Source organism: Erythrolamprus reginae, chromosome Z (genome assembly GCF_031021105.1).
Source record: "Erythrolamprus reginae isolate rEryReg1 chromosome Z, rEryReg1.hap1, whole genome shotgun sequence".
Lineage (NCBI taxonomy): Eukaryota > Metazoa > Chordata > Lepidosauria > Squamata > Dipsadidae > Erythrolamprus > Erythrolamprus reginae.
In genome coordinates this window covers 5,018,784-5,143,783 of record NC_091963.1, presented here as the reverse complement: position 1 = coordinate 5,143,783, position 125,000 = coordinate 5,018,784, and the positions used below count along the sequence as shown (strand labels likewise).

General features: G+C 43.3%; 1 protein-coding gene across 1 annotated transcript; it reads left to right on the top strand.

The window, feature by feature from the left end:
- Positions 1-7,985: 7,985 nt before the first annotated feature.
- GHRHR (growth hormone releasing hormone receptor) lies at positions 7,986-63,443 on the top strand. Its single transcript, XM_070766893.1, has 13 exons — positions 7,986-8,161; positions 11,937-12,039; positions 16,676-16,783; positions 23,707-23,825; positions 31,066-31,163; positions 31,971-32,103; positions 45,160-45,313; positions 47,709-47,769; positions 54,285-54,354; positions 57,134-57,225; positions 59,040-59,169; positions 60,457-60,498; positions 63,054-63,443. The coding sequence occupies exons 1-13, from the start codon at positions 8,099-8,101 to the stop codon at positions 63,186-63,188; spliced, it is 1,308 nt and encodes a 435-aa protein (XP_070622994.1). The 5' UTR covers positions 7,986-8,098; the 3' UTR covers positions 63,189-63,443.
- Positions 63,444-125,000: the final 61,557 nt, after the last annotated feature.

Genomic DNA, 125,000 nt, shown 5'->3' with positions numbered 1-125,000 from the left:
CATCCATCCATCCATCCATCCATCTATCTATCTGCTGGTTTGCTAACTCTCATGCGCAATGCCAAAAAAAATATTATTATTTTAATAGCCGAAAACAGCATGGTGACTGCAGGCATAGTACCAGAAATTTGGCTTCTGTGCATGCTCAGAACAATAAATAAATAAAAAAAATTAAAATTTAAAATTTAAAAGCCAAAAACAAAATGATGGCTGCATGCGCATTGCTGGAAACCCAGTTTCTGCGTATGCTCATAAGAAAAAAAAATCAAAATTATTTTTTAAAAAAAGAAATAATAAAAACGATGGTGCTGCCCAGGGATTGGCACTGACCGAACCAGGTCCGTGATGTTATCATGACATTACCAGCAGGCAAACTGGTGAGAACCAGGAGCAACCCAACTGATATATATAGTGGTACCTCTACTTACGAACTTAATTCGTTCTGTGACCAGGTAGAAAAGTTTGCAAGAAGAAGCAATTTTTCCCATAGGAATCAATGTAAAAGCAAATAATGTGTGTGATTGTAGAAACCACAGGGTGGGTGGAGGAGGCCCTGTTTCCTCCCAGGAGATTCCTAGAGAGGCCCCACAGAGGCTTCTCCCTGTCTTTTCCGGCCCTGTTTTCTCCCAGGAGATTCCTAGAGAGGCCCACAGAGGCTTCTCCCTGCTTTTTCCGTTACAGTTTCAGAGGCTCAGGTTTGTAAGTGGAAAATAATTCTTGAGAAGAGGCAAAAAAATCTTGAATACACGGTTCTTATCTAGAAAAGTTCTTAAGTAGAGGCGTTCTTAGATAGAGGTACCACTGTATATCAAATCCCAATAAAGGTATGGCTAGCTTATGAGTAGTATTGGGTGAACCCAATGAAGTTTGGGTTCGGCGAACTCACCCGAACCTGAACCTTTGCTGAACTTTTGGGTTCGGCGGTCGGGGAAACGCTGAGAAGTGCCGCTGCCTGGCTGTCACCTTCCAAAACAGTTGGGCACTTCTCGGCGTTATTTATTTATTTATTTATTATTTGGATTTGTATGCCGCCCCTCTCCGAAGACTCGGGGCGGCTCACAACAAGTGAAAAGCAATCCAATACATAATCCAATTAATTAAAATATTGAAAAATTTAAAAAACCCCATATACTAAAATACATACACACAAGCATACCATATATAAATTCAATGTGCCCAGGGGGAGATGTTTAGTTTCCCCATGCCTGACGGCAAAGGTGGGTTTTGAGGAGTTTGCGGAAGGCAGGAAGAGTAGGGGAAGTTCTGATCTCCGGGGGGAGTTGGTTCCAGAGAGTCGGTGCCGCCACAGAGAAGGCTCTCCCCCTGGGGCCCGCCAACCGACATTGTTTAGTTGACGGGACCCGGAGGAGGCCCACTCTGTGGGACCTAATTGGTCGCTGGGATTCGTGCGGCAGAAGGTGGTCTTGGAGATATTCTGGTCCGATGCCATGAAGGGCTTTAAAGGTCATAACCAACACTTTGAATTGTGACCGGAAATTGATCGGCAAAAGTTCGGGTTCGGGAAAACGCTGAGAAGTGCCGCCGCCCGGCTGTCATCTTCCCAGAAGATGACAGCCTTCCCAATAGGGGATTCCAGGGGAGGAGCTTTGACGTCACAGAGACATCCTTCCTGGAGTCCCCGTTTCGGCCGGCCAGGAAGGACGTCTCCGTGACGTCAAAGCTCCGCCCCTGGAATCCCCTATTGGGATTCCCCACTTCCGTTTGTGCCTCCTGACCGGCCGACAGCTCCCCGGCTGTTTCGGAAGGTGACAGCTGGGTGGTGGCGCTTCTTGGTGTTCTCCCGAATGCCGAACCCGAACCCAAACTTTTGCCGAACTTTCGGAAAAGTTTGGGTTCGGGTTTGGTATACCGAATTTCGCAAAGTTTGATATGAACCCAAACTTTGTGGGTTCGGTTCGCCCAACACTACTTATGAGAGCTAAATAGCTTGAAATAAATCTATATTAAACTCCCTTCATTTTCATTATCAGCAAAAATATGTCACACACACACACACAAACACACACTAACATGTATGTATGTATGTATGTATGTATGTATGTACAGTAGTCCCTCACCTATCGCTGGTGTTACGTTCCAGACCTGGCCGCGATAGGTGAAATCCGCGATGGGGAATTTATCAACTGATAGTACTTATTTAAGTATTTATATTGTAATTGTTTGGTAAGTTTTCATTGTTTTAAGTGTTTATAAACCCTTCCCACACAGTATTTATTTTAGATACAGTATTTAAATACAGTATTTACAATTTTAGATTTTTTTTTTTTTTTAAAAACCTGCCGATCGAGTTCGGCGGGCTGTTTAAATCTGCCGATCGGCTTCCTCAGAAACCCGCAATGAAGTGAAGCCGCAGTAGGTGAAGCGCGGTATAGCGAGGGACTACTGTATGTATGTATAATCTTTCTGTCTCTATCTGTTTGCCTGTCTATCTCTATTTTGCTATCTATCTCTCTGTCTCTGTCTGTCTGAACCCACAAATCTGGGGGTGGGGGGCAGGATGGGAATGACAACAAATGGGGTGCTGAATTCAAAACCTTCCCAGAGAACGAGTCTCAGTTTACTCCAGGGGTGGGTTCCGGATTCTGCTACTGCCGGTTCGTTCAGAGATGCGCCGAGCGGGTGGGTGCACTTTGTGTGCGCAGACACATGTGCAGTACTAAAAAAACCCTTCTGCCCATGCACAGAAGCAAAAAACAAGATGGCACAACCTATGGCACCGCCGAGAGAAGCAGTTCGGGGGCATGGCAGGCCTGGGTCGCTGCTAGTTCGAAAGACCTAGGCTGCCAAGTTACTAACGGTTGTATAGAACTGATACGAACCGGTAGGCCACCTTTCATTTACTTCATCACTGGAAATTTTAAAGAAAAGATTGGACAAACATTTTGTCTCAAATCATATAGGACAGTGATGGCGAACCTATGGCACGAGTGCCACAGCTGGCATATGCGGAGCCATATCTACTAACACACAAGCTGTTACCCTAGCTCAGCTCCAATGTGCATGTGTGTACTGGCCAGCTGATTTTTGACTCACACAGAGGCTCTGAGAGGGCGTTTTTGGCTTCCAGAGAGCCTCCAGGGGGATGGAGAGGGTGTTTTTACCCTCCCTCGGCTCCAGGGAAGCCTTTGGAGCCTGTGGAGGGCGAAAAATGAGCCTACTGGGCACACCAGAAGTTGGGAAACAGGCTGTTTCTGACCTCCAGAGAGACTCCATGGAGTGGGGGAAGCTGTTTTTGCCCTACCCAGGCATTGAATTATGGGTGTGGGGACTCACGCTTGCGAGGAAAAAAAGGTTCGCCATCACTGGACTAGAAGATCTCCAAGGTCCCTTCCAACTCTGTTGTTCTGTTACCTATTCTGTCATCCGTTTATAGGTACAGGTGGTCCTTAACTTACAACAGTTCTCTTAATGACCATTCAAAGTTACAATGGCACTGAAAAAAAGGGACTTATGACCATTTTTTACACTTACGTGATTAGGCGTTCAAAGTTCAGATTCTTAGCAACTGACTCAGATTCAGCCAGATTCGCTTAACGAACACGTCGCTAATTTATCAACATAGAAACATAGAAGATTGACGGCAGAAAAAGACCTCGCGGTCCATCTAGTCTGCCCTTATACTATTTCCTATATTTTACCTTAGGATGGATATGTGTTTATCCCAGGCCTGTTTAAATTCAGTTCCTGTAGATTTACCGACCACGTCTGCTGGAAGTTTGTCCCAAGCATCTACTACTCTTTCAGTAAAATAATATTTTCTCACATTACTTTTAATCTTTCCCCCAACTAACCTCAGATTGTGCCCCCTTGTTCTTGTGTTCACTTTCCTATTGAAAACACTTCCCTCCCGAACCTTATTTAACCCTTTAACATATTTAAATGTTTCGATCATGCCCCCCCTTTCCCTTCTGTCCTCCAGACTATACAGATTGAGTTCATTAAGTCTTTCCTGATTAAGTTTTATGCTTAAGACTTTCCACCATTTTTGTAGCCCGTCTTTGGACCCGTTCAATTTTGTCAATATCTTTTTGTAGGTGAGGTCTCCAGAACTGAACACAGTATTCCAGATGTGGTCACACCACCGCTCTATATAGCGGGATCACTGTCTCCCTCTTCCTGCTTGTTATGCCTCTAGCTATGCAGCCAAGCATTCTACTTGCTTTCCCTACTGCCTGACTGCATTGTTCACCCATTTTGAGACTTGTCAGAAATCAGTCAGAAACACCAGTCATTCGCTTAACAATGGTGGCAAGAAAAGTCTTAACATGGGGGCAAAGCTGACTTAAGCTGTAACATGGAGCACAGCTCCGCCCAGAGCCCTTGGAGAGGGGCGGCATACAAATCCAATTAAACTTGAAACTTGAAACTTAACAACTGTCTCATTTAGCGACTGAAATTTTACGCACTGTTGTGGTCCTATATTGAGATCTGCCTGTTTCACTGTTTCTGGCCAGTTGAACTACCAAGATTTGACCCTTCCACTTATCAATAGCTGACAGAATAAGATATTTTCTTGAGGGTTGGAAAATTCCTTGATTGAACCACTGGATGAAATAATTTGATTTGAAAAATAGGTCGGCAAGTGTTGTATTGCCTCTGTACAATTCAATGGTGAGACCATACTTGGAGTATTCCGTACAGTTTTGGTCACTGCACCTCAAGAAGGATATAATGGAACTGGAAAAGGTGCAAAAAAGGGCAACAACTATGATCAAGGGAATGGAGCCCTTCCCTTACAAAACCAGGTTGCAACGCCTTGGTCTCTTCACCCTTGAAAGACGGCGTTTAAGGGGTGACTTGATTGAAGTGTATAAAATCATGCATGGGGTAGAAAAGGTGGATAGAGAAAAATTCTTTTCTCTATCACACAATACTAGGACGAGGGGGCCCCCCTAAAGCTCATAGGTAAGAAAGTGAGGACAAATAAAGGGAAATATTTTTTCACCCAGAGGCTCCTTAGTTTATTGTATTCCCTTCCAGAAGAGGTTGCGGCAGGTGTCAGCCTGGATGGCTTCAAGGCAGGATTAGACAGATTCATGGATGCCAAGAGTATCCACGGTGGTTATTGAAATGGATGTCCAAGGGTCGCCTCTATGTTGCTTGAGGCAGGCAAGGTTCCCTCGGGTCTCATTTGTTGGGGGTCAAGGGAAAGGGAGGGTCTTGCCTTCTCTTTCTATTCAAGATCCCCATGGACAATTGGTGGGCCACTGTAGGACACAGAATGCTGGACTCGATGGGCTTTGGCCTGATTCAGCAGGGCTCTTCTTAGGTTCTTATGATTTTATTTGGTGGGCAACGACTATGAGTCAAGAATATTGCAGATTTTGAGCACAATGGTTGTGTTATGTGACATCTCTGCAACACAGTGGGCCCACACCAACAAAATGATGTTCAACATCGACAAGAGCAAAGTCCTTCACCTAGGTAAAAAAAAACCTGGACACACATACAGCCTGGGAGAAACCCCTCTCAGCAGTAGCGACGGCGAAAGAGATCTTGGAGTCTTGGTGGATAATCAACTAAACATGAGCCAACAATGTGCAGCAGCCGCCAAAAAAGCCAATACAATCCCTGCATCAACAGGGGAATACACTCCAAGACCAGGGAAGTCTTAATACCACTCTACTATGCCCTGGTCCGACCACACCTGGAGTACTGTGTTCAGTTCTGGTCACCACACTTCAAAAAAGACATTGAAACTCTGGAGAAGGTGCAGAAAAGAGCAACCAAAATGATCAGGGGTCTAGAGTTTGCAGAGAGGGGCGGCATATAAATCCAATAAATCTAAATCTAATCTAATCTAGAAACCAAGACTTACGAAGAGAGACTGCAGGAACTGGGCATGGATAGCCTAGAGAAAAGGAGGGCCAGAGCGGACATGATAGCCGTCTACAGGTATACGAGGGGTTGCCACAGAGAGGAGGGGATCACTCTATTCTCCAGGGCACTGGAGGGCCGGACGAGGAACAACGGCTGGAAGCTGACCAAGGAGAGATTCAACCTGGAAATAAGGAAGGACTTCCTGATGGTCAGAACGATCAACCAGTGGAACAACCTACCAGCGGACGTTGTGAACTCCAGTACTCTGGACATTCTTAAGAGGAAATTGGACTGCCATTTGGCTGGGATGCTATAGGGTTCCTGCTTAGGCAGGGGATTGGACTTGATGACCCGCATGGCCCCTTCCAACTCTAACAATAAATAAATAAATAAAATAAATAAATAAACATGTTCACTTCTAGGTCCCTGCAGGTGTTCCTCAACTTACAACCATCCGTTTAGTGACTGTCTGAAGTTACCGTCAAAGACTTATGACCAGACTTCAAACTTTTGTAAAAAATGTTGCATCCCCATGGTCACATGATCAAAATTCAGGCTCTTGGCAACTGGCATGAATTTGTGACAGTGGCAACATTCCCAGCTAGTGTCTAACAAGGAAGTCAATGGAGGAAGTCCCATTCACTTAACGGCCAGGCGATTCACTGAGTTTTGTGGGATTAGAACTCACAGCCTCCTGGTTGATTGGCCCAAAGTTACTCAGCTGGCATTTGTGCCTAAGGTGGGACTTGAACTCAGCAACTCCTGCTGAAAGAAAGATATCCAACAGCAAAAAGGCGCCCCTGGGTGTCTCCAGGGAATAGAGGGTTTCCTACAATATGCTCAGGTTGTGCAGTTGAGCGTCACAACTCTGGAAATACTAGAATGGATGATGGAGATGACGGAGTTTGTAGGTAACTAATTAAGATTCATGGTGACTGGAAATCCCTTTAGGACTTTTTGTGTGAATATGTATGCATTGAGGTAGACGAGAGGAGAAAACATGAGTTATGTTGTAACCACAGAGTAAGAGTTTAATGTATATTTATGTTTTAAAAGAAAAATTTTCCCCTGCCTCTCCCTCTTTCTTTTTCTTCCTCCCTCTTTTTTCCTTCCTTCCTTCCCTCTTCCCTCCCTCCTTCCCTCCCTCCTTTCCTTCCTTCCCTTCCTTCTTTCCCTCCTTCTTTCCTTCCTCACTCACTCATTTTCTTTTCCTCCCTCTTTCCTTTTCCTTCCTTCTTTCCTCCCTACCTCTTTCTTTTTCTTCCCTCATTTTTCTTTCCTTCCTTCCTCACTCTCTTTTCCTCCCTCCCTCTTTTTCCTTCCTTCTTTTCTCACTCACTCACTCACTCTTCCTCCCTCTTTCCTTCCTTCTTTTCTTCATCCCTCCCTCTTTTTTCTTCTTCCCTCTCTCTCTTCCTTCCTCCCTCTTTCTTTTTCTCCCTCCCTTTTTTCCTTCCTTCTTCACTCACTTTCTTTTCCTCCCTCTCCTTTTTCATTCCTCCTTTCCTCCCTTCCTCTTTCTTTTCCTCCGTCCCCCTCTCTTTTTTCCTCCCCCTCCCTCTCTCCCTTCTTTCCTCCCTCCCTCCCTCACTCACTCACTCACTCACTCACTTAAATATTACTTTAGGTTACTTTTGATCTTTCTTACTTACAAAATCTATTGGCATTATTAGTTGGAAAAAAAGAGGAAGAAATAGTCATGTTGAAATGACAAGTTCTTCTGCCTTCGGGGTCAGACTAGAAGACCTTTAAGTCCCTTCCAGTCCTAGGATTCCAGGTCTAATTATAAAAGTAACACCCCAGTGAGGTTTCATCAGGAAAGTAATGTTTGCTTACAAACCACACCAGCTAGTCCTCAGATCAGCTTGCTGTATTGTTGTTGTGGTTGTTTTTCTTTCCTTTTAGCTCCCCTGACTAAGCATCCCCTGTCCTGTTGCGTGTGTGCTTGGAAAAAAAGTTTCCTAGCTTCAGATGATACTTGTTAACTCAACCAGGTTTGTTTGCCATCCCCTGATGGTTTATTCATGTGGTTTTAAAAGAACCCACCCACTCTTTGCTAGTAACCAGCAGAGCTACTAATACAACTGCTGGTGGACAGCCAGTCAGCTGCAGATTAGGGAGTTGAGAGTAAGACATCATACCTTGCTTATCCTTCACATTATTTGTGTACCAAAAAAAAATAAAAACCTTCCAGCATCCAGTTCCTCCTATTAGCAAGGGACCAAGCAACAACGGAGCAAACTTCGTTTATGTTGACATGAAATCTTCCAAGCAAGAATGCTTGTGTGTATTATTGTCTCTGCTGATTCTGCCATCTCTGGTAAGTAAGAAGTTTCCTCTCTTTCTCCTGTCTTTTTTCCTCGTGGGTCTGTTTACAAATATCTACAGGAGCACAATATTTCAGAGTGATTGTGGGGTGGAAATTCAGAGAGACTCCTTTTGGGAAAGGAACAAAAAACAATATGGATCTAAATAGTCTGGGAACTCTGCATGCTGAGAAATATTTCAAGCCATGCCAATGCCTGTGCAGAAAGCTCAACAGTTATGTTTTGCAGGGGTAGCAAGTAACTGAGACGATTTATGAAGTGATGGGGAAACAGAGATTAAGAAAGGATGAGTTGGCACAGACTGAGAATTTGGTAATTGAGATAGTTGGATGCCTAGCATTTTATTGCTAATTTAGCACTGAAAAGAGAATGCCTCTGCTTTGCTGGTCAATTTAAAGGAGGGAGGATATATTATTATTATTATTATTATTATTATTATTATTATTATTATTATTACTATTATTATTATTACTACTATTATTATTATTATTACTACTATTATTATTATTACTACTATTACTACTATTATTATTACTATTATTATTATTATTACTGTTGTTATTATTATTATTATATTTTTGAAACATGTATATCTAGTAGCAGTTTGTATAAACAAAACATAAGTAAAAAGTAACACTAAAAGTGAACAATAGGACAGTGGGTCAGGGATGGTAGGCACACTGGTGCGCTTATGCACATCCGCCTATTACAGGAGGTGTAGACTTTCTTTCCGACAAAGAAGACCATAGAGATATAGAACAACACAATGCACCGTCCCCTAGGTGCCACCACAAAACTTTCTGATTGGTCTAAAAATAGGCTGTATACAGTATTTGAAATATCAACGAAACCCCACTTTGAAAGGAAAGGGCAGTTCTGAGGTGTGAAGAGTACAGAAATAAATAAAATACCATGCACCGGGAAAACATATAGTTGGAATACTGCATCCTGCTTTGGATGTAAAGAAAAGGATGTTGAAATTCTAGAAAGAGTGCAGAGAAGTTCAAGGAAGATAATTAGGGAGACCGGAGGCTAAAACATATGAAGAATGGTTGCAGGAACTGGGTATGTCTAGTTTAATGAAAAGAAGGACCAGGGGAAGACATGAAAGCAGTGTTCTAATATCTCACGGGTTGCCACAAAGAAGAAGGAGTCAACCTATTCTCCAAAGCACTTGAGAGTAGAACAAGAAGCAACAGATGGAAACTAAACAAGGAGTGAAGCAACTTAGAACTAAGGAGAAATTTCCTGGCAGTTAGAACAATTAATCAGTGGAATGAGCTACCTCCAGAAGTTGTGAATGCTCCAATATTGGAACTAAAAGACACTGGACAAGCCCTTGTATATAAAGTTCCTTGCCTGAGTAAGGGTTAGAAGACGTCCAAAGTCTATTCCAACTCTGTAATGATGATGATGATATTATATAGAGGGTATAAGAATTCTTTCTGTCAAAAAAATAGTACAGATGTAGATGAACACGTGCAGAATCCTCTCGAGTGCCTCCACAACAGCTTCTTACTTTTATATTATGTTATTTATTTGTCAAAAGAAGATAATAGCTATGGTATAAACACAAACAAAAGCAAAGTAGGTATAGGTAAATTTGGACAATAGGATAGCAGGACAGGGAGGTGGTGTACTTATGGATACCCTTACAGACCTGTTAGGAATGGGGTCAGGTCGACTGTAGACAGTTTAAGATTAAAGTTTTTGGGGTTTGGAGAAGAAACCACTTGTTCAAAAGCAGGCTGCATGTTTGAAATATATCAATGAGAACTCCTTGGGGGCGATCGGGTGGTTGAGAGTTGGAAAAGATAAACAAACAAACTCCGTGCACAAGGAAAACATGGAGCAATTACTTTGCACAAACTCTACTTTCCTGCCTAGCTAAAGGGATTAAATAGGTTAGTTAAATGAAAAACAGGGGAGGGAAGTACATTTCAGTTTGTTTGAGAAGAGGGAGACATAAAATCAGCTTCAAAATTCAGCTTTTTGTCCCCCCTCTTCTTGGGGGTCAAAATTAGGGTTCAAAAGGGGGAAAGGAAATGGTTGAAAACTGAAAATTCAGGGTTTGTTTTTTGTTTTTATTTCTTCATTGTGGGTAAAATTGAGGCTGGAATAGGGGGGGGGGAGTTGCTAGAAATAAAAATTTAGGAGGTTTTATTCCAAGTGAGGGTAAAGTGGGCATAGAAGTCCAATAAATAAATAAGTAATAAATAAAGTGGAAGGTCGAAGGGGACAGAAAATATTGTTGAAAATCAGAATTCAGGGTGTTCCCCATCCCTATGGGGGTAAAATTAAGGATTGAAGGGGAAAAAGCTGTTGAAAGATCTTCCCAATGTTGTGTATGTGTTTAACTGTCTGTCTGTCTGTCTGTCTGTCTGTCTGTCTGTCTGTCTGTCTGTCTGTCTGTCTGTCTCACTTTCATTCTATATTATTCTGTCTGTCTCTTCCTTTCTGTCTTATTTTCAACATCTATCCATCATTCTTTCCTTACCTTGCCTGTCTCTCTCTCTCTCATATATATCAGTGAGCCTGTAGCTCAGAGGTTAATATCCTGCCTCGCACACAGAAGGCTACATGTTCAAATCCTAGTAAGGATATGTCTAGTTGACGAGTGCATAAAAAGCTCAAAATAGATCTATACTTTCCTTTCACTTATCAGCAAAAATATGTAACCATGTAAATTATAGTTTGTCGACTATAAATAAAAATTTATCTACCTTGGAATGGCCCCTGCATGGGGCCAAGAGGCAAAAGGAAAGTTGCTTCCATATTTGGGGATATCAGGGTGACAGACAGACAGACAGACAGACAGACGGACAGACAGACTACTTTTGACAAATGGCTGTTCAACCTCTTCTTAATGGGGCACCCACAACTTCCGAAGTTAATTTGTGATTAATTGTTCCAACAACCAGGAATGCTGTCCTTAGTTTTAGGTTGCTATTTTAGGACAGGGATGGCATCAGTACTTGTACGGGTATGGTCAGGTAAGCAGAACCGGTAGAAAAGTTTTGAATTTTTTTTCTTTTTTTCCCCTTCTGGGCTCTAGGTATGTTTTTCCTATCACAATAAATGAGGTTGAACGTATATAGTTTTAGAAGAGCTATGCGTGCGCATGTGTGGGTACATTCACATAGAGTTTATATAGTAGATAATGTATATTTTTGTGTGTAATATGTTTGTACACATATGGCATATACACATAGAATTAAGGAGTATATTTTAATAATCATAATAATCATAATAATCATAATAATCATAATAATCATAATAATCATAATAATCATAATAATCATAATAATCATAATAATCATAATAATCATAATAATCATAATAATCATAATAATCATAATAATCATAATAATCATAATAATCATAATCATAATCATAATCATAATCATAATCATTTATTAGATTTGTATGCCGCCCCTCTCCAAAGACTCGGGGCAGCTCACAACAATAATAAAACATTTTGGATGTTCAGTAATAGTAAATAGAGAGGGAAACTGTATCTCTTTGAGGCGAGGAGAGGCCAGGCACCCTAACCCTAACCCTTGACCTGAGTGATGTCAAGTTGGCCACCTTTAAGCCAGTCACATGACCTTTAACCCATCCCCAGTCACATGATCATCAAGCCACTCCCACCTGACCACATGGCTGGCAAGCCACACCCACAAAACAAGCCACGCCCACAGCATGGTAATAATTTTTTTTGCAGCCCTTCCCTGGATGGGATGTCACATTTCCATTTATTATTTCTAGGTCCTGGGAACGCATCAACCAGACTGTGTCCCCGTCATAGGGTGGAAACAGAACGAAACCGACTGCTTGCAAGAAATCCAGCTGCACAGGAACGAAACCGCAGGTATGCCCCGGTGGAGCCGAGGAAGGCCAGAAGCTGGGAACCATTTCATTTTGCGATTTGAACAGGCTGCAATCTCCCTTCCAGTAGTGGATTGCTACCAGTGAGGTAGCGGACTGCACAACAGTAGCAGCCCCCAGAGTGCGCAATTTGCACATGGCCACTCCAGTGGCAGCCCTACAGCATCTTTTTTCTTCAATTTTTTCATATATTTTGCTTCTGCGCATTGCAGCGCCGCTGCGGTGTCCCTTTTCCCATTGTAAAAATAACAATGTTTATTTTTACGTGAAGACCTCCCTTTGAAGGAGCTGGGGAATCCCTCCCACGAAGAGATTCCGGGGACGGAGCTTTGACGTCACCGGCAGGTTGCTAAGGACGCCAGGGTGATCACTTCCTGGATTCCGTGGGAGGGATTCCCCAGCTCCTTCAAAGAGAGGTTTTCACGTAAAAATAAACATTGTTATTTTTACGAAAAAGGACACCGCAGCGGCGCTGCAAGCAAAGGGCGGGCCTTTCACGTAAAAATAAACATGTTTCAAAAAATTTCGTGTTCAGCATACTGAACACCACAAAATTCGGTACGGACCCGAATTGTGCGAGTTCGGTTCGCCCATCACTAATTATTATTATTATTATTATTATTATTATTATTATTATTATTATTATTATTATTATTATTATTATTATTTTGTTATTATTATTATTATTAATATTATTATTAATAATATTATTATTAATAATATTATTATTAATAATATTATTATTAATATTGTTGTTGTTTGTTGTTGTTGTTTGTTGTTGTTATTATTAATTATTATTATTATTATTATTATTATTATTATTATTATTATTATTATTATTGAAGAGAGCAGGGGTTGGTGGCTATGATTGCCTCTATCAGTGTAGTACTGAGTGCACAGCTTCAATTGTCTTGCGTGTGCTCTGCGCACACATCACCAGAATGCTTTTGCTTCCACATGTGCAGGGAGATAAAAGTGCTGAAATCTCGTGAAGGGAAACGCGCATGAGATTTTAGGGTGGGTTTTTTTTGCTTTTGCACATGCGCAGAAGCAAAATAACCACTAGAGGGGTGGTATACAAATCAAATGAATGAATGAATGAATGAATAAATAAATAAATAAATAAATGTGCATGATGTCAAAGCTCCACCCCCAGAATCTCTTTGTGGGGGGGGGGGGGATTCCCCGTTCGGGTTCAAGTTCGGGTTCGGTTCAGGTTCAGCCGAATTTTGCGTGAAGTTCATCTGAACTTGCCGAACCCGAACACCGTTGGGTTCGCCCATCACTAATAATAATAATAATAATAATAATAATAATAATAATAATAATAATAATTTATTAGGCTTGTATGCCACCCCTTTCTGGAGACTTGGGGTGGCTCACAACAACAATAAAACTATATACGGTAAGTACAAATCTAATAATTAAAACTATGGCTAAAACCCATTATCTTAAAAAAAACCCCAAGCAATAGTACACAATCAACAATCAATATTACAATCATAACCACACATAACTTTTAATGGTCAGAAGGGGGGGGGCATGTGCTAGTTGCCCCATGCCTGATAAGATAAGGCTCTTCCCCTTGGCCTTGCCAGACGACATTACTTAGTTGACGGGACCCAGAGAAGGCCAACTCTGTGGGACCTGATCGGCCGCTGGGATTTATGTGGCAGAAGGCAGTCCCATAGGTATTCTGGACCAATGTCATGTAGGGCTTTATAGGTCATCACCAACACTTTGAATTGTGTCCGGGAACCAATCGGCAATCAATGCAGTTGGTTATTTATAATATTTATGATGCTGAGTGTTACTGCTGTATTGGCAGTAGAGAATATACTAGACAAGTGATGGTGAACCTCTTTTCCCTCAGGTACCTAAAGAGCGTGCGCATGAACTATCAAACATGCGTGAGCGCCTACACCCATAATTCAATGCCTGGGGAGGGCGAAAAAGCTTCCCCAGCCCCCTGGAGGCCCTCTGGATGCTAAAAACAGCCTGTTTCCTAACTTCTGGTGGGCTCAGTAGGCCCGGGTTTTACCCCCGTGGCTTCCCTGGAGCTGGGGGAGGGTAAAAACGCCCTCCCCCATCCCACCAGAGGCTCTCTGGAAGCCAAAAATGCCCTCCCAGATCCTCTTTGTGAGCCAAAAATCAGCTGGCCGGCACATGCACGTTGGAGTTGAGCTAGGGCAACGGCCAACGTGCCAGCAGATATGGCTCCTTGTGCCTCCTGTGGCACCCATACCATAGGTTTGCTATCACTGGCCTGTTTCCAAATTTCTGATGGGCCTAGTAGGCTCGTGTTTCGCCCTCCCCAGGCTCCAAATGCTCCCTTGAGCCAGAGGAGGGTAAAAACATCCCCCCCCCCGGGAGGCTCTCTGGAAGCCAAAAATGCCCTCCTAGGGCCTCTGTGCGAGCCAAAAACCAGTTGGCTGACACACACATGCATGTTGCAGCTGAGCTAGGACAATGGCTTGGGTGTCAACATATATGGCTTTCTGTGCCACCTGTGCCACCCTTGCCTTAGGTTCACCATCACTGTACGAGACTCTAGAAGTATGCTTGGTGTGCTCTCTCAGCCTGGAGGTTTGCTTATAGGCAGGGGTGGGTTGCCAGGGGCTTCGCAGGCGTTCAGGAGAACCTCTAGCTAAGATTCGGAGAACCCCCCAATCCTACTCCTAGCTCTGCCAGCCCCACGTGGCTCTCCTAGGAATTCCCAGGTGACCCGTTTTGGATGCAGGTAAGTTCAGGATCTTTGCAGCGGCTCAGGAGGGACATAAACGGGCCTACCAGAAGTTCAGGCCCATTTCCAGCCTCCAGAGGGCCTCTGGAGCCCAGGGAGGCTGTTTTTGCCGTTCCGTAGGGTCGAGAAAAGCCTCTGGAGCCAGGGAGGGCAAAAATGCTCCCCCTCCATGGTGTAGGACTAGATCACACCCACCATGGCCATGCCCGCCCAGCAATCGGGCAGAGAACCCCTTACTAAAATTTTTGAACCCCATCCCTGCTTATAAGTGTTGGCTGACCCGACTAAGTAACATCAGGAGTTTGTTCCCTACCAATTCTAACCCGCTCTTTAGAACCGTTAGTAAACTGGCAGTTCTGTCGGTGCCAGTCCATGGGCATTGCCATCTTGTATTTTGCTTTTGCGCATGAGCAGAAGCAATTTTTTGATTGCTGCAGGGGCATAAACATGCGCAAAGCACGTGTGCATGCCTGGTAGGACCAGTAATGGGCAGCCAAAATTTTTACCACCACACTGTGGGTGTGGCTTATTTTGTAGGTGTGGCTTGATGGTCATGTGACTGGGTAGGAGTGGCTTGCCAGCCATGTGATCAGGTGGGAGTGGCTTGAACGATCATCATTGTTAAAGTGAACTGTTAAGCCCTCGACTTACAACCTCACCAGTGTCGCTCTTTGGGGTGACCATATGCTTCGCGTTTCCCACGCTCTCCTTCCTGGGTCGCCCCCCTCGCCTCAGGCTGGGTAGCTAGGCAGACGGGTGCCGATCAGCTGTTGACAAAAGAGGGGGAAGGGAATGGGCCCCCTGCAACTCCTGCCATTGCTGGTCTCCCTGCTGCTTTCTGAGGAGGAGGAGGATGGGATAGTCAGCTGGAGCTGGGCACACAACTTTATTTCCGCCTGTGGAACTGTTTTCCACCCCGTCCTGCCTGCTGCCCATCCCTGGGTATGACCCTGAGCGAGCTGGCAGCAAAACAATCCAGAACCAATCCAGTGAAGGGCTGCAAATTTTTTACTACCACACTGTGGAGGTGGCTTATTTTGTGGGTGTGGCTTGCCAGCCATGTGACTGGGTGGGAGTGGCTTGATGATCATGTGACCGGGGGGCAGCATAAAGCTGGCCAACTTGACATCACTCACATCAAGGGTTTGGGTTACGGTTAGAGTGGTGCCTGGCCTCTCCTTGCCTCAAAGAGAGACAATTTCCCTATTACTGAACATTCAAAATATATATGCCATGTTTACATACATATTGCACACAGGCACACAAAAATATACATAATCTACTATATAAAGTGTATGTGTATGTACACACACACACACACACACACACACACACACACACACACACAGCTCTTCTAAAATTATTCACATTCAACCTCATTTACTGTGATAGGAAAAACATACCCAGAGCCCAGAAGGGAAAAAAAGAAAAAAAAAATCAATTTTTTTCTACCGGTTCTGCGAACCTGACTGTACCTGCAGAAACCTATCACTGAACTCACCACTGGGTAACGTCATCAGTGTTAGGAGGAGGAGGAAGATTATGAGGTCCTAGGTGTCCTTGGAGCTTGGCAGTTGTCTTGCAAATATTTCAGGACCAAACTAGGAAACATCATCAGGACTAGAAGGGAGCAGGGTTTAGAGGGAGGAGGAGGAATTTGGAGTCTTGCCCTAAAGGGTACGTCCCGCTCGTTATTTAGGGGCAATTGTAATGTTCATTCAATGGGTTGGTGAAGTTCATGGTCATCTGTTGTGTTTCTCTGTTTTAAGGATAGTGGAGATATTCAATTCAATTCAATTTATTAGATTTGTATGTCGCCCCTCTCTGAAGACTCGGATATATTATTCCTTAATGATTTTTTTCTTCCATTTGCAAGGTTGCAAAAGAATATGGGACCGTCTTCTTTGTTGGCCAGATGCAAATCCTGGGGAATCAATTTCCTTCACCTGTCCAGACATTGTTTCCCATTTCACAAAACAGTCAGGTGAGAAACACCTTTGCCCTTTCCTTCTTCTGCCTTTCTCCCTCTCCCTGCTTTCCTGTCTTCCTTCCTTCCTTCCTTCCTTCCTTCCTTCCTTCTCTCATTCATTCATTCATTCTTGCCTGCCTGCCTCCCTTCATTCATTCATTTTGCCTCCCTCTTTCCCTCCATTCATTTGTTCTTTCATTCATTCTTGCCTTCCTCTGTCCCTCCCTCCCTCCTTCCCGCCATTCATTCATTCATTTAATCTTACATTCATTCATTCATTTTCACATTCATTCATGCATTCTTGACTTCCTCTGTCCCTCCCATTCATTCATTCATTCATTCATTCATTCATTCATTCACTCTTCCCTCCTTCCTTCCCTCCATTCATTTATTCTTTCATTCATTCTTGCCTTCCTCTGTCCCTCCCTCCCTCTCGCCATTCATTCATTCATTCATTCATTCATTCATTCATTCATTCATTCATTCATTCATTCAATCTTATATTCATTCATTCATTTTCACATTCATTCATACATTCTTGACTTCCTCTGCCCCTCCCATTCATTCATTCATTCATTCATCATTCACTCTTGCCTCCCTCCATTCATTTATTCTTTCATTCATTCTTGACTTCATCTGTCCCTCTCATTCATTCATCAGTCACTCTTGCCTCCCTCCATTCATTCATTCATGCCTCCCTCCTTCCTTCCATTCATTTATTATTCCATTCATTCTTGCCTTACTCTATCATCCCTCCCTCCATTCATTCATTCATTCATTTATTGAATCTTACATTCATTCATTTATTTTTACATTCATTCATTCATTCATGACTTCTTCTGTTCCTCCCATTCATTCATCCCTCTCCCTGCTTTCCTTTATTCTTGCCTCCCTCCTTCCTGATCCTCCCTCCCTCCCTCCTTCCTTCCTTCCTTCCTTCCTTCCTTCCTTCCTTCCTTCCTTCCTTCCTTCCTTCCATTCTTCTGGGTTCATTTGAACTTTGATCCAAACCCATAGAATCATAGAATAATAGAATCACAGAATCACAGAATCATAGAATGAATTGGAAGGGACCTCCAGGGCCATCGGATCATTTTCTAGTCTTTGACATTCATTTCCTTAGCGCTTCTTAGTCCTCAACTTTCAGCCACAACTGAGCCCAGTAATTCTGTTGTTAATCAAGACACTTTCTAAGTGAATTTTTGACCCATTTCACTGGCTTTCTGGCCACAGTTGTTAAGGGAATCACTGCAATTGTTAAGATGGTCACTGCCGTAAATGGAATCTGGCTTCCCCACTGACCTTGCTTGAAAGAAGGTCATAAAGGGGGAATCACATGATCCCAGGACATTGCGACCGTCATAAATATGGGTCAGTTACCAAGCATCCACATTTTGTTCACGTGAACATGAAAATGCTACAATGGTCTTCAAAAAATATGAAAACTGGTCATAAGTCACTTTTTTTCAGTGGCTGTCATAACTTCAAGGAGCCACTAAACGAATGGCTGTAAGTCAAGGACTACTTGCATATATTTCATGGAAAAGCATGGCTTAGTTTTCACATTATGCTTATGATCAGTGATAGCAAATCTTTTTTTGCTTCATGTACCAAAAGGGTGTGTGTGAATGTGCTACTATGCTTGTACATGCCCACACCCATTCCCTTCCAACTACTCATGTGCACCCCGCACTGTCCTGCATATGCACACAACCAGTAATGGGCAGCCAAAATTTTTACTACCTCACTGTGGGTGTGGCTTATTTTGTGGGTGTGGCTTAATGATCATGTGACTGGACAGGAGCGGCTTGCTGGCCATGTGATCAGGTGGGAGTGGCTTGAACGATCATCGTTCAAGTGAACTGTTAAGTCCTTGACTTACAACCTCACCAGTGTCGTTTCCCGTGTTCTCCTTCCTGGGTCACCCCCCCCCCACTTCAGCATGGGTAGCTGCATACAAATCCAATAAATAAATGTCATGAGGGGGCTGCGCATGTCTGAGAATTTGATGGTTTTTTGCTTCTGCCCATGCGCAGAAGCAAAAAAAAAATCAATGAAATCTTGCTTGTGTGCACACATCTCCTCATGAGATTTTGCTTCCTATGCATGTGCATAAGGAAAAAACACACTGCGCGCATTCATGCAGCACAACAGAAGCAGCATGCGCAGAGCATCAATAGCAACTATAATGGGAATCTGCCCCTGGAGCTGATGTAGGGCAATGCATTGTGTGCCCCCTCCAATATGGTTCCACAGGCCACGTGTGGCACATGTGCCATAGGTTCACCAGAGAAACATAGAAGACTGACGGCAGAAAACGACCTCATGATCCATCTAGTCTGCCCTTATACTATTTTTGTATTTTATCTTAGGACCATCACAGTTATAGGTAGTTGTTCAACTTATGACCTCAACTCATCATAATTTCCTATTTAAGACAGTTTTTTAAGTGAGCTCTGGCTGTTTTTTGCAACTTTCTTTTTTGCCACTGTTGTTAAGCGAAACCCTGCAATTCTTAACTGGATTAAATGGTCATTAAGTGAATCCAGCCTCCCCAACTGACTTTACTTGTGGGAAGGTTGCAAATGGTGATCATGTGACCTGGGGAAATTCCAGCCATCATATAAATAAATACACCCCCGTTGCCAAGCACCCAAATTTTGATCACATGATTGTGGGGATGTTGGAAAAGTTGTAAGTGTGAGGAGTATCGTAAGTCACTTTTTCAGTGCCGTTGTAACTTCAAACGGTTGTAAGTCGAGGACTACCTATGGTTAGTGTTCATACCTCACAACAAGCTACAGTCAATCACTATGGGTGTATATGTGCGTATCACACTCCAAACAATTAAAATTATGTATGTTCTTTACACACATTTAAACTCTATGAAATTAGACTACAAAACCTTGATTTCTTACCTCAGTTTTTGGTTTCAACAGATAAATCTTCCTTCCCCCAAAATAGACACTATCTCTTCTTTCTGAAGTGGGTCAATTAACATAAAACACTGTCATTTGACGAAATTGATCTATGTAATTGACATAATTTGGCGGTTGGGGTAAATTTACCTCGCTGATGTCATTTGCGCTCGACAAAGTGACGGGAATTTCGATATATGACATCAATTACGTAATTGCTCAGATAAATAAACAGACCCCAATGGCGGACGTTTGCACAAATGGTATAATTCTGGCAATTATGCACATTTGGATTTAATGAACATCCTTTAATTATTGATTTATCAGGCTTGTTTGCCAGCTATATCAACTCGAGGTGACTCTAGGCCCCTTATGAACGAGGCTAAGAAATGAACTCCCTGGCCTTAGGTTTTCAAATCAAGAATATAAAATAACAGAATTATCCCCAGGTATCAAGTATCTCTCTGATTATGAATTACAGTGGTACCCCTACTTAAGAACTTAATTCGTTCCGTGACCTGGTTCTTAAGTAGGAACGTTTGTAAGTAGAAGCAATTTTTCCCGATAGGAATCAATGTAAAAGCAAATAATGCCTGCAAACCTACCGTGTTTCCCCGATAGTAAGGCAGTGTCTTACTTTCTTTTTACCCCCAAAAGCCCCCCTATGTCTTACTTTCGGGGTATGTCTTATATTGGAAAAAATAAGACACACCCGGCCAACCCACCTACCCGAACCCGCAACACCCGTGTCCGGTAAAAAGTAGTAGCACCCTCACCCACACACACAAACACACGGAGACACATCCGCATCCCCGCCTGCCCGCCCCATCCGGAGCTGCCGGAAAGGAGGCGGGCGAAGGAGGGCGCAGCTCCGGCCGTTCGCCTCGCCCGCCCACCTGACGTCTCCGAAGCTTACCGGTCTCTGGCGGGCGCCTTTCGGCAGGAGAAGCCTTCGCCGGGCTGCTTCGCTGCTTGTTGCTGTTCCTGCTGCTCCCGCTGCTCCCGCCGTGTTGCCCGTCCCGGCCGGTAAGCTTCGGAGACGCTGGATGGGCGGGCGAGGCGAGCGGCCGGAGCTGCGCCCTTCGCCTCGAGCTCCCTCCGGAGCGCGCCACCACCAGCTTGGGCCACCCGGCGGGCGAGGCGGCGGCCCTGGCCGAAGCGGCGGAGCGGCCACCGCCCGAGCTCCCTCCGGAGCCTGCCGCCGCCGCCACGCTTCCTCCGCCGGCCGAGGAGTCCTCCTTATCTGCGTCGGGTTTGGAGTAAGGGTTGAAGCTGGACTTGTCCTCGGCGCCGATGTCGCTGAGCTTCAAGGGTCCGTCTTTGTACGTCTCTTTGTCGGCGTTGGGCTTGCACAGGAAGCGCAGTCAGAGCTCCCGCTCGTGCCGCAGCCAGAGCCGTGCCGCTTCGGCCAGGGCCGCTGCCTCGCCCGCCGGGTGGCCCAAGCTCTGGGCGCAGCGCGCCACCGCGCACAGCTCCCTCGCTTTTAGTACCGTGTTTCCCCGAAAGTAAGACATATGTCTTACTTTCGGGGTATGGCTTATATTAGCCGACCCCCCTGAATCCCCCCATATGTCTTACAATCGGGGGGGTCTTACTATCGGGGAAACACGGTATTAGGAAAGAAATAAAAGCTTGGAATTTGGGTGGGAGGAGGAGGAGGAAGAAGAGGAGGACAACAGTCGCTGTCAAAGGAAGAAGGTGGAATCAAAAATATCCAAAACTTTAAAACTTAAAAAAAAGAGGGACTCTGAGGCGGCGAGGAGGAGCACGCGCCTCCCATACACCCGGTGCGAGGCAGCCTCCCATACACTGCGCCAGAGGGAGAAACCCAGGGGGAATGGCAAGAAACTGGCCGGGCCTTTGAGCTGCTCTCAAATTTCCTGGGAAATTTTTCTGGCCTCGGGTTCTTAAGTAGAAAACGGTTCTTAAGAAGAGGGGGGAAAAATCTTGAACACCCGGTTCTTATCTAGAAAAAAGTAGAGGCGTTCTTAGGTAGAGGTACCACTATATTATAAAACAATAGTGAGAGGATTTGGAGACTGTGGTCAAAATTTGGGGTGGTTGGGTAGGGTCTGATATTGAAATAGCACTCAGGGAGTGGTCCTTAATGGAACTACATGTACATGGGGGGGGGGAATATGGAGTGAGGAACCCAATACCCCAAGACTTGAACCCAGGATTCGTCACATTTGCAGATAACACCAAATTGGCAGGTATAACCAATACTCCTGGAGGCAAAAACCAATGGATAGAAACCAGGCCCTGGAATGGCGGGAACGCTGTTCTGGTAATGGAAATGGAACGCGTAGCGTAGCTCCATAGCTGCCAGGTATACATATGCCATACATGTGCAACTGGTGCAATTCCAGTAAAAATTACCGGGTTTTTTGCTCCCGTGCATGCACAGAAGCAAGGAAGTCGGCAATTTTTGCCCAAATCTCGCTGCCAGAAGGACGTCCATGCGGGATTTCGGCTGCTGCACCACAATTGAGCACAAAATTTAGGCTGCTAAGTGAATTTTGCCCCATCTTACAACCTTTCTTGCCACTGCAGTTGTTTACATTTTTACCACGGTCATTAAGTGAATCCGGCTGCCCCATTGACTTTGATTGTCGGAAGGTCACAAAAGGGGAATCACATGACCCCTGGACACTGAAACCGTCACAAATGTGAGTCAGCTGCCAAGCATCTGAATTTTGATCACGTGACTCTGGGATGCTACGACGGTTCTAAGTGTGAAAACCAGTCCTAGGTCCCTTTTCCCAGTGCCGTTGTAAGTTCAGTCACTAAATGAACTGTTGTAAACCAAGGACTACCTGTATAGCTTGTAATAATAATAATAATAATAATAATAATAATAATAATAATAATAATAATAATAATAATTTATTAGATTTTTTTAAATTAGCATTTTTTCCTCTCTGAATGTTGAACGTATCTAATAAATATTATTATTATTTTAAGCATTGATTTTGTGTTTTTTATTGCTCATGTTGTTTTATTGTATGTTGAAATAAAAATAAAGAAAAATTTTATACCCGGAAAAGAAAAAAATAGATTTGTATGCCGCCCCTCTCCGCAGACTCGGAGATTAAGATACTCCTGGTTCTGTTCCTTGTTTGGACTTCATCCAAGGGCTAACACTCTGAGTAGTTGACTCTGGCGGGGTAGCATCAGTAATGGGTTTGCTACCCGGTGCGCCCCACACTGTGTAACATTAGTGAAAATGGAGCTGAGCGTGCAACACCAGATAACAGGCAGGTGGGCGTGCACATCTGAAATAATGAAATCTTGTGAGAGGATGTGCATGTGCATGAGATTTTGGTGGGTTTTGGTGATTTTTTGCTTCCGCATTTTTTGCGCAAAAGCAAAAAAAATCGCTGAAATCTCATGTGGCCATGCATCCTCTCGCAAGATTTCACTTCCTGTGCATGCGCATAAGCCAAATCATGCTCAGATGTGCATGCTCGATTGCTGATCACCAAGAGCTGCATTGCACTGATAGTGGCAGTAAGACAATACCCCTGCCTGGGTTGAATTTAATTTTAATTTATTTATTTTTATTTTTATTTATTTATTTTTATTTATTTATTTATTTTTAATTTTTATTATTTTTTTTATTATTTTTTTTATTTTTTATTTTATTTTTATTATTTTTATTTTTATTTATTTTATTGTATTTTTATGCCACCCTTCTCCTTAGACTCAGGGCGGCTTACAACATGTTAGCAATAGCACTTTTTAACAGAGCCAGCCTATTGCCCCCACAATCCGGGTCCTCATTTGACCCACCTCGGAAGGATGGAGGGGCGGCGTACAAATCTAATAGATAGATAGATAGATAGATAGATAGATAGATAGATAGATAGATAGATAGATAGATAGGCTGAGTCAACCTCGAGCCGATGATGAGATTATAGTCACAGCTTCAGTGGCCTGCAGTACTGCACTCTACCTGCTGCGCCACCCCGACTCTGTCACCTGGATCAAGCTAACATTGCTGATTTAAATTTTTCGTAGGTGAGGTGAAACGAAATTGCACAGAGCAAGGCTGGTCTGACCCCTTTCCACCTTATTCGGTAGCTTGTTCGATGGAAGATGACGTCTCTATGAATGAACTGAATACGGAGGAGCGGGAGGTAAAGGCTGATTATTTTTTTAAATAATTTTTAAAAAAAAATTCACCAACTTTACATAAACATCCCTACATACACCATAATATCAAAACATACATAATTATACATTTCTGTCCAAAATGCTGTAAACGAATATCCTAAATTGGCACCTTTTGTACTTTTATCTCTCGACTGTTTTCCTTCTATATTTCATACTAATTCTCCCTCTATCTCTCTCTCTTCCCTCTACCTTCTTTCTCCTTCTCTCCCTCCTTCCTACTTCCCATCCCCATCTCTCCAGTATCAGGTTCCTACCTGGATGAGGGGAGGGGGGACGACAGCACACCCGTAGTGAATAACACAGGTATGGGTGATCGGTGGGCGGGTGCGTGTATTGGAGCAAGATTTGGTTTCTGCGCTTGCACAGGAAGCAAAATCCCGCAAGGGGATGGATGCACGTGTGAGATTTTGGCAATTTTTGGTGATCTTTTTTGCCGAAAAATTGCTGAAATCTTGTGTGCACATTTGTCCTCTCTCTGATGCACCCGCTGCGTGTGCATCAGCACCGGTAACAGTGGCAAGTTGGAACCCCTACCTGCCTCTCTCCCTACTTCCTCTTCCTCCCTCTTGTCCTTCCCTGAGTACATCTAATCATAATCCATTTTATAATGAACAGATCAACAATTCAAAACCCTGACTTCATTCTTGCATCAGGGCCACTCTTAAACTTATATCTTTTCCTTTACCCTACGAGCCGGAATGCTAAATTGTGCTTGCCACCGCGGCTCGCAAGTTCTTGTGGGACTAGCGCGATTTTGCTGCTGCGCCTGTGGAGGAAGCAAAATTGTGCATGGAACCGCATGTGTGCCCGTGTTTTGGAGAGGGTTTTTTTCTTCCACGCATGCTGAAACACGGACACACCTGCGGCTCCGTGTGTGATTTTGCTTCCTCCACAGGTACAGCAACAAAATCGTGCTGGTCCCGCAAGAACTTGCGAGCCGTGGCAGCGAGCGCAATTTAGCATTCTGGCTTGTAGCCCACTGCTGCCTTTATCCATTTATATATTTACTGCTCAAAAAAATAAAGGGAACACTCAAACAACACATCCTAGATCTGAATGAATGAAATATTCTCATTGAATACTTTGTTCTGTACAAAGTTGATTGTCAATCAGTGTTGCTTCCTAAGTGGACAGTTTGATTTCACAGAAGTTTATATTCTGTTAAGTGTTCCCTTTATTTTTTTGAGCAGTATGTATGTATGTATGTATGTATGTATGTATGTATGCATGTATGCGCATATACATATATAATATTCTTCTGGGTATATCTACTGTTATTCTAATGCCGCCTCCTTACCTCTTATTTTGTCACCTGGGTCTACCATCTTTAATTTTCAATTTTCTTCCAAATTAATTGCTATAGCATATCTTCCAGACATATTCAAAATAGTATGGAATTCAGCGTCTTTCATTGTCTGCCATTGTGATTAGTCTCGGCTATTGGGACACCCAGACTGGGGTTGTCCACCAAGCCCGGCAAGGGGCAGCGGCTCAATACATTGACATTCAATATATACGAGTAGACAGTAAAGAATAAAGGATAAAGAATAAAGACTATCTCAGCATTCTCAGGGGCAAAGCATCCAGGGTTGGCTTGTTCCTCGCTAGTAGCCCTAATAAGGGCTGATGGTCAGTGGCCAGCTCAAAATGCTATTCATGAAAACATTTTATTTATTTATTAATTATTTATTATCTAATTTATTTATTAGATTTATATGCCGCCCCTCTCCGAAGACTCTGGCAACAGCAGCAAAGGCTTCTTGGTCAATTTGATCACAATTTCTCTTGGCGCTTCAAAGAGTCCTGGAGAAATAAGCAATGGCGGCTTCATGGCCATCTGACAGTCTGTGGCTTAATACAGCCCCCACCCCCCAAAGATGATGCATCCCATACTCCAGCCGTCAGCAAATTCTAGCTTTCCAAAGTTTGTTGCAATATTTTCTTTTAACCAGCAGATGGCATTTCTGGTTTCCCAATACAGTATAACAAAACAACTCCTTTACAAAAGTCTCAAAAGTATTTTAAATCCACTTAGCACTTATAAAACATTTTCTTCAAATTCTTTATTATTTTTCAGTCTCTTTAACTTTCACCAAGTCCAATTATAAAGACATCCTCAAATTTGGGCTTTTAAACTTGTTCTTTTAACTCTTACTATGGTATTTCCAATTGCTAGATAGCCGCTCACTCCATTATAGTCTTCCTTGTCTCCTTTTACATTTGTTCTTTTTATCATTAAATCAGCCAAATACTCGCCTAGCTTTAGCACGTCTTCAGCACAAACTCCATGATGACGTGATCAAAATTCAGAGGGTTGGATACTGGCTTGTACTGTACTTATGATGGTCGCAGTGTCATATAATCCCTTTGGCTGACAAGTAAAGTCCATGTGGACTTTACTCAACAACCACCTTACTATACGGACAACTGTGGCAAGACGGGCTGTAAACTAGGAGTAACAACTTATTTATTTATTTATTTGATTTGTATGCCGCCCCTCTCCGTAGACTCGGGGCGGCTAACAACAGTAGTAAAAAACAGCATGTAAATCCAATACTAAAACAACTAAAAAACCCTTATTGTAAAACCCAAATCCATACAAACAAACATACCATGCATAAATTGTAAAGGCCTAGGGGGAAAGAATATCTCAGTTCCCCCATGCCTGACGGCAGAGGTGGGTTTTAAGGAGCTTACGAAAGGCGAGGAGGGTGGGGGCAATTCTAATCTCCGGGGGGAGTTGGTTGCAGAGGGCCGGGGCCGCCACAGAGAAGGCTTTTCCCCTGGGCCCCGCCAAACTCTCACTTAGTAACAGAAATTTTGGGCTCAATTATGCTGGTAAATTGAGGATAATTTATATGCCACCTCGAGTCCTTGGAGAGGGGCGGCATATAAATGTAAATAATAATAATAATAATAATAACAACAACAACAACAAAAACAACAACAACCCTTCATAATCATTCCAGTTCATATGCAAAATCAATGAGAGAAGCGGTAGACTCATTCTTTTGATAGCAGTGTAAAACAAAACAAAACAAAACAAAACAAAACAAAACAAAACAAAACACAGGGCCTTGGCTCATTTAAAAACTGCCTTGGTTAAGCAGCAGAAATTTGGGCCTCCGTTGTGGTTGCAAGTCAAGGACTCTTTGTATTTTAGCATCGAGCTGAGATATTCTGCTGCCTAGGTGAGGGGTTTATTTTTGTGTGTCTGTGTGTGTTGTTGTTGTTTTCTCCCTTTCAAACTGGGTTAAAATAATTGGCACTAGCCTTTATTCAGAGGATTCGGGATTGTGGCAGAAGTTCTCCTGAGGTGGAGATTTCAATTCACAGGAGCGAAATGGAATTTTTTTCAAAGGCGAGCCGACAATCGCCTCAGTGGGATGGTCGTCTGGTATTTATTTCACCGCAAATGACGGAGAAGCGCGGCGTCAAACTGCTCCCCCCTCCCCTCTGCCCCCTCCTCCTCGCTTTTCAATGGGGAACAGAAGGACGCCACAATCTTCCGAGTGGCTGCTTGACCTCGATGAGGGGATCGAGTGAAGGGTCTCTTCCGATGCCTTTCGGCGTCCGAAGCTCCTAGCCTCACTGGACACAACCAGGCCACACTCTCGACGCTAATTATTTTCCATGTCCTTAACTCGCTAATTGTGTGGTGTTGGCTGGCATTAATTTTAGGGCGCCCCCGCCATCAAGGCTGGCCAGCGGCCTGAAGAGGGAGATGGAGCGGGGCGGGGGAGGGGAAGAAGGCTGTCAGGAAATAAGGATGAATGGAGATAAACACCACCTTCACGCCAGACACCAAGAAAAGGGGTGATTTGCAGCTTAGGGTCCTGGGTGCTTCTTTTGAGCTTTGTTGTTTGCTTCTAGACGTTTCATGACCCGATTAAGTAACATCTTCAGGGCTAGAAGGGAGGGAGGGGGTTTTGCAGGGGAAAAGAGTTGGAGGAGGAAGAGGAGGAGGAGGAGAACTGTGGGGTCCTTCTGGCTCCCTGAGTGTGGTTGTTTGCTTGGAGATTTTTCATGACCCAGTTAGGCAACATCATCAGTGCTAGAACGGAGAGGGGTTTGCAGGGAAAAGTTGGAGTTGGAGGAGGAGGAAGAGGAGGAATAGTAAGAGGAAGAGGAGAGGAAGAAGAGGAAGAGGAGGAGGAGGAGGAGGAGGTGCATCATCAGTGCTAGAAGGGAGAGGGGTTTGCAGGGAAAAGATGGAGGTGGAGGAGGAGGAAGAGGAGGAATAGTAAAAGGAAGAGGAGGAGGAGAGAATGAAAAGGAGGAGGAGGAGGAGGAGGAGGAATAGTAGGAGGAGGAAAGAAGAGGAAGAAGAGGAGGAGGAGGAAGAGGAAAAGGAAGAGGAAGTGAATGAGGAGGAGGAATAGGAAGAGGAGGAGGAAGTGAATGAGGAAGAGGAGGAGGAGAGGAGGAGGAGGAAGTGAATGAGGAGGAGAGGAAGAAGAGGAGGAGGAGGAGGAGGAGGAAGTGAATGAGGAGGAGGAAGAGGAGAAAGAGGAGGAAGTGAATGAGGAAGAGGAGGAGGAGAGGAAGAAGAGGAAGAGGAGGAGAAGGAAGAAGAAGAGCAGGAAGAAGAGGAAGAGGAAGAAGAGGAGGAGGAAGAGGAGGAGAGGAAGAAGAGGAAGAGGAGGAGGAGGAGGAATGACAGCAAGCAGTTAGCTGACATAGCCTGCAGTGCTGCACTCTAACCACTGTGCCAGTGGGGAATAATTTATCTTGAGTTCTCTCCGGGGCCACTTTGTGACCTTATGGACTAGCACCGCTTGGTCGCAAACTTCTTTTGCTGTTGGTGACTCCAGTTCCAGGTAAATCCCATGGTGTGAAAGAGCTGCAGTTGGGGGCACTCATGTTGTGTGTAACCTCAAAGGGGGGGTCCCATTTTTGTGGAGTCATTGAGCAAGGGAAATATTTCTTCCCCCAGAGGGTCCTTGGTTGATGGAATTCCCTTCCAGAAGAGGTCGTGACAGCTGTCAGCCTTGATAGCTTCAAGACAGGATTAGACAGATTCATGGATGCCAAGCATATAGATGGTTATTGTAACGGATGTCCAAGTGCTGCCTCTATGTTAGTTGAGGCAAGCAGGATTCCCTTGGGTCCCATTTGTTGGGGGTCAAGGGAAAGGGAGGGTCTTGCCTTCTCTTTCTGCTCAAGATCCCCAAGGACAATTGGTGGGCCACTGTGGGACACAGAGTGCTGGACTTGATGGGCTTTGGCCTGATTCAGCACGGCTCTTCTTATGTTCTTATATTCTTAAATAGGAAACCCTGGATGAAATGTACCCCAGCGGTCAGTTAGGTCCCACAGAGTCAGCCTTTTCCAGGTCCCGTTGGCCAGGAAATGTCTTCTGGCGGGACCTAGGGGAAGAGCCTTCTCTGTGGTGGCCCCGGCCCTTTGGAATGAAGTCCCTTTGGAGATACGTACCTCCCCCTCCCTTCTGGCCTTTTGCAAAATTTTGAAGACCCATCTTTGCCGGTAGGCATGGGGGCTGTGAGTATCGAGATCAATTCCGGCTGTAGCTATGAGTGATTGATTAGGTGAACGTCGGTGCTTGGTTGGGATGAATGGGTTTTTAATTTTTTTAAAGTTTTTTTATAGTACAGTGGCGCTTCTACTTAAGAACTTAATTCGTTCTGTGACCTGGTTCTTAAGTAGAAAAGTTTGTAAGTAGAAGCAATTTTTCCCATAGGAATCAATGTAAAAGCAAAAAATGTGGGCAAACCCATTAGGAAAGAAATAAAAGCTCAGAATTTGGGTGGGAGGAGGAGGAGGAAGAAGAGGAGGAGGATATCATTGCTGAAGGAAGGTGAGGTGATGGAAATAAAAAAAAATTCAAAACTTTAAGGCTTAAAAAAAAGGGACTCTAAATCGGCAAAAATTTGGAAATTTTTCCAGTGTCGGGTTCTTAAGTAGAAAATGGTTCTTGAGAAGAGGCCAAAAAAATCTTGAACACCCGGTTCTTATCTAGAAAAGTTCTTAAGTAGAGGCATTCTTAAGTAGAGGTACCACTGTAATTTTTAATATTAGATTTCTATACATGTGTATTGTACTGTATTTGTTATGTTGTACGCCTTCCCGAGTCGTCTGAGAAGGGCGGCATGGAAATCTAAATAATAATAATAATAATAATAATAATAATAATAATAACAACAACAACAACAACAACAACAGCAACAACAACAACAATATACATTTGAAAACCATCGGAATTGACAAAATTTCCATCTGTCAATTGCAAAAGGCTGCTTTACTGGGATCGGCTCACATAATGTGCCACTACATCATGCAGTCCTAGGTGATGAAATACGAAATCCAGCATAGTGATCTTGTTTGCTGTGTTGTATTGTCATAATAATAATAATAATAATAATAATAATAATAATAATAATAATAAACATTTGAAAACCATTGGAATTGACAACATTTCCATCTGTTAATTGCAAAAGGCTGCTTTACTGGGATCGGCTCACATAATGTGCCGCTACATCACCCAGTCCTAGGTGATGAAATATGAAATCCAGCATACTGATCTTGTTTGCTGTGTTGTATTGAAATAATAATGATGATGATGATGATGAGGTTGATGATGTTATTGTTGATGATTATCATGGCACTGGACCAGAATATCTCCGGGACGGCCTCCTGCTGCACGAATCCCAGCGATCGATTAGGTCCCACAGAGTGGGCCTTCTCCGGGTCTCGTCAACTAAACAATGTCGGTTGGCGGGCCCCAGGGGAAGAGCCTTCTCTGTGGCGGCACCGACCCTCTGGAACCAACTCCCCCCAGAGATTAGAACTGCCCCTACTCTTCCTGCCTTCCGTAAACTCCTTAAAACCCACCTTTGCCGTCAGGCATGGGGGAATTGAAACACCTCCCCCGGGCTTGTTTAATTTTTATGCATGGTATGCTTGTGTGTGTGTCTGTTAGTATATGGGGTTCTTTTAAATCTTTAAATATTTTAAAGCTATCTGAATTATTTATGATTTGTCATATCTTGCTGTGAGCCACCCCGAGTCTTCGGAGAGGGGCGGCATACAAATCTAAATAATAAATAATAAATAAATAAATAAATAAATAAATTATGATGTTAAGAAGGGATTTGGAAGGCACAAAGCCTGGAGAAAGACCGAAGCATGAGAAAGGAATTCAAGACAATCCGAAATGAACATCTGATTTGCTTGTCATTCTAGGTTTCTTTCTTCTCAACCATCCAAACCATCTATACTGTGGGTTACAGCATCTCAACTGTTTCTCTTGCTGTGGCAATTACTGTGCTCCTTGCCTTCAGGTATGTATGTTTCCACGGTCCTGGAAGTAGAACACAGGACAATATTTACATCCCCCTCATTATTGTGGTTGTTATTATTGTTTATTGCTCCGCGTCTAGAACTCACTGCCTCTAGGTTATTGGCCCAAAGCCACCCAACCAGTTTTAAGCCTAAAGTGGGATTAGAACTCACCATCTCCTGGTAACTGGCCCAAAATCACCTAGCTGGTATTTATGCAAAAACTGGAACTAGAATTCACCATCTCCTGGTGATTTGCCCAAAGCTCCCTAGCCTGCTTTCATGCTTAAAATGGGACTAGAACTCACCATCTCCTGGTGACCAGCTGGTATTTGTGCCTAAAATGGAACTAGAATTCACCATCTCCTGGTGATTGGCCCAAAGCTCCCTTAGCCTGCTTTCATGCTTAAAGTGGGACTGGAACTCACCATCAACCTGTGACTGGCCCAAAGTCACCTAGCTGGTATTTATGGCTAAAGTGGGACTAGAACTCTCTGTCTCCTGGTGATTAGTCCAAAGTCATCCAGCCAACTTTATTGCCTAAGGCAGGACTAGAACTCTCCATTTTTGGGCGATTGGCCCAAAGTTCCCTAGCCTGCTTTCATGCTTAGTGAGACCAGAACTCACCATCTCCTGGTGATTGGCCCAAAATCACCTTGCTGGTTTTTATGACAAAACTGTCTTATTTAGCAATGGAGGTTTGTGGCTCAATTTTGTCACAAGTATCCCTGTTAATGTTTTAGGGGACGTAAATCGGACTGATCCTTATGGATTCCCATCAGCCTAGTATGTCTTCCCTCTTCCTGCAGGAGACTGCGATGCCCCAGGAACTACATCCATGTCCACCTTTTCTCTACCTTCATCTTGAAGGGCATTGCCATCTTCATCAAGGACTCGATTCTCCTGCGCAGCGAAGAAAGCGATTACTGCACTTTCTCCACGGTAAGGGATGAAAAGCACAGAGAAGGTGGAGTCCTAGGGCTGGAGGGGACTTTGGAGGTCCTCTAGTCCAGTGGTCCCCAACGTTTTTTCCACCAGGGACCAGTTTCAGCAAGACAATTTTTCTATGGCCCGGTGGGAGCGGAAAGGGGTGTGGTTGGGGGCGGGATTAAGCATGGGGGTGCTGGTCCTCCCCACCCCTCTTTACCGCCATCGCTCTATGGCTGGCAGAACCTGCCTCCCAAGCCCTCTTGCCCAGCGGGAGCTAAGCGCTGGAGAGAGGGGGTCAGGCTGGCCCTCCTGCCTCTCCCCAGCCAAAAACGCAAAAGCGCCCCGCAGCAGAAGCCAAAAGAGGCTTGAGCCTCTCGGTCCTTCCCGCCCCTCTGTCCCGTCCATCGTCCTGTGGCCGGCAGAACCTGCCTCCTGAGGCCTCTTGCCCGGCGGGAGGCAAAGCGCTGGAGGGAGGGGGTGGCGGCATGAGGGCCGGCAGCTGCTGACTCCACGGACCGGTGCAACATGCCCCGCGGCCCGGTACTGGTCCGCGGTCCGGTGGTTGGGGACCCCTGCTCTAGTCCAACCCCTGCTCAAGGTGGGAGACCTTACATCACCTTGGCCAAATGATTGAAGGGTCTCTTTTTGACCCTCAGCACCCATAGAATGGAACGGAATGGAACAGAACAGAACAGAATAAAATAGAATAAAGAAAAGAGAAGAGAAAATAGAATAGAATATAATAGGAAATAGAATAGAAAATAGAGTAGAATAGAATAGAATAGAAAATAGAATAGAAAATAATAGAATATAGAATAGAATATAGCATAGGATAGAATAGAATAGAATAGAATATAGAATAGAATTGAAAATAGAATAGAATAGTAACATAGAAATTGGAAAGAAAATAGAATAGAATAGAAAATAGAATAGAATACAGAATATAGAATAGAGTAGAATAAAGAGAAGAGAAGAGAAAATTGGATAGAGTAGAATAGAATAGAGTAGGAAATAGAATAGAAAATAATAGAATAGAATATAGAGTAGAGTAGAGTAGTACAGAACAGAACAGAACACAACACAACACAATAGAGGTGGAAGGTACAGTACCTTGCAGGTCTTCTAGTTCAGCCCTCTGCTTAAGCAGGAGAACATGTACCATTTCCATCCAGTCTCTTCTTAAAAGTCTCCAGTGATGAACCACCCACAAGGTCTGAAGACAAGCTGCCCCGTTTGGTTAATTGTCCTCAGGGTTAGAAAGGGCTAGAATGTTTCTCCTTAATTCCAGGTTGTTTCTCTCTTTGATCGGTTTCCAACCATTATTTCCGTCTTGCCCTCAGCTGATTTGGAGAATAATTTGACCCTGTCTTCTTTGTGGCAGCCGCTCAAATACTGATATACTGCTGTCATGTCACCCCTAATTCTTCTTTTCTTTAGACTAGCCAGACCCAAAACCTGCAGCCATTCTTCATATGGTTTAGTCTCCTGGCCTTGACCTTAATTGATCTTCTCTGAACTTATCCCAAAGTATCAACAGTACTCAAGGTGTGGTTTTACTTGGGTTTTGTAAAGTGGCGCTAATACTTTTTTGAACTTGGTTCTATGCCTCTGTTTATACAACCCGGGATTGTATTAGCTCTTTTGGCTGCCGCTGCATATTGATGGCTCATATAATTTGGTTTTTCCTTTTTGGAATGTCCTAGATGTTCCCTCTGCTTGGTTGTTTCCTTGAAGACATTTCATGGCCGTGCTAGGTAACATAGTCAGTGCTAGGAGGGTTTAGAGAAAGTAGTAGTAGTAGTAGTGGTGGTGGTGGTGGGAGGAGGAGAAGGAGGACGAGGAGAACAATTGTGCAGTCCTTGATGCTTATTGAGATTGGTTGCAGACATTCCTGACCCAATTAGGTAACAACATCAGCGCTAGAAGTGAATGGGGTTTGCTCTTTTTTTTCTGTACAAGTGGCTAGCCCTGTGAGTATTGATAGCAACGTCCTTGGTAGTTCCTTGATTAGACTGCAATTTACTATTAGCTTGTTTGTCATTTCTTGTTTGCAGATAAGCAGAGATTAACAGCAAGATTAAAATTAGACCAAGAGTCAAAAAACGTAACAATATTCTATCCACTCCCACCCACCCAAACTCAGGCAACACCAAGGACCCCACAGCTCAACTCAGAGCTACAAATATTCCCTTCTATCAATTTCACCTTTTGGTAGTTTTTAATATTTCACTTTTTTAAAATTATTTATTCTTTGTCCAATATAACCAACTCTTTGGTTAATAAACTTGGATCTGCTCTGGTCTCCACTCAAGTGCTGAGCAGACAGATAACCGAATAACAGAGTTGAAAGGGGCCTTGGAGGTCTTCTAGTCTAACCCTCTACCCAAGCAGGAGACCCTCTACTGTTTCCAACAAATGGATGTCTAATCTCTTCTTAAAAACCTCCAGTGTTGGAGCCCCCACAACTTCTGCAGTTACCTTACACCCCACAAAAAGGAAGTGTTGATCTGTCTTAATTTGTGGGTAGAATTTGAGGCAAGTCACTTCTGGTTCCCTGATAGCTTCACACACTATCAGTTTTAATTTGCTTCAGTTTGCGTTTTGCAACAAGTTGCTTTAATGCTATAAATCTTTTCCAGAAATATCACTGTTTTTCCATTAGGAGAAAATGAACAATTTCTCCAGTGGTTTGTAAGTGGGTGGTATTGGGTTCCCCCCCCCCCCCACTTTTTCCCTTTTTTTTGTACACATGTGTTTTCCATTTGTGTAAAGGCAAGGAAAAGCAAGTCTATAATCTTCCGTCTGTGAAATCAAACACTATTTTCTAAAATATGTACATACGTTGTAAGCAAGGACTTCAGGCAAATTCAGAACATTTTAAACAAAACTTGAACTCTTCATTTTTTAAGATTTGGAGTTTTATTGAGCAAAAAAAAATTTAATCAATGCTAATAAGCATTTTTAAAATCCTGCAATGTCTTTTATAAGATGATGTTTAGAAATACATAGAGATAGTCCTTGACTTACAACCAGAACCAGAATTTAGTTTGCTACGCAAGGAAGTTGTTAAATGACTTAAATAGTAAAAAATAAGACAGGTTAGCCTATCCCCTCACAGTGGCATAGTAACAAAATGGAAAACTTCTTTCATTAAACACCCCCCCCCAAAATATTTCATTTATAGTCAACTGGATCCATCTTATAGGTTGTCCTCAATTTACGACCATTAACTGAACCTAAAATTTCAATTGCTGAGACAGTTTGTAAGTGAGTTTTGCCACATTTTACAACCTTTTTGCTATAATTGTTAAGAGATGAGCATCCTCATTCCGTTTCCTCCCAAGTGCGAAGTACGTGCTATAATGCGCTGAGTATTAGGCTGCCCCCAGTAGGTCTGGGATCGCTGACCCAGTAGTGGAAACAGCGGTGCGTGCACATATGTGCATCCACACCATGCACATGTGCACCCTTGCACACACCCTTATAAGAATTTACTTCGGCGCATGCGCAGGAGCAAAGAAATTGCTGAAAATCGCCGAAATCTCACAAAAGAATGTTCGCATGCATAGTTCCCTCTAAGCTAAGCAGTGAGCAATGGCTCACTTAAAAATCATCATCAACTCAGAGTTTTCCAAACCTGCCCAGAAGCCGAGAGGGAAAGAGTGAGAGAGAAGGAGAGAGAGGAACAGAGAGAAACAGATAGAAAAAAGAGAGGAAGGAAAAGAGAAAGAAAAAAAATGGGAGTAAGGAAGAGAGAAAGAAAATCAAAATCTAGTTTGAAACTAGCTCAACTATTTAAGTGGCATTTTGATATAGAATAGAATAGAATAGAATAGAATAGAATTTTATTGGCCAAGTGTGATTGGACACACAAGGAATTTGTCTTGGTGCAGATGCTCTCAGTGTACATAAAATAAAATATACTTTTGTCAAGAATCATGTGGTACGACACTTAATGATTGTCATAGGGGTCAAATAAGCAATGAAGAAGCAATATTAATAAAAATCTTATGATATACGCAACAAGTTATAGTCATACAGTCAACATGGGAGGAAATGGGTGAAAGGAATGATGAGAAAAACTAGTAGAATAGAAGTGCAGATTTAGTAGAAAGTCTGACAGTGTTGAGGGAATTATTTGTTTAGTAGAGTAATGGCGTTCGGGGAAAAAACTGTTCTTGTGTCTAGTTGTCTTGGTGTGCAGTGCTCTGTAGCGACGTTTTGAGGGTAGGAGTTGAAACAATTTGTGTCCAGGATGTGAGGGGTCAGTAAATATTTTACCCGCCCTCTTTTTGACTCGTGCAGTATACAGGTCCTCAATGGAAGGCAGGTTGGCAGCAATTGTTTTTTCTGCAATTCTGATTATCCTCTGAAGTCTGTGTCGGTATATGTCGATATTGATAGAGTTGCCCTATTATGAGCTCACTGTTATAGACACACAGTACAGTATTTTATTTATTTGTTTATTTATTTATGTATGTATGTATGTATGTATGTATGTATGTATGTATGTATTTATTTATTTATTTATTTATTTATTTATTATTTCTGTGCCGCCCAGTCCCAAAGGGACTACCGCTCAGACACTATACTTTTCCGCCCACCCCCAAAAAAAATTAGAGGGAACACTGTTCGCATGCATCAGATTTCAGTGATTTCCAGCCTTTCTTTGTTTCCGCGCATTCGCGGAAACAAATGCTTGCATGGGAGTGCGCACTTCCGACGATGACCGTGCATGCCCCTCCAGGAGCAATCCAATAGGAAAGACAAGTGGGGCACTTCAGTGAATATGTTACGTTTCTGCTAAATGCATGAACACCGCTGTGATTCATCGCGAAATTGTTTCAGTTTATGGGGAGGACATAATGTTGAGATAGCATGTGACAAAATAGGTCAATTTTCTGCACCACGCCCTCAGTCGCAACAGATGGCCGTCCACTTCTAGTCTTCATCGTGAATTTCCATCCTCCCGAAATTGAAATTCTGTACCCATTTTGCACTTTGCACTTAATTATTTATTTATTTATTTTGTCAAGTACGTATTGGCAGTATACAAAGATGAGATTAGATTTAGATTAGATTTATTGGATTTATATGCCGCCCCTCTCCGCAGACTCGGGGCGGCTCACAACAATGGTGAAGAACAGTACATAGTGACAAATCTAATATTTACCAATCTAATTACAGTTTTAGGTTAAAAAATTCATAAAAGCCACCCCAATATATATAAAAAACAAGCACACAATCAATCATACACCAAAACAACATGGGCAAGGGGAAGATGTTTCAATTCCCCCATGCCTGACGGCAGGGGTGGGTTTTGAGGAGTTTACGAAAGGCAAGGAGGGTGGGGGCAATCCTAATCTCAGGGGGGAGCTGGTTCCAGAGGGTCAGAGCCACCACAGAGAAGGCTCTTCCCCTGGATCCCGCCAGACAACATTGTTTAGTCGATGGGACCCGGAGAAGGCCAACTCTGTGGGACCTAACCGGTCGCTGGGATTCGTGCGGCAGAAGGCGGTCCCGGAGATATTCTGGTCTGGTGCCATAATTATAAAAATCCATTGCTAAAAACCCCTAATAATTAATTTAAAAATAAAGATATAACAATGTTTACATACATGATGCTAGTAAGAGAGAAACATTAGTACAGGGGGTTGTAGGCATGCTGGCGCACTTATGACGTCCCTTACTGACCTTTTAGGAATTGGGTGAGGTCAAGAGTGGATAGTCTAAGGGTAAAGTTTTGGGGGTTAGGTGAGGATACTGCAGAGTCAGGTAGTGAGTCCCATGTATTAACTACTCGGTTACTAAAGTTGTATTTCCTGCAGTCGAGTTCGAAGCGGTTTACTTTAAGTTTGTATCTGTTATGTGCTCATGTGTTGTTGTGGTTGAAGCTGAAGTAGTCGTTGATAGGAAGGACGTTGTAGCAGATGATTTTATGGGCTATGCTTAAGTCGTGTTTAAGATGACGTGGTTCTACGCTTGGTAGGAAACGGAAGGACGATGTTCATCTTCAACTTTCCCCACAATGTCGATGGTCTACTGACCCCTGGCACTGCTCGTTCTCTCCCGCTGGCTTCCCGCTATACCATAGTAATATCAACTTCCCCCACGAACATTCCCTGCGAGAGCTACGTGCCTTGTAAACCTGACTTTCCGGATAACCCTCGTACAATGTTTGAAGAAAGTAGCAGGAGAATAACCCACTTGGGGTTGCGTTCCAACTCACTCAGAATTGGAAACATGGTCTCTTGTCCATTAGCTCCAGATCACGTGTGGTCCTCAGCTGGGAAAGAAAGATTGATCTCCACTTTGGAAGCTCTCAGAACTCTCGAGGAGCCCTCAAAGGCAATAAAAAGACGAGAGTTATTTCCAGGAGGTGAGGAATGGTGTCAATTCTGACATAAAACCTACTTCTAGTGTTTGTGTCTTAACAAAAGAAAGCTCTCAACTAAATCTTAGGAGAATCCATCTGATGACACTTATTGAATACCACCAAGAACGGACATGTTGAGTGAGTACAGTTACAAGCGAACCGCACGTACCACTCTACTCGTACGTTTCTGCCTGCTTTGCAATTTTCTCATTGTCTTTAGAGAGCTATCTGCGTCTTCTGGACCTGAAGAGTTTGCCAAAGTTGCCCAAATCCACTTCCCTTCTTGCTCCTGTTAACAGTGGTGTCCCTCAAGGTAGTGTTTTTGGACCAACACTATTCATACTGTTCTGTCTGGGTCCCCCCAGACGCCAACACCAACCAAAAAGAGTATCCAGACACACTGGTAAAAAGCAAAGGCAGTTTATATACTGGAAAGCAAACACAGGTAACAAAAACTGTTCTTACAGACAGGAACACTATGAAGCTTCACAGAGGTTTCACGAAGGCCAGGCAATAAAACAGGATTCTTGCTGGCAAAAACAACACTGGAGATAATAAAACCCACGTCTCCCCCAAGTCTTTCAGCCTTCTAGGCCACAAGCCAAGATCAGAGACGCCAAGAATCGAAGCAAGGTCACAGGACTCCCAGTTGATAACTCTCCACAAGACTGTAAGGGCGGGCCTGCCTTTTCAACCCTGCTGAGGAGAACCACACCCAAACCCAGCTGTTGCCAATTCAGGGATGGAAATACCTTTCTAATTGGCCCCTTCTTTGAGCTGCATGTCTCTGCCTCATGTCTATTATAGCCTGTGCGTCTTCATCCAATGAATCCAGGCTACTAGCTGGGGAGAGCCCCCCCCCGGGGGTCTCAGGCTGCTCTCCCTCCTCCTCTTCCTGACGTTCCTCTCCTCCGTTTGCCTGGTCCTCCCCCTCCTGGTCACTGTCCTCCTCCTCTGGGCATGGATCCGGCAGAGCTCCAGCTGGTCCCTGAGGAGCCTCAGGCTGAATCACAACACATACTATACATAAATGATCTTTGCGATTGCATTACTAGCAATTGTGTTCTCTTTGCAGATGATGTCAAACTATCTAATACCACCGACAATGCTGCTACCCTTCAAAAAGACCTTGACCACGTAGCAGAATGGTCTAAAACCTGGCAACTTCAAATCTCCACCACTAAATGCTCTGTCTTACACATTGGTAAAAAGAATCAGAATACTAAATATAAACTTGGAGGAATTGAACTTATCGATAAGCCTCAATCTGTCAAAGACCTTGGAGTACTCATATCCAATGACCTAAGTCCTAGAGCCCACTGCAACAACATTGCCAAAAAGGCTTTAAGAGTTGTTAACCTAATCCTCTGCAGCTTCTTCTCTGGTAATTTTGAACTGCTAACAAGAGCTTACAAAACATTTGTCAGACCAATCCCAGAATACAGCTCACCTGTATGGATCCCACATTGCATATCTAATATCAACACAATTGAGAGAGTCCAGAAATATTTCACAAGAAGAGTCCTTCATTCCTCTTCTCACAACAAAATACCTTACTGCGCCAGAGTTGAAATTCTTGGTTTAGACAACTTACAACTCCGTCGTCTCTGTTCCGACTTAATTATAGTTCATAAAATCATATACCAAAATGTCCTACCTGTTAACGACTACTTCACCTTCAACCGCAACAACACACAAGCATGAAATCGATTTAAACTAAATGTCAACCACTCCAAGCTTGACTGCAAAAAATACGACTTCAGCAACAGAGTGATCAACGCCTGGAATGCTCTACCTGATTCTGTGGTTTCTACTCCTAATCCCAAAACCTTTAACCTTAGACTATCTATAATTGACCTCTCCTCCTTTCTAAGAGGTCTGTAAGGGGCGTGCATAAGCGCACCACTGTGCCTACTGTCCCTGTCCTATTGTCTTCTTTTGTTACTTTTTATCATTACTTATCTAATGTTTTATTTGTACAAATTACCACTCTATAATTGTTTGACAATGTAAATAAAACAAACAAACAAACAAACAAATAAATAAAATAATGCTGTGTAGATCGTGGGTGGTACAGATCACTTTGATTCATTGAAACACAACAAACTAACAGAGTTGTAAGCAACCTGTAGTATTCCTTCTGTTGGTCAAAGATCATATTGGCTGCCGATCAATTTCCGGTCACAATTCAAAGTGTTGGTTATGACCTTTAAAGTCCTACATGGCATTGGACCAGAGTACCTCCTGAACTGCCTGCTACCGCACGAATCCCAGCGGCCGATAAGGTCCCACAGAGTTGGCCTTCTCCGGGTCCCGTCGACTAAACAATGTTGTCTGGCGGGCCCCAGGGGAAGAGCCTTCTCTGTGGCGGCCCCGGCCCCTCTGGAATCAACTCCCCCCGGAGATTAGAACTGCTCCTACCCTCCTTGTCTTCCGTAAACTACTTAAGACCCACCTATACCACCAGGCATGGGGGATTTGAGACATCTTTCCCCCAGGCTCCTTATAATTTATGTTTGGTATGTATGTGCTGTTTGGTTTTTTAATTATGATAGGGTTTTTAGTTATTTTTAATATTAGATTTGTGCCATTATAATATTGTTTTTATCGTTGTTGTGAGCCGCCCCGAGTCTTCGGAGAGGGGCGGCATACAAATCTAATAAATTGAATTGAATTGAACTGAATATGGATGGGCATGCCCAGATATCACCTGAAGCCACACATGAGTGCTTGGTTCACATCATGCTGCCAGCATAAGTTAGCATGTGTTTTGCCCAGGCTTTGCAATTATGGATTTCTGGATAGGCCTGGGAACGTTCAGGGAAAGTTCACGTTCTCAGGAACAGACAGTGTTGCATGAGATCATGAGAAGGGATGGGAGTACAAGCTAGACAAATTCCTTTGCCTGGCTTTCTCACAGGTTTCCTGTAAACTCCTATCATTTACCTGCAGCGTTATCTATGTTATTGGCATGCTTATGAATTACAGCATCATGTAAAACTGCGCATGTGTGTTAGCTGGATTAAGTCATAGAGAACAGAAAATTATAAAAGGGTGTTGTGTGATATAATGATGATGATGATGATGATGATGATGATGATGATGATAATAATAATAATAATAATAATAATAATAATAATAATAATTTATTAGATTTGTATGCCGCCCATCTCCGAAGACTCGGGGCGGCTCACAACAATAATAAAAATGATGTTACAGTGGAACAAATCTAATATTAAAAGAGAAAAAACATATAAAACCCCATCATTTAAAACCAAACAACACATACATACCAAACATAAAATATAAAAGCCTGGGGGAGGTGTCTCAGTTCCCCCTTGTCTGGCGATATAGGTGGGTCTTGAGTAATTTACGAAAGACAAGGAGGGTGGGGGCAGTTCTAATCTCCGGGGGGAGTTGATTCCAGAGGGCCGGGGCCGCCACAAAGAAGGCTCTTCCTCTGGGGCCCGCCAAACGACATTGTTTAGTCGACGGGACCCGGAGAAGGCCAACTCTGTGGGACCTTATCGGTCGCTGGGATTCGTGCGGCAGAAGATGGTTCCGAAGATATAAGTTAGGATAAGTTGCTGGTTTTGGTTCTTTTGGCTTCTTGGGTTTCTCTACTAATAAAGCAAGGCCTGTAGCTTTGGCTTTTTTCACTCCTGCAATGATCTTTGTCTATCTTTGAAGTCTTCGCAACACAACAACCCCCTGCTTAGGCAGGAGACTCTACACCTTTTCAGACAAGCGGTTGTCCAACCACTTCTTGAAAACCTCCAGTGATGGAGTACTCCCTTCTAAACTGATTCTCTCCTCGATTACCTCCATCCATTATTTCTTGTGTTGTATTCTGGTGCTTTGGAGCTTGACTCTCTCATCATTGTGGCAGCCTTTTAAACATTGGAAACACTGCTATCGTGTCTCCCCTGGTCCTTCTTTTCATTAAACTAGACATACCCAATTCTTTGCAACTGTTCTTCATATGTTTTAGCCTCCAGTCCTTTAATCCTCTTTGTTGTTTTTCTCTGCACTCTTTCTAGGGTCTAAACATCCTCTTTTTGCACTGTAGTGGCCAAAACTGGATGCAGCATTCCAAGTGTGGTCTTAACCAGGCCTTATAAAGTATTATTAATTTTATAAGTTAATAATACTTTATAAGGTATTAGTGAGCTGGATTATGTCCCTCTGTTAATTGCAGTTTGGGACTGTGTTGGCTTTTTTGGCAGCTGCAGCACACAGCTGGCTCATCTTTAAGTGGCTGTCCACTAAGACTCAAAGATCCCTTTCATAGTTATGCTGTTGAGTCAGGCTTCACCTAATCTGTACCTGTAGCTTTGGTTTTTCTTGTCCTAGCTTAGAACCTTATCCCCCCCCCCCCACTGAATTTCATTTTGCTAGATGGGGTCCAGTGCAGTGGTGGAATCCGATTTTTTTTTTACTACCAGTTCTGTGGGCGTGGCTTGGTAGGGGTGGCAAGGGAAGGATACTGCAAAGTCCTCTCCCCATTCCTGGGGAAGTGTATTGTAAAATCCCCATTCCTTCTCCACTGCAGGGGAAGAATATTACAAAATCCCCATTCTTCCCCACTCCTGGGGGAAGGATATTGCAAAATCCCCATTCTTTCCCACTCCAGGGGGAAGGATACTGCAAAATCCCCATTCTTTCCCACTCCAGGGGGAAGGATACTGCAAAATCCCCATTCTTTCCCACTCCAGGGGGAAGGATACTGCAAAATCCTCATTCTTTCCCAATCCAGGGGGAAGGATACTGCAAAATCCTCATTCTTTCCCACTCCAGGGGGAAGGATACTGCAAAATCCTCATTTTTTCCCACTTCAGGGGGGAAGGATACTGCAAAATCCCCATTCTTTCCCACTCCAGGGGGAAGGATACTGCAAAATCCTCATTCTTTCCCACTCCAGGGGGAAGGATACTGCAAAATCCCCATTCTTTCCCACTCCAGGGGGAAGGATACTGCAAAATCCCCATTTCTCCCCACTCCTGGGGGAAGGATACTGCAAAATTCCCATTTCCTCCCCACTCCAGGGGGAAGGATACTGCAAAATTCCCATTTCCTCCCCACTCCAGGGGGAAGGATACTGCAAAATTCCCATTTCCTCCCCACTCCAGGGGGAAGGATACTGCAAAATCCCCATTTCCTCCCCACTCCAGGGGGAAGGATACTGCAAAATCCTCATTCTTTCCCACTCCTGGGGGAAGGATACTGCAAAATCCTCATTCTTTCCCACTCCTGGGGGAAGGATACTGCAAAATCCTCATTCTTCCCCACTCCTGGGGGAAGGATACTGCAAAATCCCCATTCTTTCCCACTCCTGGGGGAAGGATACTGCAAAATCCCCATTCTTTCCCACTCCTGGGGGAAGGATACTGCAAAATCCTCATTCTTTCCCACTCCAGGGGGAAGGATACTGCAAAATCCCCATTTCCGCCCCACTCCAGGGGGAAGGATACTGCAAAATCCCCATTCCTCCCCACTCCAGGGGGAAGGATACTGCAAAATCCTCATTCTTTCCCACTCCTGGGGGAAGGATACTGCAAAATCCTCATTCTTTCCCACTCCTGGGGGAAGGATACTGCAAAATCCTCATTCTTTCCCACTCCAGGGGGAAAGATACTGCAAAATCCTCATTCTTTCCCACTCCAGGGGGAAGGATACTACAAAATCCTCATTCTTTCCCACCCCTTGGGGAAGGATACTGCAAAATCCTCATTCTTTCCCACTCCTGGGGGAAGGATACTGCAAAATCCTCATTCTTTCCCACTCCAGGGGGAAGGATACTGCAAAATCCTCATTCTTTCCCACTCCTGGGGGAAGGATACTGCAAAATCCTCATTCTTTCCCACTCCAGGGGGAAGGATACTGCAAAATCCTCATTCTTTCCCACTCCTGGAGGAAGGATACTGCAAAATCCTCATTCTTTCCCACTCCTGGGGGAAGGATACTGCAAAATCCTCATTCTTTCCCACTCCTGGGGGAAGGATACTGCAAAATCCTCATTCTTTCCCACTCCTGGGGGAAGGATACTGCAAAATCCTCATTCTTTCCCACTCCTGGGGGAAGGATACTGCAAAATCCTCATTCTTTCCCACTCCTGGGGGAAGGATACTGCAAAATCCCCATTTCCTCCCCACTCCAGGGGGAAGGATACTGCAAAATCCTCATTCTTTCCCACTCCTGGGGGAAGGATACTGCAAAATCCTCATTCTTTCCCACTCCTGGGGGAAGGATACTGCAAAATCCCCATTCTTTCCCACTCCAGGGGGAAGGATACTGCAAAATCCTCATTCTTTCCCACTCCTGGGGGAAGGATACTGCAAAATCCCCATTCTTTCCCACTCCTGGGGGAAGGATACTGCAAAATCCTCATTCTTTCCCACTCCAGGGGGAAGGATACTGCAAAATCCCCATTCCCACCTGGACGTGCTATTTGCCAGTTTTAATTTCAATACCTAAACATTTCCGCTACCAGTTCTCCAGAACCTGTCAGATCCTGCTGGATTTCATCCCTGGCTAAGTATCCTGTCAAGATCTCTCTGGATCTTCAGCCTATATTCCATGGGTGTTTGTTTCCCTTGGAGAGATGCCATTTGTCCTTTGAAGTAAGGATTTGATTTGAGTAAACCAATGCCAATGAGAAGGTTCCTTGAGATTTCTCCTTGATTCTTCCACAGGCCAAATGCAAGACATCAATGGTGTTCCTCAACTTCTTCACCATGGCCAATTTCATGTGGCTCTTAGTAGAAGCTCTATACCTCAACTACCTGCTCATCTCTTCCTTCCCCCAAGGAAGGAAATACTACTGGTGGCTCGTCCTCTTTGGATGGGGTAAGTCAAGCTGAATTCCTGACCAACCTTTTCCCTCTAATTTTGTTTTTGTTTTTGAGTGATGGGATTAAACCGATAACACTGAAGGGATATCGTCCGTATGATGTAAGGAGAAACCAGGCTAGACAGCGGGAGACTGAATTCTAATCCTTCATTGGGCATGAAAGCCAGAAGGTGATTTTGGGCCAATCACCAGGAGACTGTGAGTCCTAGTCCCGCCTCAGGCAGGAAAGCCAACTAGATGGCTTTAGGCCAATCACCAGGAGACTAGGAGTCCTAGTCCCGCCTCAGGCATGAAAGCCAGTTGGGTGATTTTGGGCCAATCACCAGGAGACTGAGAGTCCTAGTCCCGCCTCAGGCAGGAAAGCCAACTAGATGGCTTTAGGCCAATCACCAGGGGGACTAGGAGTCCTAGTCCCGCCTCAGGCATGAAAGTCAGTTGGGTGACTTTAGGCCAATCACCAGGAGACTGAGAGTCCTAGTCCCGCCTTAGTCATGAAAGCCAGTTGGGTGATTTTGGGCCAATCACCAGGAGACTGAGAGTCCTAGTCCCGCCTCAGGCAGGAAAGTCAACTAGATGGCTTTAGGCCAATCACCAGGAGACTGGGAGTCCTAGTCCCGCCTTTAAAAAAAGCCAACTGTGCAACTTTGGGTCAGTTCCTTTCTCTCAACCCACCCTACCCTCCAGGGTTGTTGATGTGGGGAAAATATGTGGAGGGAGGTGTGTTGCATTTGTTTGCCCCCTTGAGTTTTTTGTAAAAATAATAAACTCAACGTGATGCGTACAGAATTCTCTCTCTTTTCCCCAAACCCTTCAGCCGTTTAGCCAAGGGAGACAGAACGAGTTATCAGAACCATTTTCACTCATGGGTGAAAACAGCTTTCTCTAGTTGAGCTTCAGCATATAAAATCCTTATTTTTGCATCACTCCTGTGGAGTCGCAGGAACAGAGAGATCTACCTTTAAAACATTCACACTTTTTTTCCAAGCCCAGGTGCATTTTAATTTGCTTCTGCTTAGCTTAATTTTTGTTTTTAAAGGCAAATCTGCAGAAAATGGGTACAGATTCTCAAATATGTTTGCCTGTACGGTGATGAACGATGTTCCTAATCAAGAAATTATCAACTGAGACAATCAAGTTAAAAGTGTATGATGGAGATGGGCAGTAAGATGCTTGAGACGGAAAGAAAGAGAGAAGAGGCGGGGTGAGGAGGGGAATGAAGGAAGGAAGGAAGGAAGGTGAGAGAGAGAAAGAGAGATAAAGAAAAAGAGAAAGAAAGAAAAAAGGAAGGAAAAAAGGAAAAAAGAAAGAAGAGAGAAAGAGGGAGAGAAAGAAAATGAGAAAGAATGAGAAAAAGAGAGAGAAAGAAAAAGAAAGAAAAAGAGAGAGAAAGAAAAAGAAAGAAAAAGAAACAAAAGAGAGAGGGGGAAGAGAAAAAGAAAGAAAGAACAAGAGAGAGAGAGAGAGCAAGGAAGAAAAAATAAAGGAGAAGGAAAGAAAGAAAGAAAAAGAAAGAAGGAAAGAAAGAAAGAAGGAAGGAAAGAAAGAAAGAAAGAAGGAAAGAAAGAAGGAAAGAAAGAAAGAAAGAAAGAGCCAAATTTAGGATCTCTAAGAACACTCCCAACAATACTGAAATAGAAAACCACTAATTCATAAAAAATTATAAATTGTAAATTATCATTATAATCTCCTCACAGACTCAAGAAGGCTTACAGGAATATTATTATGATTATAATTATGATCATCATCATCATCATCATCATTATTTGTTATTTGTTATTTAATTAGGATTAAAATATAAACAAGATAAAAACAGTACGAACAATTGAAAAAATTAAGGGAAATAAAAAAACCCTGTATAAAACCAATCAGTCATCCCCCATTCACACAACCGGTTGGAGTGAAGGCTATCGCTTGCGGCCCCAGGCCGGCTGGTAGTGATGTGTTTTTAATGAATTTCCGGGGGAACTTGGTTCCAGAGGACTGGGGCCACAACAGAGAAGGCTCTTCCCCGCCGACCCACCAGTCGGCATTGTTTGTGTGACCTAACTGGTTGCCGGGACTTCTGAGGCAGAAGACAGTCCCGTAAATGGCCATGCCCACTCAGCAACCGGGCAACAAACCGGTAGCTATTTTTTTTCAATCCCACCACTGTGGGTTTTGTAAAAGGCCAACTGTGTTTGATGAACAAACTGAATTTTTGGCTCTAGCTAGTTCTGGAGACGTTTCGCTGCAATTTGTAAAAAGCAAAATGTAGAATATCCTTTTTTCTTTTCTCTCTTTCTTTTTTTCCGGAAAAAAATCCAGGGTTTATTTTGTGGAACCGCAGGTGGCCAGCCAACAACTGGGCAGAGTTCAATGCATTCACAAATCCTCTTTTCTGTTTCTTTCAAGGTGCCCCGACATGCTTCACTCTGCTGTGGATATTACTGAAATTGTATTTTGAAGATGTTTTGTAAGCGAGACCTTTTTCTCACATTGCTGCAACGTTTGTGTGTGTTTTTGTGTGCTGGTGTAAAAAGTTGCCAAAAACCTCACCCACATGCATGTCCTCGTGGGATTTCGCTTCCTGTGTGCATGCTCAGAAGCAAAGTCTCACTGCATGCGCAGGCAAGTGACACGAAGCTGCGCACGGAACTCCCTTTTCACTAACTGAGCGAAGTGTGGCGCGTACTGGGTAGCAAACTGGTACTGGTTGGAATCCTGTGTTTGAATTCTGGTGCATATTTATTGTTGTCAATGCTTTTTTTTTGCAAAACAATGTTTATGAAGACTTGCAGATAAGTTTACCAAACACCTATTTCGAATAGCATTTCTTAATTGTGTATTTTTACCGGCTGTCTTGTACTGTACCACTGCATTTTGGATTCAAATATAAATATATTGATTGATTGATTCGATTTTTATGCCGCCCTTCTCCTTAGACTCAGGGCGGCTTACAACATGTTAGCAATAGCACTTTTTAACAGAGCCAGCCTATTGCCCCCTCCCACAATCTGGGTCCTCATTTTATCCACCTCGGAAGGATGGAAGGCTGAGTCAACCTTGAGCCGGTGATGAGATTTGAACTGCTGACCTACAGACTGACCTACAGTCAGCTTCAGTGACCTGCAAGACAGTGGGGTAGCGAAAATGGAGCTCCACCCCAGAGCACCCAATTTGCACTGAAATATGTTGAAAGAAAATGCAGGGTGTCTTGTATAAACCATGTCCCAAGTGTGGTAGTAAAAATTTTGGTAGCCCTTCACTGTGTGTATATGTATATTTATATATTTAAGAGCACCTAGAAAAGGAATGCTGCATCTGTTTGCAGTTCTTTATGGCTCCAAAAAGGCCATGTTTTGTTTAAAGAATTGCAGACAAATGGATCCCTGTCCACCATAGCAATGCACAGTCCTATGCTCATAACTTTTCTGCTTTTCCAAGACAGGTGGATTGCAGGGAATTTCAGAAACGGCTCAGTGAGTTAGCAACTGACTGGCTGATTTGGGACCAGTCATTCTTCTCCCAGCCCAGCCTACCTCACAAGACTGTGGTGGGGAAAATAGGAGGAGGAGGAGGAGGAAGAGGGATATTTGGAATATCTGTTGCTTTGAATGACTTTTACAAATAACGATGGAATATAAATAAAGAAATAAATGATTTTTTTCTGGAGGATGGTGTTTTGCTTTGCAGCAAGTCAGCTTCCCATTTTTTTTAAAAAAAAGTTTAAACATATTTCTTCGGAGAGGGGCGGCATACAAATCTAATAAATTATTATTATTATTATTATTATTATTATTATTATTATTATTATTATTATTATTATTATTATTATTTTGAAGAATATATAAATATAGGTGGAGTAGATAAATAGCCAAACAAACTAGCAAGGCATGTACAGTGGGTACAAATGGAGCCCAGTAGTGGGTTTCTCTCACCTTTGCTACCAATTTGGGAACAGGAGCAGGCAGGTGTGTGTGGGCAATGTTTCTGTGCATGGACAGAGCGTTTTTGATGACGTCAGGGTGGCTTCCCACTGCCGCTACTGGTTTGCCTGAACCAGGGCAAACCAGTAACAACCCACTACTGTGCCAGGCATCAGATAGAAATATAGAAGACTGATGGCAGAAAAAGACCTCATGGTCCATCTAGTCTGCCCTTATACCATTTCCTGTCTTTTATCTTAGCAATAGATATATGTTTATCCCAGGCATGTTTAAATTCAGTTCCTGTGGATTTACCAACCACGTCTGCTGGAAGTTTGTTCTAAGCCTCTACTACTCTTTCAGTCAAATAATATTTTCTCATGTTGCTTCTAATCCTCCCCCCCATTAACCTCAGAAAGAAAGAAAGAGAGAGAGAAAGAAAGAAGGAGAGAAAGAAGGAGAGAAAGAGAAAGAAAAACAATGTGTGTGTGAGAGAGAATAGAAATGGAGAAAGAAGAAAGAAAGGAAAAATAGAAAGAGAGAAAGGAAAAGGGAAGGAAGGAAAGAAAGAAGAGAGAGAGAAAGAGAAAAAGAAAGAACAAAAAAGAGAAAAAGAAAGAAAAAAGAAAGAGATGGAAAGAAAGAAGCAAAGAGAAGGAAAAAGAAAGAAAACCAGTAACAACCCACTACTGTGCCAGGCATCAGATAGAAATATAGAAGACTGATGGCAGAAAAAGACCTCATGGTCCATCTAGTCTGCCCTTATACCATTTCCTGTCTTTTATCTTAGCAATAGATATATGTTTATCCCAGGCATGTTTAAATTCAGTTCCTGTGGATTTACCAACCACGTCTGCTGGAAGTTTGTTCTAAGCCTCTACTACTCTTTCAGTCAAATAATATTTTCTCATGTTGCTTCTAATCCTCCCCCCCATTAACCTCAGAAAGAAAGAAAGAGAGAGAGAAAGAAAGAAGGAGAGAAAGAAGGAGAGAAAGAGAAAGAAAAACAATGTGTGTGAGAGAGAGAATAGAAATGGAGAAAGAAGAAAGAAAGGAAAAATAGAAAGAGAGAAAGGAAAAGGGAAGGAAGGAAAGAAAGAAGAGAGAGAGAAAGAGAAAAAGAAAGAACAAAAAAGAGAAAAAGAAAGAAAAAAGAAAGAGATGGAAAGAAAGAAGCAAAGAGAAGGAAAAAGAAAGAAAACCAGTAACAACCCACTACTGTGCCAGGCATCAGATAGAAATATAGAAGACTGATGGCAGAAAAAGACCTCATGGTCCATCTAGTCTGCCCTTATACCATTTCCTGTCTTTTATCTTAGCAATAGATATATGTTTATCCCAGGCATGTTTAAATTCAGTTCCTGTGGATTTACCAACCACGTCTGCTGGAAGTTTGTTCTAAGCCTCTACTACTCTTTCAGTCAAATAATATTTTCTCATGTTGCTTCTAATCCTCCCCCCCATTAACCTCAGAAAGAAAGAAAGAGAGAGAGAAAGAAAGAAGGAGAGAAAGAAGGAGAGAAAGAGAAAGAAAAACAATGTGTGTGAGAGAGAGAATAGAAATGGAGAAAGAAGAAAGAAAGGAAAAATAGAAAGAGAGAAAGGAAAAGGGAAGGAAGGAAAGAAAGAAGAGAGAGAGAAAGAGAAAAAGAAAGAACAAAAAAGAGAAAAAGAAAGAAAAAAGAAAGAGATGGAAAGAAAGAAGCAAAGAGAAGGAAAAAGAAAGAAAAGGGAAGGAAGAAAGAAAGAAAGAAAGAAAGGGAGAAATAAATAAATAAAGAGAGAGAGAAAAGAAAGGGAGAAAGAAAGAAAAAAGAAAGAGAAAAAAGGAAGGAAGGAAAGAAAGAAGAAAGAGAAAAAGAAAGAACAAAAAAGAGAAAGAAAGGAAAAAGATACAGGAAGAAAGAAGCAAAGAGAAGGAAAAAGAAAGAAAAAGGAAGAAAGAAAGAAAGAAAAAGGAAGAAAGAAAGAAAGAAAAAGGAAGGAAGAAAGAAAGAAAGAAAGAGAAAGAAAGAAAGAAAGAAAGAAAGAAAGAAAGACATCTGTGTGTATGTATGTGGATTGGGGGGTTTAAGTGAGGGGTGGCTTTAAGTTACGTCTGCCAGGATACTGGCCAGAATCGAAGGGGTGTCAAGGCACCCCACTACAGAGTCCTTGAATTACAACCATGACTGTTCAAAGTTATAATGGCACTATAAAAAAGTGTCTTATGACTGTTTTTCACACTTCAGACCACTGTGACACTTCCATGGTTAGTTACATGCATCAAAATTCAGGCTCTTGGCCACTGTATCTCATATTAACCATGGTTGCACAGTCCCGTAGTCCCACGATCCATTTTTGCAACCGTCTGATGTGGAAGCCAGATTCACTTCATGACCGTGTGTCTCACTAAACAACTACAGTGATTCACTTAACAGCAAGACAGGTCATAAACTGGGACAAGACTCATTGAGCAAATGTCTCATTTGGCCGTGGAAAGTTTGAGCACAATTGTTGTTGTAAGCTGAGGACTATCCCTGTGTTCCAGGGGTGGATTGCCGTTGCCACCGCTACCAGTGCGCTGAGCGCATAGCTTCAGTTTCTTTTACATGTGCTATGCATGCATGTCCCAGCGTGTTTTTGCTTCTGCACATGCGCAGGAAGCAAGAACGCACTGAAATCTCATGAGGGGATGTGCGTATGAGATTTTGGTGGGGTTTTTTTGCTTTCGTGCATGCGCAGAAGCAAAAAATCGCCAAAATCTCTCTCACACACACATATCCCCTCGTGAGCGCACAAAGCAAAAATACAAAAAAATTGAAGAAACAAGAGAGAGAAAGCGTCCCCTACTGTAGTGCTAGCAACCCACTACGGCTGTGTTCCAAAATCAAGATGGCAGGAAAAAGATGTTCCTGTCATCTGTAGCGCCATCTGTTGGTTTTATGTTGTTTCGAATGGAAGCTTAGGCATTTTTTATTGGTTGCAGTTGGCCCGGGGGACGGGGGGAGGAAATCGGGCAGGAGGGAAAGAGAAGGAATTTGCGGGGGATGTGGGGGCAAGAGGGAACTTATATCAGTTATTTCAAACATGCAATTCTTTGCATCGCCAGAAGGGGGTGCCAGCAGTCAACGTGGCCAGATTGCTCCCAATGCTCAGAGTGTGAACATTTGACTCCGATGACCATATATGCAAGGATATGCAACTAAGTGGAATAAACACTTTGTGAAGGAAAGGAATGTGGAAGGAGGGAGGGAAGAAAGGAAAGGAGAGAGGGAGAGTGGAAGGAAGGAAGGAAGGAAGGAAGGAAGGAAGGAAAAAGGGGAAAGGGAAAAGGGAGGGAAGAAAGGAAGGGAATAAGAGAAAAAGAAAAGGAAGGGAGGGAGTTAGTAAGAGAAAAAGAAGAGAGGGAGGAATGAGAGAGGGAGGGAGGAAAGAAAGAAAGATCCTCTTCTGGGTTGCAGCCCCAATGAGTGTGCGCATGTGTGCACACGTTCCCTTTTTGGAACTCTGTGCTGAAAAGTTTCGCTACCATGACCCTATGCCACTGATGGCAAACCTATGGCACGCGTGGCACATGGAGCCCCATCGGAGGGCATGCAAGACTTTGCCCTGTGTCAGCTCTAGCGCGCTGGTCAGCTGATTTTCGGCCTTGGGGAAGGCCATTTCGCCCTCTGGATGCTTCAGGAACCTTCCCTGAAGCTCTGGAGGCAAAAATAATAATAATCGCCCAATGGATAAACCAGAAGTTCAGAAAAACCACTTCCAGTTTGCCGTTGTGCTGTTTTTTGCACTCGGGAGGGTTCACGGAAGCTTCCTGGAGCCCCGGAGTGCAAAAAACACCACTACGGGGAAACTGGAAATCCATTTTTCTGAACTTCTAGTATGCCCGTTGTGCTGTTTTTGGCACCCGGAGCTTCAGGAAGCCTCCCTGAACCCTCCCGAGTGCAAAAAAACAGCATAGAATAGAATAGAATTTTATTGGCCAAGTGTGATTGGACACACAAGGAATTTGTCTTGGTGCAGATGCTCTCAGCGTACATAAAAGAAAAGGATACATTTGTCAAGAATCATGTGGTACAACACTTAATGATTGTCATAGGGGTCAAATAAGCAACGAAGAAACAATCAATATTAATAAAAATCTTAGGCTACAAGCAACAAGTTACATTCACACAGTCCTAAGTGGGAGGAAAAGGATGAGTGCGGAGAGGGGCGGCATACAAATCTAAATAATAAATAAATGATAGGAATGATGAGAAAAACTAGTAGAAATAGAAGTGTAGATTTAGAAAAAAGTCACAACGGCAAACCGGAAGTGCGTTTTGTTTGTTCAGTGGGGCAGGGGTGCATGCTAGCAAACCCACACACCCTCTTTTGGCACGTGAACCAAAAAAGGGTTCATAGGCCATCACTGCCCTATGCCATTTCAGACAAACAACTGTCCAGCCTCTTGTTTAAAAACCTCCTGCGATGAATCCACCCACCACTTCTGGAGGAAAAAAACGTTCCACTGATGAATTGCTCTCGCTGTTACGAAATTTCTCCTTAGTTGTAAGATTGCATCATCTAGGGGACACAATCTGAAGTCAGTTGGGGGAAAGATCAAAAGCAACATGAGAAAATATTATTTTACTGAAAGAGTAGTAGATCCTTGGAACAAACTTCCAGCAGACGTGGTAGATAAATGCACAGGAACTGAATTTAAACATGCCTGGGATAAACATATATCCATCCTAAGATAAAATACAGGAAATAGTATAAGGGCAGACTAGATGGACCATGAGGTCTTTTTCTGCCGTCAGACTTCTATGTTTCTATGTTTCTAGTTACTCACCTCAGGGGTAGTTGTCACATATAATCAGGTTGTGACAATGGTCTGCTCGTTACAATGATACCAAATGCCCTCAAATTTGTGTAAATATGAACGGCAATTGCTCCCTCCGATGTGATGTCCTCAGAAAAACTCCAGTCCGTCCGAAAACAAACCCAAGGAAAAGGGAGGAAAATCTAATATAAAAATACATGTTTACACAAGCGTTAACCATCATCTCTCTCTCTCTCTCCCTCTGTCTCTTAAAAGGTGTTGGGATACAGATGAAGATTCCCCATCCTGGTGGGTCATCCAAGGCCCCATCATGGTGTCCGTTGCGGTCTGTATCTGGTTCCCAGTTTGCTTTATGTCACTGGTGGGAATGGCAACTGGTTTTGCTGCCAATATACAATGGTACCTCGGTTCTCGACCACCATTCGTTCCAGAAGTGTGGTCGAGAACCGATTTGGTCGAATACCGAATTAATTTATCCCATTGGAAATAATGGAAATGGATTTAATTGGTTCCCAGCCCCTATTTCCTTTATTTCCTATGGGATAAAGATCTGAGGAGCTCTATAGTCTAAGCACTCCAAGCTGTAGGAAGGGTGGGGGCAGCTGCAATACTGGCAGTTTTGGGGGGGGCTCCTTTCCTCAGTGGTTCGTCTTGTTACCTGTAGGCAGCTGCACCAACTTTCTCCTTCCTGGCGGTGGCGGCAGCGGCGGCAGCTTTCCATCGAGCAGCAGCAGCGCCGGGAACGTCACATGAGAAAGGGAAGCCGCTGACGTTCCCGGCACTTAGACTAGAGACTGGCAGGCTGTTAAGTGGGCAGCCAGGATGGGCGTGTCGGATTCCAACTCCCATTCCGTCTCACCCCGTCCCCTCAGATCTTGTAGCATTTCGGATAATAAACAAAATTTTCTGTGGCTGTTCGGTATTCGAATTTTTGTTCAGATACCGAAGCAAATTTTTGCCAAAAAATTTGTTTGGTATCCGAAATGTACGAGAACCAAGGCGTTCGAGAACCGAAGTACCACTGTATACAAACAAAGGACATAGGGGGGTGACGGTCCAGTATTCTGTGAAGGAAAGTCAAAATGGCGGCCACAACCTTGTCTTTTAGAGCAGTGCTTTTCAACCAATGTGCCACAGCACATTAGTGTGCTGTGAAACATGGTCAGGTGTGCCATGGGGAAATTAAACATGGGTCCCCAAACTGTGCCCCCTGTGCCGGATACGGCCTGCGGAGGTCATTTATCTGGCCCACCGCCAGCCGCCTCCATCCGACCATAAACATTCCCCTCGCAATCCCGCCAGCTATCAGCTACAGGAAGAGTGGAGGCACAGGGAATGCTCACTGACCAATCACCTTCTAGGATTCATCTCGGCCACTAGCAATGCACCAATAGCAGGCCGCCTCTCATCCACACCCAGGAAAGTCCCCGCTCGGGCTGCCACACATTTGTCATTGTGTGGCCATGGCGAGTAGTTGAAGCTGCTACTCCTCCCCGTGGTGCCGATTTCTAATCCTGGTCAGGACTGGAGATAAATGTTGCCCTCACTAGATGAAGCCTGGGCCTCAGGTAGTTATGTCTATCCTGATGGTGTATATGGATATTTGACTTTTTTCTTTTTGTAAGAGGCCCCCGCAGAGGGGGATATACAATGCATCACAATGTTATCTATATTGTATATGGCCCCCTGAAGGGTCATCTTCTTAAAGAGCTCAAATCTCTATATACACCATCAAAACAGACAGAACCAAGGCCCCTGCACCCAGCTGACCATGGGATTTGAACCCACAACCCCAGGGAGAACTCTAGTATTTATTAGAATCCTCCCTCCATTATTCTAGTGCCGCCCCCAGAATCCAGGAGGTGATCACCTTGTTGTGCTTAGCAACCTGCCGGTATACGTGACGTCAAAGCTCCGCCCCCGGAATCTCTTCGTGGGATTCCCCAGCTCCTTTTGCTTGCCGAGCCGCAAGCAAAGGGAGGTCCTTTCATGTAGAAATATTTTTTTTAATTTTTACATGAAAGGACGCCGCAGCAGCACCGCAAGCAAAGGGAGGTCTTTTCACATTAAAATATTTTTTTGTATTTTTACGTGAAAGGACCTCTCTGCTTGCGGCGCCGCTACGGCTCTTTTTTTGTAAAAATAAAAATAAATTTAAAAAAAAATCCGTAAAAATAAAAAGCGATGGGATTCCAGGGGCGGAGCTTTGACGTTACCTATACTGGCAGGTTGCTAAGCATGCCAAGGTGATCACTTCTTGGATTCCATCCTCCCTCCATTATTCTAGTACCACCCCCGGAATCCAGGAAGTGATCACCTTGTTGGGCTTAGCAACCTGCCAGTATACGTGACGTCAAAGCTCCGCCCCTGGAATCTCTTTGTGGGATTCCACAGCTCCTTTTGCTTGCGGCGCCACAAGCAAAGGGAGGTCTTTTCATGTAAAATATTTTTTTTATTTTTACATGAAAGGACGCCACAGCAGCACCACAAGCAAAGGGAAGTCCTTTCATGCAAAAGGACCTCCCTTTGCTTGCGATGCCGCTGCGGTGTCCTTTTTCGTAAAAATTAAAATAAATAAAAATTTAAAATCTGTAAAAATAAAAAACGATGGAATTCCAGGGGCAGAGCTTTGACGCCACGGACCATTCGGTTTCGGTTTCGTGTTCGGCCGAACTTTGCGTGAAGTTCGTCCGAACCCACCGAACCCAAACACCGTTGGGTTCGCCCATCACTACCCACGGAGGCTTCTCCCCACCTTTTCCAGTTATAGTTTTGGATGCTCGGGTTTGTAAGTGTAAAATGGTTCTTGAGAAGAGGCAAAAAAATCTTGAACACCTGGTTCTTATCTAGAAAAGTTCTTAAGTAGAGGCGTTCTTAAGTAGAGGTACCACTGTATTTATCACTGTTATTTCACTCTGCCTAGAAGTCCATATCTTAATGTGGACTTCAACTCCCAGAATTCTTCTGCCAGCCATTTTGACTGGGGAATTCTGGGAGTTGAAGTCCAGTGTCTGTCAAAGTTACCAAATTTGAGAAAAGAAGTTTCATCTCTTCTTTCCACAATCAGCACGTTATCTTTTTCTCTGTTTCTTCCATACCAACAGGTCAATTTCGCTCTTTTCATCAATACTATCCAAATCCTGCTGAAAAAACTAAATTCCAAAAACATCAGTTTGAACAACACATTTCAATACAGGTAAGACAGTGGGGGAGCAGCTATAAAGCAGGTTGAAAAAAATGTTTCTCTCTGTGCTAACAAGAAAATTGGGAAGAAAAGTGAAATTTACATATTTTCCACTTGATTTGATGTTACTATGCATGTTTTTGTTCAAATTGTAGTTTGGAGCAATCAGGAATGTTCAGTGCGCAATATGAATAAATTAAAAAAATGACGAACAGAAGAGACGATAAAAGAATGTGGGCATTGCTATCTAAGGATTGGCTGGAGGGGAAGGGAGGGGGAGAGAGAGGGAGAAGGAGGGAGGAAAGGAAGGAAGGAAGGAGAGGGAGAGAGAAAAGAAATAAATAAAAAGAAAGAAGGAAGGAGGAGAGACATAGAGAGAAAGAAAGGGAGGGAGAGTGAAAGAATGAGGGAGAGAGAGAGAGAAAGGAAGGAAGGAAGGAAAGAGAAAGAAGGAAGGAAGGAAGGAAGAAGGAGAAGGAGAGAGAGAAAATGAAAGAAAGAGGGGGAGAGAGAGAGAGAGAAAGAAAGAAAGAAAGAAAGAAAGAAAGAGAGAGAGTGTGTGAAAGAATGAAAGAGAAGGAGAGAGAGAGAAAGGAAGGAAGGAGGAGAGGGAGAGAGAAAGAAGGAAGGAAGGGGGAGAGGGAGAGTGAAAGAAAGAAATAAGAAGGAAGGAAGGAGGAGAGAGATAGAGAGAAAGAACGAAAGGGAGGGAGAGAGTGAAAAAATTAGGGAGGGAGAGAGAGAGGAAGGAAGGAAGGAAGGAAAGAGAAAGAAAGAAGGAAGGAAGGAAGGAAGAATGAGAAGGAGAGAGAGAGAATGAAAGAAAGAGAGGGGGAGAGAGAGAAAGAAAGAGAGAGAGTGTGTGAAAGAATGAAAGAGAGAAGGAGAGAGAGAGAATGGAAGGAAGCAGGAGAGGGAGAGAGAAAGAAGGAAGGAAGGGAGAGGGAGAGGGAGAGTGAAAGAAAGAGGGGGAGAGAGAGGGAAAAGGAGGGAGGAAAGGAAGAAAGGAAGGAAGGAGAGGGAGAGAGAGAGAGAAATAAAGAAGGAAGGAGGAGAGAGAGAGTGAAAGAAAGCGAGAGAGATAGAGAGAAAGAAAGAAAGGGAGGGAGAGAGAGTGAAAGAATGAAAGAGTGAGGGAGAGAGAGAGAAAGAAAGGAAGGGAGGAGAGAGAAAGGAAGGAAGGAAAGAAGGAGAAAGAAAGAAGGAAGGAAGAATGAGAAGGAGAGAGAGAGTGAAAGAAAGAGAGGGGGAGAGAGAGAGAAAGAAAGAGAGAGGGAGAGAGAGTGTGAAAGAATGAAAGAAGGAGAAAGAGAGGAAGGAAGGAAGGAGGAGAGGGAGAGAAAGAAAGAAAGAAGGAAGGGGGAGAGGGAGAGTGAAAGAAAGAGGGGGGAGAGAGAGAAAGAAAGAAAGAAAGAGAGGGAGAGAGAGTGAAAGAATGAGATGGCGGGAGAGAGAAAGAATGAAAGAGAGGAAGAGAGAGAGAAAGAAAAAGGAAGATGAGAGAGAGAGAAAGAGGAAAAGAAAAGAGAAAGAAAGAAAGAGGGGAGGAAGGAGGGGAGTGAGGAAGAGAGAGAGAGAAAGGAAGGAAGAAAGAAAGAAAAGAAAAGAAAGCCAAGCAGCACATTGCTTTAACCAATAAAGGCAAATACAGTACAGTACAGTACATACATATCAGTACAGTATGTGATAGTCTCAGAGAGAAGACAATGCTGACTCCACCAGAAATACACCAGTGCCCTCTAGTGGCCATTGCTACTTGAAGTTCCTTCAGTTCTGTAAATTTTGCTTTTTCTTCTCCCCCCCCCCCTTTTTTTCTTCTTCCCTAGACGCCTCTCTAAGTCCACCCTGCTTCTCATTCCCTTGTTTGGGACCCATTACATCGTCTTCAACTTCCTGCCCGAATACATCCACCTGGGCGTCCGTCTCTACTGGGAACTGTGCATTGGATCGTTTCAGGTGAAGTAACACAAGGAGATTTGTTGTGTGGGATAAAAGTGCAGGATAATGTTGCTAAAAAATGATGATGATGATGATGATGATGATGACGATTGTATCTAAACAAAAAGGAAAAGGGAGGATGAGCTTTATCAGCCCAGCATGATATCCTCAACGTACCACAATGAATGACACTTGTTAAGAGAGTGGAGGTAAGAAAATGGGGCAAAATTAGCCATAGCAATAGCATTTAGACTTATATACTGCTTCACGGTGCTTTTACAGGCCTCTCTAAGCTGTTTACGAAGAGTCAGCATGTTGCCCAACAAACTAGGTCCTCATTTGACCCACTTCGGAAGGATGGCAGGCTGAGTCAACCTTGAACCAGTGGTGAGATTTATTACTGAAGCTAGCTGCACTCTAACCACTGTGCCACCCTTGTCTCTTAAAATTCACTTTCTGTCTCACTTAGTGTCCTGCCGGGCTCTCTGGTAGGAGCCTCCTGGTAATTCAAGGATACAAATTTCAGACACACACACACACGTTTGAAAATTCAAAACAATGTTCTTTATCCCAAAATTCAAAATAAACTGAGCACTGTTTTTGTATTGCAAAGAGCACTCGTCCCAAAACAACTGGGTAGTCTGTACAATTTCCCTTAAGCAGTCATTAAGTACTTAGCTAGCAGCTGTGAAGAAACTTCACACCCCTTCTTCTTCCAATGAAGTGACACACACACACACGTTGCTCTGCTTTGGTTTCAGAGATGTGAAAAATCAACAAACAAAGTCAAGGCAGGATTCCCGAAGAACTGCGATCAGATACTCTTCCACAACGGCCAAACCCACATGCTGCTATTTATAGCAGCAGCCCTAATTACTGGAGCCCCACCCAAACACAGGTGGCCACTCTTATCTCCTGTAATATGTCCTCACTTGGTCACTTCTACGCATAATTCTGGGCTTGCGTGGGTCCAAGACGTCTTCATCCGAATCAATGGAAGATAAGGAAGATTGACTGCCTGGGCTGTGTGCCAAGCCCCCCTCTTCCGAGTCACTCCCACCTTCTTCTTCATCCGAGGAAACTAAACTCTGAACTGACTCTGTCGGCAATAACACAGACCTATGACATGTTGAAGTTTCCCCTGCATCCACCTCCACATTCCCTGGGGCAGGAGCTGGGCCAGAGCCAACCACAACACTTAGTGACCAATATTTTGGGCTCTGTGTGGTCTTAATTCAAGGAACACCTGTATAACCATAGACATGAGCCGCGAAGTTGACTAACATCTGGTTTTTTTCCGTTTAGGGCTTCATCGTTGCCATTTTGTACTGTTTTCTAAATCAAGAGGTAAGGAGCTTAACCAGTGTCGAGAGATATCAATGGATTCACAAGAGAAGCCGTTGATTTTTCCCTCAGGTCAACGCAGGCCTCTGGAGGTTGTGCGCTATTCCCTTGGTAGATGAGAGATCAAGGCCTCGAGGGACTTGGAGAGCCCAGAGAGAACTAAATTGCCTTTAATTGTTTTTAAATCGTCTTCTGTATGTCTTTTTAAAAAGGCACTCAGAACAGAAGGAGAAAACAGTGTTTCTCAGTCACGACTTTAAGATGTGGGGACTTCAATTCCCAGAATCCCTTAGCCACCCATGCAGTGAGGTGTTTTTAAAAAAAAAATATTTATTTATTTATTTATTTATTTATTTAGTTAGTTAGTTAGTTAGTTAGTTAGTTAGTTAGTCCAATACACAATGAGAGTTTTAGTGGGTATGTATATATATGTATGTATGTATGTATGTATGTATGTATGTATGTATGTAGATTGTTCTGAGTTCGGGTTTTGCCCCGTGTAATATTTTGAGTGTCTATGCGACGTTTCGGTGAATCACATTCACCATCATCCGGCTGAAGTTATAAGCTTCGTGCTGCTGTAAATATAGTTTGTTTGCAACTTATATTTACAGCAGCACGAAGCTTATAACTTCAGCCTGATGATGGTGAATGTGATTCACCGAAACGTCGCATAGACACTCAAAATATTACACGGGGCAAAACCCGAACTCAGAACAATCTACATACATATACCCGTGAAAATCTACGAAAATACATGATGAAGGTTATAGGGGAGAGACTCATAGTAAAATACATCTAAGAAATAATAGAAAAGAAGGTATAGTAATAGAACATAGCAATGAAAGAATAGAAGAAGAGATATAGGAATAGAAGAAAGGTATAGGAGATATAGGAGAGCAATAGGACAGGGGACGGAAGGCACTCTAGTGCACTTGTACTCGCCCCTTACTGACCTGAGCCAAGCATGCTGGTTGAAGAATTCTGAGAGTCAAAGTCCACGCAGGATGGCTAGGGAATTCTGGGAGTTGAAGTCCACAAACATTGGCTAGGGAATTCTGGGAATTAAAGTCCACAGCTGGTTGGAGAATTCTGGGAACTGAAATCCACGCAGGCTGACTGGAGAATTCTGGGAATTAAAGTCTTTGTATGCTGGCTAGGGAATTCCAGGAGTTGAAACCCATGCATACTAGCTGGGGAAAGTTGACAAGGCTGAGAAATATTGTTTTTCCTCCCACTCTTTTGAGTGGTTCTTTCCTGAACTTGAGATGGATGAGGCAAATTTTGGTAGTTCTCAGATGATGCTGTTATGCTGGAAATCTATTTATGTGGTTGCTAAGGGAAAATGACTCCTCAACACATAATGAACCAATCAATCAATCTTGAGGAAGACCAAAAACACAGTATGAGAGGTTTGAGAAAATGCAGATCCATTGGGAAAAAAATATTATAAATTCTTCCTTTAGGCTGCACAAGGGTGTGTTTGGCGGCATATATAGTTAATATACAGTTTTAGATTATTAATTAAAATTAATTGGATTTAGGACATTATATGTTGTAAGTCCTCGGTGGGGGCCAGCATAAAAGTACAATAAATAAATAAAAAAATAATAAAATTAATAATAAATAATACAGGAAGTCCTCAATTTATGACTACAATTCACCCCGTCATAAATGTGGATCAGTTGCCAAGCATCTGAATTCTGATCATGTAACCATGGGGATGCTGCATTGGTTGTAAGTGTGAAAAATGGTCATAAGTCACATTTTTTAGCACCGGTCACTAAATGAACTGTTGTAAGTCGAGGACTACCGGTATTTCAATATTTTGGTATCTATTTCTAGTTATAGGCACTGACTTACAACTAATTTTTTTAATGGTCAGCACTGAAAAAAAGATGCTTATGGCCAGTCCTCACAGTTATGACTAATCCTTGTGACTACCACACCATTCCCCCACACACACAATCAAAATTCAATTGCTTGACAACTGGCATGCTTTCATGACAGTTTCAATGTCTTGGGGTCATGTGCGACCTGACGGAGAAAGTCAATCGAGAAGTCAGATTCACTTAACAACCGCAGTGACTCACTTAACAATTTTGTCCAGAAAGGTCGTAAAATGGGGCAAAAACGCACTTAACAATGGAAATTTTTGGCTCAGTTGTGGTCATAAATCAAAGACTTCCTTATAAAACCAACAAATGTTGGGAAATGTTTTTAATAGGAAAGTGAACACAAGAACAAGGGGGCACAATCTGAAGTTAGTTGGGGGAAAGATCAAAAGCAATGTGAGAAAATATTATTTCACTGAAAGAGTAGTAGATGCTTGGAACAAACTTCCAGCAGACGTGGTTGGTAAATTCACAGTAACTGAATTTAAACAGGCCTGGAATAAACATATGTCCATTGTAGGATAAGATACAGGAACTAGTGTAGGGGCAGACTAGATGGACCATGAGGTCTTTTTCTGCCGTCAGTCTTCTATGTTTCTATATTTCTATGTTTCTAAATAATGATCCTTCCCCCCAGTAATGGTGGCTATTGTTATTTTCAAGGTACAAACAGAATTTTGCCGGAAATGGCGAAGCAAAAATCATGAATTTATGATGCCTCCTTGGAGGAAGAAGACCAAATGGACGATGCCCCCCACTTCCGGAATCAAAGTGACAAACTTAATGTTTAAGAATTAATTGAGATCAGCGTTTTTCAACCTTGACCGCTTGAAGGTGGGTGAACTTCAATTCCCAGAATTCCCCAGCTAGTAAAATTGGGGAATTCTGGGAGGTGAAGTCCATGCATGTTGGCAGAGAGATTCTGGGAGTTGAAGTCCGTGCATGCCAGCAGAGGGATTCTGGGAGTTGAAGTCCTTACATCTTCAAGCAGCTAAGGTTGATCCACACGGAACATGTGAATAGCCAAAGTACAAATCTCCGCTCAGATTCAACTCCCAGCTGGAAGATTTCTTCAAGTCTCATCCACAACAGAATCACCTCATCCCATGTTAAATATTGTGTAGGGCGTGCGCTTGCAAATGTACTCAACTCCACACCCCTCGCCTTCCTAACTAGTAGTATAATTGCTCTGTGTTGCAATGTAGAGTGACTACAAGGAGCCCTTGATTTAACGATGATTCGTTTAATGACTGTTGGAATTTACAAAGCCACCCAAAGGATGGGCTCATATCTGGTCCTCACACATGACTGTCACATCATCCCTCAATGGTCACAATGTTAAAATGCATGATGATGGGTTCTTTCTAGGGTCATGTGATTGCTCTTCACAACTTTCCCAGCCAAGTCAATGGGGGAAACCAGATTCACTTAATGACTGTATGACTCACTTAACAGAATGATTGGCGTAACATCTGTGGCCAAAAATCCCCCACGGTCGTAAAACACAAGTATGTGTTTTATGCTTAGCAATGGAAATTCTGGTGCTAATTGTGCCCTTAATTAGAGAACTAAGCTGAGCATTCACCAGTAAAATTTCAAAATGGTCCCTGTTATAATAATAATAATAATAATAATAATAATAATAATAATAATAATAATAATAATAATAATAATAATAATAATAATATTTGTATGCCGCCCTTCTCCGCAGACTCGGGGCGGCTCACAGCAATGATAAAAACAATATACAGTAACAAATCTAATATTAAAGTTTAAAATAAAAATTTTACATTAAAAAGCCTAAAAGCCCCAATATATAAAAAAGCATACAAACAAACATGTCATACATACAGCTACATAGGCAAGGGGGGGATGTCTCAGTTTTAAGAAGTTTACCAAAGGCAAGGAGGGTGGGGGCAGTCCTATATAATAATAATAATAATAATAATAATAATAATAATAATAATAATAATAACAACAACAACAACAACAACAACAACAAGTTGGAAGGGACCTTCGAGGTCTTCTAGTCCCCTACACTACTTCAGATAGATGGTTATCCAACATCTGCTTAAAAACTTCCAGTGTTATAGCATTCACAACTTCTGGTGGCAAGCTGTTCCCCTGATCAACCGTTCTGACTGTCAGGAAATTTCTCCTTCTAAGTTGCTTCTCTCCTTGTTTAGTTTCCACCCATTGCTTCTTGTTCTACCCTCAGGTGCTTTGGAGGAATAGGTTGACTCCTTTACTTTGTGGCAACCCCTGAGATATTGGAAGGCTGCTATCATGTCTTCCCTGGTCCTTCTTTTCATTAAACTAGCCATGTCCATTTCCTGCAACCATTCTTCATATGTTTTAGCCTCCAGTCCCCTAATCATCTTTGTTGCTCTTCTCTGCACTTTTTCTAGAGTCCCAGTATCCTTTTTGCATCGTGGCGACCAAAACTAGATGCAATATTCCACGTGTGGCCTTATATGGTGGAATTAACACTTCACGTGATCTTGATTCTATCCCTCTGTTAGTGCAACCTAGAACTGTGTTGGATTTTTTGGCAGCTGGTGCACACGGCTGGCTCATATTTAAATGGTCGTCCACTAGGACTCCAAGATCCCTCTCACAGTTGCTACTGTTGAGCAAGGTGCCACATATACTGTACTTGTGCGTTTTGTTTTTCTTGCCTAAATGCAGAAACTGACTTTTCTCACCATTGAATTTCATTTTGTTAGATAGCGTCAGTCTGAGCTAGAGATATAAGGCAGAGGATCAGGCAGAATAGTCCTTAGCTTACAACCAAAATTGTGCCCTACATTTCTGTTGCTAAGCAAGCCAACTGTTAAGCAAGTCTTGTCCCATTTTAAAACCTTTTCTCCTGGGAGTGGGCATGGCCAACGTCGCAGCAGTACAGTCTCTTCCACGCTCCACGGGGAAACCTGAATCTCAGCTGTTAGGAGACCTGGAGTCAATTGGAACCAGGTCAGACCTGTCTGGAGGGGCGGTGAAGAAGAAAAGCACCTGTCTGGGATTTGGAGTGGGGAGTTGCAACCCTCCCTCCAGGAAGCCAGCCCCAGCCCCTCACCCAGTAGCCGAGGAAGACGACTCTGTCGCCATTAGCTGGGACGGTCGCGAACAGACTGAATGGAAAGATCATGAATTGCCGGGGGGACGAAATCTTTTCTCCCACAGCTGTTAAGTGAATCACAGTTGTTATGCGAATCTGGCCTCCCCATTGACTTTGCTTGATGGAAGTTCCCAAAAGAAGATCACCTGACAACCTCCCCGGGATACCGCAACCATAGTACATTCCAGCACCCCCATTTTGACATGTGGGGATGCCACAACTTCTTGAAAAACAGTCGCCGACTACTTCTTAAAGTGCCGTTGTAACTTTTGAACAGTCACTAAAATAGTGGTTGCAAGTCGAGGGCTACCAATATGCTTTGCTCAACCTTAAAAAAAAATTGAGTCTTGGTTATATGCATAGTAGACAATCTGTTCGGACCGTTTTGGCATTGTGTTTTAACCACGTGAAGACGCTCACCTGTTGCCTTGTTAAATATTCCTTGCCTGTCAGCCCCCAAACAATCCTTGGTGAACTCAATGGTTATGTAATTGCTTTCCATGGGTTCATGGAAATGTTTATGTAATTGCTTTCCCTGGGCTTCTGCTTTATGATTGCTCTCTACAGGTACTTTGGCTTTGACATATCTAGGAAACCAATGTTGCACTAGGAATTGCTTCTGTGTCGTCGTGTTTCAGCAATGAAGACTGTGTGTTAGTTTCTGGATGGCTAAATGCTACAAAACGCACAAAACTGGTGGGATCAAAAATAACCCTCCGTGTCAGCTTAAGTGTATATACAGGTATGCAGAAAAGGCTGGGTTCATTAATGATGCTCATTGTTTTATGCAAAGTCGGCAGTTTAAAGACTTACGGACTTCAACTCGTCCACAACTCTTAAAAAGTTGCCAACTTGGGAGATCCCTGGCTTTAATGGAAATGATCAAATTTAAGGACATAATTTCAATCACTGGCAGGTTATAAGATTACCAACCTTGCTGTCAAGGGAAACAAAGCATTTAATAGTAAGCATTTAATATCACGTGCGCTACCTATTCAAACAGGTGGTAAGAAAGTAGGGGCAGTAAGGCACGAGACAGACTATGTAGATGGTAAACATAGGGTAAACAAAATGGACTCAAATGTCTTTACACCAATGCACAAAGTATGAGGAATAAACAGGGTGAATTAGAAATTCAAGTAAGTGAGGGCAAATATGATATTGTTGCCATTAGAGAAACTTGGTGAGATGAAATCAGCTAATGAACATACACCTAGATGGATTTAAATTATTTAAAAGAAATAAACTAAATAAAAAAGGAAGTGGAGTTGCACTATATATAAGAAATAACTACATCTCTACAGAAACAGCACAACGATGAAAATTCTCTTGAATACATTTGGGTCAATATTAAAGGGTGGGGGAATGATATTGCCATAGGTCTATACTATAGGCCATCCAACCTATTTCCTATATTAGGAAATAGATGGATTTTTTGCTAGTCAGCTAACTAAGGTATGTAGGAAGCACATCACAATAGTAGTGGGGGATTTTAACTACCCTGACATCAACTGGGAGTCAAATTCAAGTGGAAGATTAACAAACCTAGCAGACAACTTTGTTTCCCAAAATGTAGAGAAGGGAACAAGGGGATCAGCTATATTGGTCTTAATTCTCACCAATGGAGATGAAATGATAGAAGGTGTTGAAGGTACAGGAATCTTAGGGGCAAGTGATCACATAATATCGGAATTCAACATTATGCAAGCACAACTAATAGAACAAAATCAAATTAGAGCCTTGGACTTTAAAAAAAGCTAATTTCAATAAAGAGAGAGCTTGGGGAGGATTCCATGGATGAGAATCCTCAAGGGGAAAACAACTCAAGAAGCTTGGGAAATTTTGAAAACTAAGATAAAAGCCCAGTCTAGCACAATACCAATGAAGAAGAAAAATAACAGCTCTCAAAAGAAAGACAAAAAGGACAAATATTAAAATTTCAAATAACTAAAGCAGAATATCAGCAAATAGCCCGAGCCTGCAAAGATGAAGTGAGGAAAGCTTTGAACAAAGGCTTGCGACAAAAATAAAAAACAACAACAACAACAAAAACTTCTTCCAACATGTTAAAAACAAGAAGAAAGGGACTTCCGGTGGCCTTGTGGAGAGGAATAGGAGGTAGAAGACGGTGCTCATTTTCAAACTTTGAATTAATTGATGACTGGAGACCCTTTGAGGCACAGAAAGTCCGTAGGACTTTGCGGATGAAGAGAGGCATCCTGGGTGTCACGCCGGTGGAGGGCAGCTGCTTAGTGCTGCAAGGGGCTCTCTCCCTTACCCAAGTACTGAATTGCCCATGCGTGTTATTTAACATGGTACGTCTGAAGCTTTTGTGGGTCGCATAGCAGAGGAAGCTAATTATTTTGAGCAGTCTACATTTGATTAGTTAAAACAGATACCCGATTTCCTGAAAAATTGGAGCCCAGCAAGAGAATAGAAATCGAAACCATATCACCTACAAAGTAATGCTCCTAGCTAAACTAGGCGGACGGTGAAAGGATGAGCAGAAAGGACTTCTGCAAGTGTGCTGAAGAGGAAGCAGAGAGATTTGGGCTAAAACCTGAAAGGAGAGTCAACAAAAGGGAAAAAGAAGAAGAACAGCATACAGTGACCTGTGCAAGGGCATGAATCAGAATTTGAAGGGAATTAAGATCTGTGAATTATTGGACTTTTAAGAACTGTGAACTGAGGATTAAAGCACTGAAGCGGAAGTTGGAGTCAGAGCTTGAGAAGACAAAAAAAGAAACAGACCTCCGAGGCTAGACTCCATACTGGGACAATCTTGCTGACTAATACCTACTTGAACTATACAAACTGTTGAAAAGGACTGCTAAAATTAGATTGGATATAATTAAGGTGAAGAAAAAAAACCTATATTGTTTTCTCCCTTCTCTTTAATTGCTTTATACTGCTTATAAATTGATAAGATCCTTAAAGTACCTATATATTTATTGTGTACATTTCACAGTAAATTTCATTTTTCTGGGTCTTCTTCTTTCTCTTCTCCTTACTCTGTCTCTTTACCTCTCTTTTATCTCTCATTCTTTCCTTTTTCTCCTTTCCTTTCCTTTTTCTCTTTTTCTCTTTTTTTCTTTACAAGTAATGAATTGTATCTTAGTGGGAACTGTTGATTATTAAACATAATAAAATATATATTTAAGTCTAAATATTGAAATTATTTGTTAGTAATTATATTAGTATTATATAGCATTACATACCATATCTATAATAGTATAGTATAGAGTAATAATATACCTAGAAAATAGGGTATAGATAATAGTACACATAGAAATCAATATATAGAATATAATCAAACTACCAGGGGGGAAAAATAAAAAAAAAATTTAAATGCAACCACGATAAATTGAATACAGAGATGCATTATTAAACTTTTAAATATATTATTTTTTATTATTATTTCAGGAAATAAGAGGCTACCGCATTAGAATATACAGTTACAATTGTATAATTAAGTATAATTGATAATAGAATTGGAATTAAGTAGTAGGTGGTAAAGAATTGAAAAGCAACCTTCGGGATGACATAGATAGATAAATAGTTTTACTAACATTATTGAATGGCAATTTGGGGGAAAGTATTTAAAATATTAGGGGAACAAAGTAAAATAATCCTACAAAATGTCTATCATAATTTCTATAACCTTAAAAACAGGAAAAAAGTCAGCCTCCAATTTGGCTATCTACACCTGCCCCATCTAGCTAACACTCCATTGACGATATGCTAACCAGCGAAAAAAGTTAGTAATGTACCCCTAATTCAGACCATGAACACCACTCTATTTATGATGCAGGCAACCGTGCTAAAAACCCATGCATGTTAAAACTCCAGGAGACAATGTCTCTGAACCATAAATAATAAATAATCTAAATAATAAATACAAATATTCAAAAATTGGATGAAAAAAATGGAATTAATATAGGGAACGATTTTAAAAAATGAGAAACAAATACAATTAATAGAATCTAAGACTGAAAACACAGGAAAAAAAGTGGAACATCTTGTTATTATTATTTATTATTTATTAGGTTTGTATGCCACCCCTCTCTGAAGACTCGGGGCGGCTCACAACAGTAATAAAAACAATATAGTAGTGGAACAAATCTAATATTAAAAAACATATAAAATCCTATCATTAGTTTAAAAAAACCAAACAGCACATTCATACCAGACATAAAACAAAGTATAAAAAAGCCTGGGGGAAAGGTGTCTCAACTCACCCATGCCTGGCGGTATAAGTGAGTCTTGAGTAGTTTATGAAAGACAAGGAGGGTGGGGGCAGTTCCAATCTCCGGGGGAAGTTGGTTCCAAAGGGCTGGGGCCGCCACAGAGAAGGCTCTTCCCCTGGGGCCCGCCAAACAACATTGTTTAGTCGATGGGACCCAGAGAAGGCCAACTCTGTGGGACATTATCGGTCACTGGTATTTGTGCAGTAGCAGGCAGTTCCGGTCAGAAGGTTATGACAAATAAAAAGGAGTTGGAGAATTCATTATAAATCTCGAAATGGACCATTCCTCATTTTATCTACGCTTCCAAAATGTCACAGAAATGAGAGATGAAGACCTGGGAGAGTTGATGGCTGGAAGACTTATTCTGGAAAGATATAAAAGGTGCCATCATCGAAATTGATAAGATTTATTGAGTACACACCAATTATGCAAAATGCCACAATTGTCCGGCCGAACTCATCATTTTGAGCGGAGACTTTGGCCTGCAACAAGTAGAATGGTACTATGGGAATTGGGCAGGGGTGGTTGCACGAGAGGGAAAAATATTAGCCACAACAAATTATTTTCAGATGATTCAAGGTCATCCTTTGTTCAGCACCAGATGGAAGTACAGGGGAGGATCGTGAACATTGAGAGAACTGGAGTGGTCCATGTGATGAACATGTGGGTGTGGGGACGAGAGATGAACCTTAACCTGGGTGGAGAACTGTAGGAAAAGTTGGGTTGACTACAGTTCATAACCAACAGGGCTCTGTTAATACATTGGAACTTGGAAGAGGGCCAAGGTTTGGACTGATTTATTTCTCGGATGTTAAATGGAATGCTGACAACAATCTCCCTAGGGAAATCCATGTTATGTTCGTTCACGAGGAAAAAAATATCTGAGATCTAGTACAGTAGTACCTCTAGATACGAGCTGTTCCACATGCGAGTATTCCAAGTTACGAGCCACGAGGGGAGAGAAATTTCTGTTCCAGACCCGAGCTCAAATTCAGGATACGAGCTGAGCATCCACTAGGTGGCGCAAGAATCCTTGCTTCTGGTTATCTCGGAGGGGAAAAACAAAGTCTAAAGCCATTTGTTCCAAATACGAGTTGTTCGACATACAAGCTCCCTTCTGGAACGAATTAAACTCGTATCTAGAGGTACTACTGTATACACAGCAAGAAGGGAGGAAACTACCACTTACAAAGGAAAGGAAATAATTTTTTGAAGCAAACTCTGAGACGTATGGGGGAGCAAAGGAGTGAATATAAGGTTTGGGCCAATCTACTGAATAGGAAAAAATATTCCCTTTAGAATGTTGATAACTGAAGGGATGTTTATCTCATGTGGAGGGAAAAGAATTAAAAGGGAGAACTTGGAAAGAACTTTGGAAATTTTTGAACAAATATAGGAGGAGTGGAGGAAGAGTCCCAAGCAAGCGAGAAACCAGAACTAGGAAATTAAAAGTAAAGAAATATATAATGACCCCAAACGGGAAGAGTACTAATGGTAGAAATAGAAAGAGGAAACACAATTATTCTGATTGTAAGTATTTATGCCCCAAATAATTGTTCTGCCGGCGTGTTTCAACCGCCCGTAATTACAGGGTAATTAGTCCAGGAAGACACACACCACACGATAAAAAGGGAAACCCCAAAGTCTTTATAAACAGAAAAACAGAAACAGCTCCCTTTTTAAACGTCAAAGGGATTTTCTGGTACACACAAGGCACAGGTTAAATGCAATCCAATTGCTCACCCAATGACTGGGAAATCGAGTCCAATTCCAAAGTCCAGAAAGTCCACACACAGCCTTGAACAGCACAAAAACCATGATCTTGAAGAAACAATGAATCAGATAAACTGCCATGAGGCTAAAACACCAAGCTGCACTTTTATCTGTAGCACTAATTACATCAGCCCCACCCAACCACAGGTGGCCTCATTTTCTCTTGTAATAATCCTTCAGTTGTTGTCTCCTATGCATCACTCTACGCATGCATGGATTTGTCATTAATTCTTGTTCAGAATCCAGGGATGATACAGATGATTGATCTCCTCCTGGGCTGTCTGCCAAACTCCCCCCTTCCCTGTCACTCACGCTTCCTTGGTCAGAGGAGACTTCGTCGGCAGATTCCATTGGGAGCAAAACAGGCTGTGTTTTCCCCACATCCACCTGCACATTCCTTGGGGCAGGAGCTGGGCCAGAGCTAACCACAACAATAATGAACAAAATAAAGAAAATACATGCAAAAGCAGTCCAAACAAATATTAAAAAATTTGCATAATTGGAGACTTTAATGGAATAGTTGATTTGAACAAAGATCATGGGGGGGAGGGGCAGTGAAGGGCTACCAAATTTTTTACTACCACACTGTGGGCGTGGCTTATGCATTTTCTTTCAACATCTTTCAGTGCAAATTGGTTACTCTGGGGTGAAGTTCCATTTTTGCTATCCCTCTGCCCCCCCCGTTCAGGCAGTAGCCCACCTCTGGGAGGGGGCATGACAAACTGGGAAGACTACATCACCAAAAACATTTTTTGATATGGTAGAAGAACTTGGATCTTATAGATTTCTGGAGGACATTTCACCCAAAAGGTTGACAGTTTACCTTTTTATTCTTATCCACACAAAACCTACACAAGAATAGATACGGCCTGGATATCATGCGAACTTAGTAAAAATGTAGAAAAAAAATAGAAATTATATCAATATAGAAGCATGCAGCTGACAACTGACTTAAAATCTTAAAAACATAACAAATTATAAAGAAGTTATAAAAAGGATAATAGAACAGAAGAACAGGGACAGTAGGCACAATCGTGCTTTTATGCACACCCCTTGCAGACCTCTTAGAAAAGGGGAGAGGTCAACAGTAGATAATTTAAGGTTGAAGATTTTGGGGTTAGGGGAAGTAACAACAGAGTTAGGTAGTGAGTTCCAGGCATTGGTGCTGAAGTCATATTTTCTGCAGTCAGGTTTGGAGCGATTTACATTTAGTTTGTATCTATTACGTGCTCTTTTGTTGTTGTTGTTGAAGGTGAAGTAGTCACTAATAGGAAGGATGTTATGGTGTATGATCTTATGAACAATAGTTAAATTAGTTCGGAGGCGACGTAGTTGTAGACTGTCTAACTGTAGTATTTGAAATCTGGAGGGGTAAGGTAATTTGTTTCAAGAGGAGGAGCGAAGGACTCTTCTTGTGAAGTATTTCTGGACTCTTTCAATTGTCTCAATGTCCGTTATGCAATGTGGGTTCCATACAGGTGAGCTGTATTCAAGTATTGGTCTGACGAATGTTTTGTAAGCTTTGGTTAGTAGATCAGTGTTTCTGGAGAAGAAGCTATGTAAGATTAGGTTTCATTGCCTTAAATATTGCCTTAAAATGAATAACTTTTCCACAATTGCTATCACCCTATGTGGTTTCTCACTCATTAAATGTGGAATAACAACTCTTAGTGTGAAGAAGTGATTGGTGTATCTTCTTAACGTCTGATTTGATGGGTTGCAATCTCAAAGTTGTTATGGAAACTTCATCCTTCAGTGTCCTCCTGAGAATTCCTATTTGTTTACAGGGAGAATGTATTTGTATTGGTATTGGTATTTATTGGATTTGTATGCTGCCCCTCTCTGAAGACTCGGGGCGGCTAACAACAATATAAAAAGACAATGTAAACAAATCTAATATTAAAAATAATCTTAAAACCCCCAATTTAAATAACCACTCATACATACAAGCATACCATGTATAAATTCTATAAGCCTAGGGGGAAGGGAAATTTCAATTCCCCCATGCCTGACGACAGAGGTGGGTTTTAAGGAGCTTGTGAAAGGCAAGGAGGGTGGGGGCAACTCTGATATCTGGGGGGAGCTGGTTCCAGAGGGTCGGGGCTGCCACAGAGAAGGCTCTTCTCCTGGGTCCCACCAAACAACATTGCTTAGTCGACGGGACCCAGAGAAGGCCAACTCTGTGGGACCTAACTGGTCGCTGGGATTCGTGCGGCAGAAGGCAGTCTCGGAGATATTCTGGTCCGATGCCATGAAGGGCTTTATAGGTCATAACCAACACTTTGAATTGTGACCGGAAACTGATCAGCAACCAATGCAGACTGCGGAGTGTTGGTGTAACATTGGCATATTTGGGAAAGTCCATGATTGCTCTCGCAGCTGCATTCTGCACGATCTGAAGTTTCCGAACACTTTTCAAAGGTAGCCCCATGTAGAGAGCATTACAGTAGTCGTACCTCGAGGTGATGAGGGCATGAGTGACTGTGAGCAGTGACTCCCGGTCCAAATAGGGCCGCAACTGGTGCACCAGGCGAACCTGGGTAAAGGTCCCCCTCGCCACAGCTGGAAGATGTTTCTCTAATGTGAACTGTGGATCTAGGAGGACGCCCAAGTTGCGGACCCTCTCTGAGGGGGTCAGTGATTCCCCCCTCAGGGTTATGGATGGACAGATGGAATTGTCCTTGGGAGGCAAAACCCACAGCCACTCCGTCTTATCCGGGTTGAGTTTGAGTCTGTTGACACCCATCCAGCCCCCAACAGCCTCCAGGCACCGGCACATCACTTCCACTGCTGAGGCAACAAATCCCAAACAAAAAGGAAGAAAATTGACGTCAATGGATCCCTGGAAAACCAGAGTGTAAATTGGGCTTGCAGAAAGTGTTACATTGATCATATTCATGTAATTATCTTGAAGGGGGAAAAAAATGAAGTTTCCCTGGCTCTTGTTTAATGCAACTTTGAAGTCGAAGGAACAAGAATTAATTCAGGGAACTTGTCAGATTATACCTATGCCCTCAAGCAATTAATTGAGTGTTCAGTTCTGCGAAGAGAAAACACCCAACTTTAATATGATTATTGTTTTTTTCTGCACTGATGTGTCAGGGCTAAAAGCTTGTCAAGGCCCAAGTTGTTATAAACCCATTTGAACGTAGAGAAATGCTGGGTATGGTTGGGTGCGAACTTGCCTGTAAAATGTAGCACAATTTAATGTGTGTTTCAAGCAGTATGGATACTGGGGGATCAGGTGAAGTATTAGTACCACTTTATAAAACCTGTGTAAGACCACATCTGGAACACTGCATCTGGTTTTGGTCACTGCAAAGTTGAGAATTTGGAAAAAGTGCAGAGAAGAGTAATTAAGTACTTAATTAAGTAATTAAGAATACAGCTGCGAGAGCACTCATGGGCTTTCCCAAATATGCCCATGTTACACCAACAGTCCGCAGTCTGCATTGGTTGCCGATCAGTTTCCGATCACAATTCAAAGTGTTGATTATGACCTATAAAGCCCTTCATGGCACCGGACCAGATTATCTCAGGGACCGCCTTCTGCTGCACGAATCCCAGCGACCAGTTAGGTCCCACAGAGTGGGTCTTCTCCGGGTCCCATCAACTAAACAATGCCGCTTGGTGGGACCCAGGGGAAGAGCCTTCTCTGTGGTGGCCCCGGCCCTCTGGAACCAACTCCCCCCAGAGATTAGAATTGCCCCCACCCTCCTTGCCTTTTGTAAGCTACTTAAAACCCACCTCTGCCGCCAGGCATGGGGGGATTGAGATACTCTTTCCCCCTAGGCCTTTACAATTTTATGCATGCTATGTCTGTATGTATGTTTGGTTTTTATAATAATGGATTTTTAATTGTTTTTAGTATTGGATTATTATGTGCTGTTTTATTATTGCTGTTAGCCGCCCCGAGTCTCCGGAGAGGGGCGGCATACACATCCAATAAATAAATAAATAAATAGACAGACAGACAGACAGACAGACAGACAGACAGATAAATAAATAAATAAAAATTAAATAAATAAATGAATAAAATAAATAAATAAAATTAAATAAAATTAAATAAATAAATGAATGAATGAATGAATGAATAATTAAATAAATGAATGAATGAATGAATGAATGAATGAATGAATGAATAAATAAATAAATAAATAAATAAAGATGATTAAGGACCTGGAGACAAAAACATATGAAGAACAGTTGCACAATTTGGATAGCTTTATAGCATTACATTTAGACTTATGTAATGCTTCATAGTGCTTTTACAGTCCTCTCTAAGCAGTTTAAATGAAATTGAAATTGAAATTCAATGCATAGAAAATTAAAATCTTACACTAGGTAAGAGAAACTAAAGTCATACATATAAACTATGTACAATATTTATTTATTTTATTTATTTATTTATTAGATTTGTATGCCGCCCCTCTCCGAAGACTCGGGGCGGCTCACAACAGCAATAAAAAACAGTATAACAATGGGACAAATCTAATAATAAAATAAATAATAACCCCAACAACTAAAAACCATACAGCACATACACACCAAATGTGAAATATAGTAAGCCTGGGGGAGATGCCTTAGTTCCCCCATGCCTGGCGGTATAGGTGGGTCTTAAGTAACTTGCAAAAGACAAGGAGGGTGGGGGCCGTTCTAATCTCTGGGGGAAGCTGATTCCAGAGGGCCGGGGCCACCACAGAGAAGGCTCTTCCCCTGGGGCCCGCCAAACGACATTGTTTAGTCGACGGGACCCGGAGAGGGCCAACTCTGTGGGACCTTATTTGCACTTGCCCCCACGCTCCTTGCTTTCCGAAAAAGTTTGAAAACTCATCTTTGCCGCCTGGCCTGGGGTTTCTTAGATCTTCCTGACCAACGAATGTGTTTAGAGTGACCTATTGAGTGAATGATAGGTTCGCCATCATTGCCATAGGTCGTAAAGTGGCCAAGTTGCAGTCCCCTTTTCTAGGAGAATCCTTGGGTGAGATTTTGAGATAAATAAAGCAGAGTGCCACTAGATGGCGACCTATCCTTTAAAGATGCCTTTGTTGGTTGACCAGCTATCCTTTTTTCTCTCAACTGATATGATAGCGGCTCTTGCAAACTCATTCGAAAAATATAAAACAAAAACAAAAATGCTTCGGTTGCTTGAAAGATGGATTGAAGGGGACTCTAGAGCTCCATAACAGGGAACAGCCGTAATGTCTTCCCTCTTTTTTCCCTCCCTTCCTGTTGGCATTTTTTTTTGTGTGCAAAAGACAATAACCACAAAATTGTGCCTTCCCTGGGAGTTGGCAGGATGGATTCAAGCAGAACGTGACTTGTTATAAATATGAAAAGAGTAAACAGAGAATGAATAACCAAGTCTGTTTCGGGGCAGTGTTTCTTAGCCTTGGGAACTTTAAGGCACAAAAGGGAAAGAGGGAGGGAGGGAGGGGAGGGAGGGAGGGAGGAAGGAAGGAAGGAAGGAAGGAAGGAAGGAAGGAAGGAAGGAAGGAAGGAAGGAATATCTTCTATGTAAGATTTCAGCTCTCAGACTTCCACAGCTAGCAGGCTGGCTAAGGAGTTGAAGTTCATACATTGTAAAGTTTTCAAGATTGGGAAACACTTGATCAACGGGCTTCTCATCATTTAAGGCTGAATATAGCAATAGCTATCATGGGCTTTCCTAAATTTGCCCATGTCACACCAACACTCCGCAGTCTGCATTGGTTGCCGATCAGTTTCCGGTCACAATTCAAAGTGTTGGTTATGACCTATAAAGCCCTTCATGGCACTGGACCAGAATATCTCCGGGACCGCCTTCTGCCGCACGAATCCCAGCGACCAGTTAGGTCCCACAGAGTTGGCCTTCTCCGGGTCCCGTCAACTAAACAATGTCGTTTGGCGGGACCCAGGGGAAGAGCCTTCTCTGTGGCGGCCCCGGCCCTCTGGAACCAACTCCCCCCAGATATCAGAGTTGCCCCCACCCTCCTAGCCTTTCGTAAGCTCCTTAAAACCCACCTCTGTCATCAGGCATGGGGGAATTGAGACTTTCTCTCCCCCTAGATTTATAAAATTTATGCATGGTATGCTAGTGTGTATGATTGGTTTCTAAATTGGGGTTTTTTAAAATTAACTTAAATATTAGATTTGTTTACATTGTATTATTATTGCTGTGAGCCGCCCCGAGTCTGCGGAGAGGGGTGGCATACAAATCTGATTAATAAATAAATAAATAAGGAAGGAATGAATGAAGGAAGGAAGGAAGGAAGGAAGGAAGGAAGGAAAGTGGTAGGGAAAGTGAATAGAATGCTTGGCTGCATAGCTAGAGGTATAACAAGCAGGAAGAGGGCTGTAAAGAGCGCTGGTGAGACCACATTTGGAATACTGTGTCCAGTTCTGGAGACCTCGCCTACAAAAAGATATTGATAAAATTGAACGGGTCCAAAGACGGACTACAAGAATGGTGGAAGGTCTTAAGCATAAAACGTAACAGGAAAGACTTCATCAACTCAATCTGTATAGTCTGGAGGACAGAAGGGAAAGGGGGGACATGATAGAAACATTTTAAATATGTTAAAGGGTTAAATAAGATTCAGGAGGGAGGTGTTTTTAGTAGGAAAGTGAACACAAGAACAAGGGGACACAATGTGAAGTTAGTTGGGGGAAAGATCAAAAGCAACATGAGAAAATATTATTTTACTGAAAGAGTAGTAGATGCTTGGAACAAACTTCCAGCAGACATGGTTGGCAAATGCATTGGAACTGAATTTAAAAATGCCTGGGATAAACATAGATCCACCCTAAGATCAAATACAGGAAATAGTATAAGGGCAGACCAGATGGACCAGGAGGTCTTTTTCTGCCATCAATCTTCTATGTTTCTATGTAAGATTTCAGCTCTCAGACTTCCACAGCTAGCAGGCTGGCTAAGGAGTTGAAGTTCATACATTGTAAAGTTTTCAAGACTGGGAAACACTTGATCAACGGGCTTCTCATCATTTAAGGCTGAATATAGCAATAGCACTTCGACGTATATACTGCTTTACAGTGCTTTTACAGCGCTCTCACCCCCATTGCCCCCTAACAATCTGGCTCCTCATTTTACCCACCATGGAAGAAGGATGGAAGGGTGAGTCAACCTTGAGCTTGGTGAGATTTGAACTACTGGCATTTGGCAGAGTTAGCCTGCAATAGTGCATTCTAACTACTGTGCACCATGGAAAGGAGGGAGAGGGAAGGAGGGAGGGAAAGAGGAAGGAAGGAAGGAAGGAGGGAGGGAGGGAGGGAGGGAGGGAAGGAAGGAGGGAGGGAGGGAGGGAAGGAAGGAAGGAAGGAAGGAAGGAAGGAAGGAAGGAAGGGCAATATACTTAGACTTATATAGTGCAGAGTCAGCCTCTTGCCCAAAACATTCATTTCAATCACTTCAGAAGGATGGAAGGCTTCTGAGTCAACTTTGAGCCTAGTAAGATTTGAACTACTGGAAGTGGGCAGAGTTAGCCTGCAATACTGCATTCTAACCACTGCGCAACATGGAAGGGAGGGAGGGATGGAAGGAAGGAAAGAAAGAAGGAAGGAAGGAGGGAAGGAAGAAGGAAGGAGGGAAGGAAGGAAGGAGGGAAGGAAGAAAGAAAGGAAGGAAGGAGGGAAGGAAGAAAGGAAGGAGGGAAGGAAGGAAGAAAGGAAGGAAGGAAGGAGGGAAGGAAGGAAGGAAGGAGGGAAGGAAGAAAGGAAGGAAGGAGGGAAGGAAGAAAGGAAGGAAGGAAGGAGGGGAGGAAGAAAGGAAGGAAGGAAGGAAGGAGGGAGGGAAGGAAGGAGGGAGGGAGGGAAGGAAGGAAGGAAGGAAGGGAGGAGCGAAGGAAGGAAGGAGGGAAGGAAGGAGGGAGGGAAGGAAGGAAGGAAGGGAGGAGCGAAGGAAGGAAGGAGGGAAGGAAGGAAGGAAGGAAAATCCCTGGTAGTCCTCAGAGAGGGGCAGCATACAAATATAATGAATGAATGAATGAATGAATGAATATACTTAGACTTATATACTACTTTACAGTGCTTTACTGTTCACTCTGAGCAGTTTTCAGAATTACTTTACAACCTGGAGCCTGATGAGATTCGAACTGCCAAATTGCACCCAGCCAGCAATCAGCTGAAGTAGCCTGCAGGACTGTACTCTAACCATCACACCACCTCGACTCATACAGGTAATCATCATCTTACATTTTATCTTATTTGTTCAGTGACCGTTTGAAGTTATATTAGCGCTGGAAAAAGTAACTGATGACTGTTTTTCACATTTATGACGGCTGCACAGTCCCAGACATTTGGCGACTGGTATGTAGTTAATACAGTTGCAGCATCTTGCGGACATAGGATCCCTGGAGTCGCTGAGGAAGCCAGATTTACTCTACAACGATGCATTGGAAGAAAAACCCGCTCCAGTTTCAACCCAGAGGAAGGACGGAGGAGCTAATGAATTTGGAAGCAGGCTGCAGGAAAAGAGGTCTCCATTTATTTGCTAGCCAGAAACTGTTGTGAGTGGTCCACGTCTCCCTCAGCTGGTCATGGATTTTGTGGACCAGGAAATGGATGATTACTAGCTGTTCTGCCGACGTGTCCCAGCCGCCCGTAATTACAGGGTATTTAGTCCAGAAAGACACACACCACACGATAGAAGGAAAACCAAAAGTCTTTATCAACAGAAAAGCAGAAAAAACTCCCTTTTTAAATGTCAAAGGGATTTTCTGGTACACACGAGGCACAGGTTAAATGCAATCCAATTTCTCACCCAGTAACTGGGAAATTGAGTCCGAATTCCAAAGTCCAGAAAGTCCACACAGTCTTGAACAGGGAAACAGCAAAACCACGATCTTGACGAACTATGAATCAGATAAACTTCCACAAGGCTAAACCAGCACACTGCTCTTTTTATCTGTAGCACTAATTACAGAAGCCCCACCCAACCACAGGTGGCCTCACTTATCTCCTGTAATAATCCTTCAGTTGTTCTCTCCTATGCATCACTCTACGCATGTGTGGATCTGTCATAAGTTCATGTTCAGAATCCAGGGATGATAAGGATGATTGATCTCCTCCTGGGCTGTCTGCCAAACTCCCCCCTTCCCTGCTACTCACGCTTCCTTCGTCAGAGGAGACTTTGTCGGGTATTCTATCTGGAGCAAAACAGACCTGTGGCATGTGGATGTTTCCCCCACACCCACCTGCACATTCCTTGGGGCAGGAGCTGGGCCAGAGCCAACCACAACACTAGTATTACAGGCCAATGTTCTTACCAGGAGAGTCCGAGAGTGAGAGTGAGGAGGAGCCAGGGACTGAGGCTGTAGCACCTCCAGTTATGGTCATGCCTGAGTCAGAGGATTCGAGGACCCCATCTTAGATGCCAGAATTAGAAGAATGAGATGCAGGCATGAATGTATCTATAGAAGAGTCAGGGTGGCGCAGCAGGTAGAGTGCTGTACTGCAGGCCACTGAAGTTGACTGTAGATCTGTAGGTCAGTGGTTCAAATCTCATCACTGGCTCAAGGTTGACTCAGCCTTCCATCCTTCCGAGGTGGGTAAAATGAGGACCCGGATTGGCTGGCTCTGTTAAAAAGAGCTATTGCTAACATGTTGTAAGCCGCCCTGAGTCTAAGGAGAAGGGCGGCATAAAAATCAAATAAATGAATGAATGAATGAATGAATGAATGAATAATTTGCATTGAATATCACAGATAATCCCCACTCGCTTAAAGACCTAGGTATACTAATAACAAAAGACTTAAGTGCCAAAGCCCACTGCAACAACATAGCCAAGAAGGCTTCAAGAGTTGTAAACCTAATCCTACGTAGCTTCTGCTCTCACTACTTACCAGAGCTTACAAAACTTTTGCCAGACCCATCCTTGAATACAGCTCATCTGTTTGGAACCCATATCGCATCTCAGACATTAACACCCTTGAAAATGTCCAAAGATACTTCACCAGAAGAGCCCTTCACTCCTCCACTCAAAATAGAATACCCTACGAGACTGGACTTTCAATCCTGGGCCTAGAAAGCTTTGAACTAAGACGCCTTAAACATGATCTAAGTATTGCCCACAAGATTATATGCTGCAATGCCCTGCCTGTCAGCGACTACTTCAGCTTCAACCACAACAACACAAGAGCACACAACAAATTTAAACTTAATATTAACCGCTCCAAAGTTGACTGTAAAAAATATGACTTCAGTAACCGAGTTGTCAACCTGATCCTACGTAGCTTCTGCTCTGGCAATCACACACTACTCACAAGAGCTTACAAAACTTTCGCCAGACCCATCCTCGAATACAGCTCACCTGTCTGGAACCCACACCGAATTTCGGACATCAACACCCTAGAAAATGTCCAACGATACTTCACCAGAAGAGCCCTTCACTCCTGTACCCGAAACAGAACACCCTGCGAAACTAGACTTACAATCCTGGGTCTAGAAAGCTTAGAACTATGACACCTTAAACATGGTCTAAGTATTGCCCACAAGATCATATGCTGCAACATCCTGCCTGTCAACAACTACTTCAGCTTCAACCGCAATAACACAAGAGCATGCAACAGGTTCAAAGTTATCAACTGCTCCAAACTTGACTGTAAAAAATACGACTTTAGCAATCGAGTTGTTGAAGCGTGGAACTCATTACCAGACTCCGTGGTGTCAACCCCCAACATCTTTCCCTTAGACTTTCCACGGTTGACCTCTCCAGATTCCTTAGAGGTCAGTAAGGGGCGAGCATAAGTGCACTAGTGTGCCTTCCATCCCCTGTCCAATTGTCTCTCCTATATTTTATATATCTTTTCTCCCATCCATATATCCTTCCTCTACTCTTCATTGATGCATTCTATTCTCATATCCTTTTTCTATCCTTTCCCTGATATTTACTACTACACGTTTTTATTCTCTTTAACTTTCAGTTTGTATTGGGCAAAATAAATAAATAAAAATAAATAGTTCAGACCACCTCGGGTGGGAAGGGGGCTCTTTTTCAGCCTTTTGTTAATTTTTAAAAACACACACACACACACAATCTGGTGGAAAACGAAGAAAGCAACTTCTGCATTCCATTATGGTTATAAATTGAGGTCTACTTTACAAAAGGAAATGCCAAGGTGTGCATGGTGCGTGGTGTGTATATGTATGAAAGCTCTCTGGTTCGGAGCTGCAAATTAAATCAAATTAAAGAAGCGTCAGATAGTCAGGAAGAGAAGAGGACATGACTCTCATTCCAGCAGAGCTGCTTTTATTAAAATTGTCCCCTTCCTCCCCTCCCTCCAATCTGCTTCGCTCCTCACCGAGACTTTTTCAGAGGGTGGACAGGTAAGTGAAAACCTAGGCAGTGCTTAAAAGCTACTTACAACTCGTCACCTGGGAAATTAGGACCATTAAGGAAGTAGGAGAGCAACAGAGAGAAAGAAAGGGAGAAATAAAATGTTTTCCCCCAACCTCTCTCTCTCATTCTCTCTCACACACACACAAAGACACAAATGCCGCTCCCCGTTGATCACTAGGTAAAGTCTATAATCAAGAGAAAACCAAGGATTGTAACTTATTTGGAGCTCAAACAATAATCCAACATCCATTTAGTGGTGTGTCTTTTTTCCTTTCTTAGAAGAGGAGGGGGCAGCGATGGGCTGCTACGGGTACGAGTCTTTGGAGAGGGACGGCATACAAATCTAATAAATAATAATAATAATAATAATAATAATAATAATAATAATAATAATAATAATATAGAGCGCTGGTGAGATCACATTTGGAATAATACTGTGTTCAGTTCTGGAGACCTCACCTACAAAAAGATATTGACAAAATTGAACGGGTCCAAAGACGGGCTACAAGAATGGTGGAAGGTCTTAAGCATAAAACGTATCAGGAAAGACTTAATGAACTCAATCTGTATAGTCTGGAGGACAGAAGGGAAAGGGGGGACATGATCGAAACATTTAAATATGTTAAAGGGTTAAATAAGGTTCAGGAGGGAAGTGTTTTCAATAGGAAAGTGAACACAAGAACAAGGGGGCACAATCTGAGGTTGGTTGGGGGAAAGATTAAAAGTAATGTGAGAAAATATTATTTGACTGAAAGAGTAGTAGATGCTTGGAACAAACTTCCAGCAGACTTGGTTGGTAAATCCTCAGTAACTGAATTTAAACATACCTGGGATAAACATATATCCATCCTAAGATAAAATACAGGAAATAGTATAAGGGCAGACTAGATGGACCATGAGGTCTTTTTCTGCCATCAGTCTTCTATGTTTCCAATAATAATAATAATAATAATAATAATAATAATAATAATAATAATAATAATAATAATAATAATAATAATACAGTCAAGTATGCAGAACTGGTAGAAAAAAATTGAATTATTTTCTTTTTCTTTCCCACTTCTGGGCTCTGGGAATGTTTTTCCTATCGCAATAGATGAGGTTGAATGTGTGTAATTTTAGAAGAGCTGTGTGTGTGTGTGTGTGTGAACATACACATATAGTTTATATAGTAGATAATGTAGATTTTGGTGTGCCTGTGTGTAATATGAATGTACAGATATGGCATGTATACAAAGAATTAAATAGTATATTTTGGATGTTCGCTAATGGTAAATAGACAGGGAAATTGTATCTCTTTGAGGTGAGGGGAGGCCAGGCACCCTAACCCTAACTCTTGACTTGAGTGATGTCAAGTGCAAAAAAGGACAACGAGAATGATGAAGGGAATGGAGTCCCTCCCTTATGGAACCAGGTTGAAACCCCTCGGTCTCTTCAGCCTTGAAAGACAGCGTTTAAGGGGCGACTGGATCGAAGGGTATAAAATCCTGCATGGGATAGAAAAGGTGGATAGAGGAAAATTCTTTTCTCTACCACACAATACTAGGACAAGGGGCCACTCCCTAAAGCTCACAGGTAAGAAAGCGAGGACAAATAAAGGGAAATATTTCTTCACTCAGAGGGTCCTTGGTTGATGGGATTCACTTCCAGAAGAGGTCGTGACAGCTGTCAGCCTGGATAGCTTCAAGGCAGGATTAGACAGATTCATGGATGCCAAGTGTGTCATAGGTGGTTATTGAAACGGATGTCCAAGTGTTGGTTGAGGCAGGCAGGATTCCCTTGGGTCCCATTTGTTGGGGGTCAAGGGAAAGGGAGGGTCTTGCCTTCTCTTTCTGCTCAAGATCCCCATGGACAATTGGGGGGGGGCACTGTGTGACACAGAATGCTGGACTCGATGGGCTTTGGCCTGATTCAGCAGGGTTCTTCTTATGTTCTTATGTTCAAGTTGGCCACCTTTAAGCCAGTCACATGACCTTTAAACCCCTGTCACATGATTGTCAAGCCACTCCCACCTCATCACATGGCTAGCAAGCCACACCCACAAAAAAGTCACACCACAGTGTGGTAGTAAATGTTTTTGCAGCTCTTCACTGGGAAGGGGCCATGTATATAGGTGGGTTTCAGCAAGTTCTGACCAATTCCTGCAACCGTTCTTCGTATGTTTTATCCTCCAGTCCCCTCTTCATCTTTGTTGCTCTTCTCTGCACTCTTTCCAGAGTTTTGATTTCTTTTTACACTTTTTACACAAAAACTGGGTGCAGTTATTCCAAGTGTGGCCTTACCAAGGCAATGTAAAGTGGTATTATTATTATTATTATTATTATTATTATTATTATTATTAATCAGATTTGTACGCCGCCCCTCTCAGCAGACCCGGGGCGGCTATCAGCAATAATAATACAATGTAAACAAATCTAATATTTAAGTTAATTTAAAAACCCCAATTTAGAAACCAATCATACATACTGACATACCATGCATAAATTTTATAAGCCTAGGGGGAGGGAAAGTCTCAATTCCCCCATGACTGACGACAGAGGTGGGTTTTAAGGAGCTTACGAAAGGCAAGGAGGGTGGGGGCAACTCTGATATCTGGGGGGAGTTGGTTCCAAAGGGTCGGGGCTGCCACAGAGAAGGCTCTTCCCCTGGGTCCCGCCAAACGACATTGTTTAGTTGATGGGACCCGGAGAAGGCCAACTCTATGGGACCTAACTGGTCGCTGGGATTCTTGCGGCAGAAGGCGGTCCCAGAGATATTCTGGTCCGGTGCCATGAAGGGCTTTATAGGTCATAACCAACACTTTGAATTGTGACCAGAAACTGATCGGCAACCAATGCAGACTGCGGAGTGTTGGTGTGACATGGGAGTATTTAGAAAAGCCCATGATAGCTCTCGCAGCTGCATTCTGCACGATCTGAAGTTTCTGAACACTTTTCAAAGGTAGCCCCATGTAGAGAGCATTACAGTAGTCGAGCCTCGAGGTGATGAGGGCATGAGTGACTGTGAGCAGTGACTCCCAGTCCAAATAGGGCCGCAACTGGTGCACCAGGCGAACCTGGGCAAATGCCCCCCTCGCCACAGCTGAAATATGTTTCTCTAATGTGAGCTGTAGATCGAGGAGGACGCCCAAGTTGCGGACCCTCTCTGAGGGGGTTAATGATTCCCCCCCCAGGGTAATGGACGGACAGATGGGGTTGTCCTTGGGAGGCAAAACCCACAGCCACTCCGTCTTGTCTGGGTTGAGTTTGAGTCTGTTGACACCCATCCTGACCCCAACAGCCTCCAGGCACCGGCACATCACTTCCACTGCTTCGCTGACTGGACAAGGGATGGAGATGTAGAGCTGGGTATCATCTGCACATTGATGATACCTCACCCCATGCCCTTAACACTTCACGCGATCTTGATTCTATCTCCCTTAATACAGCCTAGGATTGTGCTGACTTTTTGGGCAGCTGCAGAACACAGCTGGCTCCTATTGAAATGATTATCCACTTAGGCTCCAGGATCCCTCTCACAGTTACTACTCTCTCTCTCTCTCTCTCTCTCTCTCATAGGTCCATCCTAAGATAAAATACAAAAAATAGTATAAGGGCAGACTAGATGGACCATGAGGTCTTTTTCTGCGGTCAGTCTTCTATGTTTCTATGTTGATAAATTAGCGAATTCCTTGTGTGTCCAATCACACTTGGCCAATAAAGAATTCTATTCTGTACTGCACTTCTGTTCTTTTCTTTTGTGTTCTGTTCTGTACTGTTCTGTTCTGTTCTGTACTGTACTGTACTGTTCTGTTCTATTCTATTCTACTATTTCTATTTAATACTACACTATTTGGTTCAGAACACTTTTTTCCTTGTTTTCTTCCTATAAAGTCTAGGAGCGTCTTATACACCATCTTTTCTGTTCTATTCTATTCTATTCTATTCTATTCTATTCTATTCTACTCTACTCTACTCTATTCTATTCATCACCAACTTCTGCACCAGCTTGACAGGATATTGAAGAGTACTGAACTGCATAGGGTTCCATGTAGATGGAACACTTGGAATTCTGAATCCAGTTTCGGTCGCCATGATACAAAAGAAGATATTGAGACTCTGGAAAGGGTGCAGAGAAGAGCAGCAGAGATGATTAGGAGACTGGAGGATAAAATACCAGAGCCTTCTTTGCATAGCGGGCCCCAAATAGGATAATTTGAATCTGGTTATTCCTGACAAACTTTTCAGTTCATTTGCCAAGATAAACATCCATGGCAAAACGTGTGCATTGTTGGAAAATGGGTAGAAAGTTTCCATCTGTGCAAAAAACCAACCAACCAACCAAACAAAAAACCCCCCGCAGCAGTAATATAGATTGAGTCACCTACTTTCCAGGGCATGTGATCTGACATGCTTGCTGGTTTGTTTCCAAGCCTAAGTCAGTCTCTGAATTATGGCTGATAATTTTGCTTGCTTTGCTTCAGTTTGGAGACCAGCCAGCTGGTTTCTCTTAATGTCATGATCTGCTGGGATCATGCAGCCAAAACAAAGCAGGTTCCCTACCAAAATAAACACACACACACACACACACACACACACACACAAAGAGCTAATTCACCTCTTCGTGGAGTTCCTTCTATGGGCACCTCTGCAAATTGCAATCCTGTTGTGCGGTGGCTCTGCAAATTTTATTTCTATTGCCCATGGAAAAACAATGCAATACTTAACCTGCATTGCGGCGCAGTCGGAGTAACAGTCGGACACAAGTAGTGGGTATAAATAGGGTCACTTTTATTAAAACCAACTTGAATTAACTATTTAACCAAATATGCCCACGTGACCTGCAGTGGTGCATAATCAAATGGGGGCGGAGTTAACTTTCCAACCAAACTCAACTGAGCAACTTCTAGGGCGAAAGCTCCAAGCCTGGGTGCAGGGTCATGGTAAATTACACCTGCCCCCTGCAACGCCCCCACGGGGTGTGGGATGGCTCGCCACTGGTCTCCAATAAACTCCATGCAGCGAGCCACAGGAGAGACCTCCCTCACCGAACCCAGGCCGGTCGAGCCCTGTGATCCGAGAAGGAGATCCCCCTACACCTCAGTAGAGGTGCCCCTAAAGGAGATCACACAGTTGCTTACGCCCATTTCCGCCCCCTATCGGCCGTCCCCCCCCCAGTGACCTTAAGGGGGGGGCACTAGTCGGTGAGTCCACCCCCTAACCACAACTCCCACGCACAGAGTGGAGCAGGCGAAAAAACAACCACAGCTCGGCCAATTTACTGTGGCTGCAAAAAATTCCTACTCGGCCCCACCTTGGGCGACCCATCATATGCACCCTGTAACAGAGGGAGGGTGGGCGGGTGTCTCACAACTGCCGGGCGAGAGAAACTGCGCCACGAGGCAGCCCCTTTTATAGGGCTGCCTCACCCTCGCCCGGCCAAACTACGTCACCGCGGCCCCCAGGGATGACGTGGGGCCGCCGGATCCGCCTCCAGCATGGCGGCCTCCTTCCCCCGACCACGCCGCAACTCCGCGCCGGCTGGTAAGGTCGCCGGCGGCTTTATGTACATTGCATAAATGTTGCTTTATAAGAGCACACCCCGAACACTTTTATCCAGTTTTGGTTTCCAGGATGCAAAAAGGATATTGAGACTCTAGGGAAGAGTAGGAAAAAAGAGCAAAAAAGACGATTAGGGGACTGGAGGCTAAAACATGTGAAGAACGGTTGCAGGAGCTGGGTATGTCTGGTTTGATTAGAAAGAAGGACCAGGGGAGACAGGATAGCAGTCTTCACATGCAACCCTTTTCTTCCCCCCTCCCCTCCCTCCTATCGTCCTTAAATTTGCAGCGGTCAGCCATTTTACAGGCACATTATGTGATTAAAAATGAGCTGCACACAGTTCGGGTTATCGAAATGCATAAATAAAAGAAGCATTGCTATTCCCCCGAGCAGGTATGCTAGAAGCTGCGGTGCCTTTCCTTGAAAAAATTTCCTTCTGTGTTTCAACCTCCCCAACCCTGCTTTAAATAATGATTCTAATAAATGTTTCAAACCTATTGCTCCCTGTGTCTCTGCCTGTGTGCTTGCGTGCTCCCGATCAATGTTAGTTATGTACTTAATTCTCAGCAAGCAATGATATACACCCCCATGCTGTAAATAGCTGCGCAAGAAAGAATAATAATTTTTTTTTGAAAAAAAAAAAATCCAACCCTTTCTAAACCGAAAGGAAGAATTGATTTTAAATGTCAGCAGAAAAGTCTCGGCGGTGCTTTGCATTGCAATGAAATCTGTTCTGAGCATCATCTTGACTTTTGCCCAATGCTGGGCAGGCCCAGCAAAACAGCATAGAATCCTCGAGGTGAGATGGAACCTCGAGGTCATCTAGTCCAACCCACTTCTTCAGGGTGGTGAATACAAATCAAAGGAACCTGGAAGCGGGTTTTTTTTTAATGCTTGTGAGCTGCCCAGAATTATTCATTTGAAATGGGCTGTCATATACAGTTAATCCTCAGTTTATGTTCTGCCGGCGTGTGCCAACCGCCCTTAATTACAAGTTAATTAGTCCAAGCAGACACACACACACGATAGAAGGCAAATAAAGATTCTTTATCAACAGAGGAGAAGAAAAAACTCCCCTTTATACTTCAAAGGGATTTCTTGTAGCAACAAAGCACAGTTGGAATACAATACAAGAACGAAGTCCAATTATTAACTCAGTAACTGTGAAATTGGGTCACAGCTACTGTTGTCCAAACAGTGATAAACACGGACAATGAAGTATAATCCAAAGGAAGAGGAAGAGGAGGAGGAAGAGGAGGAGGAAGAAGAGGAAGAGGAGGAGGAAGAGGAGGAGGAAGAAGAGGAAGAGGAGGAGGAAGAGAAGGAACAGAAGGAAGAGATGGAGAAAGAGAAAGAGGAGGAGGAAGAGAAAGAGGAGGAGGAAGAAGAGGAGGAGGAAGAGGAAGAGGAGGAAGAGAAGGAGAAAGAGAAACAGGAGGAGGAAGAGGAGGAGGAGGAGGAAGAGAAGGAGAAAGAGGGAGAGGAACAGAAGGAAGAGGTGGAGGAAGAGGAAGAGGAGGAGGAGGAAGAGAAGGTGAAAGAGAAACAGGAGGAGGAAGAGAAGGAGAAAGAGGAAGAGAAGGAAGAGGAAGAGGAAGAGGAAGAAGAGGGCTGTAGGTCATTGATGCTGTCTGAGCTTTGTTCTTTTCTGGCAGGTATTTCATGACCCGACTAGGTAACATCATCTGCTGCAAGGGAGTGGTGTTTTGTGGAGAAGAGGAGGTCCGTGCGTTTCTCTCTCTGAGCTTTTTGGCTTCCTTCAAGACATTCCATGACCCAAGTAGGTAATCTTTTCAGTGCTACCATGAATAAAAGCCACCAGCTTCTTTCACTCATGGTGTTCAGGGCTGAACTGCCCCTTCAGAAAACTCAGACTACTTTGGACCCAATCCAGGAGATTGATGGGGAGAGATATTTTCAAGTCAAAATTCTGGGGCGCCTCAGCCAAATCTTCAAATCCTCAAGCACAATATATATAAGTCACAATATATATAATTTTAAAAAAGCAGAACCAGTGAGCCACGGACCTAAGTTTTTTTGGTTTTTGTTTTAGTAAAACAAGCACATCCAATTCTGTCTGCCTTGGCTGCCTCCGTATGCCAAAAGAGAACTCACAGCGGCTATATCTGGGTACAGTTTAAAAATATCACAGATGTCTGGATTTTTCTAAAAAAGCGTTGAATAACTGCAGAGAAATGTCCGGTGTGTTGGAGGATTTTCATTTAAGTGTTTTGGGCAAAAATGTATATATATATATTCGACACAAAATATGTAACCCTTCCCTGGTGCAGAGCTGAAGGGATTGGATACTGTAGCCTAGAGGATAATTCTCTGCCTTACAAGGCAAAGGTTGCAGGTTCAAGTCCCAGTGGGTATGGCTAGCTGATGAGGCCAAAATAAGGCCGAAATAGATCTATCCTAGTCTCCCTTAATTTTCAAATTCAGCAAAAAAACATGTGACACATACAGATAGAATTGTCGGCTATCAATAAAATTAACTGCCTTGGAAATGGTCCTGGGTTGGGCCGAGAGGCAAATAAGGAGCTGTGATGTTCCTTCAAATACACCAGGGTGATTCGACACAAAAATATGTAACCCTTCCCTGGTGCAGAGCTGAAGGGATTTGATACTGTAGCCTAGAGGATAATTCTCTGCCTTACAAGGCAAAGGTTGCAGGTTCAAGTCCCAGTGGGTATGGCTAGCTCATGAGGCCAAAATAAGGCTGAAATAGATCTATCCTAGTCTCCCTTAATTTTCAAATTCAGCAAAAAACATGTGACATGTTTCTAGTTCATGCCCCCCCCCCCCGATGTCTGTACTGCTCCCAACCTACTGGGGGTGGGGCATGAACTAACAACTGACAGGGCCACACTGTATGAATGGTATGTACGTATGGGATTATGACTGCTTTATAATAATTGGGTTCCTTTTTTTTAATATGGGTTTTTATAGTTTTAGATTATATTCGACTTCTTTTTATTGTTCTGTATCTATTTGTATTTCTATTTATATTATTATTGTAAACTGCCCTGAGTCCTTTGGGATTGGGTAGCGCAGAAGTCGAATGAATGAATGAATGAATGAATGAATGAAACCAACCAACCAACCGACCGACCGACCGACCGACCGACCGACCGACCGACAAACAAACAAACAAACAAACAAACAAACAAACAAACCTAGATTCATTGAAAAACATAAGGATTGCAGAGATTTACAGTTTAACAACTGTAGCACAAAAGATTGTAAAAATGGGGCAAAAAAAATATCACTTAGCCAATGTTCCATTTAGCAACAAAAATGACACCGTTATAAGTCGAGGATTTCTTGTATCACCATGTGCGCAAAACAACCAGGAAGGTTAAAAAAAAAAAAATCCAGCAGAGCGAATAACCCACTTATTTTCCTTAGAAGAGCCTTGGATTTCACAACTTTAAGGAACAAAAGAATTTTTGAGTGGCTCAAATTATGTAAAATTGTATTTGATTTTTGTGTCGGGGACCGACAACGCAAGGTTTTTATGCCTGTTGTGTAGATTACTATAGTAACAACAGCAGACTCTCTAATTTTCTTGATTGCGAGCTCGGAACTGAAGAGGTGGTGCGGCAGAAAAGCAGCTTTCTATTTATTTCCGAGACGTCCATGAAAAATAGGCTCCGTGGAATCAAACATCAGAAAGAAAAGATTGTTATACTTTCTGGTATTGTGTACGGGGATGCCGAGAACGGTTTTCTTAAGCTTTGATCGCGCCATCTATGTTTTTCTTTAATGATCTTTTCTTGGAAGGAGTAGCTTCCTTTCTTCTTCGAAAATCGAGAAATTGCGCTCAGCTTCGATTCGGTTATGAATGATCCATTGCAGCTTGCCATATTTTCAGATCCAGGCAGCCCTATTTACATAGAAAGAGTCCTTCAGCAGAGAAGTCGAATAAATAAATAGAAAGGATTTGTAGAGTCCAACACGGTGCTGTGTGGTTTTCTTGCCGACGTTTCCTAACCCAACTAGGTAACATCATCAAATTTCATTAAACGTGACCTGCCCATTTTCTGCAACCGTCTTTTTGTCTTAGCTGGAATCCCTGGAAATGCAGGGAAATAACCTTTTCTGTTATTAAACTCAAGAGAAGCAGGCAGATGTTCAAGGGCTTTATTCTGGGGTCACGGAAGACGAGATTGCAATTCTAGGAAGCGAATGAAAGGCCACTGTTGGAAATAACAGGAAGTGTCCTTGCTATCTCCATTGTCTGAAGTATTTTGGATTAATGGCTATCATTAACGTAATTATACATATAAGACTTCCATTAAGAGCTCAGGCTTCTAACGTATAAAAGGTGATTTATAAATGTATCCTGTATATAATATTTGCAGGAAGATTACTTCCCTCCTTTCCCTCCCTCCCTCTCTCCCTTTTCTCCCTCTATTACTCCCTCCTTTCTTTTCTTCTTACTTCCCTCCCTCCCTTTTCTCCTTCTATCTCTCCCTCCTTTCTTTTTTCTTACTTCCCTCCCTCCCTTTTCCCTCCCTCCCTCTTTCCTCCCTCCCTTCCTTCCTTTCTCCCTCCGTCCCATCCTCTCTCTTTTTCCCTCCCTCCCTCCCTTCCTCTTCCTTTCCTTCCTTCCTTCCTTCCTTCCTTCCTTCCTTCCTTCTTTCTTTCTTTTCTCCCTCTGTTCCTCCCTTGCTCCTTCTGTCCCCCCTTTCTTTTCTTCTTACTTCCCCCCCTCCCTCTTTCCTTCCTTCCTTCTTTCTATCTTTTCTCCCTCCCCTTTCTTATGACTCCCCTCCCTCCCTCCTCCCTCACTCCTTCCTTCCTTCCTTCCTTTACTCCCTCCCTCCCTTCTTTTCTTCTTTCTTCCTTTCCTTGGTTCCTCTCTCCCTTCTGGGTTGTCAGTATCATTTGGGCATTCTTCATAACTTTAAACAAATGCTAAGCAATTGGTCAAATATGATCCAAATCTTTAAAACAAAAAACCAAAAACCTAAACACCTGCCCCTTGTTTGTCCAAGATCTCTTTCCATGATAGTTTTTCTAGAAAACATTCCTTAGAATAGAATGGGATGGGATGGGACAGATGGAATGGAAAGGAATAGAATAACAGAGTTGGAAGGGACCTTGGAGGTCTTCTAGCCCAACCCCCTGCTAAGGCAGGAAACCCTACACCTCTTCAGACAAATGGTTATCCATCATTTTCTTAAAAACTTCCAGTGTTGGAGCATTTACATACCCAGTTCTTGCAACCATTCTTCATATGTTTTAGCCTCCGGTCCATCTAATCATCTTTGTTGCTCTTCTCTACACTCTTCCTAGTGTCTAAACATCCTTTTTTGCATCGTGGTGACCAAAACTGAATGCAACATTCCAAGTGTGGCCTTACCAAGGCCTTATAAAATGGTATTAACCCTTCATGTGATCTTGATTCTCTCCCTCTGTTGATGCAGCCTAGAACTGTGTTGGCTTTGTTGGCAGCTGCTGCACACGGCTGGCTCCTATTTAAATGGTTGTCCACCAGGACTCCAAGGTCCCTCTCACAGTTGCTACTGTTGAGCAATGTACCACATATACTGCAATTGTGCATTTTGTTTTTCTTGCCTAAATGTAGAACCTGACTTTTTTCCACCATTGAATTTCATTTTGTTAGATGGCGTTCATTGTTCACGTTTGTCAAGATCCTTCTGTACCTTGAGCCTATCTTCTGGAGATTTGTCTATTCCTGCTAGATTGGTGTCATCAATGTCGTTTGGCGGGCCCCAGGGGAAGAGCCTTCTCTGTGGTGGCCCCGGCCCTCTGGAACCAACTCCCCCCGGAGATTAGAATTGCCCCCACCCTCCCTGTCTTTTGTAAACTACTCAAGACTCACTTATACCGCCAGGTGTGGGGGAGTTGAGATATTCCTTCCCCCTAGGCCATTACAAGTTATGCATGGTATGTCTGTGTGTATGTTTGGTTTTATAATAGGGGTTTTTAGTTGTTTTATTATTGGATTGCCACATGCTGTTTTTATCATTGTTGTTAGCTGCCCCGAGTCTACGGAGAGGGGCGGCATACAAATCCAATAAATTATTATTATTATTATTATTATTATTATTATTATTATTATTATTATTATTATTATTATTAATATTATTAATATTATTATTAATATTATTATTAATATTATTATTATTAATATTATTATTATTATTATTATTATTATTATTATTATTATTATCTGCAAATTTGATGAGTTCCCCATCTATCCCCTCATCCAAGTCATTGATCAAAAGGATCAAAAGGGTCAACATTTTTATTGCCACACTGTGGGTGTGGCTTATTTTTCTGGGTGTGGCTTGATGGTCATATGACTGGGTATGAGCGGCTTGCCAGCCATGTGACTAGGTGGGAGTGGCTTGACAATCATGTGACCATGTGAATATATAAGTATAAAAGTATAAGTATTTTAGCTATTGTAATAATATAATATCAGACAACCATCTGACCTGGAATGGCTTAAAGGCCATGTGACTGGGTGGGAGTGCCTTACCGACCAAGATAAGTTTTCAAATAGGGGCTTGGACTCTTTTTCAGTTGATGAAGTCACATTATTTGAATAGCCACAAAAAAGGACAAAGGAGAGACGACATTATTTGTTGAGGAGCACTGTTTGTGCTGAACCCACAAGGTTCAGTAGGATAACAGATTAGGCAAATAGCTCAATTTTCTTTCATGGCTATAAAAGTTCAGTTCTAGATAATGATTAAAATGATTAAAGCCTTTATGGGTAAAAACATACCGTTTAATTATTTCCTACTTTAAAAGTAACCAAGTAACTAAGACACTAGCGAAGGAAGGACAATAATAAAACTATTAAGTATTCAATAAATAGGGCATAGACTTACTTTCCCCACTGTGTGTGTGTGTGTTTGTGTGTGTCTCATGGGGGCAGTAGCCCATTCCTGCCAATTTATAACCATTCATTTAGTGACCATTCGCTGAAAAAAAAAGTGACTTAGGACCAGTGGTGGGCTGTGAGCTGGAAGTGTAATTAGGAGAGCCGGGGTGGCGCAGCAAGTAGAGTGCTGGACTGCAGGCCACTGAAGTGGACTGCTGTAGGTCAGCGGTTCAAATCTCATCACCGGCTCAAAGTTGACTCAGCCTTCCATCCTTCCAAGGTGGGTAAAATGAGGACCCGGATTGTTGGGGGCAATAAATAGCCTAGCTCTGTTAAAAAGTGCTATTGCTAACCTGTTGTAAGCCGCCCTGAGTCTAGGGAGAAGGGCGGCATAAAAAAATTGAATAAATAAATAAATTTAGCATTCTGACTCATAGCCCATCGCTGCTTAGGACTGTTATTCACACTTAAAATCACTGCAGCATCCCTGTGGTCACGTGATCCGAATTTGGATGCTTGGCAACTGGCATGTACTTATGACGGTTGCAAGATGCCGCAGTTTTGTGATGGTCATTGGCAACCTTCTCAGCAGGATAATGGGCTTAATGGGTTCACACAATGGCCACATGATTCACTCAACAGCTGCAGTGACTCACTTAACAACCCTGGCAAGAAAGTTGATAAAATTAGGCGCCACTCACTTCACAACTGCCTTGCTTAGCAATGGAGATTTCAAACGTCCTAATTCCAGTCGTAAGTCGAGAACAATCTGTGCCTTACTAAATGTCCATGGAGGTTCTCAGCCATCCAGGTTATCCCATTGTCTTTTCTTTAGGAAGATGTTTCACTTCTCATCCAAGGAGCTTCTTCCAGTTCTGACTGATTCAACCTTGACTCTGAACTGATGAAGCTTCTCGGATGAGAAGCAAAACCCCTTCAAGGAAAAACAAAGAAAGTACGGTTTCTTCTTGGAAAAGAACACTGGGGATTGTACACAGAAATGTTTATCCCAAGCATATTTAAATTCAGTTACTGTGGATTTACCAACCATCTCTGCTGGAAGTTTGTTCCAAGGATCTACTACTCTCTCAGTCAAATAATATTTTCCCACGTTGCTTCTGATCTTTCCCCCAACTAACCTCATATTGTGCCCTCCTTGTTCTTGTGTTCACTTTCCTATTAAAAACACTTCCCTCCTGAACTTTATTTAACCCTTTAACATATTTAAATATTTCGATCATGTCCCCCCTTTCCCTTCTGTCTTCCAGACTATACAGATTGAGTTCATTAAGTCTTTCCTGATAAGTTTTATGCTTCAGACCTTCCACCATTCTTGTAGCCTGTCTTTGGACTCGTTCAGTTTTGTCAATATTTTTTTGTAGGTGAGGTCTCCAGAACTGAACACAGTATTCCAAATGTGGTCTCACCAGCGCTCTATACACCGGGATCACAATCTCCCTCTTCCTGCTTGTAATACCTCTAGCTATGCAGCCAAGCATTCTACTTGCTTTCAATACCGCCTGACTGCACTGTTCACCCATTTTGAGACTGTCAGAAATCACTACCCCTAAATCCTTCTCTTCTGAACTTTTTGCTAACAGAACTGCCAATACAATACCCAGATTGAGGATTCCTTTTCCCCAAGTGCATTTTTTTTACATTTGGAAACATTAAACTGCAGTTTCCATTGCTTTGACCATTTATCTAGTAAAGCTAAATCATTTGCCATATTACAGATGTTGTTATTTTATTGTCCTGAAAAAAAGTTGGAAATTAAACTTCCTCCTTTCCACCTCTTTCTTTTCTATGTCCATCTTTTCCACCTTACCCATCTTCTCCTACTTGTCCTCCTTCTCCCCCTTGTCTACCTTCGGTGGTGCAGTGGTTAGAGCGCAGTACTGCAAGCGACTTCTGCTGATCACTGGCTACCAGCAGTTTGGCAGATCGAATCTCAGTAGGCTCACGGTTGATTCAGCCTTCTATCCTTCTGAGGTGAGTAAAATGAGGACCTAGAGTGTTGGAGGCCATATGCTTACTCTCTGTAAACCGCTTAGGGAGGGCTGTAAAGCAATGTGAAGTGGTATATAAGTCTAAATGCTATTGCTTTATTCTCCTTCTCAGAATAAAGGAGTTGGAAGGCACTTGAATGTCATCTAGCCCAATCTCTACTCCTCTGTTCACCATAGATTTATTATCTACATGAAACCGCTGGGTGAGATCATCCAAGGGCATGGGGTGAGGTATCATCAGTATGCTGATGATACCCAGCTTTACATCTCCACCCCATATCCAGTCAGAGAAGCAGTGGAAGTGATGTGCCGGTGCCTGGAGGCTGTTGGGGCCTGGATGGGTGTCAACAGACTCAAACTCAACCCTGATAAGACGGAGTGGCTGTGGGTTTTGCCTCCCAGGGACAATTCCATCTGTCCATCCATCACCCTGGGGGGGAATTATTGACCCCCTCGGAGAGGGTCCGCAACTTGGGCGTCCTCCTCGATCCACAGCTCACATTAGAGAACCGTCTTTCGGCTGTGGCGAGGGGGGCGTTTGCCCAGGTTCGCCTGGTGCGCCAGTTGCGGCCCTATTTGGACCGGGAGTCACTGCTCACAGTCACTCATGCCCTCATCACCACGGGAGCTACCTTTGAAAAGTGTTCGGAAACTTCAGATCGTGCAGAATGCAGCTGCGAGAGCAATCATGGGCTTTCCCAAAAATGCCCATGTAACACCAACACTCCGCAGTCTGCATTGGTTGCCGATCAGTTTCCGGTCACAATTCAAAGTGCTGGTCATCACCTATAAAGCCCTTCATGGCACCATACCAGGGTATCTACGAGACCGCCTTCTGCCGCACGAATCCCAGTGACCGGTTAGGTCCCACAGAGTTGGCCTTCTCCGGGTCCCGACGACTAAGCAATGTCGTTTGGCGGGGCCCAGGGAAAAAGCCTTCTCTGTGGAACCAACTCCCCCCGGAGATTAGAATTGCCCCCACCCTCCTTGCCTTTTGTAAGCTCCTTAAAACCCACCTCTGCTGTCAGGCATGGGGGGAACTGAGATATTCTTTCCCCCTAGGCCTTTACAATTCATGTATAGTATGTTTGCATGTATGAATGTTTGGTTTTACAATAATTGTTTTTAGTTGTTTTAGTATTGGATTTACATGCTGTTTTTTGTTACTGTTGTTAGCCGCCCCGAGTCCATGGAGAGGGGCAGCATACAAATCCAATAAATAAAATAAATAAAATAAATAGAATCCCTTATGCCACCAAGCTTGAAACTTTGGGCTTGGGGAACCTTACGCTTTGACCTAAGCATAGTACACAAAAACATCTGCTACAATATCCTACCTGTCAACGACTACCTCAACTTCAAACGCAGCAATACACAGGCACACAATAGACACAGACGTAAGGTAAACGCTCCAAATTTGATTGCAACTTCAGCAACAGAATGGTCAATTCCTGGGAATGCACTACCTCACTCCATTGTTACTTCCTCAGCCCCAACCATAGCTTCAACCTCAAATTGTCTACTGTGGAACTCACCTCATTCCTAAAAGGTGTGTAGCAGAGCGTGCATAAGTGCACCAGTGTGCCTACTGTCCTACTTTCCCCATTTATTTGCTCTCCTTTCCTGTGATCATGTTCATGTTTATACTTATACTGTTATCTTGTACATTCATTCATTCATTCATTCATTCATTCATTCATTCAATCATTCGATTGATTGATTTCTTTAATGTCACCCTTCTTCTTAGACTCAGGGCAGCTTACAACATGTTAGCAATAGCACTTTTTGTAAACAGAGCCAACATACTGTACACAACAATCTGGCTATTTTACCCACCTTGGAAGGATGGAAGGCTGAGTGAACCATGAGCCGGTGGTGAGATTTGAACTGCTGACCTACAGATTTAGCAGTCAGCTTTAGTAGCCTGCAGTACGGCACTCTACCCACCGCACCACCTGGGCTCTTTCTTTCTTTCTTTCTTTCTTTCTTTCTTTCTTTCTTTCTTTCTTTCTTTCTTTCTTTCTATTTTCTTTCTTTCTTTCTTTCTTTCTTTTTTTCTTCAATTTTTTAAAATGCCGCCCTTCTCCTTAGACTCAGGGCGGCTTACAACAATAGCACATTTTAACAGAGCCAGCCTATTGCCCCCACAATCTGGATCCTATATTTTACCCATCTCGGAAGGATGGAAGGCTGAGTCAACCTTGAGCCGGTGGTGAGATTTGAACCGCTGACCTGCAGTTCTAGCAGTCAGCTTTAGTGGCCTGCAGTATTGCACTCTACCCACTGTGCCACCTCAGCTAATGTTTGACAAAATAAAATAAATAAACCACTTGCTTATTTTATTTATTTATTTATTTTGTCCAATGCACAATGAGGGTTTTAGTGGGTATATATTTATATACACATAGTAAAATACATAATGAAGGTTATAGAGGAGATACTCATAGTAAAATATATCTAAGAAAGAATAGAAGAGAAGATATAGGAATAGAACATATCAATGAAAGAATAGAAGAAGAGATATAGGAATAGAAGAAAGGTATAGGAGATATAGGAGAGCAATAGGACAGGGGACGGCAGGCACTCTAGTGCACTTGTACTCGCCCCTTACTGACCTCTTAGGAATCTGGATAGGTCAACCATGGACAGTCTAAGAGTAAAGTGTTGGGGGTTTGAGGATGACACTATGGAGTCCGGTAATGAGTTCCACGCTTCGACAACTCGGTTACTGAAGTCATATTCTTTACAGTCAAGTTTGGAGCGGTTAATATTAAGTTTAAATCTGTCGTGTGCTCTTGTGTTGCTGTGGTTGAAGCTGAAGTAGTCGCCGACAGGCAGGCCGTTGCAGCATATGATCTTGTGGGCAATACTTAGGTCTTGTTTAAGGCGTCTTAGTTCTAGGCTTTCTACTCTTGTCTATCTTCTCCTTATGAAATCGCAACAAGGGTGTTCTTCTGAGCAAACCAATTAATCCAGGGGCAGGTTCCTTACCTTTTCCTACTGGTGCACTGCATTGCGCAGTGACATTTCATGTGTGCGCACCCTCACCACATTCGCGCATGTATCCCTAGTGCAGTTTTGCTTTGGCACATGTGCAGAGGGACAATTTTCCTTCTGTGCATGCTCAGAGAGCCAAAAGTCGCAGGCAATTATTTATTTATTTATTATTTATTTATTAGTTGGACTTGTATGCCGCCCCTCTCCGAAGACTCGGGGCGGCTCACAACAAGTAAAAACAGTCACAACAATCCAATTAATTAAAATATTTAACGATTTAAGAAAAACCCCATGTAGTAGCAAACACACACACAAGCATACCATGTATAAATTATAAAAGAAAAGATGATGATGGCACATTCAGACCGGCAATTACAGACTGGAGTCATTGAGCCAGAATTGCACAATCAGCGTGCCGCCAGTAGAGGGGGTGCACTGAACCGCTCCGGTAGGGCGCCACCACTGAGCCCATCCCGGTCCATAGGTGCCTCTACCCTGCGTCTCCTTCCTGCCAAAGTTAGAATATACCAAACCCACAAATTTGCAGCGTTCCAGAGAAGAAGGGGGTGTGAAGGGGTGGACAGGAGTAGAGAAACACTCACATTTAATCCACGGGAGCCTGGCCTTATGACGCAGGTGACGCTCAGTGATAGAAGGGTGTTGTGAACTAATTGCCACTGGCGTTAACAATGATGTCCTCGGATTACCAACAATTGCCACCCAACAAGCAACATGTCCTCTGCACTTACCTTGCCCACCGCTGTGAAAGAAACTGCATCCACACAGCAAGAGCGTGTCAATTGTTCTGATTGGTACTCAGTGTTCAGGATGTGATGATAGGAACAATGCACAAACGTGCTTTGTTGGAAAACAGCTGTAGGGAAGGTGCCTTAAGCAGAGATCGGGAAAAGCTGTCTTCTCCATGGCCCAGGGCAGGGTTTTCTGCGACAACTCAGGAAGGGGCGTACATAAGTGCACTGCTGTGCCTTTCGTCCCCTGTCCAATTGTCTCTCCTTTCTTTCACCTATCTTATATACTGTACTCTCTTCCTTTTATATATCCTCTCCTCTAAGTTCACTTTCACCCTCTTTTATATTATCACATGCCTATTTTTCTTCCTATGTACCTGTGGATTGGACAAATGAATAAATAAGAAATAAGCTCAAACTGATACAGTTCTACAAAGCCCCGGATCCAGTTCTACAGAGGAATCATTGAGTCTGTTCATTTGCACCTCTCTCACTGTCTGGTTTGGTTCTGCAACCCAACGAGACCGACACAGACTTCAGAGGAGAATCAGAACTGCAGAAAAAACAATTGCTGCCAACCTGCCCTCCATTGAGGACCTGAATACGGCACGGGTCAAAAAGAGGGCGGTGAAAATATTTACTGACCTCTCACATTCTGGACATAAACTGTTCAGCTCCCACCCTCAAAATGTCACTACAGAGCACTGCACACCAAGACAACTAGACACAAGAACATTTCCCCCCACCATCACTCTGCTAAACAAATAATTCCCTCAACACTGTCAAACTGTTTATTAAGTCTGCACTAATATTACTACTTCACTCCTCCACTCGAAACGGAATGCCCTACGAAAACAGACTACCAATCCTAGGCCTAGAGAGCTTAGAACTACGACACCTAAAACACGATCTAAGTATTGCCCACAAAATCATATGCTGCAACGTCTTGCCTGTCAATGACTACTTCAGCTTCAACCGCAACAACACAAGAGCACGCAACAAATTCAAACTCAATATTAATCGCTCCAAGCTTGACTGTAAAAAATATGACTTTAGCAATCGAGTTGTCGAAGCGTGGAAACTCATTACCTGACTCAGTAGTGTCAACCCCTAAACCCCAACATTTCTCCCTTAGACTATCCATGATTGACCTCGTCAGGTTCCTAAGAGGTCAGTAAGGGGCGTACATAAGTGCACCAGTGTGCCTTTCGTCCCCTGTCCAATTTGTCTCCCCTGATCCCATACGTCATATATCTTTCCTCTCTTTCATATATCCTCTCCATTACTTTCACATCTTTTCCTTATATGTAATACTTCATGCCTATTCCCCTCAATATGTTTTGTGTATTGGACAAAATAAAAAATAAATAAGTAAATAGTTTTTTTCATCGTTCCTATCACCCATCTCCACCCACTTATGATTGTAACTTGTTGTGTGTATCCTTATGATTTGCATTAATATTGATTGTTTCCACATTGCTTATTTGACCCCCATGACAATCATTAAGTGTTGTACCTGGTGATGCTTGACAAATGTATCTTTTCCTTTATGTACACTGAGAGCATCTGAACCAAGGACAAATTCCTTGTTTGTCCAATCACACCCAGCCAATAAAGAATTCTATTCTTCTATTCTATTCTATTCTATTCTATTCTATTCTATTCTATTCTACTCTACTCTACTCTACTCTACTCTACTCTACTCTAATCTAGACCAGGGATCTGCAACACTGGCAACTTTACGACTTGTGGACTTCAATTCCCAGAATTCCTCAGCCAGAGCATGGGTTTGGAGTCTATGAGAGCACATGGTGGCTGAGGAATTCTGGGAGTTGAAGTCCATAAGTCATAAATTTGCCAAAGTTTCAGACTCTAGATAACTTTTAAGGTGGATGGGCTTCAACTCCCAGAATTCCCCAACTGACCTACTTCAAAAAGGATAGATGTCAACTCCTAGAATTCTCCAAATAGCATTTTTTAAAAAGATACATGGACTTCAACACCCAGAATAAGCATAAAACGTATCAGGAAAGACTTAATGAACTCAATCTGTATAGTCTGGAGGACAGAAGGGAAAGGGGGGGGGGCATGATCGATACATTTAAATATACTAAAGGGTTAAATAAGGTTCAGGAGGGAAGTGTTTTTAATAGGAAAGTGAACACAAGAACAAGGGGACACAATCTGAGATTAGTTGGGGGGAAAGATCAGAAGCAATGTGAGAAAATATGATTTTACTGAAAGAGTAGGAGATGCTTGGAACAAACTTCCAGCAGACGTGGTTGGTAAATCCACAGCAACTGAATTTAAACATTATTATTATTTATTACTATTATTACTATTATTACTATTATTGTTGTTGTTGTTGTTGTTGTTGTTATTATTATTATTATTATTATTATTATTATTATTATTATTAATTGGATTTGTATGCCGCCCCTCTCCGGAGACTCGGGATAAACATATATTCATCCCAAGATAAAATACAGGAAATAGTATAAGGGCCGATTAGATGGACCAGGAGGTCTTTTTCTGCAGTCAATCTTCTATGTTTCTATGTTTCTAATTACTGGGGAATTCTGGGAGTTGAGCTTCACACATTTTATAGTCGTTAAGCTTGAGAATTCCTGCTTTATGTGGCTTTTATGATGTAATTTAGTTCTGCCCAGGTTACGAAGTCTTTTAGATCTCAGACTGACACACAGGAAACACATGGGCTGAGTTCGTACACCAAGTGCTGAAAGATTGGACAATTTATGACTCACAACCTTATGGGAAATGGGCCATTAACTCAGCAGTGAATCAAGCACTATTTTAGAACAAAGGATACAAGAATTGGAAGGGAACTTGGAGGTCTTCTAGCCTAGCCCCTTAACTCAAGCAGGAGACTCTATCTGTACCATTTGAGATAAAATTCAAACTCTGGGGAAAGTTTTACATATGATTGGAAACTAAAAATAATTGAGAAATAATCTTCTTAATCACTTTTGAAGGAATACACAATGATTTAATTTTAATTCACTAAAGACCCGGGTGATGAAATAAGGATTGGTGGCAGCAACAGACAAGGAATTAACACAGAGGTGAAATGGTTAAACTAGATATCGAGTTAAAATGTTTATGTTTTATTATACCCTGTTTCCCCGATAGTAAGACACCACCGATTGTAAGACATATTGGCGGTTTCAGGGGGGTCGGCTAATATAAGCCGTACCCTGAAAGTAAGACATATGTCTTACTTTCGGGGAAACACGGGGGTATTGCCTGGGGGGGAGCCCGATGACGTCGCTTCCAAGCTCCCCACGCGCCCCTCGCCTTTGCCTCGCCGCGGCACCACCGCCTCTTCCCCGGCTTGGCAAAGCGAAGGACGGCGCTGGTCCGAAGCGAGCCGAGCGGGCGGCAGCTTGAAGCGAAGGCGCTCATCCCAGCAACCGAGTCCTGCCGAGGCTCGGCTGCAAGTGGCCAGCGAGGCCGACCAGCTCCGAGGTGAGCGGCCGGAGCTGCGCCCTCCTTCGCCTGCCTCCTTTCCGGCAGGCAGGTGGGGCTGCCCAACTGCGCAGAGCGGCTCCTCCCCTCCAGACACACGCTTCCCTGACACGCGTCTGTGGCTCCACGCGTGCATGCCGCTTGGAGCCCTGAGGTTGAACTTGGAAAAGGGCTCACGAGGCTCCTGTCCCGCGGCTGCCCTTCTGGACTCTGGGGAGATGCCTTCGGGAACGCGACCCTTTCAATTTTTTTCCAATGTAAGACATACCCCGAAAGTAAGACGTAGTGGGGCTTTTGGGGGTAAAAAGAAAGTAAGACACTGTCTTACTTTCGGGGAAACACGGGTAGATAGAAGAAAGGGAATATAAGGGAATAGATTTTATAATATTGCTATCTTTAGATGAAATATGTCCCATGTGTAGTCAATTTTAATCCATTTAGCAAGGAAAAAGGTAAAAAGCGTATTTTTAAAGGCATTGTTAGGATTTGTTTCTGTTTTTTAAAAAAATATCTTTATTAATTATTTACATTAAGAAAAAAAAGAAACAACACGACAATTACAGAAGAAAAAAGAAATTACATAAGATTACATAATTACATACATACATACACTCAAGACAAAATAAAGCATTATGCTTTATACATGAGTTGTTTTTGGTATCAGAACTTAGTAGTTGCACCTGCTAAATTGCACGATAATTGGTTTTTGTAGCTTATTCATTTATAATAATTTTTTCCCCTATTTATTAATACACATAAATCTCGTTAGTTTATTAGTATCCATTTCTATGTGATTACTTTAATTTCCTCTATATTTTTCCATGGTATAATGGTGCCTTGTAACAATAATATTTACTTTTAACAACGGTTTGATTTTTCTCTCTTAGTTATTTGTTTAATTTGCGTTATTATTATTATTATTAGTCATTTTTATTTTATTTTATTATTTTTTCTGAATGTATAATGTAACAAAGAAATATCATTTATTATTATTTTTAGGCACCGATTCTGTGCTTTTTATAGCTTAGGTTGTTTTACTGTATGTTGGAGAAAAAATAAAGAACATTTTATACATCCTACCCCCTCAAAAAAAATTCAAGCTGTATATCAAAGCCCCAAATAGCATCTGAGAAATAAATCAGAATCCACTCCACTTCTCAAGCAAAAGGCTCGATTTATTAGCAGAGCTATCTATCTATCTATCTATCTATCTATCTATCTATCTATCTATCTATCTATCTATCTATCTATCTTTTATTAGATTTGTATGCCGCCCCTCTCCATAGACTATGTTGGTTACGTTTCAAGTCATTCCAGTACTAATTCCTCTCCAGTTCTTGTTGTGGTTAGCTCTGGCTCAGCTCCTGCCCCAAGGAATGTGCAGGTGGATGTGGGGGAAACATCCACGTGCCACAGGCCTGTTTTGCTCCCGATGGAATCTGCCGACAAAGCCTCCTCTGACCAAGGAAGCGTGAGTGACAGGGAAGAGGGGAGTTTGGCAGACAGCCCAGGAGGAGATCAATCCTCTGTATCATCCCTGGATTCTGAACAAGAATTAATGACATATCTGTTGAATCCTATGTAAATAGTTGCTCCTATGTAAAAAAATGCTGTCTCTATGCAAGCTGTGTAAAAATAGAAGTCGCGCCTGATTGGCTCAGACGCTGACAGTTCTCTTTTGGCAGGAGCCGCAAAAGTATAAAAGGAGCGCCTGTTCTCTGTTAAACCCAGACGCGTTCCAGCTGAATGTCACTTGTCTTAAACAGCTGAAATAAAGGAACCGTTTTGTTAGCCTCCTGTCTCTGGACTCTTCACTGGCGACGTCGGACGGAAGAACCACGCTCTCACCATGAACAACCTGCCAGTCGGCCGGGCTCCTGAGTTCTTCGATCCGGAGAAATCCTCCTGGGACGCCTACATGGCCAAGTTCGAGATCTTCCTCGAAGCTGCCGGGATGAGGAATGCCGACACCGAACGGAAGCGGGCAATCTTCCTGAACTACTGCGGCTCAGAGATATTCGATCTCGCCCAGACCCTAACCGATCCGCTACCGGCCAACTCCGTCGCTTGGGACGTCCTGAAAACCAAGCTCGCCGCCCACTTCAAGCCCATGAAGCCAGCCGTCGTGTTCCGGCACCAGTTTTCCAGAATGGGCCAGCTCGAATCCGAGTCAATAAACCAGTACGCTACGCGTCTTCGTACGGTGCTGTCAAAATGTAAATTTGACAACCCAGAAGCTCGCCTCACCGATGCCCTCATTTTCGGCATGAAAAATGCTACGGTCCGCAACAAGCTCCTCACAGAAGACGAGCCTTCTCTCCAAGCAGTAATCAAGCTGGCCCAAACCGCAGAAGTCGCCAACGCTGCTGCCAAGGAGTTAAAGAAACATGACAAGCAGGAAGTCGTCGCCCAGATCGACTCCAAAGCTTCCCGCGCCGAGGCCCCAGATGACCTCAGCCCACTTGCCTTCACCGAGGACAGCTGTTTCCTGCTGCAACAGGACCAGTTGAGACAACCCAGATACCCTCGCCCCGTCGCCCCCTGCTCCAGCTGCCGAGGGAACCATCCGTGCCAACGCTGCCCTTTCTGGGACGCCATCTGCTGCCGCTGCAACCGCCGGGGCCATATCGCCGAAGCCTGCAGAGCCCCCATGCCAGAAGACTCTTTTTCCACCCCGCGACCTCCTCGGTTCCAGACCCAAACAGCTCAACCGCGCGAAAACAGACTTCCACGGTTTTCCGCCCGCAGAAACTACTCAACCGTCAACCGCGACTACGCAAGAGGTAAAAAACATTTTTCCGTAAATAGCACGGCAACAAAAAAACAGGAGCAAAATCATAATTTCGCTGCTCCTAAACAACAAGCCGTGCAACATGGAACTGGACACGGGGTCTAAGTATACCATTATGCCATGGGAAAAGCTAAAATTGTACATGCCTAGTCTCTCAAAATCTGCTCTTATGCATACTGCTTTAGTAATTAAGGATTTTCAGGGGGGAATAATACCAGTATTGGGAAAGGTAAATGTACCAATTATGTTCAAAAATGTCAAATGTAACCTTCCTTTGATTGTTGTTGCAGGGGCTAGGCACTATCTTCTGGGATTGGCATGGATGGATCCTTTGGGTATTGAAATCTCTGGTATTTGTAATGTCAAATCTGATGACATTCCCAACTTCTTGCAGGAATTCCCTGAGGTCTTTAGCTCCACTTTGGGGTCTTATAAAGGGCCACCTATCTCTTTCTCTATTGACCCTAAGGTCCCCCCTGTCAGGCTCAAACCCCGTAGGGTTCCCCTACCGCTTCTTCCAAAGCTTGATCTACAGCTTGACAAGCTTATAGGCCAGGGCATTTTAGTCCCCGTGGATCAAGGGCCTTGGGAAACACCCATAGTCATGCCTTTAAAGCCTGATGGCTCTTTGAGGGTTTGCGCTGACTATAAGTCAACGCTTAATAAGGCCCTCCAACATCACCCTTACCCCATTCCAGTGGTGCAACAACTTCTTCACTCCCTGGGGGAAGGGAAAGTGTTCGCCAAGATCGATTTGGCGCAAGCTTATCAACAGCTCCCTGTCGATGAGCCAACCGCACTCGCGCAGACTATTGTCACTCACAGGGGGGCGTTTAAATGTACCAGATTGCAATTTAGGGTAAGCATAGCCCCTGGGATTTTTCAAAGCATAATGGAACGCTTGTTGTCAGGAATTAAGGGCACTATTCCCTATTTTGATGACATATTAATTTCAGGAGAAAACCAATCTCAACTCAACCAGAGAATAAGGGAGGTATTACATAGACTGCAAGCTAAAGGTCTAAGAATCAAAGCAGACAAGTGCGTTTGGGGAACTAGCAGTGTGGAATTCTTAGGGTATAGGATTGATGGCGAAGGCATCCACCCCACTACTGAAAAATTAAAAGCCATTAGAGAAGTCCCAGAGCCACAGAATAAGACAGAATTGCAGGCATTTTTAGGCCTTCTAAATTTTTATTCTGTTTTTTTAAAGCAGAAGGCAACAGCAGCAGAGCCTCTACACTGGCTGCTTCAGAAGGGAACTCCTTGGACATGGGGGAGAACTGAGCACGAAGCCTTTTCGCAAATAAAGCAGTTGTTAACTTCCAAAAGTGTGGTAGTTCAGTATAGCACTTTGCTACCCGTCAGGCTTACGTGCGATGCGTCCCCGTATGGGGTCGGGGTGGGTGGGTCTTGGCACATGTCTTGCCAAATAATACAGAAGTCCCAATTGCTTTCTTTTCCAGGACAATGACTAGTACAGAGAGAAATTACAGCCAGCTAGATAAAGAGGCTCTAGCTATAGTGGCTGGGGTAAAAAAGTTTCATAACTACCTTTTTGGCAGGAAATTTGAGTTAGTCACTGACCACAAACCCTTGCTAGGCCTGCTAGCCCCTAACAAACCAACACCTCCGTTTATGTCTCCTAGACTAATCAGATGGGCATTGTTTCTTTCAGGTTACCAGTATGAGCTTATTCATAAAGGAGGTAAAGCCATCAACCACGCAGATGGTTTAAGTAGGTGCCCCATGGCAGAAATAGTTGAGGACCCAGCCCCATCTGCTGATGTTTTAATTCTAGAGCTTGAGGATAACCCACTAACAACAGCAAAAGAGGTTGCTGACCACACTCAGCAAGATCAGATTTTACAAAAGGTGGTAAATTGTGTACTCAAGGGGTGGCATAACGACTCTTTAGAAGCAAACTTAATTGAGTTTAAAAACAAAAGACTAGAACTGTCATATGTAAAGGGTTGTCTGTTGTGGGGTGATAGAGTAATCATTCCTGAAAGTCTAAGGACAAAAGTACTCACTATGTTACACGTGGGCCATCCTGGTATTGTAAGGATGAAGGGCTTAGCTAGGGGGCACTTATGGTGGCCTGGTCTGGATGCAGACATTGAAAGGTGGGTAGCCAAGTGTGACCCATGCCAAGAGTCATGGCCAAATCCCCCCAAAACAGCTCCAGTTGAGTGGGAGCAACCTGCAGGGCCTTGGTCCAGGGTCCATATTGATTTTGCAGGGCCAGTGGGGTCTCAATATTTCTTGATAGTGGTAGATGCATTTCAAGGTGGGTTGAAATTATTGCAATGAATAATATAACCACTAGTGCTACCATTAAGGTTCTGCGCCATTTGTTTGCCACCCATGGCTGTCCTGACATCTTAGTGTCAGACAATGGGCCCCAATTGACAGCCAGGCAATTTGAATTGTTCTTGGATAACTTGGGGGTCAGACATGCTCTCATCTCGCCTTACTCGCCATGGGCTAATGGGTTGGCAGAACGGTACGTTCGGGTGGCAAAAGAGGCATTGCGCAGGTCAGGCCCTGGGGATGTACAACAGCATCTGGACCAATTTTTGTTAACACAATATATCACACCTAACTCCCACACACACAAAAGTCCTGCTGAAATCCTAATGGGAAGGAAACTTAGATCCCCACTGGATAGATTACACCCAAGGTATTGTACTCATAATTCTATGTATGTAAATCCTGAAAGACAATTGTACTTGGGTCAAAGTATTTTTGCAAAAAAATTTGATGGGGGATTAAATTGGATGAAGGGAATAATTGTACAGCAAACAGCCCCTAAAACTTATGTTGTAAAATTGGATGATGGCCGAATGTGGAGAAGGCACATCGATCATTTACGAAGGCGCATTGAGGCCTCCCCTGTACAAACCGCTAATACAGACTCTTCCCCACTACTAGACTTTAACGCGCAACCCGTTTTAATGGACATACAAATGGACTTACCAAGACGGGAAAGGTCCTCCAGCGATGTCGAGCCATCTTCGTCCTCGGAGGTCGGTGTTGTGCCTGCCCACTCAACACAGCAGGCCGGAGCTCAGCCTCGGCCCCAGCCGCACTGTGGAGGTACAAACGAACCGACCTCCACCGTTGAAAGCGAGGACTCGAATGATCTGCGCAGGTCAGAAAGAACTCTGTGTAGGCCAAGCCGATTGGAGGACTTTGTCACATGGCTGGCAGATTGACTTGTCTCTGACTAAGGCGGGAGGGGTGTTGAATCCTATGTAAATAGTTGCTCCTATGTAAAAAAATGCTGTCTCTATGCAAGCTGTGTAAAAATAGAAGTCGCGCCTGATTGGCTCAGACGCTGACAGTTCTCTTTTGGCGGGAGCCGCAAAAGTATAAAAGGAGCGCCTGTTCTCTGTTAAACCCAGACGCGTTCCAGCTGAATGTCACTTGTCTTAAAGAGCTGAAATAAAGGAACTGTCTTGTTAGCCTCCTGTCTCTGGACTCTTCAATATCCATGCATGCGTAGAGTGATGCATAGGAGACAACAACTGAAGGATTATTACAAGAGAAAATGAGGCCACCTGTGGTTGGGTGGGGCTGCTGTAATTAGTGCTACAGATAAAAGTGCAGCTTGGTGTTTTAGCCTCATGGCAGTTTATCTGATTCATTGTTTCATCAAGATCGTGGTTTTTGCTCTTCTTGTGTGGACTCTCTGGACTTTAGAATTGGACTCAATTTCCCAGTTATTGGGTGAGCAATTGGATTGCATTTAACCCGTGCCTTGTGTGTACCAGAAAATCCCCTTGACATTTAAAAAGGGAGCTGTTTCTGTTTTTCTGTTTATAAAAACTTTTGGGTTTTCCTTTTATCGTGTGGTGTGTGTCTTCCTGGACTAATTACCCTGTAATTACGGGCGGTTGAAACACGTTGGCAGAACAGTTCTCCACCCAGGTTAAGGTTCACCTCAAATCTCCACAGAACAAAAGATGACCTTGAACACTGAGTGAAGGAATTTGTTGTGGCTAAAACTTTTCTTCTACCCCTCCCAATTTCCTTATGCTGTGTTGCTCTGGCAGACCAAAGCCTCTAACTTCACATGATGACTTTTGGCCTGACACTCTGTTGTGAAAGGCTTTCCTTCAACCAGTGCAGCCTCTGAATTTAATTTTTACTTTTCGTTCCGAGTTTAATAAGAACCTAAGAAGAGCCATGCTGAATTGGGCCAAAGCCCATCGAGTCCAACATTCTGTGTCCCAAAATTTTTACTGCTGCCCTGTGGGCGTGGTTTATTTTGTGGGTGTGGCTTGCTGGTCATGGGACCAGGTAGGAGTGGCTTGCTGGCCATGTCACCAGGTGGGAGGGCAGATACGAACAGGTGGATTAGAACAGGTCTTGGGGGCAGAGGGAAATAGATCCTGCTTAGGGAAGAATTAGATAAGAGGAGGCATATCGTTCAGCTGCAAAAGAAACTTAAAACTTTAATTTCTCAGACTGCAAAAGAGACTGGGAGATTTGTACTTTCAGGCCTGCAAGTTTGATGTCAGCCCTTCCAGGTAAGTCTAGACTGGAAAGTCCAGAGAAAAGAAGAATTAGGTGATACGATAGCAGCCTTCTAGTGTTTGAGGGGCTGCCACAAAGAAGAAGGAGTCAAAGCACCTGAGGGTAGAATAATAATAATAATAATAATAATAATAATAATAATAATAATAATAATAATAATTTATTAGACTTATATGTATAGTAGTAGTAGTTTTAGTAATAATAATAATAATAATAATAATAATAATAATAATAATAATAATTATTATTATTATTATTATTATTTATTAGACTTGTATTCCGCCCCTCTCTGAAGACTCGGAGTGGCTCACAACAATGGATGGAAACTAATCAAGGGGAGAAGCAACCTGGAATTAAAGAGAAACTTCCAAAAGTGAGGACAATTAACCAATGGAACAGAAAGCATTTTATTTCTGAAAAACCGGCTGTTGCCCAGCTGGCAACTTTGGGCCAATCACCAGGAGACAGTGAGTTCTAGTCTCACCTTAGGTATGAAAGCCAATCAGGTTACTTTGGGCCAAGCACCAGGAGATGGTGAGTTCTAGTCCCACTTTAGGCATGAAAGCCAGCTGGGTTACTTTGGACCAATCACTAGGAGAAAATGAGTTCTAGTCCCGCCTTAGCTATGAAAGCCAATCAGGTTACTTTCGGTCAATCACCAGGAGAAAATGAGTTCTAGTCCCGCCTTAGCTATGAAAGCCAATCAGGTTACTTTGGGCCAATCACCAGGAGAAAATGAGTTCTAGTCCTGCCTTAGGCATGAAAGCCAGCTGGGTGATTTTGAGCCACCACCACCCCCTCTCTGCCCAACTCTCCTCACAAGGTGGTTGTTGTGAGAAAAATAGGAGGATGAAAGAATATTGTGTGTTTTCTCTGCCTCGTTATAAGAACTAATGAAAGGCAGGATATAAATGAATAAAACAGCTGAATAAATGAATAACCATCCTTGTTATCCACCTGACAAAGGAAGTGTGCAGAATCTAATTTTGTAAATCAAGTCTCGGAGCAAACAGAAATGATTGCAAACTCATTAAGTCCCAAACAGCTGTGCTTTGTGCTTGTTAAGCTATGATCCACCACGATGGTAGGGTTTATCTCTGTCTGGGGTCCAAGGCTAGTAATTGCCTTGATTCTTCCCTTCAATTCATTTTCAAGGCTCCTGGCTCAGATTCGGATGCCGGTAGAGCCAGATCATGCGATTCTGACTTTCATTTATTGATGACTGTCGAATTGCACAATGCATCATTGGTTTCGGGGCAGGTTGTGAGTTTTAATGCACGACAGAGGCTGGCATCTCGTATGTCTGAGCAATATCCTGGAAAATTGGTTTGTTCTTGCCAGATGGTGTGAATTCATCCCTCAGCTAGGAAATCAACCTAGAATGAACCACAGCAGAACTAAGGAGAAGTTTGTTGACATTGAGAACAATTAATCAGTGGAACAGGTTCCCTCTAGAAGTTGGGAGTTTTAAGAAGAGATAGATTGATAGATGGATAGATAGATAGATAGATAGATAGATAGATAGATAGATAGATAGATTTATGTATGTATGTATGTATGTATGTATGTATGTATGTATGTATGTATTTATTTATTTATATATTTATATATTTATTTATTTATGTATTTATGTACACTGCTCAAAAAAATAAAGGGAACACTTAAACAACACAATACAATTCCAAGGAAATCAAACTTCTGTGAAATCAAACTGTCCACTTAGGAAGCAACACTGATTGACAATCCATTTCACAGGCTGATGTGCGCATTCAACTTTGTACAGAACGAAGTATTCAGTGAGAATATTTCATTCATTCAGATCTAGGATGGGTTATTTGAGTGTTCTCTTTATTATTTTTAGCGATGTATGTATGTACGTACGTACGTGCCTGCCTGCCTGCCTGCCTGCCTGCCTACTACCTACCACCTACCTACCTACCTACCTACCTACCTACCTACCTACCTACCTACCTATCTACAGTATCTGTCTGTCTGTCTGTCTGTCTATCTATCTACAGTATCTTTTTATCTGTCTGTGTGTGTGTGTGTGTGTGTGTCTGTGTGTGTGTGTGTGTGTGTGTGTGTGTGTGTGTCTGTCTGTCTGTCTGTCTGTCTGTCTGTCTGTCTGTCTATCTATCTATCTATCTATCTATCTATCTATCTATCTATCTATCTATCCATCCATCCATCTATCTATCTATCTACAGTATCTATTTATCTATCTGTCTGTCTGTCTGTCCATCCGTCTGTCCATCTGTCCACCCACCCGCCCACCCACCCACATCCATCCATCCATCCATCCATCCATCCATCCACCCTTTCTCTCTTCCTTCCTTCCTTTCTTTTTTGCTCTCTTTCTCTCCCGCCCACCCTCCCTCTATGTCTTTCCCTCTCCCTCCTTCCCCCTCTCTCTTTCTCTCTCTCTTTCTCTCTCTCTTTCTCTCTCTCTTTCTCTCTCTCTCTCTTCTCTCTCTGTCTCTTGCTTTCTTTCTCTCTCTCTCTTTCTTTCTCTCTTTCTCCGTCTCTCTTGCTATCTCTCTCTTTCTCTCTCGTACACCACGCCGGCTCTGCGTAGGTTTTTCCTATCGATATGAATAGTGTTTTTTCCCTTTTCTTATTCTTTTCTGCTCTTTTTTTCCCCTTTCCTCTCCTCTCCTCTTTTATTTTATTTTATTTTTTTTCTCTTTCCTTCTTGGGGCTTTTAGTTTGGATATTTTCTATTGTTAAGGGCAGATGATAAAATGAGGGGTTTCTTTTTAAAATGAAAGTAGGAATGTGTCTTCTAAGAACGCTAGACTGAAGCACGATGGCATAGTTAGGGGAAACAGCAGATGGCCCAGAGAAATTTAGATAGCTATAGCACTTTAAATATAAATGAAAGTGAAGAACATTATCTAAAATCCGGATGTTCGCACTCGGAAAGGAGGTAGCACAGCCAAGAAGGCTTCAAGAGTTGCAAACCTAATCCCACGTAGCTTCTGCTCTGGCAATCTCACACTACTTACCACAGCTTACAAAACTTTTGCCAGACCCGTCCTCGAATACAGCTCATCCGTTTGGAACCCATATCACATCTCAGACATCAACACCCTTGAAAATGTCCACAGATACTTCACCAGAAGAGCCCTTCACTCCTCCACTCGAAACAGAACACCCTACGAGACTAGACTTTCAATCCTGGGCCTAGAAAGTTTAGAACTAAGATGCCTTAAACAAGATCTAAGTATTGCCCACAAGATCATATGCTGCAACGTCCTGCCTGTCGACGACTACTTCAGCTTCAACTCAACAACACAAGAGCACACAACAGATTTAAACTTAATATTAACCGCTCCAAACTTGACTGTAAAAAATATGACTTCAGTAACCGAGTTGTCAAAGCGTGGAACTCATTACCGGACTCCATAGTGTCATCCCCAAACCTCCAACACTTTACCCTTAGATTATCTACGGTTGACCTATCCAGATTCCTAAGAGGTCAGTAAGGGGCGAGTACAAGTTCACTAGAGTGCCTTCCGTCCCCTGTCCTATTGCTCTCCTATATCTCCTATACCTTTCTTCTATTCCTATATCTCTTCTTCTATTCTTTCATTGATATGTTCTATTACTATACCTTCTTTTCTATTCTTTCTTAGATATATTTTACTATGAGTATCTCCTCTATAACCTTCATTGTGCATTTTACGATGTGTATATAGATATATACCCACTAAAACCCTCATTGTGTATCGGACAAAATTAATAAATAAATAAAATAATAAATTTGAGGCATGTAAATTGGAATCTCTGTAAGGTGTGGAAAACAATAAAATGTTTATACCCTCCCCCCCCCAATGTTAAGTATGCAGTTCAAGTTACTAGGGAGAAGTCAAAAGTTCTAGGTTTTGCATATTCCTTGCTGATTGGTTGGCCGCTTTGGCGCTAAAATTGTATCAATGCCAAAGTTGCCTGTTGCTGGGGCTGGTTTGTATAAAAACAGAAAAGACACGGCGTACGCTCGCTGGTGCTCCAAACTTGTTATATAGAATCCGTTTAAGTATATTGCTCCTATCAGATAATAAACACTGATAAACTGTTTCAGCCTGGTCTGACAGTTATTACACTGGCGACGAGGAGGTCGAACCTCCGCTTTAATACCATGGCTACCCCTTCTGTAGTCCAGCCGTCGGAGTTCTTTGATCCAGAAAAGACAACTTGGACAGCCTATATGGCTAGGTTTGAGATATTTCTGGAGGCAGCCGGAGTGAAGGACGCGGACAGCGGTCGTAAATGTGCCCTTTTCTTAAATTACTGTGGCATGCAGATATTTGACCTCGCTGAAACCCGCACTGATCCAGAACTGGCGAACTCCGTTTCTTGGGATGCACTTTCTTCCAAATTGGCTGCTCACTTCAAACCAACGAAGCCAGCCAGAGTATTTTGGTATCAATTCTCCCGGATGGCCCAAGCCGAGGGAGAATCGATCAACCAGATTGCAACACGGCTTCGTACCATCCTTTCTAAATGCCATTTTGATAACCTGGAGGCTCGCCTCACCGATGCCTTGATATTCGGCATGCGTAATATAGCAACCAGAAACAAAACATTCACTTGATTATTAAAACATCCTCTTTCCTTAATTATGCTCTCATTTTCTGGTCTCCTTTTCTGATAAATCACTTTTCACTAACTAATATATATACATGCACTTGGATTTAAATGTTATGAATTATAAATAGAACACAAGATATATACGGTAATGACAAGGACAACTTATATGTATATAGTTTAAGAAACAGAATATTGAGATATAAATTTTTATGTATTACTATGCAACAATTTTACTATTCCTCTACACCTTTTTGATTCTGTACCCCCCTTTCTGTTCATATCCCCCCTTTTTTACTAATTTAATAAAAACAATTATAATAATAAAAAAAAGAAGAAACAAACTCCTGTCCGAAGAAGAATCCTCGCTTCAAGACGTTATAAAAGCCGCACAAACCTTTGAAGTTGCTGAAGCCATGGCTGCGGAACTCAAAAGCAATGACAAGCATGCCATGGTCTTCAAGATAGCTGATGCCTCTTCACCAACCTGCTGAATACACTGACCCCGACTCCGAAGCCTATGATGACTACTGTTTCCAGATTAAGTCTCCGCCACTGAGGACTACCAGACCACAACTCCCTGCCTTCTACTGCGCCGGCTGCCGAGGGAATCATCTCCATTCTCGTTGCCCATTCCGAGATGCCTTTTGCCGCCGCTGCGACCGTAGAGGGCATATTGCAGAAGCCTGCCGGGCTCGCTTACCTGATGACCTCTCAATGGCTCAAAGATACCCGTGGCAGCAACCTCCGGCAGCCCAGCTGAGAGAAACCCACTCGCCGCGTCCACCCTTCAGGGGAAACCGCCGCCCTTCAGGAACGTTTTCCAACGACTGGAACCATGGTAAACCTTACCCCAGAGTGGCCGCCAGTTCCAGACATGTCCCCACCAAGCTTGTGGTGCCCTTACTCCTCAACATAATAAGGTTGAAGGTGTATAATTTTAGAAGAGCTGTGCATGCATGTGTGTACATACACTTTATATAATAGATAATCAGGGGAGGGCTACCGCCTGGAAGGGGGGTAGGCGCAGTGGGGTAGCAAAAATGGAACTCCACCCCAAAGCACCCAATTTGCACTGAAAGATGTTGAAAGAAAATGCATAAGCCACACCCACAGGGTGATAGTAAAACTTTTGGTAGCCCATCACTGCCCCCAACCCACAATGCAATGCCGACCCCTGTGCATGTGCACAATCCCTGAGCTTCCCCCCCACATGCACACATCCCTCCCATGCTGCCTCCTTCCTGTGCATGCAGAGAGGCCTCACTGAAACCTCTGGACTTTCGATAGGCCTGTTGGGCTGTATTTTTGCTCTTGCCAGAGTTCAGGAAAGCCTCCTGAAGCCTGGGGAGAATGAAAAATGGTTAAATGGGCCAACTGGAAGTTTGGAAACGAAATTCTGGTTGGGTGGTGGACTGTTTTTCACCATTCCAAGGTTTCAGGAGGCTTTCCTGAAGCCGGAGGAGAGCGAAAACAGCCGAAAAGAAGGCTGAAAATCAGCTGGCCAGTACACACAGGTGCATTGGAGCTGATATAGGGAGGTGTGGTTACAGGCATCCTGTGTTCCTGGCATCTGACAGTGAAGAGGATGTGGTGTCAGAGACTGGAGAGCAACCAGGGCCTTCTGCACCTCCTGAGTTGAGTGACTCAGGAGAAGAGGAGGAGCCTCTTCTGGATGCCAGGATTCACAGAGTCTCTAGGAGGCATGAGTGGTTACTCAGGAGGAGGCTTCTTTCATGTAAAAATAAACATGTTTATTTTTACGTGAAAAAACCGCCCTTTGCTTGCAGCGCCGCTGCGGTGTCCTTTTTCATAAAAATAACAATGTTTATTTTTACGTGAAAGGACTGCCCTTTGCTTGCAGCACTGCTGCAGCGTCCTTTTTCGTAAAAGTAACAATGTTTATTTTTACGTGAAGACCTCCCTTTGAAGGAGCTGAGGAATCCCTCCCATAAAGAGATTCCGGGGGCAGAGCCTTGACATCACAGGCAGGTTGCTAAGGACGCCAAGGTGATCACTTCCTGGATTCCATGGAATCCAGGAAGTGATTACCTTGGCGTCCTTAGCAACCTGCCAGTAATCTCTTGTTGGGATTCCCCGTTCGGGTTTGGGTTTGGTTTGGGTTCGTCTGAATTTTGTGTAAAGTTCGTTTGAACTTGCCAAACCCAAACACCGTTGGGTTCGCCCATCACTACTTGTAGCCAAATTCTGTAAGTCGATGATAAGAAAGCCTATGGCAATCCAATTGATGTTGTTGTATTTATTTATTGCTGGGACTTTGGCCAGCTGCTAAATAATCTACTTTATCATCAGAGCGGTGAGGTTTTTGCTAGCATTTAATTTCTTTGTGAAAAGACTATTAAATAAGACTTTTGTACATAGTAAACCCTTTATTAGTTAACCCGATGGTGTGCATTTGATTCTTGGGGGGCTCAGCGCTGGGCAGAACAATAACATTAAAACAGGCAATAACAAATAAAAGGGAACATTTGGATAGGGATGGTAGGTATGCTGGTGTGCTTATGCACACCCCTTACAGACCTCTTAGGAATCGGGTGAGGTCAACTGTTGGATCCTGGGACTGAAGTGGCTTGAGACAGGCTTCAAGGCAAATACAGTGGTACCTCATGATACGAACCCCTCGTCATACGAACTTTTCAAGATACGAACCCAGGGTTCGGAATTTTTTTTGCCTCTTCTTATGAACTTTTTTCACCTTACGAACCTGCCGCCGGCCCTCTGGGATACCCCACCTCCAGACTTGAGTTCCTCCCGTTTTTTCCCACCCTGTCCTGCCCCATTCTCCCCTCTGGATCTCCATGGGTTTCCTCCATTTTTCTCCACTCTTTCCTGCCCCATTCTCCCCTCTGGATCTCCATGGGTTTCCTCCGTTTTTCTCCACTCTTTCCTGCCCCATTCTCCCCTCTGGATCTCCATGGGTTTCCTCTGTTTTTCTCCACTCTTTCCTGCCCCATTCTCCCCTCTGGATCTCCATGGGTTTCCTCCGTTTTTCTCCACTCTTTCCTGCCCCATTCTCCCCTCTGGATCTCCATGGGTTTCCTCCGTTTTTCTCCACTCTTTCCTGCCCCATTCTCCCCTCTGGATCTCCATGGGTTTCCTCCGTTTTTCTCCACTCTTTCCTGCCCCATTCTCCCCTCTGGATCTCCATGGGTTTCCTCCGTTTTTCTCCACTCTTTCCTGCCCCATTCTCCCCTCTGGATCTCCATGGGTTTCCTCCGTTTTTCTCCACTCTTTCCTGCCGCATTCTCCCCTCTGGATCTCCATGGGTTTCCTCCGTTTTTCTCCACTCTTTCCTGCCGCATTCTCCCCTCTGGATCTCCATGGGTTTCCTCCGTTTTTCTCCACTCTTTCCTGCCCCATTCTCCCCTCTGGATCTCCATGGGTTTCCTCCGTTTTTCTCCACTCTTTCCTGCCGCATTCTCCCCTCTGGATCTCCATGGGTTTCCTCCATTTTTCTCCACTCTTTCCTGCCGCATTCTCCCCTCTGGATCTCCATGGGTTTCCTCCGTTTTTCTCCACTCTTTCCTGCCGCATTCTCCCCTCTGGATCTCCATGGGTTTCCTCCGTTTTTCTCCACTCTTTCCTGCCCCATTCTCCCCTCTGGATCTCCATGGGTTTCCTCCGTTTTTCTCCACTCTTTCCTGCCCCATTCTCCCCTCTGGATCTCCATGGGTTTCCTCCATTTTTCTCCACTCTTTCCTGCCCCATTCTCCCCTCTGGATCTCCATGGGTTTCCTCCGTTTTTCTCCACTCTTTCCTGCCCCATTCTCACCTCTGGATCTCCATGGGTTTCCTCCGTTTTTCTCCACTCTTTCCTGCCCCATTCTCCCCTCTGGATCTCCATGGGTTTCCTCTGTTTTTCTCCACTCTTTCCTGCCCCATTCTCCCCTCTGGATCTCCATGGGTTTCCCTCCCCCCACTCCGTTCGCCTCAGCTTCATCTGCCGGCAGCTTTTTTTTTTAAAGCCTTAATGTTTTGGATTTTCCTAATCGGCTTGCACGCATTATTGGCTTTTCCATTGATTCCTATGGGAAACATTGTTTCATCTTACGAACTTTTCACCTTATGAACCTTTTCCTGGAACCAATTAAGTTCGTAAGATGAGGTATTACTGTAGCTCTTTGTACAGAGAAGCCAGTCTGACAGCTAGCCCTTTTATAGGAAGCTGTCACATGGCTCAACCAGTCTCCATTTTCCCATTTGAATGGAGAACCTGGTTGTAATCAGGCAGTCTGGATATCTTACATCAACCATAGACAGTTTAACATTAAAATTTTGGGGAAGAAACCACAGAGTCAGGTAGTGCATTCCAGGTATTAATCACTCTGTTGCTGAAGTCATATTTTCTGCAATCAAGTTTGGAGTGGTTCACCTTAAGTTTGTATCTGTTTGTGCCTCGTGTATTGTTTATTTATTTATTATTTTATTTATTCTTTGTCCAATATACAATACATATGGAAGAAAATATACATTAAGTAATATATATAAGGATAGTAAGTAAAAGAGAAGAGAAGTAGATGAGAGGGAGAGAATATATAATATATATGAGAAAAGGAAAAAGGAAAGACAATTGGACAGGGGACGTTAGGCACATCAGTGCACTTATGAACGCCCCTTACTGGCCTTTTAGGAACCTGGAGAGGTCAATCGTGGAGAGTCTAAAGGAGAAATGTTGGGGGTTGGGAGTTAACACTATTGAATCCGGTAATGAGTTCCACACTTCTACAACTCGATTGTTAAAGTCATATTTTTTACAGTCAAGTTTGGAGCGGTTAATATTAAGTTTGAATTTGTTGCGTGCTCTTGTGTTGTTGCGGTTGAAGGTGAAGTAGTCGTTGACTGGAAGGACATTGCAGCATATGATCTTGTGGGCAATACTTAAATCGTGTTTTAGGCGCCGCAGTTCTAGGCTTTCAAGACCCAGGATAGATAGTCTATTTTCGTAAGGTATTCTATTTCGAGTGGAGGAGTAAAGGGCTCTTCTGGTGAAATATCTTTGGACATTTTCAAGGGTGTTGATGTCTGAGATGTGATGAGGGTTCCAGACAGATGAGCTGTATTTGAGAATGGGTCTGGCATAAGTTTTGTAGGCTCTAGTCAGTAGTGTGAGATTGCCAAAGCAGAAGCTACGTAGGATCAGGTTAACAACTTGTGGTTAAAGCTCAAGTAGTCATTGACAAATAGGACGTCGTAGCAGATGATTTTATGAACTATGCTTAGGTCATAAAATTGGACTAAAAGACCTCCACGGCCTCCTCCCATTCTGTTATTCTGAAATTGGGCTGGGTTTCAGGCTGGGTGAGTGAGTGTATGCATCAGATTTCCTGAAAACAGCTGTGCAAATGATTTTGGGATGGTCCCTGAGCTGCAGTTGCTTAGTGACAAAAAAAAGGGGAGGGCATTTTCCTCTGGAATCCATTTCCGCCCTTCCAGATTTGGGGTCTGCGCTTGGGGTATTGCTCCCTTCGTTGTCTCTCTCCAGAAGCAGATAGATGGATATATAGTGTGCGAAAAAGAACACAGCATGCCTGAGGGAAATGAGTGACAAAGGGAAAAAATGCAGATACACACACATAGAGAGAGAAGGAGAGAGAGAGGGAGTGAGAGTGAGAGAGTGAGAGAAAGACAGGGAGAGAGAGAGAAGGAGAGGGAGGGAGGGAGAGTGAGAGAGTGAGACAAAGACAGGGAGAGAGAGGGAGGGAGGGAGAGAGAGAAGGAGAGATATGGAGTGAGAGTGAGAGAGTGAGAGAAAGACGGGGAGAGAGAGGGAGGGAGGGAGAGAGAGAAGGAGAGATAGGGGGAGGGAGAGTGAGAGAGTAAGAGAAAGACAGGGAGAGAGAGAGAAGGAGAGGGAGGGAGGGAGGGAGAGTGAGAGAGTGAGAGAAAGACGGGGAGAGAGAGGGAGGGAGGGAGAGAGAGAAGGAGAGGGAGAGAGGGAGAGAAAGACAGGGAGAGAGAGGGAGGGAGGGAGAGAGAGAAGGAGAGAGAGGGAGGGAGAGGGAGGGAGAGGGAGAGAATGAGAGTAAGACGGGGAGAGAGAAGGAGGGAGGGAGAGAGAGAAGGAGAGTGAGGGAGAGTGAGAGAGAGACAGGGGGAGATAGAGGGGGAGAGAGAGAGAGGGAGGAAGGGAGTTAGCTTGAAGATGTGTGGACTTCATCTCCCAGCATTCCCTAATGACCCGAGGACCCACTCCCCAAATTCCTCAGCCAGCATGCAATGGACTTCAACTCCCCAAAATTCCCAGCTAGCAGGCTGACTCAGAAATTCAGAGTGTTGGTCCACACATCGCACCACAATAAGAACCGAAGTCGCACAGTGGTTAGAGTGCAAGTACTGCAGGCTACATCTACTGATCACCGGCTTCCAGAGGTTTGGCAGATCGAATCTCAGTAGGCTCAAGGTTGACTCAGCCTTCCATCCTTCTGAGGTGGGTAAAATGAGGACCCAGATCGTTGGAGTGCAAGAGGCTGATAAACCACTTAGAGAGGGCTGTAATGTGTAAATGTTAATGCTATCATCAAGTTGCCGAGACTGATAAATATTGATTTAAGCACTAGGATAGTAGATAGCTAGGGTTAGGGTTAGGATCAGGGTCAGAGTCAGGGTCAAGGTCAGGGTTAGAATGAAAGAAAGAAATGGGTTTGAAACAACCCATTTGCTCCAAATTTATTTAGAGATACAAACTTAGGAGTATAATTAAGTGCATGTGTAAACACAATTTACACACCAGTTGATACTGGCATGGATAAGGATGGTGCGCCAGCAGCAAAAATTGAGCTGTGTGCATAGCTTTGCTTCTGCTGCGCATGTGGGCGTCTCAGAGAGATTTTGTTGCTGCGCATGCACAGGAAACAAAATCTCATAAAGCAAAAGAAAAATATATCTCTAAGAACATAAGAACCTTAGAGGAGCCCTGCTGAATCAGGCCAAAGCCCATCAAGTCCATCATTCTGTGGCCCACAGTGGCCCACTAATTGTCCATGGGGATCTTGAGCAGAAAGAGAAGGCAAAACCCTCCCTTTCCCTTGACCCCCAACAAATGGGACCCAAGGGAACCCTGCCTGTCTCAACCAACATAGATGCGGCACTTGGACATCCGTTCCAATAACCACCTATGATACACTTGGCATCCATGCATCTAATCCTGTGTTGAAGCTATCCAGGCTGACAGCTGTCTTGACCTCTTCTGGAAGTGAATTCCATAAACCAATGACCCTCTGGGTGAAGAAATATTTCCCTTTATTTGTCCTCACTTTCTTACCTGTGAGCTTTACGGAGGGCCCCTTTGTCCTAATATTGTGTGATAGAGAAAATAATTTTTCTCTATCCACCTTTTCTATCCCATGCATGATTTTATACACTTTGATCAAGTCACCCCTTAAACGCCGCCTTTCAAGGCTGAAGAGACCAAGGCGTAGCAACCTGGTTTCATAACGGAGGGGCTCCATTTCCTTTATCATTCTTTTTGGCCTTTTTTGCACCTTTCCCAGTTCCATTCTATCCTTCTTGAGATGCAGTGACCAGAATTATACACAGTACTCCAAGTGTGGTCTCACCATCGATTTGTATAGAGGCAATGCAACTCTTACCGACCTATTTTCGATTCCTTTCCTAATCATGCCAAGGATGGAATTTGCTTTTTTTGCTGCTGCTGCACACTGGGTTGACTTCTTCATTGAGCTGTCCACCAAAACCCCAAGATCCCTTTCTTGGTGGTTGTCTCAGAAAGCTTGGCCCCCATGTCTTGCATGTCCCCTCTCAAGATCTTGATTCCTGAGCATGTACAGAAGCAAAATCTCGCTGGACTCATGCATTTGCCCGCAGCAGAAGTAAAGCGGTGTGCACAGCACACCAGCAGTGGCAAAATTGGGAATCCACCCCTGGTACACACACACACCCTCACCCTCTCTCTCTCTCTCTTTCACACACACAGACAAACTGTCTATGACATATCATTTGCTAATGTGCCTCGCAGGGTCTGAAAGTGGATTTTATCTTCAAAAGGCAGTGGCAAGACTTAGAGGAAATGAACTTAGGTAGCTATAAAGCATTCCAAGGTAAAACCGCCTCGATTTAGAACTCATTCCTTCCTCTAGAAATGGTGACTAATTATGAAAACATATGTTTAAAGTTCAGTATTTCTTCAGAGAATTTTACTTCTGTTGCCAAGAACCTGTAACATCATAGACGAGTGATGGCAACCCCTTTTTTTTGCTCGGATGTCAAAAGGGCACATGTGTGTGTAATAGTGTGCATATGTGTGCCCTCACCCATAATGCAAGGCCCTCCCCCCCCAGAAGCAAGCACAAGCCCCACTCCTTTTCTAAAGCCTGGGGAGGGCAAAAAACGCTCCAATGGGGGAACCGGAAGTTTATTTCCAAACTTCCTGTGGGCCCGTTGGGTCTGTTTTTCACCATCCACGGGCTCTGGAGGCTTTCCTGAAGCCTGGGGAGGGCGAAAATGATATTTCCTTGCCCGCCGGAAGGCTGAAAATCAATTGGCCAGTGTGTGCATGTGTGCGGGAGCTGGCATTCTACAATACAATCACTA

Bases quoted from the DNA above. Each gene is read 5' to 3' on its own strand.
- GHRHR (XM_070766893.1), top strand. From the start codon at position 8,099: ATGAAATCTTCCAAGCAAGAATGCTTGTGTGTATTATTGTCTCTGCTG. The intron at 31,164-31,970 runs GTATGTATGTTT...CTCTTCCTGCAG, and splicing joins ACTGTGCTCCTTGCCTTCAG to GAGACTGCGATGCCCCAGGA. The intron at 59,170-60,456 runs GTGAAGTAACAC...TTTTCCGTTTAG, and splicing joins TGTGCATTGGATCGTTTCAG to GGCTTCATCGTTGCCATTTT.